The sequence below is a fragment of the Gopherus flavomarginatus genome, chromosome 18 (assembly GCF_025201925.1).
Source record: "Gopherus flavomarginatus isolate rGopFla2 chromosome 18, rGopFla2.mat.asm, whole genome shotgun sequence".
Classification (NCBI taxonomy): Eukaryota; Metazoa; Chordata; order Testudines; family Testudinidae; genus Gopherus; species Gopherus flavomarginatus.
The window spans coordinates 8,378,584-8,522,762 of NC_066634.1; the positions used below are offsets into that span (position 1 = coordinate 8,378,584).

Below are 144,179 nucleotides of genomic sequence, written 5' to 3' on the forward strand. Positions count from 1 at the left end.
TGAAGTCATGATGACAGGCAAAATATAAAATGGGATGATGGCTGAATATACAAGATATTCAGCCATCAACCAAAATATTTATCTCACTGTATATAAGTTTGTATGAATATGGCTCACTCATACTACTGCTCATGAATAAAGTTGCTAAATCAAGTAGCCAATTGCAATGTTAACCATGTGTTCCAAAAACAAAGACATAAATGTTGATCAAACATATTTTCTGCCAAAGAATTTGAGAATGAAATTGGTAAATTTACATTTTTAAGTATCAGAGGAGTAGCCATGTTAGTCTGGATCTGTAAAAGCAGCAAAGAGTCCTGTGACACCTTATAGACTAACAGACGTATTGGAGCATGAGCTTTCGTGGGTGAATATATTCGTGGGTTGCATCCGAAAAAGTGGGTATTCACCCATGAAAGCTCATGCTCCAATACATCTGTTAGTCTATAAGGTGCCACAGGACTCTTTGCTGCTTTTGCATTTTTAAGACTCCCTCCATTTTTTTATCTTTCTACATGCATTTTTAATATAAATGTATATCCTATGTTTCTAAATTTTGCTTGCAGCAGAGAAGACAGAAAGGGGTATTTAAAGCAGCAAAAGACTGGGGGATAGGATACAGTGTTAATAATGTAATACAATCTTTTTTCTGGTGTGGAGGAGAATCTGCGTATTTAATATTTCAGCATTCATTTCATTTTCAATAACACTTCAGGGGGGAATTTAGTATTTCTGCATAGTTTCTGCTCCATTTCAGTCAAACAGAGAACATGCAAAGCTCAACTGTAGACATACCTTGAATGATTCATTTCGAGAGACATAGAGAGAGGGCAGTTTCTTCAACTGCTTAGGAACAGGGTGCTTTTCACAGTGATTGGGACAGACTGGCACACGTGAGTAACTCAGTACTGTGCAAACATAGGATACTGAGTGTTTCTCAGTTGGCTTGAGGGCATTTCTCCCTGGTTGATCTCGGTAATTTCTGCTGCTGGGTATCCATGGGGGTTGGACATTTATTAGTGGGAAAGGGCCGAAAGGGTTTGGTAATTGTGTTGGAGGCTGAAATGCTATCAGGTTTGCCATTTGGCAATATAAAATGTGAGAATAATTGTTAACTTGAGTTTGTTCCTGCTGTCAGTGAATTCATTGGCAGGACTCTCACTGATGCCAACAGGGCAGGAATGGGTCCCGAATATAAAAATATTGTGCTTTTATTGGCAATATATTTTTTTGCAGGCAAGCTCCAGGTGAAAAACAGTAAGTTTCTCTGATTTCTTAGGTTTGGAGGTGGAAAGTCAAATATTTCCCTAATGGTGAATTTCTTTAAGAGGGTGATAATGAGAGATCTTCTAGTTGTGCATGAAAGGGACTCAAGGTGGTTCTCTCAACTGAGACAGAACAGATTGATCATTATTTCCTTGGGGACCATTGAGATAACTAGTTTACACAGCAAGGCAAAATGTGTAGTTATTAGAATGCATGTCATTCCTTTGCAACCAAGCTACAGAAGGCACTAGGAAAGTGGTACACTGATTTTTGCAGTCTTCTCATCAACCAGAGGTGAGAGGCAGTTTACGAGACTGCATTGAATCTGAGATTAAGCAGACAAAACTTCACATATGACTCCCATTGTACAATATCAAATACAATGTAATTTAATCCTCAAATTGTTTTTCTGGCAGGAAACAAAGTAGCAAGTTTTTTTGCTGCTATATTTTTGCTGCTATATTTCAGATAATTTAGGATACTTAAAAAGTTACATTCTCTGCATCATTTCTTTTTCAGCAACTCTCCAGCCAATAATTCGTAAGTCAAAGTTACCTTTTCAGTACTTCCACTCAAATTAACAAGTGTCTGTGAGAAAGTTTTTCAGTCTTTCCTTAATGATGCCCTTCATCCTGCTGGCCACAAGAGTGTGTCATTGTCTTATCTCTACACAACCTTAATTCAGCATATGGTAGGCTCTGAAGAAGGCTGCTTCTATTCTGTGACTTCTTTTTAAAAAAAAACTCTATTCATTTGTTCTTCCGGTTTCAGTATCAAAAATGGTCCTTTCAAAATACAAATGACTGTTCTGAGAAACTTTGGGGCTGATTTAAAGCCCATTAAATCCAATGAAAAGTCTCACAGGTCCTATTTTATTCACTGTATGTAGATAATTCTTGCTATTCCAGAAATTAATTATTGACATAGTCAGTGGTATTGAGAACTTAATTTTCAATAACAATAGAAAATACAAATTGTGATCATATTTATTCTTTTGCAGAACAACTCCAGAGAGAAAATGGTAAGTTTGCTCTGATTTCTAAGTATCAGAGGGGTAGCCATGTTAATCTGGATCTGTAAAAGCATCAAAGAGTCCTGTGGCACCTTTTGACTAACAGACGTATTGAAACATGAGCTTTTGTGGGTGAATACATCCAACGAAGTGGTTATTTATCCACAAAAGCTCATGCTCCAATATGTCTGTTAATCTGTAAGGTGCCACAGGACTTTTTTCTGATTTCTAAGCAGCTGCACTGTTTTTTCGTTATAAGTCAACTGTACATCCTCTATTTCTAAATCTAAATAAAATCCTATAAATAGCACAGTTTAAGAACAGATACTGCACTGTTACGGCACTCTAAGTTATGTGAGGTATCCTTTCCCTTATAAATAAAGAGTCCCTTTGCCAAATACAGATTTCTCTCCATTTTCTTTAATAATGCCTTATTCTATCAATTTATTTGTGTAGAAATATAAAAAATATTGATGCTTAGAGTATCAAGCACCTTAAAAATCAACACTTTTAGTGTATAAAGCCCGTCACATTGTCTAGATTTCTCCTTTCACTCCTCCAGGGATCTGATACATCCCTTCCTTTTCCTCTTTACAAATTTGATTGATAGAGGTAATAGAGTTGATATAACAGATGTCTATAAGGCATTTCATGTGGTACCACATGATATTTGGATTAAAAAAACAGACGAATATAAAATTAAAATGACATACAATAAATGGATTTAAAGATTACTAACTGATAGGTTTCAAAATGTAATGAAAAATCCTCATAGAGTGGGTGTTTTTACTGAGGACTCACAGACATCAGTTCTTGGTATTACTCTATTTAACATTTTGATCAATGGCCTGGAAGATGGGAAGATTATTACTCTTTCTTCCACAAAGAAGCTTCACCTTAACTAACAGTCCATCTACATTGGCACTGGAGGTGTAATTTCCAGCGTGGATGGACATAACCGCGCTAGTTCTGATTGAGCTAGCATGCCAAAATTAGCAGTTGTGACAAAGCTCCGAGCCTGTATTGGTGGGTCCTATGCTTTCAGGCGAATCCAGTGGCCTCAGAAGCTTGCTAAGGCCCTCAATATGACCTCCCTTTCTCAGTATAGTGGCAAAGGTCACAGCTTATTGAGCTACTTTCATCACAGGCCAATATGAGAGCTGGGAAGGTGGAATACCCACAGTCTCTGTTGCTCCTTAGAGCTCAGTAGGTGCAGTTTGGCCTCCTGCCTGGACCAAAGTCTGCTTCCCCTCTCAGGGGAATCTCTGTAAAGCATGGGGGTAAGGGGAGAACCCAGGCCCGCCCTCTACTCTGGGTTCCAGCCCAGGGATCCTAATGGTAGCAGCTATTAGTGGTTTTCCCTTCACCACTGATGTTGCTTTGATTCCCTGGACCACTTCCCCATGGTCCCCTTTTCCTCGCTTCACCCTTACCTGAGGATTCAGCAATGCTTCCTCTCCTCCAGCTCCTTTCACCGGGGCTTCCTGCAAGGGGACTGGAAAGGAGAGCTTTTAAGCAGTATGAGTGAGACCTTGATTGGTTCCAGCTGTCTCCATTAGCCTAACAGCCTTAACTGACCCTTTGCCAGTTAATTGGGGTCAGGAGCTGGCATTAGGCTAACAACTTTAACTGGTTAATTGGCGTCAGGTGTCTTGATTAGCCTGAAGTAGCCTTTATTTGGATATCCAGGGAATGGGGACGTGTTCATTCTGAAGCTGATATACCTGTCTTCTACTATTCTCTTATATCCTTCTGGTCTGAGTCTGTCACACAGTGTAGTCACGTCTGCATGGGCAGCAAGATGGGCTAGCTGCTCCAAGTACATAGCTAGTTTTTCAGATGAGATCATACTTTTGGCAGCTAGCCCTCACACTGCTGTCACTGCCACTCTTACACCTTTATTTCCAGTATATTAACACAATCAGAGCTAGCACAATCATGTCAACCCGAGCTGGAATTTACACCCCGAACTGTAGCGTATTCATAGAATCATAGAATACTAGGGTTGGGGAAGAAAACTCACTAGGTCATCTAGTCCAATCTCTTGCTCAAAGCAGGACCAACACTGACTAAATCATCCCAGCCAAGGGTTTGCCAAGCCAGACCTTAAAAATCTCTAAGGATGGAGATTCCACTACCTGCCTAGGTAACCCATTCCAGTGCTTCACCACCCTTCTAGTGAAATAGTGTTTCCTAATATCCAACCTAGATCTCCCCCACTGCAACTTGAGACCATTGCTTCTTGTTCTGTCATCTGCCACCACTGAGAACATCGAAGCTCCATCCTCTTTGGAACCCCTCTTCAGGTAGTTGAAGACAAATCCCCCCTCACTCTTCTTTTCTGCAGATTTAATAACCCCAGTTCCCTCAGATCGTAAGTCATGTGTCCAGGTGTGGCCTCACCAGTGCCAAATAGAGGGGAAGAATCACTTCCCTTGATCTGCTGGCAATGCTCCTGCTAATACAGTCCATTATGCCTTTGGTCTTCTTGGCAACAAGGGCACACTGCTGACTCGTATCCAGCTTCTCATCCACTGTAACCCCAGGTCCTTTTCTGCAGAACTGCTGCTAAGTCAGTTGGTCTCCAGCCTGTAGTGGTGCATGAGATTCTTCTTTCCTAGGTGCTGGAATCTGCACTTGTCCTTGTTGAACCTCATCGGATTTCTTTTGGACCAATCCTCCAATTTGTCTAGGTCACTCTGGACCTTATCCCTACCCTCCAGCATATCTGCCACTCCTCCCAGTTTAGTGTCATCTGTGAACTTGCTGAGGGTAAAATTAATCATCCAGATCATTTATAAAGATGTTGAACAAAACCAGCCCCTGGACTGACACCTGGGGTACTCCACTTGATACCGGCTGCCAACTAGCCTTGGATCACTACACATTGAGCCCAACAATCTAGCCAACTTTCTATTCACCTGATAGTCCATTCATCCAATCCATACTTTTTTAACTTGCTGGCAAGAATACTGTGGGAGACTGTATCAAAAACTTTGCTAAAGTCAAGATATATCACATCCACCACTTTCCCTATATCCACACAGCCAGTTATCTCATCATCGAAGGCAATCATGTTGGTCAGGCATGACTTGCCCTTGGTGAATCCATGTTGACAGTTCCTGATCACCCTCCTCTTCTCCAAGTGCTTCAAAATGATTACTTGAGGACATGATCCATGATTTTGCTGGGGACTGAAGTGAGGCTGTAGTTACCCGGGTTCTCTTTCTTCCCTTTTTTAAATATGGGCACTATATTTGCCTTTTTCCAATTGACTGGGACCTCCTCCAATCTGGTTAGTGAAGTCCAGTGCTGGGCTTTAGTCCATCACTTAAATAATTCTTATTAATAAGAAGGAAAATAATGATCATAGTAACCTGTGGAATGATGATGATGGTTGACTTGTGGGACTGGATGTAGGGTAGACATAGTCCCTTATGCTCTAGTGTCCTGCATACGTTCATCCTTTGTTGCAGTCTTTCTATAACAGGTTAAACAGCTCCTTATCTTAAGTTACTCTGCATAGAAAACATAGTTCACATTATCTAGAGAACACATATATTTTATTCAAATGTATGACATTAATTTGCAGAGGAACTGCGAGAGAAATGTGGTAAGTTTGTATTCATCTCTATAACTTTATTGTGCAGCAGGGAAGGGATAGAGTATCTCATGGAATTGAATATACTGTATAGTTGTATTGGCAATAAATCCTCTCAAAATAATATACTACCCATCAGAGGCCAAATACATACTGTCTGTAGTTCCAGTGAAGGTAGCTGAGTTAGACTAGGGAAAAACTAGATTTTGATGAAAACTTCTATTAAAACAATATTGATTTGTTTAATTTCCATGAAATGGATTGCAGTCCTGATTAGGTGTATCCTAACCTTATGTAGAACTTGATATTATTAAGAAGAGATTTCAAATACATCCTGAATCTCATGAGAGAACCTGCGTGTTCAGTATCCAACTTACATTGCTAAAGAATGAAGATAATTCTATTACCGGTAAAATAGTGAAGTCATGATGACAGACAAAATATAGAATGGGATAATGGCTGAATATAGAGATAGCACAAGCCATGGACCAAAGTATTAAGCTCAGTGTATATGAATTTGTAGGAATATGGCTCATTCATACTACTGCTCATGAATAAAATTAATAAATTAAATAGCCAATTGTAATGTTAACCACATGTTCCTAAAACAAAGACATAAATGTTGATCAAATGTATTTTTGCCAAAGAATTTGAGAATTTAAATTGGTAAATTTGCATTTTTAAGACTCCCTCCAATTTTTTATCTTTTTATATGCATTTTTAATAGAAATATTTATCCTATATTTCTAAATTTTGCTTGCAGAAGAGAAGACAGAAAGAGGTATTGAAAGCAGCAAAAGAGGGAGGGATAGGATATCAGTCTTAATAATGTAATACAATCTTTATTTGATAAAACAGTCTTTTTCTGGTGTGGAGGAGAATCTACGTATTTAGTATTTCAGCATTAATTTCATTTTCAATAACACTTCAGGAAGAAATTTAGTCTTTCTGAGTGGTTTCTGTTCCCTTTCATTCAACAGAAAAACATCCTAAACTCAAGTATAGACATATCTGGAAAGATTTCTTTGGGGCAACACAGAGGGAGGGAGTGTTTCTGCACTTGCTTAGGGCCAGAGAGTTTTTCACAGTGATTGAGAAGGACTGACACGTGTTCTGGGTAAAAGTGGGATTCTGAATTGCCTTGAGTACGTTTATCCCTTGGGGAATCTGGGTATTTTCTGCAGATGGGAGTCAATCAGGATTGGGTATTTATCAGCACGGGAGGGCTGAAGGTGTGTTGTAGCTGTGTCAGAGGCTGCAATAGTGTTAGGTTGGACATATATCTATATACAAAGTTAGAATAGTTCTTTACTTAAAGCCTGTTCTTGTTTTCAGTTAAATCAATGGCAGGAGTCTCACTGATGTCAGTGAGCAGGACTGTATGAAAAGACAATGCATTTACTGACAATATTTTTTTTTCAGGCCTGCATCAGGTGGAAAGCCGTAAGTTTGCTCTGATTTCTAGGGCTTAGAGGGAAAGATCAAATGTTACCTTCTTGGTGAATTTCTTTAAGAGGGGCAATGGTGAAAGATCTTCTCAGTTATCCAAGGAATTGAGGGGAATTCCTCACCTGGGACAGGCTAGATTGAGCATTATTTCCTTGAGGACCACTGAGATGACTGGTTTACACAACAGGGCAAAATATGTAGTTACTCAAATGTGTGTCATTCCTTTTCAACCAAGCTACTTAAGGCACTGGGAAAGTGTACTCTTTTTTTTTTTTTTAAGTATCAGAGGGGTAACCGTGTTAGTCTGGATCTGTAAAAAGCATCAAAGAGTCTTGTGGCATCTTATAGACTAACAGAATTATTGCAACATAAGCTTTCGTGAGTGAATACCCACTTTGTCAGATGAATGTAGTGGAAATTTCCAGAGGTAGGTATAAATATGCAGGCAAGAATCAGTCTGGAGATAACAAGGTTGGTTATGACACCATCAGCTCAGGATTAAACAAAGACTGTGAATGGCTATCCAAAAGCAGTTTCTCCTCCCTTGGTGTTCACACCTCAACTGCTAGAAGAGGGCCTCATCCTGCCTAATTTAACTAACCTCATTATCTCTAGACTGATTCATGCTTGCATATTTATACCTGCCTCTGAACATTTCCACTGCATTCATCTGACAAAGTGGGTATTCACTCACAAAAGCTTATGCTCCAATACTTCTGTTAATTTATTCATTTATTTTTATTATTTTGGTAGTCTTATCAAAGAAAGGAGAAAGATAGTTTACTATGAGACTGCATTGAAGCTCAGATTAAGCAGGCAAAATTTCACATCTGATTTCCACTGTACAATATCACATGCAATTTAATGTAACCCTCAATTTTTCAAGCAAAACAGAATGCAGATAGATTTCTGTATATATGATGCATTTGGTAATGTAGGAGATCCTTTAGTTAAAAGTAAAATAAGTTACACTGTCTGTCTCATTTGGGGAAAAACTTTGAATGAGTTATTCAACATTTCTTTTTCAGCAACTCTCCCTCAGATAATCCATAAATCAAAGTTGCCTTTTCAGCACTAAGAAAGTTTTTCCTTCTGTTTCCTGAATAATGAACTTCACCCTGCCGATCACAGAAGTGTGCCACAGGCCTGGCTGTACAACATTGTAATTCCGCATATGATAGGTTCTGAGTTTTGCTGCTTCTATCCCATGACATTTTTTTTGAAAATCCACTCATTTGTTCTTCCAGTCTCAATAGCAAAAAAAGGTCTTTCTAAAATACAAGGGACTGTTTTGAGAAACTTTGGGGATGACTCAAAGCCCATCAAATCCAATGGAAGTCTCATAGGGCCTAATTCACTGAATGTAGGTAATTATTGCTATTTCAGAAGTTCATTATTGACATACTCAATGGTATTGAGAACCTAATTTTCAATAACAAAAAAATGCACATCTTGATTACATTTTTTCTTTTGCAGAACAACTCCAGCATGAAAACAGTGAGTTCTTCTAATTTCTAAGCTGGTTCACTGAGATTTTTCTTGTTAACTCAGCTGCATATCTTATATTTCTAAGACTAAATAAAAGCCTCCAAATGACCCATTGTGAGAGCAGAATTTAAGAAAAGATACTGTTCTGCTGGTGTGTGAATCTGCAAACTTTGAGTTGCATGAGGTATCCTTGCCCACATAAATTGTCCCTTTGAAGAAAGTTGGGCAAATACAGCATTTTCTCACTTTTTTCATAACATAAAACATGCATTCATATCCACACTTCTACCTTAGTAAGAAATGAATAAATATTTTAAGGATGCAATCCAAAGCTTTCTGGTACTTAATATACTTAATTTATAGAGTCATACGTGTTGATTTTTACTTAACTTTTTCTTTAATAATTTGCCTTATTGGTAGATATGTCATTAACGATTTATTTCTGAGACACGGGAGTTGTTCTTAAATTGCTTAGGGACAAGGAGCATTTTGCAGTGTTTGGGAGAGACTTTCGCATGTGAGTCACTTAGTACTGGGCAAAAGTGGGATTCTGAGTGTTTCTGAGTTGGTCTGACTGCATATGTCCGATGTTTATCTGGATATCTTCTGCTTATCAGTATCAGTGGGGATTGGGCATTTATCATTGGGGAAGGCCAAAGAAGTTTGGTAGCCGTGTTCGATGCTGGCATGGTGTCAGATTGGCCATGTGACAATATAAAAAGCTAGAATACTCATTTACTTTAAGCCTGTTCCTGCTCTCAGAGAAATCAATTGCAGGAGTTTCACTGATGTCAAGGGGGCAGGACTGGATCCCTAATATGAAAAAAAAAGTGCATTTATTGAGAATATTGTGGGTTTTTTTCAGACCGGCTCCAGGTGAAAAACAGTCAATTTGCTCTGATTTCTAGGGTATGCAAGAGGATGATCAAGTATTGCCTTCTTGGTGAATTTCTTTAAGAGGGTGATAATGAGAGATCTGATCATTTGTGCATAAATGAAAGTCCAGAAGGTTCCCTCACCTGTAAGAAGGCAGATTGAGCATTATTTACTGGGGGACTGTTGAAATGACTAGTTTACACAATAGGGCAAATATGTAGTTACTTCAAATGTGTTTCATTCCTTTGCAACCAAGCTATGGAAGGCACTGGGAAAGTGTAAAATGATTTATTGTAATCTTTTTATCAGGCAGTGGAGAGAGACAGCTTATGATGAGACTGCATAGAACTGAGACTGAGCAGACAAATCTTCATGTCTGAATCCCATTGTATAATATTAAATGTAATCAGGTTTACCCCTCAGTTTGTTTTTCTGGCAAGAAATAAAGCAGAAAGTTTTCTATTGCTATGATGTGTCTGATAATTTGAGAGATCTTTAAGTAAAAAAAAAAATTACATTCTCTGCCTCATTCAGAGAAAAACTCTATGTTAATTCAACTTTTCTTTTTCAATCACTCTCCAGCAGAAAATGTGTAAGTCAAAGTTGCCTTTTCAGCACTTCCACTCAAATTGACAAGTGTCTGTGAGAAAGTTTTTCCATCCATTTCCTGAATAATTCCCTTCCTCCCGCCAGTCACAAAAGTGTGCCGTTGGCTTGACTGTGAAACAACATTTTGCAGCATGTGATAAGCGCCAAGTAAGGCTGCTTCTATCCTTTAACATTTTTTAAGAATGTACTGATTCGTTCTAGCAGTCTCGATAGGAAAAATGGGCTTTCCAAAATACATTGGATAGTTTTGAGAAACATTGGGGCTGATTCAAAACTCATCTAGTCCAATGGAAGTCCTTACACATCCCAATTCTTGCTATTCCAGAAGTTAAGAATCGACATGGTCAATAGTAATGAGAACCTAATTTTCAATAACAAAAACAAAATGCAAATCTTGATCAAGTTTATTCTTTTACAGACCAAGTCCATCATGAAAATGGTAAGTTAGCTCTGATTTCTAAGCAGATGCACTGAGATTTTTCTTTTTAACTCAACTGTATATCCTATATTTCTAAGTCTAAATCATCCATTATGTAGTGATGCTTTTTTGAAAAAGATACTTCTCAGTATGTATCCAATTCTGTAAACTCTGAGTTGCATGAAGTATCTTTCTCCACATAAATAGTTGCTAATAGAAGATAATTGGCCAAATACAGAATTCTGTAAGTCGTTAGTCACACCCTCCACCTGCAAGGGAGAAGAGACTTGAGCTGGGATCTTCCACCTTATTGTACCCACTGGGCTATGGGACAATTTGGCGTGAGTCTCCCACAATCTCTCTTTTTGAAGCTGTTCCACTGATGGTCAGTAATTATAGAGTAATTGGAGCAGGGAGGCTGGATACTGCATCTTCCACATATCGGATTAGTGGTTTGGTCATCAGGCTACAGAGTCATTCTCATGCTTCCTCTTTGTCTCTCTGTGTGGCCCAAAAGACTCCTTAAGACTGAGCCATGGAAAGTGAGAAAAAGAAAGCATGGAAGCTTGATAATGACTCCATAATCTGCTGGTTAGCTCACTCTGGCAGGATGTGGGAGACCCAAGATCCTGCTCCAATGACTCGTTAATGATTTATTCACAGTGGAACAGTTTCAATGGAGGAGCTTGAGAATCTCATAGTCCAGTGGTTAGAGTACTCCCCTTAGAGGTAGCAGAGATCTGTTCAATTTCTTTCTACCCCTCAGAAAATGTGAACTGTAAACCAGAGGTCTCCCAGGTTAGCAGGCTGGCTGTTGTGAATCTCAGTTTAAGGCTCCTATCACTCTTCATTCATGTATAGGAGATTAGGTCTGAACTCCAGGTTTGTGTATAACAATGGTTTCCCAAAGTTAGGCATTGTGATGTTCAGCATCACATCACCTAACTCCTTTTGCGCATTCAGGCCTTACTCACTGAGAGGTTGAAGTGACAAATACAGATACTGGGATCCACTTCTAAGTGAAAATGTGGATCTCAGTGCTAGAGATTGTTCAATATTAGCAGCAATCGGTCCCTTTTTCACCTGCTCTGACTGATTTGTAAAACTCCATATTTGGTTGTCCCCTCCTGACGTCTTTTACCCCAGGCTTCTTCACTTTTCCCTATGATAACACAGCTCAGGGAACAGCTGTTCATCTACACACCTCCCTCCTGAAACTCAGCCACACAGAGACTTATTCCACTGAGTAGCCAGCCCACTGCCCTCACTTGCCCTGGCCCTCTCCCAATATTACCTTCCTGCCTCACCCTTCTTCTCTGGATCTCACCTGTTTCCCTTCTCACAGAACTGTCTCTGCCTCTTGGCAGATCAGCAACTGGCCATCTCCTTTGACAACTGACTGGCTTCATCTTAACAGCAAACTATAGGAGGTAGAGGCCCTCTTTGTCAAAGGCAGCCTCACCAGCACTTGCAAAGGCTGTCAGGAAGTGGCTATTGTCATTATCTTGCCCGAAGGTCTCCTGTGACTTTATCGCTGGTGATAGAAATGGGAGATGGCAGCCATTAGACAAAAAGAAAACCTCCTGTTTGTTCATATGTCAAGGGAATACTTCTGCAAAACCCAGTATTGAGAGTTGGTGATTTGAGCTGGTAGGAATTTATGGACAAAATGTTTTTTGTTCTTATTGAAAAAATGCTGTAATCTCAAAATGAAACTTTGTGTGGGAAAGGCTAGACTTTGATTAAACTTTTGCTGGGTATGGATGGAATTTCTGTTAAAAATGAATAAACCCACCACAAATTAAATATTAGCCTCATGTCACGTTCTCTGGAACAGCTCACAACTCTAAGTACCTGTCTCAGGGCAGACTGTCAGAAAACAAAGGCACATGCCTTAAAAAGGTGGCGTAGTCTATAATTAGATTTCACCAAGCCAGTAACAAACGCTCCTGGATCACTATTCCAGTCTTACAGTGGAGACACAGACAGTCCCCTTAGAGTCTCCAGTCTATCTTGTCACCTAGACAAACTGAATTTTGTGATAAAAGGTTACTTAAATATAAAATTACACCACATCAGGCTTCTCTCAGTCCCAAGAGACCAGTCACTCCAGGTCAAATGGTACTCCAGATATTCCAACAAAGACAACGCTCGTAGCCAATTCTCTAGTAAATTAACTAAAGTTTTATTAGATAAAAAAAGGAAGTGAGAGGCATTGAGCGGTTAAAGAAGATCAGATATAATAACAAGTGAGTCACAGTCTATAATCAATTCAAAGGAGAGATGTAGTAATCTGCCACTTTCCAAAAAGTCTTTTCAGAGTACCCTGATTGTCTCTGGGGATCTCTGCTTTGCATCTGGTATACTTCCCTGTAAGAGTCCAAACAGTCCAGAGATAAAGATCTTTCTCTGAATCCATATTTATATCTTCTTCTCACAGAAGACAAGTTGACAGTTTGTCTACCCACATGAGTTTTTCCTGTGAGGAGGGTGAGTGAGGAATACATTTAGCCTTTTGTCCTCCAACCACCAAGTATAATTGCAGCTCTCTTTGAAATTAGCATTTTCTGTTAAAGCCCTTAATGTATGGGGAGACTTTGGCAAACCAATAAAGTGCCTGAAACCACTATGGCTTATTGTTAAAGGCGTGGGGGGGGGAGATTTGGGGTGCCATAGAAAGGGCAGCTTGCCCCTGTGTCTTCCTGATAAGAATTGTGTTGAAGTTGCTGATACATGCATTTTAAAAGAGCAGGAATGTCTATTGGGGTCTCAAGGCTGCAAATTCTGGAAAAATCCACACCTGGCTAATCAATAATCAGAAGGAGCCTCTTGCTTGCCCATTGGAACTGCTTGCTTAACAAGTTTTCTTTAAGGGACATGTCATTCTATTACTAATGTATAAATAAGGGTAGAAAGCTTGGGATAGTGGGACTCGTTTGGGGACTCTTTTGGACTCTTTTTGGACTCTCCCTCTGGACACATCTTGCGGTCCCCACAGGCAGACGGAAGATTTGCTGTGTCACTCGAAAGCCACACTCAGCTTTGGTAATTATCACAGGTTGGGGGTGATTTACTAATCTTGTTGCGGACATATGTAAGTGCTAAGTGAAAGCACTCTTGTATTGTCCTGTTTGTGCCAGTCATCCTATCGGTCGAACATCCGCGTCTCCCCTGATTTATTTCCTGACACCTCCTTGCACAGAGTAAAAGTTACCAAGAGCTTTGGGTTGAAAGAACCCTGGGTAACATTAAGTGTTTCATTAGCATTTCACAAGCTTTCTTTGATGGGTTATTTTGTCAGAGGGGTATACACAGTGGAAGTGTTTGCTATTACATTATAAAACAAGTAGACAAGTAAAAACAATAGAGGTAACATTCCACTAGTTTTCATTAAGTTTAAACATCTGAATACACTCTTACATTTGTGCTCATTTTGATCTATATTAATATACAAGTGAATTGACAGTCTGACATGACCTGGTCTGCCAGCATCACCCCCCCATACCTAGGGAAATATTGGGTGATGTGAATGGTGCAGATTCAAGTCCCTCTTGTGAATGAGAGGACGAAGGGACTTAAACTTGGGTTTTCTACATGCCAGGTGAGTGCACTGCTTAGGGGTGGCTGGGTTTCTTCCTCTGGTACCTCTCTTTGTTTCTGGCATTTGGGGAAAAAATGAGTGGGTCAGGACATTGTTTTGAAATCTCCACCATTTTTGCAGGAAGGGAAGTCTGTTTTCTGCCAAGCTATGGTGGTGCTAGTGATTTCACGAGAGCTCTGGCTTGCAGGTGTTGGGGCTGTGGCTGTGGGAGGGAGTGACCCCTCATATGGACTCTGAGGAGAGTGACTCACTTTTAGAGGATGACCCCTCAATAAGGGCAGGCCCCAGGAACCCATCTTAATGATATTGTGCCCCATGCCCCTTCCTGCTCTCTCTGCATCCCCCAAGGCATTCACATGTCACTCTGCTCAGGCAGGACTTTTGCACGGTCAGTGTGTTGCCCTGGCAACTGGGTCCTGAGGCAGCTCCAGGCTCTGCAAGGGTCTGACTCAGAGGGGTGCAGCTCCTGCCCAACTGGACCTCCCAATAATGGGGCCCCCATATCGCCCCACTGGTGACCCAACCCAGCCAGCCACTGACAGCAGGGTGTATAGGCCTGGCCAGTACCCCCAAAAAATGCACCAGAGAAGAGGGGCTGAATAACATTATCTACCTCCAAGATGAACTCCCCCCCCACACATCTTTTGACCCTGGCAAACTTGTATCCTACAACCTCAGCACCGGGGAGAATTACATCATAATGTGTTTCTGGTTGAAATGTTCCCCTAATCTACTTTGCAGAGGAATTACACTCCATAATCTCTCTCTTAGGAGAGACTGCACTCCATAATATGCTGATAGGGAATTTGCCCTCCAATTTGTCCTTCTAAGATACTTACGTTGCATAATTTATTCCTTAGACACCTGCACCTCAGTAAATCTGCCTTCTCAAAATATTTCTGCCCCTTGACCCAGACAGTCTGAATACGACAGCAACAAATATCCTTCAAGATGGATTTTACTCAGGACGGTTTATTTGGATACACCAAAAAATGGAAGGAAGTTGGTATAATTGAAAAGCCAGGGTGCAGGAAACTAAATGGTAACCTTATACAACTACTAAGTATTAAAATCTACTCTCGTTTGTCCTCCATCTGTAGAATAGTTTTGTTTTGTTTATTTCAGATGAACTGGGCAGGCGTTTTGGAGACACAAGGAGGCTTTGCTTCTTGAGAAAGTTCCTAACACTTCGTGACTCATCTTAATTCCTAACCTGTTTGAGCTAGTGTGGGAAAAGTAGAATGTGAAGCCCAGGAATCATGTATAAAGGAACTACTTCAAGGTTTCTGAGGAATATAATGAATTTTGTGTTGCTTAAGCTACATTAGTGACTCAGGAGCACTTGCAGATTTATATAATGTCTTAATAAAACTACTATACGTACTGGGATCAATAGAGCCAAAGTTAGGGAATTATCCCCATCAGTGAAATACATCCAGAGGCAGGTTCCATGTCTACTGAAATATGGACAGTTTAATTAAAAAAAACCATCATAATGATAACACCACTCTTTCAGGTCTAACCATTTAAAAAGGCAGCAGCAGAAAACATCTGAGGACTTCCAAGAGGGCATAAAGTTAGACTCTATTCATAACCTTATTTTTTTTAATTTTCTGTATTGCATAATCAAACTCTCTCTTCATAGTATTGCTTTAGATGTCACGGGGAGAGCTAATATGCTTTTTGAGATACAGGGTTTGTATTTTATTTCATTTTTCTTCATAACCATTCCTGTATAACTCTTAACCAGCAACTGAATAATTGCAAGACTTTATCCTCTTCTTTTGAGTAGCCATCCATAATGGTGTCTTTTCTAACTATTGCTACATTGCTTGGCAATATCACACTTTCATTTCCCCTCCATCTCAACACCCTCAACCCCCAAGATTTTGTCGTTAAAGTATTTTCCTATTTTAAAAAAATGCAACAGAAAGTTAAAAATATTTCTATGAAGACAAGTCTCATTCCTTTCAGAATTTATTGATTTGACTTCTGAGTCAACAAGCCTATGACAAATGTTTTTGTCTCTTTTTTTTCTGTTTTATGTGTTTTATTTTATCTTCAGTTTCTATTTGCTTATTTTACTGTTTCTGGTGTTTCACATGTTTACATTCCCTTCTCCCCTCTGTTTTGAATTTTACTTCTCTGAAGTAACTAGCTCTCATTTTTCCTTTCTCAGAGGCTTTAAAGGAATAAGGACTCTGATGGGGTGGATTGCTAGTGGTTTCTGCTCACCTCTGTTGTTCCTGGGACTGAGGAATGGGTAATACAAAATTTTATTAGTAAACTCTGCAGGGATAGTTGTGATGAGGAACATACGTCCTGCATCATAAAATGAGACTCTTCCATTTTCCTGATCCAGAAAAACACCAATCACTTCATATGGCATATCCCTCTTTTCAATCTTATCATTTTTTATGCTTGAAAAAAAATCTCCCTGGAATCTCTTCAGAGACCAATATCCCTCCTCAAGGAGTTTCTCTGCCTTCTCTCTTTTCACTCTGTCCCTCACTGACTGACTAAGCACTCCCAGCTCCCAGTCCAGTTTCTTCCCCACCTCCACCTCCCAGTACTGCCTCCCTGCCATAAACCCCTCCTTCCCCACCACGAGCAAGGCCCCGGAGGCTGCTTCCAGCTCAGGAGATGCAGGTTCTTGCCAGACTCTTTTCTTATCTTCTGACAGTTTGAGGTCTGGGTGTTTGCAATCGGGATCCAGCGTGATGGGAACTGGGGAGAGAAACCGGAATGGTCCCTTAGTTAGTAAGGAGTGAATCAGGGACACTCAGTATAAAGAGAAGAGACAGGGAAAAAACCAGGGGAGAAATGAATTTTAAAATGACAAATTCATATAAACATCAGCATAACAGGTACTGTATGACAGTAATTTACACACTCTGCAGGCAAAGTCTAGCCCTGAGGCAGGGAGATGGTCTGGGGAGCTCTTCCTGCTCTTACACTTCAGTGCTGAAGTAAGGCAGCAGGAGAGCTGGCTAAGGTCCCTGCTATTGTGTCTTTGCTCCATGGGAGTGACATCTGCTGGCCTTGGGTCAGGAGGAAGCAATTTCTGGAGGTGAGATACAAGCTGCTCCTTTATGAGCAGCATAAGGAGCAATAAGGAGCATATTGCAAACACATCACTCTGACCCATGCTGCCCTGCTGTGGCTGGATGGCTGCTGGACGTGCTATTCAGATGCTCCCACCGCTTTAGTGAAGAGAAGCAGGATATTTCCTATGTGTTGCTATGGAAAAATCATTAGGAAAAGTACTAGGGGTCTGATTCTGACATGTGCTGAGTTCTGTAGCCCAGCAAAGCACATTAGAATGTGAGTAGCTCAAGTGACCAAATCCTATGTGCTGTATAACGAGACTGCACACACACGCACGCATGCACACACACACACACCACTCACTCCTCTAAAGGCAAGAATCACACAATGCTCTGCCATGTCATAAGGCCACCACAACTGACCAGAAGGATGTGAAATTCTAGTGTTATGTTATAAACCACAAGTGCTTTAAAAATTGGACTGAAAGGGTGAATTACTCCTGAAGTGAAGCTCTATTCTAGAATTGTTTTATTTGTCTTTAAATAAGAGGATTATTTCAGGCTTGAGCTTCCAGACACATGGTCCATCCCAGAGCTCCCAGCATGAAAGGGGAGCGTCAAGCAGCACACTTAAGATGGTGCAGTCAGGCCCCTGCTCCACCTGGAGAGCTTTGGGAATGCTGGCAGCAGACATGCTCTTCCGCTGCCAGTTTAAACGCCCTATCGCTAACACTGAACTTGGTCTTCTTCCCCAAACCTTCATGCTCCTGCCTTTCTCTGCTGCTGGTGACAGCTCTGTCTTAACCCTGGGGCATAGACTCGCAACTTTGGTGTTATCTTCACCTTGTCTCCTTGCTGACAAACCTTGCCAGGTTTTTCTTCACAACAGCTCAACAATCCACCTGTCCCTGCCTATCCCTATGACTAAAAATGCTTCTCAAGTCCTTGATCATCCCATGTGTCCACATTTCCCACAACCTCCTCCTCTCTCACCTCCCCGGCTTGCACCTCACGTCCCAACTTTCATTGAAACCAGAAGAGGTCAATTCAGGCTGCTCACCTGCTCTGTGTCTCACAGCCTCAGCTGTCAGTCACTTTCTTTAATTCCTCCATTGTCTTCCTCTGACCCTGAACATCAGGATCATGCTTTGTCATCCACATCTTCAAGGCTCTGCATAGGGAACCTGCCGCTCCACCTTCATCTCTCACTATTCCCTCTTTCACTCCACCAGATTCTCACCTCAACTTTCCCTGTTTATTCTTCTCCTCCTCAGCTTTATGCCTTTTCCCATGTTTCCTCTTATTCCCGGTGACCGCTCTTCTCTTAGTATGGAAGGTACACATCCTCTCTACACAGATGTTTCTTCTTAGGTAAAACACCACTAATATTAACCCACAACAGCAAAATGCTGTTGCAGAAACACACATACACACAAAATCATGTTATAAGACATAAGTACCATTTAGGTTTTATCCATAACATGCAGTGTTTGAATATTTTTCGCTATTTATTAGGCACCAATAATGGGGCTTGTAGTAGAAAGAAAGAACCTGAGACATAAAGCCTGGAATAAAGGGCCTGGTATGAGGCCTAAGGCCTGAAACAAAGTCAGGCCCTGCTGCTATAAAGGAAAGTTAGCAAAAAAGTCAGACTCTAAGCAAAAGTCACGCTCTGTTACAAAGCAGATACCTGCTTGCAAGTTCACTATCCAATACATGAACTTGGCAAGGAGACGACTGACATTGCAAAAATACAAACACTCCTAGACAAAGTATTCACATAAACACATTCCAGATGGGTAATATCGGAACACCCCGGTACAAGGTTACAGTGTAAATACACTCCCCAAAGATAGTACCGGGACACACTGACCCCTCCTAAAGATAAGGTCAGGATGACAGTGTGATGGATAGAGATGTTTTGAGTGAACCAATAGGTACAAAGTAAAGGGTGGTAACTAACCATGCCACAAGGGCGATATGTAATGAGTTTGTATCAGTGTATAAAAGAGGGGTCACAGGGGGGTGTCTGTCCAGACTAGGGGGGAGCAGAGAGTCCTGCTGCTCACTGAGCCAAGTCCATTGTAACGGACATGCATGTAATATCCCCATAGAGCCTGCTGGGTGCTATTACAGTACTTGATTGACAATAAACATGGCCAAATGTCTTCACTACTGACCCAAGTCTGTGGTCTTATTGAGCAGTTTGATCGAGGTCTGCCGTGTCAGCGATCTGTGCAGAGATGATATAGCACACTGGGAGAATGCAGACGTAGCCTACATGGTGAGAACACACACATAGCCAACAACTGACAACAGGGCTCTCCATGTTTAGAGTCATGCTCGTGTTTAAACACTGTAAACTGTTCTTCCACATGCTTCTACAGCACTGAGCTCGTTGCTAGTGCTTAACAGATAATTGCTGCTGTTGGGAAACAGGTGAATACAATAGAATTTAAGGTACCGATGGACTGAGAGATATAATATATGTTTAAATCATCTGTAAATATATCCAGTCAATATACAAGGAATGATTTTCAATTCAAATATGAATTCGTCAAAGAAAATATTTCATAATTTATAGACACCAGGTTTACTGTATGCAGTGGAGCTTACCTGCATAGCTCTGAGCTCTTCTGAATTCTACAGAGGGAAAAAGCAATTACTGCCTTGACAATCTATGGCATAGTAAAATACAATGGAGTTGAAAATATCTTCTGTCTGCCTACCCATGTGTTTATGGCACACTCATCTCCATGCTGTTTTAATCTAGTTAATACACGAGCAATAATTATAATTTTCATTTAAGGAATAAGCAGATAATTTAAAACCAATCAACTTACCCAGCTCTCCTGACAGTCGATCTGAAATGAAAGGAAACTTCAGTCACTAACCCTAACTAGTTCTTTTCTGATACTGTTTTTAAATTCTGAGAACTCTGTACAAACAGTGTTTAGATAATGGGACTCAGTCAGGCAATTTTTTGTGTGCTAGTAGTTCTTTAACCATGATAACAGTCCCATTACAGTTAATGGAACTACTCACCTAAGTAAGAATTGGGCTTTTAGTTTTAGAGCTTCTTTCCGGGAAGAGTGGCAATAGCATGGCGACTGAGGCTGAGATTTAAGAGAGCTGGGCACCTATTTTCCTTAAGTTCTGTTGAAAATCCTAGGCATAAATGTAATTGACAATGATATGATACAATCTCTGTGTCGTGACTATCAAAGACACAAAGCAGAGAGCAGTGTTGGTTCATTCCATTATATAAATACTTCCGCAACATCTTTTTATTATTAATAATAATAATAATTATTATTATTATTATTATATATTCAATTGTCTGCAGTGCAGTCCCCCATTAACTCAGTGTAGCGGGCTGGCTACTAAAATAGAAGGGGTTAAAAGCAGCCCTGTAGAGGGCTGTGTCTGGAGATGGCTGACTTGGGAAGCAGCCGCAGCTGGGCCACGGCACAATCAGGCCACAGTTGGCCTGTATGAAAAGACTGTGAGTCAGGAGCCCAACCAGTCTTTCTCCCTGTCTTTAGAGAGAGAAGGGCCTGGCTCCAGGGAGATTAACCATGTATCTGGAGTGGAGCGGAGCAGGGCTGGGGAAAGGCCAAGGGAGCTGTTGGGGAGCTCCAGCCTAGGAGGTACTGGGTTGCAGGGGCAGCCCACGGGTAGCCAGAGGCAGCAGGTCCAAACCCCTTTGCCTGTGATGAGTGTCTTATACTGCAGTCTGCCCCAGTGAATGGGGGCTAGATGGAGACTGGGCAGTAGCCAAGACTGAGGCGAAGTGGGAATAGTGGGTGGGGGATCCCCTGGGAGGGGGAGACCCAGAACTGTGGGGTACTGCCAGAGGGCAGCACCTCTGGTAAAAGGGGCACCGGGTCCAGGAGGGACACAGAGGCTAAGCGGTAGCGGGACAACGGCCTGCAGAGTGCGCTCCAACAGCTAGAAAGCTAATTCCTGAGGCTGCAGGGGTGAGTCTTGCACATTTACACTCAGCCATTCAAAGTGCCTCTAGCCAAAAGTGACTACTGGGGTCTATTTTTGTAGTTGTAGCCTCATAAATCTTGAGTAAATTATTGTACCTGTATTGTACAATCAGGCACCAGAAATAAACATTTTTTAGTTCTTATCTTAAACATCATCATTTACCAGTGCTATTGTCTAGCACTGTTGAGTCCTGCCTCACAATTTTTGTGTGATACTGAAGTACAGTGTAGAATATGTTAGCTCATATGATTGTTGTCTCCCTAATAGCAGTGTTGCAAAAATTAAATGAGTCAAATTCATCACTGTTGCAGTTCCAATGACTGCTGTGGTTTCAAAACAAAGATAATTTCTTAAAAAAAAAAAACAAACCTCACCAGCATTAATATTGATAATCTCAGCATTGTGGTTAGTGCACATACTATCATTATATACCTGAATCTGTGTAAGTATAAAGATGTCATTACCCTTTGCATCTAGGCTATAATCCTAAAGTAGACAGAGCCACAACATTTTAATGATTTTGAAAGTGTGTATGTGTGTGTGTGTGTGTGTGTGTGTGTGTGTGTGTGTGTGTGTGTGTGTGTGTATCACCAGCGCCTTCTGCTGGATGGAATCAGAACTGTTCAACCGCATTTCACAAGCCCTATCCATCTAACAGTTATTGAAGACGTTTGTTTAGCTGAAGCAGTAAGTGCCTGTGTTATAGAAATAGGAGAGGTCTGGGTTCCATCTGTGCTGTTATCATGGACGTCCAGGTGGCCATGATGTGTAGAATAGTGACATCTGCAGTCTTACTTAAATTGTAATCCCCTTGAGGCAAGGGCTGTCTTTTTGTTCTGTGTTTGTACAGCACCTAGACCAATGGGGTCCTGCTCCATAACTGGGATTCACAGGCACTACTATAAAACACCTACTAAATAACATACAGCACCAAACGCTATGGGCTCTTGGGTTATGCCTAAGGATACTAAATGCTACTGTAACTCACCTAACAAATAATACACACCATCTAGCAAGTGCCATGACTGGGATCCTATGAAGTGGGTATGCACCCATAAAAGCTCATGCTCCAATACGTCTTGTTAGTCTATAAGGTGCCACAGGACTCTTTGCTGCTTTTATAGATCCAGACTAACATTGCTACCTCTCAGATAGATGCTACTGTAATTCATCAAATACATATAGTACAGCTCCTACCACAGAGGAGTTTGGCTAGGTGTTATGGTAATAAATAAAAAAATAAATAATTTGTGCCCACGGTTTTGTTACAATGTATTAAGCAAGATAGACTTATGATCAAAGGAGAATGTTTCTCAATCCCAAAAGAGTGGGGATAATGGGCCACATGCTTTGCTTTCAAAATACAAAAAGCAGATGCCACACCGTGAAATTAATAGGCAGGTTCAATACAACAAGAGGAAGTATTGTTTTCACCCAACACCCAGTCAACCTAGTATGTTGTGATGGCCAATTTAATAAATGGTTTCAAAAAAGGACTAGATATATTTATGGAGGACAGGTCTATCAAGGGGTATTAGCCAAGATGGTCGGGGATGAAACCTCTGCTGGAGGTGACCTTAAATCTCTGATAGCCAGAAGACAGAATGGGAAGTTTAGGATGGATCTCCTCAGAATTGGCTGCTCTGTACACTCCCCTTGAAGCTCTGGTACTGGTCACTGTAGGAGACAGGATAGCAGGCTAGATGGACCTTTGCTATGACCCAGTATGGCAGATCTTGTGTTCCTGAAGTAGAAGCAGAGTCTCACAGGCTGGTATTTGACCACATTTATTGGGCTTCACCTTCAAGATGCCCTAGACAGACGCACCAGAACGTTCACCTCTTTTATTTTAAGACAAGTGACAAAATAGACAAGTTTTCTTACCAATATTTTCCTGTATCTCTTGAATTGCTGCAAAATAGTCATTAAAATTAGTGCAATGAACAGAAGAGAGAGAGAATAAGAACTGAGAGAGTGAGCAAAGAGATAGTGATCCATGGAAAATGTTGTGAAAACTATTCATAGAGAATTCTGCTATTACCCATGCATAGGAGAGATCTTGCTAAATTCTCACTCAATATTTAATAGCCATCTGTTTTTATGACTCAGTCTGTGTGCCATTTATTTCAAACAATAGAGTGCAAAACACCTGAAGAGGCTTTCAGTGATCTCTGTCATTATTTTTATTATTTGTAGTGTGCCAACAGCCTGCTACATGCTTTAAGACATTTAACTCAAGGAGGCCCCTGCCACTAAGAGCATGTAATGTACAGTGACAATTTCCTGTAGAGCTGAAGGATGCTATGCAATAAGAGTGATTGACAAAGATGTTTAGCAGAGTCTTCTTAGTTAGTTTCAAAATTAATCTTTAAATGCATGTATGTTTGTTTAATATTTCTTTTATCTCACTATATGATGGAGCAGATCAGGTTGTTTTTTTATTTCAGAACTGTGAAGGAATTATAAAGGGGAACATGGGAAAAAAAAGTTTGTGAAAATTGTTTCCATTTTTTCAAGCACCTCTACTTTGTGGAGCTCTGGTTTACAGACATTAGAAGTGAAATATGTTTTAATAAGAGACTTGCAGTTATACTATGGAGGGACTTTGGATCATCATTGGTCTGCGAGGTTTAAAGCACAGGGGACACATGGGAAGAAATCATGGATGAAAAATGGAATGAAAGTTGCAGTTGCAGGTGAAGCAAAGAAGGTGCTGGAGGAGAGAAGAGAAACTATTTTGGAGAAATCAGACAGGAGATGAATTTTAGGACAACAATCTCATCTTTGTTCTAGATTGCAAGGGAAAGCCAATGAAAGAATATTAAGAGAAGGGTGGACTTAGATCAAGGGAGAAATTAGGTGTCTAGTCAAGCAGAATTTGAGTCAATGGAAAGTGGGAGGGGATGCGGTGAGGGTCTAGCAGGTTGTAAAGGTGGACATTGTGGTGGTAAAGCTGAAAGCTGGAGAAGACTTTTCGCAATGGAAATTGAGTAGAATGAGCCAATATCATTGTGGAAGAACACAAAATAGTCAAACCCTGCCCACTCCATCAACCTATGGGAAAATGGAGAGAGAGGGGAAAGAATTGATGACAAAGCTGCATTCCAAGGATAGACTCATAGACTCATAGACTCATAGGTCAGAAGGGACCAATCTGATCATCTAGTCTGACCTCCTGCACAAGGCAGGCCACAGAACCCCACCCATCCAATTTTATAACAACCCCTATCCCAGGACCGAGTTATTGAAATCCTCAAAAATGGTTTGAAGACCTCAAGCTGCAGAGAAACCACCAGCAAGCGACCCGTGCCCCACGCTGCAGGGGAAGGCGAAAAACCTCCAGGGCACCTGCCAATCCGCCCTGGAGGAAAATTCCTTCCCGACCCCAAATATGGCGATCAGCTAAACCCTGAGCATGTGGGCAAGAGTCACCAGCTAGCACCCAAGAAGGAATTCTCTGCAGCAACTCAGTACCCATCGCATCCAACATCTCCCCGCAGAGCATTGAGCAGACCTGTCTGGTGGTAATTCAAGACCAATTGCCCAAATTAACGATCCTATCATAATATCCCCTCCATATACTTATCAAGCTTTGTCTTAAAGCCAGGAAAGTCTTTTGCCCCTACTACTTCCCTCGGAAGGCTATTCCAGAACTTCACTCCCCTAATGGTCAGAAACCTTCATCTAATTTCAAGTCTAAACTTCCTAATATCCAGTTTATACCCATTCGTCCTCGTGTCTACATTAGTACTAAACTTAAATAATTCCTCTCCCTCCCTAACGTTAACCCTCTTGATATATTTATATAGAGCGAGCATATCCCCCCTCAGCCTTCTTTTGGCCAGGCTAAACAAGCCAAGCTCTTTGAGTCTCCTTTCATAAGGCAGTTTTTTCCATTCCTCGGATCATCCTTGTAGCCCGTCTCTGAACCTGTTCCAGTTTGAATTCATCCTTCTTGAACATGGGACACCAGAACTGCACACAGTATTCCAGATGGGGTCTCACCAACGCCTTATATAACGGTACTAACACATCCTTATCCTTGCTGGAAATACCCCGCCTGATGCATCCCAAAATCGCATTTGCTTTTTTAACAGCCGTATCACATTGGCGACTCATAGTCATCCTGCTATCAACCAGTACCCCAAAGTCCTTCTCCTCCTCCGTCGCTTCCAACTGATGCGCCCCCAACGTATATCCAAAATTCTTATTATTAATTCCTAAATGCATGACCTTGCACTTTTCACTATTGTATTTCATCCTATTTCTATTACTCCAGTTTACAAGGTGGTTCAGATCTTCCTGAATAGTATCCCTGTCCTTCTCCGTGTTAGCAATACCCCCCAGCTTTGTGTCATCTGCAAACTTTATTAGCACATTCCCGCTCTTTGTGCCAAGGTCAGTAATAAAAAGGTTAAATAAGATCGGTCCCAAAACCGATCCTTGAGGGACTCCACTGGTGACCTCCTTCCAGCCCGACAGTTCACCTTTCAATATGACCCTCTGGAGTCTCCCCTTTAACCAGTTCCTTATCCACCTTACAACTTTCATATTCACTCCCATCTTTTCCAATTTAACTAACAGCTCCCTGTGCGGAACCGTGTCGAACGCCTTACTGAAATCTAGGTAAATTATATCTACCGCATTTCCTTTATCTAAGTAATCCGTCACCTTCTCAAAGAAGGAGATCAGATTGGTTTGGCACGATCTACCTTTAGGAAGAGAACAGAGATTTTGAGGAAAATAAATTCATTTTGCAGTTGCTAGTGGCAAGACAGCCTGGAAGTGGTATCTGAAAGGCAGTCTGAGACATGTGACTGAATGGAGGGAAGAGATAAGAGGTGAGGAAGATGATCTACGAGTCTTTGTTTTAGAAGAGCCAGTATAAGCTGTGTGCTCAAATGATGTCCCATGGGGAGAGAGTGCATAGGAGAGGGTCAAAGGCATAGAGACACCAGTGGAGATCTCTATCCAGTCCCTAATATGGGAGCAATGATTATGATGTCAGTAAGTAGGTAGCTATGTATGATCACCTTTTCTAGTGTTCAGCCTCATTTATTAATAATCTTTGACAGTGATTGAAAATAAAATATATATATAATAGTCATTCAAATAATATGCGGCTGTTCATTTTTATAAAGCAGCTTATTTTCATTTCTGGCTAAGCTCTGTCTGTCTACACTGAGTATTTTAATAAATTGAGACTTACCTGTTGCATCTGTCCTTTTGTTTGTCTCTAAAGAGTAAATGAATGAAAAACAAGAACAAATGCATGTTACTGGGATAGTGATTGGCTTTAATTGAGAGAGATCATGGATTTTAAGGGTAGAGTGGCCGTTGTGATCACCTAGCCTGACCTCTTTTATAACATAGGCCAGAAAACTGCCCCCAAATAATTCCTGGGGTCCTGGGTGAAAAGCTGTGAGGTGGGCTGTTACATTTTATTCCATGTTATTCCATTGTTAAACAGATTCAAGTCTTTGCAAAATGGATGTGAAAACAATTTCTAAAATAATAAATAATCCATAAAATGTTAAAAACATCTAAATCTCTCTACACATATCCAAGAAAGAGCATTTCACTTGGAAATGAGCTGCATTCAATTATTCATATTCAATATTCATATTCAATATTGAAAATCTAAACTCATATAAGAACTTGACTGGGCCTGTTAACCAGACAAAGATATTTGGGGATGGTGATCTTTTTATATGTGCACATGAACACACATAAGAGAAATGATGAACCATAAGAGCATTTGCATTCTCACCTAGAATGGAGAGTAGACGTTCTTTTTCTGAAAGATATGATATATAAATATCATTGCAAGATAGAAAGAAAATGTTGTTTAGTATGTTTTATGGCATTTATGAAATATGCATTACACTTTACACCTATATTTATAATTTATTTAAAATACAATAATTCATACTGTATAGGTCAAATTCTGCTCTCAGTTATACTGGAGCAAATCGAGTGTAAAGTCACTGATTTAATCCATGAACATATCACAATGTTTTTTACTTTATTTGAATAGTTGTATAGTTCACTACATTTTTAGGTATAACTGAAAATGGGCCTTGTTTGTTAAAAAGTCAAAGTTTAAAATGTTCATGCAAAACCCAAAAGGTTTTGTTTTAGAAATGTGCAGTGTTTGAATGAATACTATAGGTTTTCCACACAAAATAAACACTTTCTGGAAGAAAAAAATATTGACCCCCGCCCTCCCTCAAAAAGGCCGAACTTTGGACTTTGTTGAAAAATGCAGTATTCCTGTGATTTGATATATCGCTCAGATACAGCCTTAGACATTAGAATATATTTGATTGACAGAGCAGTACTGCCTTGGACAAACAGTTTATCTCAGCTAACATAATATATTAACATAATCTGCCTATGTATAGCCAGTTTATTGCACTGAGTGTAGCATGTATGATTATCTGCCCTGTGGGCAGGTGGCATGTGTGTAGTCGGTGCAAGGAGCTCCTGGCCCTCAGAGACCACATATGGACTTTGGAGGCCAGGGTGGCGGAACTGGAGGAGCTAAGAGAGGCAGAGAGGTATGTTGATGAGGCTTTCCGGGACGCTGTAGAATTGTCCCACCTCCGGTCAGACAGCCCCTGCACTGTTGAGGAGGAAGAAAGGCCCAGGGAAGCAGAGCAGTCAATGGAAGCAGAGGGAAACCTTCCCATAGTTGGGACCCTCCTTCCAGATGGTGCTGGAGTTGCTTCTGGCACTGAGATTACCTCTCCAGGGGAGGGAACTCCACTTGCTAGGAAAAGGCAGGTGGTAGTAATGGGAGATTTGATCATTAGAAACGTAGATAGCTGGGTTTGTGATGACCGGGAGAACCGTATGGTGACTTGCCTGCCTGGTGCGAAGGTTGCAGATCTCTTGAGGCATCTAGACAGACTTATGTGTAGTGCTGGGGAGGAGCCGGTGGTCGTGGTACATGTAGGTACTAATGACATAGAGAAGGGTAGGAGAGATGTCCTGGAAGCCAAATTTAGGCTGCTAGGGAAGAGACTGAAATCCAGGACCTCTATGGTGGGCATTCTCAGAAATGCTCCCAGTTCCAAGCGCAGGGCCAGGTAGGCAGGCAGAGCTTCAGAGTCTCAATGCGTGGATGAGACGATGCTGTAGAGAGGAGAGGTTTACATTCATTAGGAACTGGGGAAACTTTTGGGATGAGGGGAGCCTATACAGGAGAGATGGGCTCCACCTAGACCAAAGTGGAACCAGACTGCCGGTACTAAACATTAAAAAGGTTGTAGAGCAGTTTTTAAAATAGGAGATGGGGGAAAGCCGACTGCTGCAGAGGAGTATGTGGATCGGACACAGACTTCTCTTAGGGGAGAGTCTGATGATAGAGAATCTCCAAGTTACAGTCAGGAGCAGAGGACAGAAGAGGATAATGTAAGGGCCAGATCAGATGATAAACAGTTACATAAAAAAGAATCTGGCATATCAGAAAAGGGCAGACAAATAAACAGGGACAAGTTTTTAAAGTGCTTGTGCACAAATGCTAGAAGTCTAAATAATAAGATGGGTGAACTAGAGTGCCTTGTGATAAAGGAGAATATTGATATAATAGGCATCACAGAAACCTGGTGGACTGAGAGCAATCAATGAGACACAATCATTCCGGGGTACAAAATATAACAGAAGGACAGAACAGGTCGTGCAAGGGGAGGAGTGGCACTATATGTGAAAGAAAATGTAGATTCAAATGAAGTAAAAATCTTAAGCGAATCCACATGTTCCACAGAATCTCTATGGATAGAAATGTCATGCTCTAATAAAAACATAACATTAGGGATCTATTATTGACCACCTGACCAGGACAGTAATAGTTATGATGAAATGCTAAGAGAAATTAGAGAGGCTATCAGAATTAAGAACCCAATAATAGTGGGGGATTTCAATTATCCCCATATTGACTGGGAACATTTGACTTCAGTACGAAATGCAGAGATAAAATTTCTCGATACTTTAAATGACTGCTTCATGGAGCAGCTGGTATTGGAACCCACAAGGGGAGAGGCAACTCTAGATTTAATCCTGAGTGGAGCACAGGAGCTGGTACAAGAGGTAACTATAGCAGGACCACTTGGAAATAGTGACCATAATACAATAGCATTCAACATCCCTGTGGTGGGAAGAACATCTCAACAGCCCAACACTGTGGCATTTAATTTCAAAAGGGGGAACTATACAAAAATGAGGGAGTTAGTTAAACAAAAGTTAAAAGGTACAATGGCTAAAGTGAAATCCCTGCAAGCTGCATGGGCGCTTTTTAAAGACACCATAATAGAAGCCCAACTTCAATGTATACTCCAAATTAAGAAACACAGTAAAAGAACTAAAAAAGAGCCACCGTGGCTTAACAACCATGTAAAACAAGCAATGAGAGATAAAAAGACTTCCTTTAAAAAGTGGAAGTCAAATCCTAGTGAGGCAAATAGGAAGGAGCATAAACACTGCCAACTTAAGTGCAAGAGTGTAATTAGAAAAGGCAAAGAAACTAAATGGATTCTTTGCTTCAGTCTTCACGGCTGAGGATGTTAGGGAGATTCCCAAACCTGAGCTGGTTTTTGTAGGTGACAAATCTGAGGACTATCACAGATTGCAGTGTCACTAGAGGAGGTTTTGGAATTAATTGATAAACTCAACATTAACAAGTCACCAGGACCAGATGGCATTCATCCAAGAGTTCTGAAAGAACTCAAATGTGAAGTTGCGGAAATCTTAACTAAGATTTGTAACCTGTCCTTTAAATCAGCTTCGGTACCCAGTGACTGGAAGTTAGTTAATGTAATGCCAATATTTAAAAAGGGCTCTAGAGGTGATCCTGGCAATTACAGACTGGTAAGTCTAACATCGGTACCGGGCAAATTATTTGAAACAATAGTTAAAAATAAAATTGTCAGACACATAGAAAAACATAACTTTTGAGCAATAGTCAACATGGTTTCTGTAGGGGGAAATCGTGTCTTACTAATCTATTAGAGTTCTTTGAAGGGGTCAAAAAACATGTGGACAAGTGTATTTAGATTTACAGAAAGCCTTTGACAGGGTCCCTCACCAAAGGCTCTTACGTAAATTAAGCTGTCATGGGATAAAAGGGAAGGTCCTTTCATGGATTGAGAACTGGTTAAAAGACAGGGAACAAAGGGTAGGAATTAATGGTAAATTCTCAGAATGGAGAGGGGTAACTAGTGGTGTCCCCCAAGGGTCTGTCCTAGGACCAATCCTATTCAATTTAGTCACAAATGATCTGGAGAAAGGAGTAAACAGTGAGGTGGCAAAGTTTGCAGATGATACTAAACTACTTAAGATAGTTAAGACCAAAGCAGACTGTGAAGAACTTCAAAAAGATCTCACAAAACTAAGTGACTGGGCAACAAAATGGCAAATGAAATTTAATGTTGATAAATGTAAAGTAATGCACATTGCAAAAAATAACCCCAGCTATACATACAATATGATGGGGGCTAATTTAGCTACAACGAGTCAGGAAAAAGATCTTGGAGTCATTGTGGATAGTTCTCTGAAGATGTCCACACAGTGTGCTGAGTAGGTCAAAAAAGCAAACTGGATGTTAGGAATCATTAAAAAGGGGATACAGAATAAGACTGTGTATATATTATTGCCCTTATATAAATCCATGGTACACTCACATCTTGAATACTGCATACAGATGTGGTCTCCTAATCTCAAAAAAGATATTCTAGCACTAGAAAAGGTTCAGAAAAGGGCAACTAAAATGATTAGGGGTTTGGAGAGGGTCCCATATGACGAAAGATTAAAGAGGCTAAGACTCTTCAGCTTGGAAAAGAGGAGACTAAGGGGGGATCTGGCAGAGGTATATAAAATCATGAGTGCTGTGGAGAAAGTGGATAAGGAAAAGTTATTTACTTATTCCCATAATACAAGAACTAGGGGTCACCAAATGAAATTAATAGGCAGCAGGTTTAAAACAAATAAAAGGAAGTTCTTCTTCACGCAGCGCACAGTCAACTTGTGGAACTCCTTACCTGAGGAGGTTGTGAAGGCTAGGACTATAACAGTGTTTAAAAGAGAACTGGATAAATTCATAGTGGTGAAGTCCATAAATGGCTATTAGCCAGGATGGGTAAAGAATAGTGTCCCTGGCCTCTGTTCGTCAGAGGATGGAGATGGATGGCAGGAGAGAGATCATTTGATCATTGCCTGTTAGGTTCACTCCCTCCGGGGCACCTGGCATTGGCCACTATCGGTAGACAGATACTGGGCTAGATGGACCTTTGGTCTGACCCAGTACGGCCGTTCTTATGTTAATGAAACTATATAGCTAACCAGTATCAAACAGATCCCCATCTTTCATGAATCAAAATCTATTAATACTTTTTTAAAGCAAATTACATAATAAATTTTCATGCTCAGATTGTACTTACGTATGAAGGTTTTCTGGTGTTATATGATAGTCTAAAGATTAGTCTTGTTTAATCTATCATATACAGTTATTCAGGCATTATGTAAATTGTACTTAGTTTAAATTATACTTTGAGTGATTTACTCTTGGTTTCTTTCTTATTTTTTGTAGTGGATTATAACTATAAGCTATAACTTTATCAGTAGGAGACATTCTCCCACTGATATAGTGCTGTCCACACTGGCACTTAGGTTGGTGTAACTTAAGTTACTTAGGTATACTTAGGAGCTTATTCAACTCACTGAGTGACATAACTTGTTGATTTAGTTGGGGTTGGTCCTCCTTTGAGCAGGGAGTTGGACAGGATGACCTCCTGAGTTCTCTTCCAACCCTAGTCTTCTATGATTCAATGATTCTGTGATAACTTACTTACTTAAACTGTAGTGTGTACATAGCCTAAATCTCTTGTAAGACTTATTTCGAGGGTATAAGTAAGTCTTTAGTGGTGAATAGCCCTGGTGTAATCCCTTAGTGACAGATAGATTCAGTCCTCATAGAATATCAAGATTGGAAGGGACCTCAGGAGGTTCTAGTCCAACCCCCTGCTCAAAGCAGGACCAATCCCCAGACAGATTTTTATCCCTAGTTCCCTAAATGGCCTCCTCAAGGACTGAACTCACAACCCTGAGTTTAGCAGGCTAATGCTCAAACCACTGAGCTATCCCTCCCCCCTAAATAATAATAAAAAAGTCATTGAGTCCAGCCCCCTGCCTTCATTAGTAGGACCAAGTACTGATTTTTGCCCCAAATATTGAAATGGCCCCCCTAAGGATTGAACTCACAACCTTTGGTTTAGCAGGCTAATGCTCAAACCACTAAGCTATCAGCATAACTTTTTAAAGTAACTCCATGATTCCTTTACCTGGGTAAGGACTGATACCTCTGTGGTTAATGTCTTGGAAAATTTCAGCATGTTATGTAATACTGTCTGCATGAATCTGACTCATGGAAATACTCCTAACACCTTATATCACATCAAAAATATATTTACCTTCTTCCATTGTTTTCTTCTCAGTTACTGCAAATACATGGAATCACATTGCAATGTTAATTACTCTTATAAGTTTCCCAAAGTCTTATTTCAACCACAAAACAGCTTTTAATACTGGACCAGATTCTCTCCATTTAGGAGAAACCTGCTTTAGGAGACAGGAACAGATTGTTTCACTTGAAGATCATCTCCTCATTCACTATATTGGAAGATGGTTTCTTCCAGTTCACTGATTATGCAGAGAATCTGAAGACATAAAGCAACGGATGGCCCATCATCTGGGAGAATGTCAGGATGCTTATCAAGACCCCTTGCCTCAGCACATCCCCCCAACCCACATCCTCTGACTTTACAGGACAGTTTCTGAGTGAGCCAGACAAAAGATCAGATATCAACTGGTACAATGATTGGGATGGGAAAAGAGAGGCTTCAGAGTGAAGTTTTGGGACAGCTGAAAATTTAAGGAAGGAGTCCAAAACAAGTAAGTGTCGGTGAAGTGAAATAAATAGATCCAATCATGAGACTTACAATCTGCTGAAGAAGACTAAAGTGAAACTTTAATTCAGGAAGAATTTTTTTTTAGCAGAGAAATATTATGGGATGCTGACATTTCTAGGATACCCCATGAATGCCCACATGGGAAATGAGTGATCAGAGGAGCTAGATGCTCACTCAGCTTCTTAAATAAGTCCAGGTCTTGCCCTAGTCCTGAATGAATCTTGTGGACCAAGAGCAAATCCACTAAGGCCAAACATAATTCCCAGGCAGATAACCAGCAAGAGGCAATCACTCCTGTTTCCAGTGCCTATGTTATAAAAGGCCTTGAATTTTATACTTTACCCAGTCTATATTGGAGGATATAAGTGATTTCTTCATGTACATGAGCAACCCTTTTCTACAACTGATAATGATTCTGGAACAATGTCCACATAAGGATGAATGACAGAAGGCTAGCCTGAATGTGATCCATTTTAATAACAAGATCTGTTTATAACAGAAGGAAACAAACTTTCCTAATGAGCTACTAATGGCATTAGTCGCTGTTGCATAATTCCTGAATATAAACCCCAATTTCTATGAAATCATTGGATGCATACTGCAAACGTTAAAAGTACACAGCTGTTGACCACGATTAGAACAAACCCTCCCATCTCCTGTAATTTATAAACAGCTTCTCAGATCAGAACAGCAACTGCTACATTAAACTTTTGTTCTAAAATCAGAGAAATGTTGGGCTGAAAGGGACCTTGAGAAGTCATCCTGTCCCACCCTCTGCGCTGAAGCAAGACCAAATAAATCTAGTTAAACCAGTTCTAAAAACTCTCCAGTGATGGGGATTCCACAGGCTCCCTGGGACTGTGACAAAATCAAGATATAAAATATGTTCATATTAATTTGCATTCACTTGTCTTGTTACTTACCTGCTCGAGATGTTGTGTCATTATTCTCTGAAAAAAATTAAAATGCCTTTTGAAAATGAGACACTTTTCATAGCATCCTATAATAGTTTTGATTGAAACAGTCACTGTCATGAACCATCTGTAATTCTGATCCATCCATTGGTGTCTATTCTGGCCCTGAATATATTTATATGTGAGGAATTTAAAAACTGTCTTTCAGAACAAGGGACTTATCTGGTAGGGAATTAAATGTACAGACCCTTATCTTTAATTTTCTGAATCTGCCCCTAGAAAACTCATTTCAGGTTTTGTTTGGTTTTAGTATAGTTAAAGAATTCCATATCATCTCTTTAAACATTTTCACATATTTATTGAAAAAACATACAAAGAAATACTTACTTTTCAGTTTATACCCTACAGCAGCAATAAGGGCCATGCTAGGAAATAAAATGACCAGGAAAGCAGCCATCCAAGGGGATGTGGTCGGGAAGAAAACATCTGAAAAATATGTGACAATGTCAGTTACATTCCACTAATTCTTAAGAAACATCATGAAAATTATAAGGCCAACCAAACGGAGTCTGTCTGAGAACCTGGTGAAATCAGATTTCACTTGACTTTAAAGACTCCACTTAAAAGATTCTACGCATCTTCAAGGAAGGATATCATGGAGATCAGAGCTGTGGGCTCCTCCAATGTGTTCTGAAAAAGCACACACCTTCAGCCACACCCAGCTCACCTTACTCATGCAGATAAAAACACCTCAGACATTGGCACATCTCACATGAGTAAGGTTCACAGGATTTACCTCAAATTTACTTTCAGCACTAGTATTCATACAGAATAGGTGAGATAAATATCATTAACTCCCTATTGAGGTGGGGAAAGTGAGAGAAGTTAAGCAACATCTCTGAGGCCATAAAACAAGTCAGTGGCAAGGCTTGAACTCAATACAGAATCCCTGTACTCAATAGATATAAACGGGACAACTCAACTGGTGAGTACTTTAAAGTATGAGTAAGGGCTATGGAATCTGCCCAATAACCATTTAATAATAATGAAAACTTAAACTCAACGTTATAGTTGAAAAATTAAGCACACAAGAATCAGGAGAGGCCAAAATGAAAGTCATACCCACCACCTTAACTTTACTCTCTTTTTCAATGATGCATTAGTACATTGAATGAAACAGTTTTCCGTATCTTTTAGTAATATTGAAAATGCCATGCAACTTCATTACATATTCATGTGCAATGAAAGCTGTTAGAACACTGGATTGTTGTGTAGAAAGAAAACACTTGATGTACTTGAGCAAATTATGATTTTTAAACTTTTTGACTCAGTCTAAACAAAATGGGTTTTTGCTGGAAACTGACAGGCAAGTATTTACATGAAGATCACTCCTAGCGCTTATATAGAGCATTTCAACAGTAGATTTCAAAACATTTTACAAAGGAGCTCAGTATTATTATCCCCAGTTTTGGGCAAACTGAGGCACAGAGGGGGAAAGTGGTTTGCCCAGTGTCAATCATCAGGTAAGCAGCATATTCAGGAATAGCACTCAGGACTCCTAAATTCTAACCCAGTGCTCCATCTGCTAGACCAGACAAAATCTGGGCATCTATTTCTTACAACAAAGGGGGAGAGAAAAATAGGACCTATCTCATTAGCCAAGCAGCCTCTTTATTGAGCCTTACAGTCAATGATCCCAAAGTGCACTCACCTGAAATTAGGACTCTGGACTCGCTTGCTGTCTTTAGTATGTTATTGATAATTTTGCAGGAGACTTCATTGTCTGAGCCTGGGTTTATGTTAATGGCACTTTCAATATTGTAGATTCCAGCATCTGTCTTTGTGTTGATGGTGGTCGGCTTTTCTGGTCGGTTTTGTCCTTTACTGTCTAACCAGAGCACCTGGGGCTCAGGGAACCATCCCTCTGACCTGCAGGTGAGGCTAATCCCCTGGTCTGCATAGTCCTCCATGAAAATGGAAGACTCACCACCTCTAGCTACAAAGAAAGAACAAAAGTTATTACCTTCTCCTCCCCAAACAGTGCAGAGTTTGGGGGATTTCCCACTGCCTTGTACACATGCTGCCTGAGAATTCTGACAGAATTTGTCACCCCTTAATATGAAATTATAGGGCAAGAACTCTTCCCATGTTAAGTTAAAATAGTGATGTATCTGAAGAAACCTATACATTGGAGCTGTTCTCTTTGCCTATAGCAGTTCAGAATCTCTCAAAGACCTGAAAGCCTCTGTGGACACACTCCTATTTATCCAGATATCTTGGTGTGCAGATGTGGTGAAAACTCAGTTCAAATTGTAAGCTGTCACTTTAAATTTCTGGGCTTTTTTCCAGGTCCCATGTGCTGCGCTCTGCAGAGAACTGTGAATCTGGGTTTAGCAATAGTCAGTCTGCAAAGAGGAAGCTTAGAGCAATGTAGGGTGAGTTGGGCCGCTGATATAAGGAGCAGCCTGCTTTGTCTTTCTCTGTTTTTTGGTTATTGTGTGTTAGGGTTTTGGATTCTAAGAAATTAGGTAATGTTACACTGCAACCTCCCAGAAAGAGCATTTTATGGCTTTTGTCTAACTTCTGTGTTTGTATGCTGTGACCACAATATCTGGGAGCTAAGTGGACTGCACCATGGTATGACCTAGATGTGTCAGGTAACATTTTACATAGGGGCTTAGTTCTGTAGGGAAATCGTCTAACATAAACACCTGACCTCCGTGTATAAAACTCATCCTCCTTAGAATTTAATTGAGTTCATCAGAATTACATGAAGTCCTGTGAAGGGATACCCCCTCACCCTGGTATGAGGGAGGCTAAGGAGCCCTTCTTTGGCCTGTTCCATGCTGATGAGACACATCTGCAAGTTTGCTCAGCCTGGACTTGGTGGGATAACTCACATGACTGGAGCACTGTCATGGATGTGTATAAACTGTTTAGGAAGGACAGGTGGGGGAGAAAAGGTGGAGGAGGTGCATTGCATGTAAGGGAGCAGTACGATTGTTCAGAGCTACAATATGAAACTGGAGAAAAGCCTGTTGAGAGTCTTTGGTTTAAATTTATAGGTGAGAGCAACAAGGGTAATTGAGGAGGAGGGATAGCTTGGTGGTTTGAGCATTGGCCTGCTAAATCCAGGGTTGTGAGCTCAGTCCTTGAGAGGACCATTTAGGGATCTGAGGCAAAAGTCTGTCTGGGGATTGGCCCTGCTTTGAGCAGGGGGTTAGACCTGATGACCTCCTGAGGTCCTTTACAACCCTGATATTCTAAGTTGTGATGGGCATCTGCTATAGACCTCTAGACAAGGAGGTTGAGGTAGACAAAGCTTTCTTCAGACAACTAACAGAAGTTCCCAGATCACAGGCTCTGGTTCTCATAGGGGAGTTCAATGACCTTGACAACTCTGGGAGATGTTGTGGAGGAGCAGCAGGTTCCCTGGGTAAGGGGGCAGGGTGGTGGACTGGGTTAGCTGCTGTGGGGGCTCCTTTGGTGGGAGGGGCAGGTGGGTGCAGTTAGCTGCCATGAGGGGTGGGGTTAGCTGGGTGGGTGGCACAAGGTGGAAGCTTTGCTCCCTAGCAAAACTTCCTTGCACCAGCAATGGATGGATTGCACCCTCAGCAATTTCATGGATAACACTAAGCTGTGGGGAGAGGTAGATATGCTGGAGGATAGGATCCAGAGTGACCTAGACAAAATGGAGGACTGGGCCATGTTGACGGGTTCCGCTGGGGCTTGACCCTCCCTGAGGGGGAGGGAGCCACACCGGCCTCACGGTCGCCCTGAGGCTGCTTCCTCAACAGGCCACTGGTCCTGCCCCCGGGGTGAGGTCTGGTGAGGTCTGTCCCTGCAATTACAGTCAGCTCTGGCCCTTTGGGTGGGGAAGAGCAGTGGCAGTCAAAGGGGGCCCAGCCCTTGGTTTGGGCGGGGCACCAAACACAGTTACAAGCAGCTCTGGCCTTTTGGAGCAGGGCAGAGCTCTTGACCCTAGGCTGGGAAGAGGGAGAGTCTGCCACCCGGTTACGAGTGGCAGGGGGAACGCAGGCCCACCCACTCCTCTGCGTTCCAGCCCAGGGCCCTGGTAGCGGCTGCCACCACTACCGGTGGTCAGTGGGGATCCTGACCGAAACACACTGACATTGGCAAGGTTAGCTCTACAGCCTGACTGGAGTCAGGCGCCCCCGGGCTACTTCCTAGCTCCCCTCTACTCCTACCTGGTCCGGGGCCTCCGTTCTGGGGACGTCCAGGACTATCGGTTCCTCCCAATCCAGGCTGGGTGGCAGGTCTGGTAATGTTTCGGGGAATGCGGGCCAAGCCTGGTCTGGGGGCTCCTCGGGGCCGTAGTAGGGGAGAGGCAGCTCTGGCAGCTCCTCATCGTAACGGCCTCGAGAATGCTCCAGCGGCTCCTCATCGTAGTAGGGGTGAGGCAGCTCTGGCAGCTCCTGGTCTCTGCCTCTGGCTTGGGCAGTCTCCCAGTTATGGGAGTCAGCGGACACGTCTGCTCCTGCCGGTCGCAGACCTGCAACTGAAGGCTGGGGCCCGGCTTTTATTCTTCCAGGTCACCACCTGACCCTCTGAGGGGCGGGACTTCCACTCAGCAGCCCTGCCCCCGTGGATGACTGACGGGGCTCGACCCTCCCTGAGGGGGAGGGGAGCCACACTGCCTCACTACAGGCCAAAATAAATCTGATGAGATTCAACAAGGACAAGTGCAGAGTCCTGCACTTTGGACGGAAGAATCCAATGCACCGATACAGGCAGCGGACAGACTGGGTAAGCAACAGTTCTGCAGAAAAGGACCTGGGGATTACTGTGGATGAGAAGCTGGATATGAATCAGCAGTGTGCCCTTGTTACCGAGAAGGCCAACGGCATATTGGGCTGTATTAGTAGGAGCATTGCCAGCAGATTGAGGGAAATGATTATTTTCTTCTATTCAACCCTGGTGAGGTCATACCTGGAGTATTCTGTCCAGCTTTGGTCCCCCCACTACAGAAGTGATGTGGACAAATTGGAGAGAGTCCAGCAGAGGACAACAAAAGTGATTAAGGGGGTGGAGCACATGACTTATGAGGAGAGGCTGAGGGAACTGGGCTTATTTAGAGAAGAGTGAGTCGGCATTGGATAGCAACCTTCAACTCCCTGAAGGGGGGGTCCAAAGAGGATGGAGCTTGGCTGTTCTCGGTGTTGGCAAATGACAGGACAAGGAGTAATAGTCTCAAGTTGCAATGCAGGAGGTTTAGATTGGATATTAGGAGAACATTTTTCACTAGGAGGGCGATGAATCACTGGAATGGGTTGCCTCAGGAGGTAGTGGAATCTCCATCCTTAGCGTTTTTTAAGGCCCAGCTTACAAAGCTCTGGCTGGGATGATTTAATTGGTGTTGGTACTGCTTTGAGCACGGGGTTGGACTAGATGACCTGAGGTCTCTTCCAACCTTAATCTTCTGTGATTCTTCTATGAGTCTATGATTCTATTGAGGGGGAGGAGCTTAAAAGTGTAAGCTTAGCACAGGAAGGTGAACAGGAAGAAGGTTGCTCCACCCAGGGACTACTGGCAGCATAGGGAGTCCAGTCAAGGAGAAGACAGCTACAAGACACACTGCCCCAAAGCCACCCTGAACGAGGTCAAAACAATACACCTGAGGAAGAGGAGTGGAAAGTAACCCCCCAAAAGGGGCAACAGTCTCAGTGAGACTGAGCCCTTAGAGATGATCCTCTAGGGGCTGCCTGAGAGACTGGTCCTTGTTCCAGCGAAATTTTCCTCCCCCCGCCTTGCAAAGGGGAGGGAGAATAAGGGATCAAACCCTGGCCTGAGAGCTATAGCTGGCCGACAAATTCCCCTGAAGACTGTTGACAGGGTGAGAAGAAGGGGTAAAGGAAGGACATTAGATCCTGGAGCCGAGGAAGGCCCCTCCCTCACGCCTCTTTACTCTTTGTTGGCTCCACATGGTTAGTGTGATACAGGAGGGCCAGGGAGCAGTGGGAGAGTGGTAGAGGGGAAATATATAAGCCCTAGGATAATTAAGGCATGGTTCCCTGTAGACTAGGGAGGGTTGCTATAGGTTAATTGAGGCACTTGTAGTCAGTTAAGGCCCTGCCAGGAATCTAATAAAACACCCTGCTTCAGGCAGACAGGATGGTGTGAGGGAGGAGAGAGGACTGGAATTTGGAGGTGTGTTCCTGATCATTGAAATACCAGAGAACCGGAGGAAGGGAGACCTTGCCCCAGCAGGGCAGGGAGACTCCCTCTCCCACTGTCTAAGGACTGAGGGTAACCCCCACCTCAAGGGGGAAGAGGATAAGAAACCTGCAGGGTTGAGAGGGGCTGGGGGTCAGAGTGAAGCGCAAACCCAGACCCCTCCCCTGCTTCCTTCCTTTACCACCTTCCCGGGCCACTAGCAAGGCCCTTGGTGCCCCAAGAGCAGAGGCAAGAGGTGGCATCCTAGCCACCAAGAAAAGAGCAGGACCCACCATACCAACATCAGTCATTTTTGCCACATTATATATTGTATCGCCTTAGAGTGAAGAGAGAGAGAGAGAGCCATTCCACTCACCTGTCACATCCAGTTCAACCACCACCTCATCATACCAGGTCCCCAAAGAGACACTGCAGGTGTATTTCCCTTTGTCAGAGATAATGACATCCTTCAGGTTTAGAGACACATTTCCTGCTTGAAATTCAGTTTGGAAGAACTGTGTTCTGCCCTGGTATCTCTCATCCTGTGTCTCCATTTTCTTTGGTCCATCATAGGTGCTCACATCTATTTTTTCTGAGTGTCTAGAAAGTATCCACTGGACAGTAATTGTCTCAGGGTTATTCTGAATTGTCAGCTGGCAAGGCAGGATAACCCCTTCTCCAATTATAGCAATGACAGGATTCTGAGGAGGGATGATTTTAAACTGACCTGTGTGTAGACAGAAACAGAGGTTGTATCTATTGCCGATGCTCTCATTTGTTGATTCTATAGGAAACTATTGGCAAATAGTTTTGGGTCAACAGCAATTTTCATTGAATAAACTATTTGGCTGAAATATTTCACCTGCTCTAGCTGTTCTTTTATATAGGAAAAAATGGAACTGGTAATGAATATCCAAAGCACCAAAGCCTCCTACATGGGAAGAAGCACCATCTGGGGAGGTAATTGCACAACCATGCATGGGCACATGTATGCACATACATAGGTCCATAGAGTCCAAGGCCAGAAAGGACCATTATGATCATCCAGCCTGACCTGTATCACACAGCCCAAAGGTGTTCCCTAAAATAATTCCTAGAGCAGATCTTTTAGAAAAAAACCTCCAATCTTAATTTAGAAGATATCAGTGACACAGAATTCACCACAGCCCTTGGAAAATTGGTCAGTTACTCTCACCATTAAACATTTATATCTGACAAATCTGAAATACTATCACACATTTGGTATTTTAGTCATAGATGCCATATTCTGCCATTCTTTCTCACAATGACTAATCCTGTGACTTGTAGCACTGACTTCAAGTGGGGCTACCACTGGAAATAGGTAGCACCTAACATCAGTAAGTGTCTCACTTTGCATATTGAAAGGTGTGCCCACTGGATTCTGTCCTTATATGTTTTGTATGGCTCTTCCATAATGGAGGCTTCAATGATGTGGGCTCATATGATCTGCTATGGGACATTCAGATTTTAATAATGAATTTTAGTGATCACGTAAGGAACCCAAAGAACAGCCCTGGAAATTGATATGAGAACCTGTCTAGTAAATTATCATAGGCCAGTGAACAAAATAAGTCCCACATTAACTCTATGATGAGGGACTGAGTATGACTTAAGTGGTGCTTAAAAGAAGTGAATTGCTGTCCCATAGGGAATATATTTGTCTGTATGGATAATCTGTATTAGAATAGTACATAATGTGATTGTTTGGCTTGCACTTGAGTCAGGTCAAGCGGTTGAACAGGACTGGTTATATGGGAATGTACCTGGAAAATAAAAATTTTAGATAGGTTTTATTTTAATGAAACCTTATACCTCGTAAAGTAAAGGATGACATATGACTACATAATTTTTGTAATCTACGGTTTTCCATTGGCCCTGGTAATGATTAGTTGTTTCATTGCATATGTTTAACACAGAACCCTATTTACCTGAAATCAAATGTGGCATCTGTAGACAAGTCAGTATGTGAACAGCTATTACCCAGTGAAATACAGATCCCATCACTGTGCAGGCTTTCAAGACATCAATAGGACAGTGATGAAACATCCAAGGGAAATTTTTAGTCTTCCAGTCACTTCAAATGCAGAACAAAAAATGACAGCAGTGAGGGTAGAAATAGCTCAACACAGTAGGAAAAATAAAAAGAAACTTATAGACAAAGGACCTGATCCTACTATTAATTGGAGCAGTGTTGGAACCAATGTTCCTGTGTACACTGAGCTGTGTTGAAGAAATATACCAGTTACAGACCCTTCTTAGTCTTTCAAAGGTGTGCAGAACTTTTATTATCTTTACTGAATAGGAAGGAAGGAATAGGTATTGCTAACCAAGGCCCTTGGGAAATGCGCAGGCGTTATAAAGGGATTTTGTCAGATACATTTTTTTTTAAATTAAAAACCTGTATGTAAGTTCTTAGCACTAAAAGATGATTGTGGGACAGCTGCCATCTTGACTGACACTGGGGACTGAAGTGGGGATTTACTGAACTGAAATCATAAACTGTTATGATTGAGCTAGCTAGACAGATACTCAGTGTGAGAAAAGTAACATCTCTATACCACCTATGAAGTGATCACTACACACACACACAGGGTGGATTACAATTCCTCATAGAAGGCCTGATCCAAAGCTCATTGAAGTCAATGCCTTTTTTTAGTAGGGTTTTTGATGTATTGCTAGTTATCTATCTGTTAACAGGCCCCTTGAGAGAAATTTGGGGCCCCACCCCCACCCATTTCACTGAATTTATGCAGATATTACAGATGTTACAGATCATTAATGATCTAGAGGATGGCATGGATTTTGCACCCTCAGCAAGTTTGCAGATGACACTAAACTGAGAGGAGTGGTAGATATGCTGCAGGATAGGGATAGGATACAGAGTGACTTAGACAAATTAGAGGATTGGGTCAAAAAAAATCTGATGAGACTCAACAAGGACAAGTGCAGAGTCCTGCACTTAGGACAGAAGAATCCCATGGATTGCTACAGCCTAGGGACCGAGTGGCTAGGCAGCAGTTCTGCAGAAAAGGACCTCGGGGTTACAGTGGATGAGAAGTTGGATATGAGTCAACAGTGTGCCCTTGCTGCCAAGAAGGCTAACGGCATTTCAGGCTGTATAAGTAGGAGCATTTGCCAGCAAATTGAGGGATGTGATCATTCCCCTCTATTTTGCATTGGTGAGGCCTCATCTGGAGTACTGTGTCCAGTTTTGGGCCACACACTAAAAGAAAGATGTGGAAAAAATGGAAAGAGTCCAGCAGATGGCAACAAAAATGATTAGGGTGCTGGAGCACATGATTTATGAGGAGAGGCTGAGGAAACTGGGATTGTTTAGTCTGCAGAAGAGAAGAATGAGGGGGATTTGATAGCTGCTTTCAATTACCTAAAAGGGGGTTTCAAAGACGATGGATCTAGACTGTTCTCAGTGGTACCTGATGACAGAAGAAGGAGTACTGGTCTCAAGTTGCAGTGGGGGAGTTTTAGGCTGGCTATTAGGAAAATATTTTTCACTAGGAGGATGGTGAAGCACTGGAATGCATTACCTAGGGAGGTGGTGGAATCTCCTTCCTTAGAGGTTTTTAAGATCAGGCTTGACAAAGCCCTGGCTGGGATGATTTAGTTGAGAATTGGTCCTGCTTTGAGCAGGGGGTTGGACTAGATGACCTCCTGAGGTTCCTTCCAATCCTGATATGTTATGATTCTATGATTCTCTGGTTCTCCCCACCTTGTGCTCAGGACCCTAGTACAATTGTTCCTCATTTCCTCACCTCTGATCAACCCCATCTGCTAATAATATATCCCCATTATCAGGTCACATAGGAAAGATTGCTCAGTGTAGAATTTGAATAACAATCCATCCATCCATCCCCCCCCCATCCCTCTTACATCTAATTATAAATTCCACATAATTCTTTTGATATTTTTAATCAGTCCTGCCCAGCTCAGCTTGGAATGGGACTGGATTCTCCTTGGAGTCCAGCAATGCTCCTGGATAGACACAAGGGCACCCAGCAAAGCGCGCTAGGCACTCAGTCCTCTGTAAGGGTGAGTTCCAGCGTTCTCCCAACAAAGGAAAATGAAAGATCGGAGCTCAAATCTCTTGCAGAACAAACTGGAACTACACATCTGTTCCCAGTACTGTCAATGCACCTTTCTGTCGATCAGCCTATACGCTCTCTATGCACACAGAAGTTAAGATCAGAGTATGCTTTTCACTAGGTCTGGAAGGAAATAAAAGGAAACAAAGATTTGAAAGAGGAGGAGAGAATAGATAGGACTGATTCTCTGTTCATATAATCCGTACAGTTGCTCCAGATTTACAGCTGTGCGAAAGCAGAATCAGATCTGTTTTTAAAAAGAGTTAAATGTTTCTGTCTCAACTTTCAAAATATCTTACTCTCTTTTTCAAAAAAAAATCAGAAACTATCATGATCTCCAGGTCCCCTTTGCCACATAAACCAGAAAGGGGATTACTCACACACAGACAAAAGGCTAAAAAATAAAGACACATTAACTTTCAATGGCATTTGGGTGCCTATCCCCCATAGACCTTATTTAAAATCCCATCCACAGACTGATGCAGATACATACACAGAAAGGTTGGCCATCCATAATTTTATGTATAAACTGCCTGGAAAGCACCGGACATATTTAATTTTTCAATACAAAAGAAGAAAGTTTATAGACAACCTTTTTGTGTGCACTTGTGGCAAAACCAATGCATTGCAGTGGAGAACACAGGCTTCTTTGTCTTGGCTGATTTGACAACACAGCTCTTTTAAGCAGTGTTACTGGTTTATAAAAAAAGCACAATGCTCACACCCCACTAGTAATATAAGGAGCTGTCCGAAAACTCTCTCATACAGAAACAACCTCTAATTCCTCATCTTTCTTCACATCTGTTGGCTAGTTCACTTTATTCCTGAGATTAATGCCTGAAATAAGGTGGAACATAAACTATTCTGAGCAAATTCCTTCTTACCTGCAAATGAAGGTAATGTTTCTCTGTCTTGCAGTTTCAGACCTGGAAGAGTCTAATTTTAATTCTCAAATTCAATCAGCCAGTGGGGCTTCTTTTTCCCAGATCACTAGGTCAACATCCATCTGAATATCTCTGTAAATATGATGACTTTCATTTCTGTTTTAGCTAAAATGTGATTTCTTACCTGAATAGTAGAATCCGGGGCAGCCATTACATGCTGCACAGGGATTAGGGATGAGACGAACCTTTCTCCTGTTACAGATCCCTTTTATGGCTATTGAACTTTGTTCTTTACTCGTCTATATTTATCTAGTGCTAGTTTGCAGTTTAACAATCAGCTCAGCGGAGTCAGCGTATGGAAGAAATCATGTGACAAAGGAGTAATACTATCCCTGCCTCACTTCCTCCAGGGATTAATTGTAGTGTGTTGAAAACTGTGTTTAAATTACCAACTATCACTTTCAGTTTGCAAGGGGTTTCCTGGTCCTGATTGCATGCTAGGTGGCTCTGCAGAAAGGTGTGCAATCTGGGTCTTTCAGCAGGCAGTCTACAGAGAGCCAGCTTAGAGCAAGGTGGGGCAAGTTCTCCCTCTCTCTTTTAGGGAGCAGCCTGCTCTGTCTCTCTCTGTTTTGGGGTTCTTGTCTGGTAGTGTTCTGGATTCTAAGCAATAAACAGTGTTAGGTTGCAACTTTCCAACAATAATATTGTATGTTTTTATCTAACCTCCCTGTGTGTATGCCATGAACATAACACTAATAACTGGTGATTGGTCTTTTACCAATAGCAAAGTACTACCCTAATCTCGTTATTGGCTCAAGTGTGCTTGTCAGTGTCAAAGGTCTGTCCACTCCCTCTCAGACAGGAGTAGCAGGTGCACAGCAGCAGCTTACACCTGCACACCCAGATCCAAAGTTCAGGAGGCTTAGCTGGAGCATATACGGACAAGGAGGCTTATAAACCTTAAGCCCTTTGGCACCTTTGCAGCCCTATTTATCATCCAGCCTAGTTATTCATCAACCAAATACTGCAATAAAACTGAAAAACATTTTCTATGCAAAAGAATCAGACAGAATAGAGAGATTTGCTTGGGTCCATTACACTCAAGAAGATTCTATAAGGCCAACAGGCAGACTGAAATTCCAGGCAAATGTAAGTCAGAATATTAGCAATAATCTTCATATTATTATTCTTTTTCTGCTCTTTGTTGTTTAGATGTATTTTCAGTAGCATCTTCCTCTCAGTTTTCCCCTGTGGTTCACCTAGTTTCCGTCTGTCCTGTCCACAGGCACACCGGGAGCATCTGAAGCACTATTGTCTGTGCCTGCTGTTCTGGAATTATAGATGGTCACTGATTAGGGGATGTCCCAAGTCTTTCAGTATTTTGTACTTGGAATTATCATACACTATAATTAATATAGTAGTGCCTTGTCTCCTGATAGTTTGCATCACAGTGTTCCTGCCGAGTAACAGAACAAGTTGAATCTTTTTGATCAAAGCTAAATTTAAACAACAAAATAGTTGTTTCAACTAAATCAATATTTTCATGGAAAATATTATTTTGAAAAAAAAATCTTTGTGTATTCCTGTGTTCTTCTGTCGGTTTCTACCCCATTACTCCCAGCTTGTGCCTACAGTATGTTACTAGAATCATGGTTATTTGTAGGGCAGTAGGCAGGAGTGGCGCCAGGGTTTCTGACGCCCTAGACAGACGGCCATTTCGCTGCCCCCCACGGGTCCGGTGGACCTACCGCAGTCATGCCGGCAGATGGTCCGCTGCTGGAAAAGCTCCGGTGGAGCTGCCGCAGTAATGCCAGCAGGCGGTCTGCTGGTCTAAAGACTCCGGTGGACCTGCCGCAGGCATGACTGCGGTAGGTCAGTTGGAGCCTTTAGACCAGCGCACCATCTGCTGAAATGACTGCAGCAGCTCCACCGGAGCCTTTCCAGCAGCGGACTGTCCGCCAGCATGACTGCAGTAGGTCCACTGGACCCGTGTGCCGCCCCCCCAGCAAAATAGTGCCCCCTCAAAATTCTGGCACCCTAGGCTATTGCCTAGGCCACCTAAATGGTAGTGCCGGCCCTGGCAGTAGGCTTTGTGTAAGAAGGCTCCCTCTCTGTTCAGATGATGACATCACAAGTTCAGAGTGGGGGTGAAACCTATGACACGGTAGGCAGCGAGATGAGATTCAAAGAAACCAAAAGCCAGTAGATTTTTTTTCTCTCCTTTGAACTGCTGGGGAGGCAGTGAAGAGAGATACAGATCTTATCTCTCTTGGCCTGAAGGGGTATAACTACTTTTGAAGGAATGGTTGATTTAATGACTCAAGAACAATTCCTGAATATGATCAAGGTAATATAAAACAGTGGTTATGGAATAAGAAAATAGACTCAGCCAAAAGTCTTGTTTCTTACACTGATTAATACAAGCAGTCCCAGGCCACCACAGAGGTAGGGAAAATCGACACAAAACGGGTGGAGGGAGCAGAGAGAAACAACCCAGGTCGCAGTTTGAGCAACAATCAGAAGGGACACCTTCAAACAACACCATACGACTGGGGGCAGCCCAAGGCCCCACTTACATCCCAAAGTAAACCCCAAACCTCTTATCATCCCATTGCTAACACCATGTCATAGGTTTCACCCCCACTCTGAACTTTAGGGTACAGATGTGGGGACCTGCATGAGAACCGCTAAGCTTAATTACCAGCTTAGATCAGTATGCTGTCACCACCAAATAGTTTAAACAACCGTTTATGAGTCATTTGGGAACTCTGTCTTCCCCCCAAAATATCTCCCTCCTAAGTTCGATAACCTTTCCCTTTGAGAGACTTCTCTACCAATTTCCTGGGGAACATTGATCCAAATCCCTTGGATCTTAAAACAAGGAGAAATTAATCAGATTCTTAAAAAGAAGACTTTTAATTAAAGAGAAAGAGTGAAAGGAATACCTCTATGAGATTAGCATGCGAACTATTCTCACAGACAACAGATTAAAAAACATAAGGGATTTTCCTCTGGGGAAAAAAACTTAGTTACACAAAAGAAGATCCCAATTTAATTCCCTCTCTTATGCAAAATGAAGTTACAAAAGGAAATAAATATAATTTATTCCTTCTCTGATACTCACTACCCTGCTTGATTCCTGGATCTTTTCACTCTGGCACAAAACCTAATAGCCAGAGGGATAGGAATAGCTCAGTGGTTTGAGCAGTGGCCTACTAAGCCAAAGATTGTGAGGTCAATCCTTGAGGGGGCCACTTAAGGATCTGGGGCAAAAATCAGTCAGTCCTGCTAGTGAAAACAGACCTTTCAAGATCCTTTCCAGTTTAAGGAGATAGGTATATCTCTAATTAATTTTCTTCATTCCCCTCTATTCCACATTGGTGAGGCCTCATCTGGAGTACTGTGTCCAGTTTTGGGCCCTACACTACAAGAAGGATGTGAAAAACTTGGAAAGAGTCCAGTGGACAGCAACAAAAATGATTAGGCGGCTGAAGCACATGACTTATGAGGAGAGGCTGAGGGAACTGGGATTATTTAGTCTGCAGAAGAATGAGGGGGGATTTGACAGCTGCTTTCAACTACCTGAAAGGGGGTTCCAAAGAGGATGGATCTAGACTGTTCTCAGTGGTACCTGATGACAGAAGAAGGAGTACTGGTCTCAAGTTGCAGTGGGGGAGATTTAGGTTGGCTGTTAGGAAAATCTTTTTCACTAAAAGGATAGTGAAGCACTGGAATGGGTTACCTAGGGAGGTGGTGGAATCTCCTTCCTTAGAGGTTTTTAAGATCAGGCTTGACAAAGCCCTGGCTGGGATGATTTAGTTGAGAATTGGTCCTGCTTTGAGCAGGGGGTTGGACTAGATGACCTCCTGAGGTCCCGTCCAACCCTGATATTCTATGATTCTATGAACTAAGGAAAAACTTCCCTCCTTCCTCTTGTAAAATCTTGTCCCCCATTGGTTCCTCTGGTCAGGTGTCAGCTAGGCTAGGTGAACTTCTTAATCCTTTACAGGTAAAAGAGGCATTAACCCTTAATTTTCTGTTTATGACACATCCCATCACAGGCCATTGGGCATATTTACTGCTAATAGTCAAAGATCAATTAATTGCCAAAATTAGGCTGTCCCATTATACCATCCCCTCCATAAATTTATCAAGCTTAGTCTTGAAGCCAGATATGTCTTTTGCCTCCACTGTTCCCTTTGGAAGGCTGTTCCAGGATTTCACTCCTCTGATGGTTAGAAACCTTCACTTAATTTCAAGTCAGATGTCACCCACCTTGTTTCTCAACTGTATAAACTGTTAGGGGAAAGGATATGTTGAAACTTTATACCTTAACTTGCAGTCAGTGTTGATCTAAAGCTTCTCATCTACTTATCATGTGAGAATATGTGTAATGGAGCAAATTTTACAATGTACCTTCTTAGTCTTAAGTACAGGAAGAGCTGGCAATGGCACTTTATTTAATTAACATTGCCTAACTTTCCTTTGCAAAGCCCTGCTTTCCCCCTCCTCCCCCCAGTGGCTTGTATCTTTTCCAAACTTTAACTGTTTGGACTGAAATTTTTCTACTTGGTCTCTACTTCAGCTTAAATTATTTTTAGAAAGTTTAAGTAAAAATGATCCAGTCATTTCTGAGAGTTAGGTTAGGGGAAAACACTATGTGATTGTGATGTATTGAAAACTGTGTTAAAATGATAGGCTATCACTTTAAATTGTCAGGAGTTATTCCTAGTCCTGCTTGCAGACTAAGGGGCTCTGTAGGGAAGTGTGTGATCTCCATCTTCAGCAGTCAGTCTGCAAAAGACCAGCCTAGAGCAAGCTGGTGTGAGTTTTGCATCTCTGCCTAAGGGAGCAGCCGGCTTTGTTTCTCTCTCTGTTTTTGGTTCTTGCATGTTAAAGTTCAAGGTTCTAAGAAATAAAGTAGTGTTACATTCCAATGTTCCAGGAAAAGTATTGTATGGGTTTTTTTTTTAAATCTAATTTTCCTGCTTGAATGCTGCGAACCTAACATTTATTATGTAATTAAAATCTATCATAATGCATTCACACAAACTAGCAAAATAAGGTTGCAAAGACAACTTTAATTCTGGCATTTTTAGTGCTTGATGTTGCAACCTTAATATCATAATGTTATTTTCTTATTAATTCCATTATGTGCACCCATTTGCTGGACAGTAAAAGTGCTGGGTCACAGTACTGTGGGTCAAAACTCTGTCAGAAATAACTTTGTGTAGCCTTTCTGATCCTCAGTTACCACTTCTATAAAATGTTGTATATGTATGTGGCATTAGGGGACTGATATTTTCTTACATATTTTGCTTCCTAAATAACAAGGGTTGTGAAGTGCAGAGAATTATTGGGTCAGTCAGTGGAAGAGGTTAGACTAGAAATCATTCCCTCCTAACTCCCAGTCCAGTGTCCTTTTTCCTCCTGCCACACAGTACTTGATAGAGCAAACTAGCAACAGTGGCAGCAGGAGTCATTGTGCCTGAGGGTATGTCTACATCTACAATTTTGCAGCGCTGGTTGTTACAGCTGTATTAGTACAGCTGTATAGGGCCAGCGCTGCAGAGTGGCCACACTTACAGCAACCAGCGCTGCAAGTGGTGTTAGATGTGTCCACACTGCAGCTCTGTTGGGTGGCTCCAAGGGGGGTTCGGGGAACGCGAGAGCAAACCGCAGGGAAGGAGACCTGCTTGCACGGGGGTTCGGGGAACGCGAGAGCAAACCGGGGAAGGAGACCTGCTTGATTACCAGAGAGGCTTCCTCAGGTATGCTGGGATACCTGCTTATTCCACGGAGGTCAAGAAAAGCACTGGTAAGTGTCTACACTTGATTACCAGCGCTGGATCACCAGCGCTGGATCCTCTACACCCGAGACAAAACGGGAGTACGGCCAGCGCTGCAAACAGGGAGTTGCAGTGCTGGTGATGCCCTGCAGATGTGTATACCTCCTAAGTTGCAGCACTGTAACCCCCTCACCAGCGCTGCAACTTTGTGATGTAGACAAGCCCTGAGACTTTTGCAGTCATTTTAGAATGACAAAGGAGTCTCAGGAGGGTCTGGGAGCAAGTGCAGCACAATGGGTTGGAAGTGAATTTTCAGATATGTCAAGCACATGTGAAATGGAGATTTTTTGCAGCTGATAATTCAGCCAGATCTAGACAAATTTTGACAGAGGCTGCAAAAGATACTACTGTGACCTGAGGGTTATTTGCCTACAAGATTTCAGATACAGCCAGGTAAAAATTTATTATTGAAATTCTTGTATGCAAAAATACATATTCAGAGGCACTGAAACATTTAATGAATTTGTACAGATTTTGCTGAAATGTTTTAGGGAAAAAATCAGGAAAAACTGAACTAATTTGTTTCAACATTTGGATTATACTGTTCAACATGGCTTTTGGTTTTGAAATTTCCTTTAATTTTATTTAATTAAAAATGCTCAGAATCAATATGAAACATTTCATTTTGGGTTGAACTAATGGTTACATTCAACCCAAGATTATTGTTTTTTATTTAAAAAACTCTTCATTTTTGTTTGACCCAAATTTTTTTTTAAGTTGTCAGTCTTATCAGCAAGCTTAAAAATCCATTTTTCACTCGCATTTAGTTTCAAGTTCCTAATCCAGTATCCCAAGGCCTAGAGCTGTTAAAAATCAGCCGAGCATTGGGGAAAACAAACAAACATTTTTTTCTCACTAACTTTGTGCTTTGAAAATGTCTGAACTAATCAAACTTTAAATAAAAATATGAAGTATCAGTCCCCAGTCATGGAAAATTCCATCCTGAAAGGGGAAAAGAAATGTCAGTTATAAGCAACTGCAAACAGGGGTTTCTAATAGAAAATTATAGACAACCTTATTTCTGGGTGTTGCTTTTGTGCCACTTATAGTTCATAATTATTTTACAGTGTATTGGGCTTCCCCCTCCCTCCCTGTCTGTATTGTCATTGTGTGGGTGGTTTGAGAGAGAGGCTTGGAGAATGGGAATTGACACAAAGCATTCTTTTAATGGATGGAGTAGTCTGTATCAGCCTAGTGTGCGAGGCTCTGGCTGCATTAACATTTATTGGATTTTAGAAGTTTTCTTGCCTCATTGCTTTGGTTTCCCATGATGTCATATTGGTATCAAAACTGTGGGATGGCGATGAAATGAACCCATGCTGGCAAACAGAAGCAGGGCATACCAAGCCACTGCCACAGGTACAATCAGGAAGAGCCAGGATGGAACAGTCTGGGCCACAGGTGGCTGTAAACCCAAGAAGATGAGACACAGATGGATGGAGAAGTTGCAGAGAGCTCCCAACAACTGAGAGGGCCAGGGAACCCAGGAAAAAAAAGAGACAGGGATACTGCCTTCTTCAGAGCCATATCAGACGGCAGGGAACACCAGAAGCAGAAAGCACACAAATTTGATAGAAAAATGAATTGGGAAGCATAGCTGATGCAGTTTAAACTCAAGAGAGAAAGAGAAAAGAATCTATTTGGCCACAGGCCTGACTTGAGAAGCCCTGACAGTTCTTAGGTCTTTAGCTGTGTGGCAATTACCAGGCCCCACATGAGTCCCTGGCTGTCAGGTTTGAGGTGGAGAAGCAGACAGATATGGCCATATCCAAGTCTGGTTATGATGGAGGGACACAGAAGAGAAGCTCCCAAGTGTTCCTGGGGGTTTGCAGCAGTGGGTATGAGTGGCTTATTTATGGCTTCTGGGGAAATGTTTGAAGAGAGGGTGCTGCAGCAGTTTGTGGATGAGCTAAATGATTCCAATTTGTAGGGGCAGGTGAACCTGAGGGGACCCATATCCCTGAAGAAGCCTTGGTAGCAGCCGTGAAAATAGAGGCAACCTGCTGAGCAGAAAACCAGACCAATTAGTTCATGGTGAAAAGTTTGCCTAGCATCAAATAGGAGCTCTGCGGCAGAGACAGAGATAGAATTCAGTTCTCCTGGGCAGGAATCAGCTGCCCTACTCATGAGATCTAAAGATGAAGACACCATGAGATGATTTAGTTGGTGTTGGTGCTGCTTTAAGCAGAGGGTTGGACTAGATGACCTCCTGAGGTCTTTTCCAACCCTAATCTTCTATGATTCTATGATCTTCCTTTATTTTCTGGAAATCCTCTTCTTCATTCACTATCTGTCCTCCAACTTCTGTAACAAATGAAGTAGGGCCCTATAGACAACAGCCTTCTTTACTACACAAGCCTGATTCATAGCCAGAGCATGGTCCATCCTGTGCACTGAATGAGGTAGGGGTTCTGTGGAAAAAAAATAGTCTGAGATCATGTAACAAAAGATGGTATCACAATGCATAAGGGGGGTGGGTGTTAAGGTTGTATGGGCAACCTTAATTCAGACATTTCCTAACTTTTGAGTGTTTGGCTTTGGAACCTTAACATCCTTAATGTATTTTCAATATGTTATATATTCATCTAACAGTCAAACATGTTTGAGATTTATGCAGGCCTCTAACCTCCAAATTAAAAAAAAAAAAAAAAAAAGCACATGGAGGTGTATGTAGTATGACCACTCTTCCTGTAATACATTAGCATATCTTATTATTGCTAAGATACACTTTCTAGTCATGAATTTGACAATGGGTATTGATTTTTTCTCTTTCAGAAAAATCCAAGATGCCATTAAGTAAGTATTTATTGATTTACAAATATTTTCACCAAATTTTATATTCCATATTATTGGGACCTTGACTGATCCCCCACATACCCAGACTGTTCTAGGTAGGAAAGAGGTATTTGGAGCGCACAATGTTGGGTGTGAAAATTAATTACAGGAGAAAGGTTAACTCACAGGCTTAATTGCTTTTTCTGCAAGGTTTAAGGACTGGATTGATATCAGAATATTATGGTAATTTATGAGTTGACATGTGATTGTAGTGGGAAATTAACACATTATACATTTCTGTATTATATATTTTTTAGCATTCATGTGATTACACTTTTTTATTGCTCAAAATGTATATGATATGCTAAGGCAGTTTTCAAGAAGGTCGTTTGGTGCAGGACCCCCTTGACACATTAAAGAGGGCCTTACAATTCCTTTGCCTACAGCTAACCCTCGGAAAGCCTGCCTGCAACATTTCAGCCACTGGGTTGTGTGTGGCGTACTGTAATGGTATTTAGTGATTGAGATAGATGTTAGGATGCAAAGTGATTGTGTTTGTCTTGTCTGAAACACAACAAAATCAGGCTCTCCATTTCTAATCACGCGCACACACACACACACACACACACACACGCACACATCTGGCTCAACCACTGAACACTGTACACCAGGCCATCAGCTAGAGCCCGGCCGGGGAGCTGTGGGGTGGGGACACATGCCAGGGACTGCTCTCAACCTCCTCACCCCAGGCAGGTGGCGGATCTGCGGCTCCCAGCCCTCTCTGGCTTCTGGTTTGGCTGGGGGCAGGGCCTCGGAAGAAAGAGGAGGGGCGGGAGGCCCTGCTCCTCTCACTTTTGGGCAGGCTCTGCTGCTCTTGGCATAGCTACAAACCACAGTGAAAGGCTCCAGCACTGGAGCTCCAGACTGGAAGCAATATTTTGCAACATTTTGTATTGGTACCAAGCTCCACAAAGAAACTGGAGATATACAGGTGTTGTCTTTAACTTATGCTGTGGGGGAGCAAGCAGGGCATATCTTCAAATACTTTGACTTTACTGAAGGTAGTCATAAAGACGACTATGAAAGATTCTGGGTATGTCTGATAATGTGACAAAGTGGGAATTTTTTGTATGTTTTTTATGAGTCCTGTTTATGCTTCAGTTTCCCCTATATGCTGCATTGTTACCTTGTTGTTGGAAAGGGACTGTTGGCTCTCAGGGAAGGCCAAGATACAGGTGTGAATGGTACACATTCTGGGGCTTGGGCCCCATATCAATGCAGCCTCTGCAAAGACTATGGCAAATCCAATCACTGGGACGCTGAAACCTAGAAACCAGTTACCACAGATTATCTGTCTTTCAGCAGGAGGACTGAGCTGCATCTCCCTAGCTTGGGAACAAAGGACTGTAGAGGTGTGAAGGAGAGGTATAAATATTGTGGGAAGCAGTCAGGGCACACCTGGGATTCTGATCAAGGAGGTCAGATAGAGGGAGAGATGGAGCTTGAATAATGGGGGTTCACTACAGTTTAGCTAGGCTGTGGCTTTACAGAATGGACTATGCTTTAACCTTCATTTCTCTATACTAACCAAGGACTTCCTATGCCATGTTCCAGTCAACCAATAATCTCTGCTGTTTGACTGCACTGGCTGAGTGCCACTGCAGTTGCTTACGGAGGTGCATTGCTCCCTAAGATTGCACAAATCTCCCTCAAGGTTATGTCTCAGTGGGACTCACTGAATGGAGCTTACGGTGTCAAACAGCAGTGGTGATGGTCCAGGGCTCCAATCTAAGGAGGCACTGAAGCCACATGGCTTACCCTGAAGTATGACCCCAAGAAGCTCTGGCACAATGAAGAGGTTCCTCCCAGAAACTGTTCCAAAGCTGGGGCTATTGCAATAGTCCTGTGGATCTGTGTCAAATGCATACTTTATACCTCAGAGACGTGGTTTATGAAAGAGTATGTTTCCACTAGAGAATTCAAGAACAAGGTGAAACAGTTGACTGTTTTGTAAGAGCTCTGAATTCAAGAACAAGGTGAAACAGTTGACTGTTTTGTAAGAGCTCTGTATACAGGGCTGACAAACGGGGATGGGGGGAGGGAAGCCAGTACAAATTACCAGGGCCCAGCTTTCCCAGCTTCCTCCCTACTCATCGGCCCTGTTTAGCCGGTCTGCCCTTGCTGGGGGGCCTGAAAAATTTTTTTAACCGGGGCCCAAACCTGCTCTCTGCTGCCCTGTACATGAGTACTGTGATTTTTGACAATGCAAAACATTAAAATATCAGATACTGGCTAGTTATTGGGTTAACCGATAAACACATTTCACAGCAGCTAAAATTGAAGAGAGATTTAACCCTGGTCACAGCTATTCAAATAGCAAAGATGTATGAGCTGGTAAGACAGCAAAACCAAGCACAACAAGCCAAACTTGAAAAAGAAGAAACTAGTTTAGCTGCAGTAAAGAAATTTACCATAAATGTAAAAAGACATTAACATAAAACCCCTGAAGCAAGGAAAGAGAACTCCCAGGATAAGTGGGACAAATTCCAGCCTATGTGTGCAAGGCATGGAAAAAGTTATATTCTAAGAGAGATGCATGTCCAGCCAGAGGCAGATGAGATATAATTAATGTGTGATATATGAACATTTTGCAGCTATTTGCCACACCCAAGCAGACAGGGAGTTGACTCCTATTATGGACAATTAAGAGCCACTGTTTCTGGGATCTGTCGCTTTTGAAGACACAGAGCCTGCCTGGAGAGTGAAACTGAATATTCATGGCAAGACTATTGACTTTAAAATTGACTCAGGAGCTGATGTGATAGTCATCTCATAAGAGACTTTCAATGTGATGCTATTGGACTTTTGAAAGGAGAAACAGTAGTAATCAACTTTAAGAGACAACGATGAACCACAAAGTGTACAAACACTCCTATCAGAGAGAGACTGGAAGCGATTAGCTGCCAATTTATGTGAATTCAGAGGACATCATTGCCTGGTTGTTGTAGATTATTTTTCCAGATATATTGAAATAATGTATTTGAAAGTCATAACACGAAAGTCATTATTGAGAAACTGAAGTGCACTTTTGCTCACTTTGGGATTCCAGATGGACAATGTAGGGTAATATATATTTCTTGGGGTTTCAGACATATACTGCACTGTGCTCTTCCCGCCCAAGCTGTGTCTCACTGTCTACATTCCCGTTTATACCCATGCTGGCTGGATGTGCAGTGTCTGCATTCTACTAATGATGGACAATGAACTTCAGCAGAATTTAAGTTATTTTGAATGAAAAATTATTTTGATTGTATTCCTAACAGCCCACATTACCCCAAGCAAATGGAGAAGCTAAGAGAGCTGTACAGACAGTCGAGAAAATCCTACAGCAAGAAGATCCATTCCTTGCTCTTCTGAGTTACAGATCAACACCACTGACAGCTACCGGATAGTCCAGCACAGTTACTGATGGGAAGACAACTCAGAGCAACTGTTCAATCTTTGGAAAAGAATCAATCTCCAAAGTGGCCAGACACAAAGAAAGTAGCCAAATTGCATAAAAAAAGATAAAAGAGCTTATGGACATTTTTACTACTGATGTGACTCGGTTCTACAGCTGCCAGTTCTAGAACCTGGTGACTCTGTTCATGTCAAATTGGATGGAGAAAAAGGATGGACAATTCCTGCTGACATAAAGAAAAGAAGTTCAGCACCCAGACCATATGTGATCAAGACCAACCATTAACAGAGGCCATCGACATCTACAGTTTGTTCCTCAGAAAGAACAAACTATGGAACAAACTCTATATGGTGGATGCAGAAGAAGATGATTCAGGGATTGCTCACTGACAGTTTTTGCAACTAATAGACAGCCAGATGGCCAAGTTGTTACATGCTGGGCTCATTAAATTATAAAACCTGCAAGATTCAGAGATGCTTAACAGGCTGATCCATACTGAGCTTCAAAGATAGCATGATACTATAAATGATAGAACTGAAAGGGGGAAGCAAAATGAAATGCTAGACTGTATGATATAATTCAACAACTAGGTGGCCCTGTGTTTAAAATCATTATTTAAATGACGCTCAGCCATACCTGAGAAAGCATTAAAGGATTTAATGATGAACACATCTGGTGTGTATGAGCAAGCTCTGTAGCCAGGCCATATGTGGTACAGAAGTGCATGACAGCAGTGAAAGGCTCCAGGAGGGGAGAACCAGCAAGACATGACACCACTAAAAATGCTGGCAAAGGCACTGCAGGCACTGCTCGTGTGAGTAGAGAGCGATGTAGCATATATTCCCTGGGGGTTCAGACATGTATTGCACTGTCCTCTACCTGCCCAAGCTGTGCCTCACTGTCTACGCTGCTATTTATACCCATGCTGGCTGAATGTGCAGTGTCTGCATTCTACACATTGTCCTAACTATAGATACATTGCTAGTGATAATGTCCTGTGAATGAGGTTTTCTACAGAGATACAGAAAATTCTGTGCCTCTGTGGTGTCTGTCCAGGTAAATGCTGTATGTTGATAAGTGATTACCGTACGTTTATCAGTGCAGGGCAAGTAGGCAGAAGGAGAGGGTTCAGAGTGTTGCGTTTCACAATATCTGTAAATGAGAGATGCTCTGCAGCTGAGTCTTGAGTTTAACAGTGGGGGAGGAGATGATGCAAATGCCTGATTAGAGCTTGGCAAAAGAACCATATAAAAACATCCACTGAAATGCTTGGAAAAATGAAATATGTTTCTGTTTCACACCGGTCTGTGTTCTCATTTTCCATTCTGCCTCATAAAATGCTGCTCCTGAACACAAACCGATTAAAACACTACCACGGGTGTTTTAAGATTTAAGTAGTGTGAGAGTTGGCATGAAGGAAAGATGGAGCACAGACCAGAGAAGAGACATAGCAACTGAGAGAGGAATATGGGAGACTGATAAATGGAGACTAGATCTTTTAGGGAAAAGAAGTGATGGCATTGCAGGGAAAGAAGACATTACTGCATTGAGTGGCTCTATTTCATGGAGGTAGCAGGTGCAAGTGTTTCCTCTTCTGATACTGAACTCTTCGTAAAGCAAATTGAGATCTACTGATGAAAAGTGCTAGATAGGAGCTAGGAATTATTATCTGCCATCACTTTGTTCTGAAGGGCTGCAGAAGTTCTGACAGTGGAGCCTATGTGACCTGGAGCTACCACAGAGTGCAGTAACATAGTAGCACCTGGCCTTCCTTGGGGGGGCGGGGAAAGGCCTCATCTACCAGATGAAAGGCAATGGAAGAAATTGGATTTGGGTGGAGATAGCAAATATCAGAACCAGAGAGTGGCATTTCCTCCAGCAGAGGCAGGAGTATGAGTGCCCATCAGAGAGCCCTTCTCTTTGGCGACCACCAGGCATTCTTTGTCATGCAGCACTATGGAGTTCATGACTCAGCCCATAGCTATGTGATGAGGAGAAGAGGGTTGCCCTCTTGGGAAATAGGCAGGCCCTGGAGGAGAGTGAAAGAGTCCTCACAGGCAGAGAAAGTTATTTTGTTTTTGGCCTCATCCTCTTTCAAGCTGTCTGTCCAACTCCTCAAATTCTGGCCTTGCCACATCTGTAATCATTGTATCAGAGCAAGAGAACATTCTATTAAAGGTGATCTGAAAGTGTGTGTGGGGGGGGGCGGGGATTGGGGTTTTCAAGGTTGATTCCCCACTCAGGCACTTTGAGTGCAGAAGGAGGCAAGCCCGCAAGGATTCCAAAAATGAATACTTGCCACTCCAGGCTTGTATTACACTCCCAAGGTTACAGCTTTTCTCTGACCTTGGCTTGATAAACGCTGCCACCACCCAAGTGAAAAAATTGCCTCTTGCAAATTCTGGAAAAACTCACTTCGGAAGTTTTCCCTGAGGCCTCTCGGCTTTTCCACCCCTCCCTCGGGGAAGTCGAGAAAGGAAACAAACAAAAGGGAAACCCAGCTATTGCCACCAGCTAATTGAAAAACATATGCACAGACCTTTTAAGACACAAAACCAATAAGGTTTTTAAAAAAGGTAAACTTTATTTAAAAAAGAAGGAAGGAAACACATCTGAAAAATCAGGCTATTGCTAGATGTTATAAAGCAACTGAACAGAGGTTAAGCACCAGGAATGGCTCCCTGGGGCATGGGCGGCTTTAGGCACCAGCAAAGAAAGCGCCGTGTGTGGGGCAGCCCCTTTGCAGGGGCAGCAGGGATCCATCATGGGAACTGAGAACCAACAGGGGGCTCTGGGAGCTGTAGTTCCTTGGTTAGCTCCCTGCCTATAGAGTCAGCCCTGGAGCAGGGAAAGAACTACATTTCCCAGCATTCTCTTGATCACTACCAACAGGAAAGAGAGGGGGAGGGAGTGAAGTATCTGAGACCTCATGCTGCAGCTTGCTATGAATGGAGAGCTGCACAGTGAAGGATATTATATTTTAACATTCAAAAGAACAGGACACACCACGGAGAGGGAGGGTAGCACCACCCTGCCACCATCCACTCCCTCCGACTGCCACCCACAGAAACTCCAACCCATCCAGCCCCTCTGCTCCCTGATCACACCCTCCCGGGATCCCTGCCCCTAACTGTCCTCCAGGACTCCACCCTCTATCTAAGCATCGCTGGTTCTTGTCCCCTGATTGCCCCCTCCTGAGACCCCTGCCCCTTGGGACCCCACCCCCTATCTAAGCCTCCCTTCTCCTTGTTCCCAACTGAGACCTCCCCCAACTTCCCCCTTAGGACCCCACCCCCTACCTGTCCCCTGACAAACCCCTGGGACTCCCATGTCTATCCAACTGCTTCCTGTCCCCTGACTGCCCCCCGACCCCCTGACCCATCTAACCTCCCCTTCTCTCTGTCCCTTGACTGCCCCCCCGGGAATCCTCTACACCTTCACCAATCCCCCAGCCCCCTTACCTTGCCACTTAGACCAGTGTGTCTAGCCAGACACGCTGCTGTATACATGGTGCCGTGCTCCACTGTGGAGTTCCCCCCCCCCCCGCACCTGCCTTCCAGATTTGAACACCTCAAAATTCAGGAGTGCTCAAGCTTAGTTTGGGCAGCTGTTAATTCATTTCTCCCAAATCAAATATACTGATCCACTGTAACTTGCTGTAGAAAAAGTAGGATAAAATTGATCAAGAAATGCTTCCCAGTGGTTATTAGGACTGGAATTGCTATTTTCAACAGCCATTGCCTTTTGTCTGTTTGTTTGTTTGTTTGTTTAAAAGGAAAACAGTGATACTGCATTGGCAAATTCTCCATAGAAAGAAAGAGTGGAACAAAAGAATAATAAAGGCACCTCAACTTTTCTTCATTTATGTAGGACAGTCTTATAGAATGCATCACGATATCCTCCAGTCACACCCAAGCTGTAAATTGTTCCACTTTACTGCAGTTCTGTAACCATATGAGAACCAATCCTGTCTGTGTTCTGTGCACAACTAAAATTCCTGCTGAATGACCTGCCCTGGGAGTGAGTTACAAGTGACCCAGGGCTGTGGTGGAAGGAGGGTGCAGGTGAGGGGGGCGAGGAGAGCCCAGGGCTGGGGCAGCAGGAGGTTTGTGTGTGGGGCAATGGTAGGGGGGAGGGGGTAAAGGGAGAGCCCAGGGCTGAGGCAGCAGGAGGTGTGTGTCTGTGGCACTGGTAGTGGGGAGGGGAGAAGGGGGGAGCCCAGAGCTGAGGTCGCGAGGGGTGTGAGTGGGGGAGAGCCCAGGGCTGGGGCAGCAGGGGGTGCAGCGAGGAGCTCAGGGCTGGGATGAGGGGCAGCCAAAATTTTTTTTGCTTGGGGTGGCAAAAAACCTAGAGCTGGCCCTGCCGTGGGGTCTAGTTTAATGTTACAAAAGAAAACAAAAATACCTGAGCTTAGCACAGAGGAAGTCCAGAAGCCAAAATAAAGAAATATCTGATCACATCTATCTAAACTTTCCCTGTCCCAATTAATCCTTCTAAGTACGGAAGATAAGTTTTCATACTTGGTTCAAACTTTACACAGCATTCCCGCTGCTCCTGTCACTTCAGCCAAGAGAGAACGACCAAGAGACAAAGAGAAAGCTTTTTTTCCCCCCATTTTAAAAAGTTCTAAACGTCCCATTGGCTCTTTTGGTCAGGAACCCACTCCCTTTTCTTTACCTGGGGAACGTTTTAACCCTTTACAGGTAAAGCAAGCAGCCACCAAGAGGGACCTTATAGCTAGCAGGCTGGCTGGATGTCCATAAAAGGGAGCTACTCTCCCCATCCCCCATTCATTTATCATGGTGATTGTGCCATTTTAACCTTTTTTATGATGTAGAAAGTAGATGTGAAACAGTTTGAGCTGAATTCTTCTGCTTCTTAGTTTACATCAAAAGTTCTAGTTCTGTCATTGCTGGAAGATTCTCTGGTATCTGGAAAAATAGTGGATTTGTGATTTCACAAGAATCAAGACACTGAAAGTTGAGCAGTTGAGAAGAAGGGACTTTTTCAGACTCTTCAACACTTATTTGTTTTGTTTTGTTTGTTTGTTTGTTTATAGCCACTTAACTACAATGACTACAATTTTGGATAAAAGTCCTCTTTGTTAAAGTGTCAGTACCTTCTCCCTTTAGTTAATGGTGTCAGACAATGCACATTTTCTGAAACCTTCAATAAAATAGTATGAAAATTAGAGAGCGTTGAAAAAAAATTTCCAATCTTTTTAGATGGGAAAAAATAATGATAAAGTCTTTTAATTATATGAAATTTTTCAAAACAAAAAACTCAGAACAAACAAATTCCCTCACAATTTTTTTTACTTTGAAATTGTGGATTTCATCCCACTTTCTGATTGATTTTCACCTTTTGACAGTTAGAATACAGTTACAAATTGTGTAAAAATGGATTTTCTCTCATTTTTGCCATTTTAAAAAACCTTTCAGTCTTTTTTTTAGTGGAAAATAGGGAGGAATATTAAAGAAAAAATCAATTACAAGCAAAGATGTTTAGGAGAAAACATTTTAACAAACCAATCTGAATGATAACTGGGAGTTGTTAAGGAAATTTGCTAGATGTCCAAAACACACCAATTTCAGTTATCAGTTTTTAAAAATATGTATCCTGTCTAAGAAAGGAAGTGAAAACATTTATCTAATCTATCTAATCTGTCTAATCATGGAAAAGGTGATCGCGATGATAAAATAGCCCTCATGAAATGCAAACTACTGCGAAGCTAAAGATTTTAATGCAATATGTATGACCAGTAGAAATAAGTAAAAAAAGAAGAATTGTTTAAAACATATTTGGAACAGAAGGAATTCTAACAATTACTAGGTAACAATGGCAGAACTGTTAACTAAGATGCAGAAAAAGCAGAAATGTTCAATAAATATTTTGTTTCTGTAAAGTAGCTGGTTGATATATTTGCAGTTTACAGGGAAAATTACATAGGTTCTAGACCAATAGTAATTAGGGAGAATATTAAACAGTAACTGCTAAAGCTAAACATTTTCAAATCTGCAGGACCAGATAATGTGCACTGAAGAGTTTTATAAGAATTGGCCGAGGAGCTCTCTGAGCTATTGGCGTTAATATTTTGCAAATATTGGAATACTGAGGAAGTTCCAGAACACTGGAGAAAACCTAATGCTCTTCCAATATTTAAAAAGGGTAAATGGGATAAACCAGGGTAGTATAGGCTGAGTAGTCTGACATCAGCCCTAGGCAAAAACATGGAAAGTCATATATGGGATACAATTAATAAAGAATTAAAGGATGGTCGCATAGTTAATGCCATCCATCATGGTTTTGTGGAAAATAAGTCTTGTCAAGCACATTCTTTTTTCTTTAAGAGATTACAAGTTTGATTGACAAAGATAACTGTGCTGACATAATATACTGAAATGTAAGGATTTAACTTAATCCTACATAATAGTCTAATAAAAATAGAGCTAAGCAAAACCAAATGCAGAACATATTAAATATATTAAAAACTAGTTAATTGATCACCCTAAAAATAGGGAATCATCATCCAGTGGGGTATTTCCAGTGGGGTTTCACAGGGATCTTTCCCAGCCCAAGGCTATTCAATATCTTTATCAATGATCTAGAAAAAATATTGCTAATAAAGTTCGCAGGTGAGAAAAAATGATGGAGTGGTAAATAATAATAACAGGTCTCGATCACAGCAAGGATGTCAGTCAGACTTACAGGATTTAGTGACTGCATTTTGGAAAGCAACACAGAAAAAACACAGATCATGTGGAAATGAACTGAACATGAGTTTCAAATGTGATGCAGTGAATAAGAAAGCAAATGCAATTTTTAGCTGTATTATATATGTGGAATAGAAGTAGTGATGTATTATTACCACTGTGTATGAGACTATTAGTGGGGCTGCTACTTCAAAACAGTGTCCATTGCTGGTGTCCATATTTCAACAGGATGTTTAAAAAAAAACCAGCTGGACAGGATTCAGAAAAGTGCTGAAAGAAAATTTCAGGTCTCGAAAATTGCCAGAGGGTGAAGATCAATCTACTTAACTTATCAAGGGCATCTTAAGAAGTGGTTTCATCATGGTCTATATGAACCTATGTAAGGAGGAGATTTCTGATAGTAGATGGCTCTTAGGAAAAAGTAGGACAGGAAGGGACCTCCTGGGTAGGGCCGTCCTTACATACAGGTGAACTGGGCAAAAGCCCAGGGCGCTTTTACAAACGGGACGCCTCCAGAGCAGGAGTGCCCCTCCCCCTGCTGCTCTGCTTGTGTCTGCAGCCCCGCAGCTCCTGCTCCCTGCCTTGGAGCTGCCCCTGGCCAACTGCTCCTGGGAGTTTCCCATTTACTGTACGGAGGTGGGGGGAGAGAAGAGGTGCTGATAAAAGGGTGTCCCATGCAGGGTCGGCTCCATAGTTTTTGCTGCCCCAAGCGAAAAAGCAACAATAACAAAAACAACAATAAAATGTGATTGCAATCGGGAACTCTAACGCCACCACTTCATTCTTTGGTGGCAATTTGGCAGCTGGTCCTTCGCTCTGACATGTATCCGACAAAGTGGGTATTCACCTACGAAAGCTCATGTTCCAAAACATCTGTTAGTCTATAAGATGCCACAGGACTCTTTGCTGCTTTGACAGATCCAGACTAACACGGCTACCCCTCTGATACTTAACAAGAGTCAGTAACTGGAAACTGAAGTTAGACAAATTCAGAATAGAAATAAGACAAAAAGTACAATGAAGGTAACTAATGATTGCAACAGCTTAGCTTGGGATGTGATGTATTCTCCATCACTTGAAGTTTTTAAATCAAGATTGGATGTCTTTCTGAATGATGTGCTCTAGTTCACCCAGAAGTTATGGGCTTAATGCAGGAATCACTTGGTGAAATTCTCTGGCTGTTCTTATGCAGGTCAGACTAGGCTATCTTAATGGTCCCTTCTTGCTTGAAAGCTGGGAGAGTGGGGGGGAAAGGGGTGAGAGAACTGTGGAAAATAAAATTCATGATTAAAATGAACATTTTGGAAATTCTCCCAGAAAATTTTAAAAAAATTGACTGAGAAATTTTGAAAGGATTTTTTCCCACTGGAAAATTACACACACACACACACACACACACACACACAAAAATAAAATCGTTCAAGCAATTCTAATGAAAAACAATGGAATGGGTTCTTTCCTATTTTTTTCTTCTTTTCTTTTTTTGTTTTTTTAGAATCTAATGGAAACTATATATCTACATTTTTATATTTACTGTATCAGGGTTATGTGCAATCTCCTTTAATATCATCACATTTCTTGACTATTATTTGTTAGGGCTGTCAATCACAGTTAAATTATGTGATTAACTCAAAAAAAGTAATTGCGATTTAAAAAATGAATTGTGATTAATCACAGTTTTAGTCACACTGTTAAGCAATAGAATACCAGTCAAAATTTATTAAATATTTTTGAATGTTTTTCTACTTTTTCAAATATATTGATTTCAATTACAACACAGAATACAAAGTGTATACTGCTCACTTCATATTATTATTTTTAATACAAATATTTGTACTATAAAATGATAAACAAAAGGAATGGTATTTTTCATTTCACCTCATACAGTACAGTAGAGCAATCTCTTTATCGTGAAAGTGCAACTTACAAATGTAGATTTTTTTTGTTACATAACTGCACTCAGAAACAAAACAATGCAAAACTTTAGAGCCTACAAGTCCACTGAGTCCCACGTTTTGTTCATCCAATCACTAAGACAGACAAGTTTGTTTAAATTTACAGGAGATAATGCTGCCCACTTCAATGTCACCAGAAAGTAAGAGCAGGCGTTCACATGGAACTTTTGTAGCTGGCATTGCAAGGTGTTTACATGCCAGATATGCTAAACATTCGTATGCCCCTTCATGCTTCAGCCACTATTCCAAAGGACATGCTTCCATGTTGATGACACTTGTTAAAAAATGCATTAATTAAATTTGTGACTGATCTCTTTAGAGGAGAACTGTATGTCTCTGGCTCTGTTTTATCCGCATTCTGCCATATATTTCATGTTATAGTAGTCTCGGATGATGAGTCAGCACTTGACCCAAGGTTTAAGAATCTGAAGTTCCTTCCAAAGTTTGAGAGGGACAACATGTGGAACATGCTTTCAGAAGTTTTAAAAGAGCAAGATTCCAATGTGGAAACTACAGGACTCGAACCACCAAAAAAAGAAAATCAACCTTCTGCTGGTGGCATCTGACTCAGATGATGAAAATGAACATGTATTGATCTGCACTGCTTTGGATTGTTATCAAGCAGAAATTGTCATCAGCATGGATGTATGTCCTCTGGAATGGTGGTTGAAGCGTCAAGGGACTTATTAATCTTTAGCGCATCTGGCATGTAAATATATTGCAACGCCAGCTACAGAAATACCATGCGAACGCCTGTTCTCACTTTCAGGTGACAATGTGAACAGGAAGCGGGCAGCATTTTCTCCTGTAAACATAAACAAACTTGTTTGTCTGAGCGATTGGCTGAACAAGAAGTACTACTGAATGGACTTATAGGCTCTAAAGTTTTACTTTTTTAATTTTTTAATGCTGGGTTTTTTTGTACGTACTTCTACATTTGTAAGTTCAATTTACAGTACTATAGTACTTGTATGAGGTGAATTGAAAAATAGTATTTTTTTGTTTTTTTACAGTGCAAATATTCGTAACCAAAATAGATATGAAGTGAGCAGTGTACACTTCGTATTCTGTGTTGTAACTGAAATCAATGCACTTGAAAATGTAGAAGACATCCAAAAATATTTAAATAAACAGTATTCTATTGTTTAACAGTGCAATTAATGGCACAATTAATCATGATTAAATTTTTAAATAGATTGACAGCCCTATTATTTATTAATCAAATTCACAGTTTATGGGTGTCATTCTTGTACAGGTGAAACGGTCTCTTACTTGAAATTGTGCCCCATAAGACTGTTTAACCACTGCAGCCATTTTTTTCAAAGAGCCACAGGGAGTTTGATGACCATGTGAACTCCCTGAGGTTCTTTTAAAAATATTCATCTAATAGCTCAGAACGGAGTGAACTAGAGAATAAACACTGGAGTTTCATAAATTCCCAAAACAACAAAAGATTCTCTGTAGTGTTTCTTTATTCATCATATAAAATCAAATCAACTTATGACAAGATGCTATGATAGTACAAATAAATTATAATAACAAATAATATTAACTATTTTCAAGCAAGATTTCACTTTTATTTTTAAAATGGAAATATCAATCCAACAATAATACACAGTACAGTAAACGGAATTTTAAAAAAGTCAGAAAAATTTTTTCTGTTGCAGAATGGATGCTGATGTTGTATTTTATGCTAGTTCTTACTAGTTCTTACATCGTCATTTTAATCTGATATAGAGGGAAATGGTTCAGTAAGAATTTCAATATAAAATAATATTGATTGTTACAATCAACATATTCAAAATACACAGGCAACTTGAATTCTGGCTTTTCCTACATTTTGAGTGCTTAACTACTGAGACATAACAAGAATATTTTAACAGAATTTTTAATATATTTTTCATTTTTTTTTAAATAAAATCTGTTCTGAGCAACTGTAATCCCCTCACGTATACATCGGCAGCCACTGAACTCTGGGTCTTCAGAATTTCAGCATAGACCTCTAGAAATTTAGCTAGAGGATTAACTAATAGTAGCAGAGGGAATAGGTTGTAATCTTCTACAGACCAGCCACGTTATGTAATCTTAGGTGTGAAATTGGGTCAATGATTGTTTGCCCTTGAAATTACACCAATCAGGGTGCCAAACTACCTGAATTTTAAGTATTTTGAACACTCATTTAACGATGGAAATAAAATTTCTCCTTCAGTTTTGGAAACTAGGTTCAGAGTTGACTGAGACTGAGGTGCATTAAATTCTAAATATTTCCTATTGTCATAATAGTATGAGGTGTCTTGTTTGATTAGCTTGGAAAGGACAATCTACTGACTAAAATAACCAAATAGGAAATACAAATGCAATTCTTTCCTAACTCAGGAAAAAAACCCAAAAAACCCACAATAGTTTGCTCAGTCTTCAAGAAGTCACCATTCAAGCTCTGCAAACATAGTCCTGTCTCCCCAATAATGAGAGAGAATTAAACACCATGCTCCAACAACATGTGATATCAGCCAACACTCTGGATGCCTCTCACTATTACAGTTCAGACTATAGTGCAACACAGACAGCTCCGGTGGCTCAAAAAGACTGACCTCTTATATCACAGGCAAAATCTCCATGCTCAAACTGTGAACATCTCTGCAGTTTTTTGACACAGCAAACCAAAGCATAAAGCTAACCTGACTACATGCCATAGCAGGGATAGATGGCCAAACATTACAATGGCTCCAGTTGTTCCTCTCCAAGGGAACACCAGATTTGGAAAGGGGAACTGCTCCTTTTATCTGAAGGCCCTCACCTACAGGGACTCTCATGATCCAAACTATCTTCTCTTCTCTCCACTGTCTACATGAGACCAATGGAAGAAAAGGTGGGACACCATGGTCTTAGCTGCCAATGGTACGCTGATGACTCTTAGCTATACATCTCATTTCTCAACTGATGCAACTGCTGCCAAGAAGTCAGAATGTCTATGAGAGATCAATTCTGGGAAGAAGAACAGCTGGGGAAGCCTGAAGCAATACTGCTTGGAAAGGGGAAGAAATAGCTTGGACTTAGTTTCCACCTTCCAGTGAGGGCATGCAACCCCCATTCGTCAAAGTGGCACAAAACATTTGCATCTTGTTGGGTTTCTCATTAAACTTGGATGATCAGGTAGCATCAATATATAGAAATTCCTTATTCCATCTCCTCCTTGCTAGAGAGTCTTTATCACAGAAAGGGAAAAGTACCAGAGTCTCAATGAAATCCACTAAGGAGTTCACTATTGTTACTGATTTTATATGCAAGGGGCACTCAGATATTCAAATGATGTCTGGCAGTAAAAAATCCTTAGACAGATAGCTAGGACTACAGTTCTGTTTACTTTATAGCATCAACAGCAGGAATGTTTTATAATTAAGGTTCAAAAGCTCCATTATATTTAACACCTCGTTTCTAGCATATGTTCCTATTATTAAAAATAAGTATGATTAGGGTTCGCATAATTTGATTTTTATTTATTTATAATTTCAGCAGACAATGTCAATGTTTATTTTTAAGCATTTTTTATTTTTTCAATTTAAATTTTCAGAGTTGTGGGGGATAATGAGGGGTCAGACAATAGTGGGGGTAGACAATAATTATTTAATGACAGTAGACACTGAGATTCAAAACATTAACGTTTTATAACCATTAAAACACAAATTGTCAAGATCACATGTCAAAAAATACAAAGTAAGTATCCTTAAATCAAACTCTAATGAATTGTCAAGCAGCATTTTTCTTACTTGGCCTATCTGTACATTTTTATTATTATGAAAGAAATTATTTTTTGTCGGTTTCTGTGTGTCTACTGAAATCTATGTTTACCAACATTTACCAACAAAAATCTAATCTTTCTGAGCCTAAATACAGTATTTGCTTTTGTCAATTTACTGGAACCTCTCCAGTTCTTCAAAAATGAAAGTCAATAACCTGAACCACCCATTCAATCTATCTGGTTATTCTCTCAATTGCTTTTTGTCAATAGATGATTTTAGAAGATATTAATTAGTGGCTAACTTCCTAAATTTCCTAGGGAGAGACCCATGGGATGGGAAGTTAGAAGCAGGAATATAGATCTTTGAAACACTGTGGAAACTCAGTGTTATGAACACCAGAGTTATAAAGTGACCAGTCAACCGCACACCTCATTTGGAACCGGAAGTACAAAATACAGAGACCAATAAAATAAAATAAAATAAATAAAAAGCAAATACAGCACAATACTATGTTAAATGTAAACTACTAAAAATATAAAGGGAAAGATTAAAAAAGGTTTGAAAAGGGAAGGAAACAGTTACCGTGCCTGTTTCATTTAAATTAAGATGATTAAAAGAAGCATTTTCTTCTGCATAGTAAAGTTTCAAAGCAGTATTAAGTCAATGTTCAGTTGTAAACTTTTGAAAGAACCATAATGTTTTGTTCAGAGTTATGAATATTTCAGAGTTACAAACAATCTCCATTCCTGAGGTGTTCGTAACGGAGGTTCTACTGTGCTAAAACCCCTTTTGCAATCATTCTTTTTGGGAGTAGTGGGGAAGTGAAAGGACACTTTATTTTATCCTATCTCTTTAAGGCTAACCTGATACTGCAAAAGATTTTACCTGGGGTAACAGAACCAATGGTGACTTCTTTGAGGCAAGTTCCAAAAAGTAAAAACCAATTTCCAGTCTCACCCATAGAAAAATGAAACTGTCAGCAACACCTAAGTCCCTCTGTAGACCTGGGCCTGAGATACTAATTGTGATGTTCCCCTCTGGTATTATCTGGACTGGTGATCTGCCCGGACACTCCAATCCTTGACTCTGGGAGCCAGCCTTACCCTGATCTGCTGTGAGAACCCCCACTTCTGGGCTGTTCACGCACAGCCTCTGGCATGTAAACTGCTCCTTGGATTGTGCAACTGAATGACACTAGCCAATATCTCCAGTCCCAGACACAACCCTAGGAACCTCCATCTTGCAGTGTCCAGTTATGCCTGCTGGACACTGCAAGCTTGCATGAATTTGTCAGTTTAACAAAGAAATTGATATGTACCAGGCTTGCTATCCCAAAGGGAGTCTCTAACATGGGTCATACGAAACATATTGCTTCAGGTAGAATAAACAAATAGATTTATTAACTACAAAGATAAATTTTAAGTGATTATAAGTCAGAGCATAACAAGTCAGATTTGGTCAAATGAAATAAAAGCAAAAAATGTTCCAAGCTGATCTTAACACTTTCAATGCCCTTACAAACTGAAATGCTTCTCACCACAGGCTGGCTGGTTGCCTTTCAGCCAGGCTTTCCCCTTTGATCAGCGATTCAGTTGCTTGGTGATGATGTCTTTTGATGGAGGTGGAAGAGAGAGGAAGAGCATGGCAAACGTTGCTTCCTTTTATCATATCTTTTCCTCCCTCTTGGCTTTGCCCCCCTCCTTCACAGTCAGGTGAGCATTACCTCATCGCAGTCCCAAACTGACCAAAGGAAAGGGGGTGACTCACTCGAGAGTCCAACAGATCCTTTTGTTGCTGCCTAGGCCAGCATCCTTTGTTCCTGTGAGGTTGGGCTGGGTTTGTCTCATATATGCCCTGATGAGGTGTGAACTGCCTCTCTGCTCTTGGAGAGTTTTTGCCTGGTCTTATTTTAAGCCACGAGGACACATTTTCAGCCTCATAATTATATACATGAAATTATAACCTATAACAGTACTATAACAACAATTACTATAACAACAATACTCAGTGCATCATGAGCCTTCTGAAGACACCTAGCACAGAATGTCATACTAATAAATAACAAACCTTAGCATTAATTATTGCTTCTATAGACCCAGGCCTGCTTCCTGACTTTAAAGGAACTAGGCGTGTGAGTGTTTAATTCTAAACGTTAAGATGTTTTAGGACTGTTCGATGACAGCCAGGTGATTAAGGGTTTGTCTTGTTTCCCTGTATTTCCTCATCTTCTTATATTTAGATTGTAAAGTCTTTAGGGCAGGGACTGTCCTTTTGCTCCATTTCTGTACAGTGCCTAGCACAATGGGATCCTGGTCCATAGTGTAGGCTTCTAGGCGCTATGATAATAAAAATAATAGTAATGATCCTGCAAAGTTCCCTAATACAACTCAGTATTTCAGTACATGCTTAAATTTAAGTAGGTAAACTGACTTCCTTAGGGCTAATCTTGTATTTAGATACTTTGCTGGAGCATAGTTCTTGGCGTCTTGTGTGAGGAAAACTAGAAATCCACAAGGTAAAAAGGCAGAATGGCTCAGATGCCATAAAAACACAAGATAAAGATAGTGTTTATGTGGATGATTGGGGTGGGAATGGGACTTGGGTAGGGGAGTCAGAACCTGTGAGAAAAGGGTTTTAGAAACTACAAAAAAGCAATAAATAAAATGTATTTAAAAGTTCACAAGAGCAATGAGCAAGTTCTGATCCTGAATCAGTTAACATTATTTTATATTTTTAAAATTATTTATTGTATCTTACTCTTTTTTTTTTCAGGTCATACATGGATGAGAAATATAAATTGGCCAAAACAGGAGGAGAACTACATGTGTTCTGTATATCCTGTTAAAATAGGACACTGTTTTAAATTAACTGTACATTTCCAGGTTTTATTTTTGGTCTTTGGAATATGTTTTCTTCCAGGTTAGTTTTTTTACTGTTTATTTTCATCATAATTAGAAGAAGTAAATTTTAAAATTAACAAAGACGTTTATGAAAGTTACACTGTAACTTCGTATAATCTCTTTACACATACATACTATAGCACTTTAGAACACTGTGAAAATGGAAAACTTTAGAGAAGTCTTCTCAAGTGAAAAATCTATATGGAAAATACGTGACACCAAATTAGGCAGATAGACAGGACCATAGATGATAACTCCAGCTGCAGAAACATAATGCTGCATAGGTTCAGACACCCTAATTAGTGATCTGTCCCAGTGCAGCCATATGACTAAACAAAGTAATATTGGGATCAGGAGTCAGACTCTAACAAGGAAGGAAACAATGAATCTGTAGGGAAAAAAGTCTCTAAGGCTTGTACAATAGAAGACACACGTGGCAAATAATAACCTTTCTCCACACTATCGGCTGCAACCCATAGGACGTAGCCTTTAGGAAGGGGCAGTGTTCATAATCCTCAGGTAAATGGATTAAGTACAGACACTGCAACATCCCTTTAAGGAGTGACACATAGTCTCTCTTTCTCCTCCGCCCACTGGCACATGGGTGGAATCAGAACTTTGATCACTTCCTGTCTCTCCCCAGCCCTATTGGGTACTATTCACCCTGGGGTAGTAGACTGAAGGGTGCAAGGACTATGGTGTGAACATGAAGATTTTAATCCTTCTAAGCCCTTTACCAGGCAGAGGGAAGTTTCTTAGCACTCTCTCCCCACTGTGCACCTCTGTGATAGTGAGCCATAATTTAGCACTATGCAGCTCCATTCTAATTACCTTAATATTGTAGGAATACAGTGTAATTAACTTGTGAACCTGAAAAATTATAAAATGTACATAATCTAGCGTCTGGTTATATTTTTAAGCACAAGCTGCCCCAGCTGGGATCAGGGATTACTCTGGTAAGTAATCTCACAATTCCCTGTGTGCAAAATGTGTATTACGTGCACTTTATTATCACAAACAGATGCATTTACATTGGAGAATTAAATCTGCTCTGGATTGAATTTCACCCACAGAGAACAGTGTTACTACAAACTTAATAATTCCTGGTAAATGAAACTTTAATCTGTGAAATATATCATGGTTAATGGGACATATCTCAGAAGATGAAGAGTGAGAATCAAGACAGTAATTCATATATTTCATTTTAAAGTCCAAGTAATTTAAATCTATTGGGTTTGTTTACATTATAGTTAGTTTGTAGTGTTATTTTGAAATATGCACACCTACCACAAAATGTATCAAAAAGTGTAATGTTGGAGTAAATATAGTGTAATTGCAAGATAATTAATTTATTTGGATTGTAACAAACCCAAACAGTCCCTAGTCTAATCAACAGCATACGTACGATAGAAAAATTTAAAAAACACAAATGGGAGTTAAGCACCCAAATGTCATTGACTTCCAATGGGAATTGGGAGTGTAAATGCCGTTAGTGCATTTGATAATCTCCCCTAAAATAAACAAGAGAGATAATCAGTGATATTCATGAAAAAATAATGCACTTCATCTACACCCAATTTCTTATCCATTTACTTTCCAGATCCTGTTCCAAATCCTACAAATGCAAGTTCCAGGGCTCCTGGTAAATGAAATGTTGATGTGTGAATATATCATGGTTTGTGGGACAAATATCAGAAGCTGGAGGGTTAGAACCAAGACAGTAATTCAGACATATCATTTTAGAGTCAAAGTACATTAAATCTATTGTTTTTTGCACCATAGCTACTTAGTAATGTTATTTTGAAATATACCTACCTACCACAAAATGTATCTAAAAGCGTAATTTTGGAGTAAATATAGTGTAAATGCAACATAATTGATTTATTTGGATTCTAACAAACCAAAACACACCCAGTCTAATCAACAGGATGCACAGGGAAGTCCTATCCACCTGAGTATTCAGGGCTTCATTTCGAAAATTCATGAGGCTGTGATGACAATCACTGATTAGAAATGGACCAAAAAAAGAGGAATGTTTATCCACTAAAAATGGAGGGTTGGTGAGAAGAGGGAAGAAGGGGAAGGGCTGGCACTGCAGGGAAAGATGTTCTCGCACTGCATGACTCCAGTTCAAGGAGATGGCAGGTGCAAGTGATTCCTCACCTGACACTTCTTTGATGTGGAGACCTGCAGAGGTTATGATGAAGCAACACCCTGAGCACTGCACCTGCTTGGGGGAGAGAGATGCCATCCTCTACTAGAGCAGAGTCACTGGCAGGCTCTGGAATAGCCTGGATTGAACAGCACCTAGTAAAATGGGGTCCTGGTCTGTGACTAGGGCTCCTAGGTCCTCTAGTAACACAAGCAAATAATAATAAGGGAAATGCTGACATTCAGAGATGCAAAATCTTCCTGAGGAGAGGCAGAGGCAGGAGTGAACATGACCCAGAGAGATCCCTTGTCTTTTGACTGGCACCTATTTTCTGCCATACAGAACCACTGGATCTATTTGGGTGACCAGATATCTCGATTTTACAGAGACAGTCTTGTTATTTGGGGATTTGTCTTATATAGGCCTCTATTATCCCCGACCCCCGTCCCGATTTTTCACAGTTACTATCTGATCACCCTAGCTCTATGGCTCTGTGTAAAGCTGAGTGATGGAGGAGAGAGGGATGCCCTCTTTGGGAACAGAAGGCCTTGGAAAGGGGAGAGGGATTTCTCAAGTAAAGAAATTTTATAACTCTTGACAAGAGCCAGTTGTTAGCTGACTCTCCAATGCCGCTCTGGCCTTGCCACATGCAGGATATTTTGTGATTTTAAATATCCTAGGAAAGGGACATCTTCTTAAAGGTAACATATAAAGGGGGGAGAAAGGCACCAGCTTTTCTGCCTTTTTTAGCATCTGTATGATGAATTAAGTAGGCCTGCCTTTTTATTTATTTATTCTTATGCTTGCTTTTTTACATGAGAAATTCCAGTGCTGTCTAGGCTGGAAGATTCTGTGGTAACTAATGAAGTAGTGTAAATATGACATCAAAAGAGCCAAGATTGTGAATGTCAAGCAGTTGGTAAAGAAAGGGACTTTTATTCAGACAGTTTAAAAGGCACTGTTTTTTGGTTGTTATTGTTGATACCTGTCATAAACAGATGGTTAAGGGTTAATGCCTCTTTTACCTGTAAAGGGTTAAAAAGTTCACCTAGCCTAGCTAACACCTGACCAGAGGAACCATCTATTGGGTGTCTGGGAAGTGGGCGGGCGAAGCCCGCCCACCGCTAAAGGATCCCCCTCAGCCTAAAGGGAGGACCCACAGGACCACAGAACCCACTGATTTCGGGGGACAACTAATAAAAGAACAGGGACGGGAGTGCAGTCAAAGGGTCATAAGAAGGGAGCCTGACGGGGACACCGAGCAGAGAACCCCGGACAGCGCCCACTGCTCCTCGAAGGCGTCAAGGGAGCCAGTGGACGCCGCCCAGAGGAACTCCGCCCGGATGCGTGAACGGACCATGGATCGGAAACAAGCCCCACAGTCGCCGGGGTCTCCATCGGCCAACCTCCTCTCCCTGGTCGCGTGGATGGCCTTTTTTGCCAGGGCAAGGAGGAAGTTGACCAGGAGGTCCCGGGACTTCGTGGGGCCACGGATAGGGAGTGCGTAAAGAAGGAGGTGAGGGGAAAAGTGCAGCCAGAAACGTAAAAGGATGTGAATGAGGAGCTGGTGTAGGGGCTGCAACCGGGCGCACTCTAAGTAAACGTGCGCCAGGGTCTCCCTCACGCCGCAGAAGGGGCAGGTGTCCGGGACAGGGGTAAACCGCGCCAAGTACACGCCCGTGCTCACGGCCCCATGAAGGAGCCGCCAACTGATATCCCCAGTGGGCCTTGGGACCAAGGTGGAGTAGAGGCTGACCCACCGGGGCTCCTCACCCTCCAGAGGTGGCAGGAGGTCCCTCCACTTCGTATCAGGGCGGGACACGAGGGTGAGGAAGTGAAGGGTGTGGAGCACGAGCGCGTAGAGCTGCTTCCTAGGCGCGGTTCGGAAACGGACCGGCTGCAGGTCGTGCAGCCGGCTCGCGGAGAAGGGGTGGGCGGGCCGGTTGGGCCTACGGGGCAGGGGCCCGATGAAAAGGTCCGGAGGGCCTGGGGTAGGGGGTGGGCGGGGCGTGCCCTCCCGCAGGACCCGGTCGAGGTAGGTTCGAGCAGCGGGCGGCAAAGCGGCCTCCACCTCCTGGAGTATGCGCCGGGGAGTACAAGGTCTGGAGAGCCCCATGCGGTGAGCGAGCGTCAGGGGATCCAGCCAGCCTCCCCGGTCATAGTCCAGGAGATCTCCGACCCTGGTAGCTTCCGCCAGGACCAACCTCCGGCGCACCGCGGGGGACTCCGCCACCTGCACACGAAGCTGGGGATTGTGTAGCAGGGGCTCCGCGAGGAGGTCGGCCCCCTCGGTGGCCGCCACGGACCTGGTCGCAGAGAACAACTTCCAGGTCCGGAGGAGGTCCTGGTAGAAGACCGGCAGCCCGGAGAGGTCTCGCGGAAGACCCCTCGGTTCGAGATAAAGGAGCTGCCGGTCGTATCGGAGCCCTCGGAAGCGGCGGAGGAAGGCGTGCGCCAATACGCTCCATGCCGGACTACCCGCACCAAACAGGAGCCTCTGCAGGGCCTGGAGGCGGAAGACATGGACCTGAGTGCGTAAGCACTTCAGGCCCTGCCCCCCCTCCTCCAGGGGCAGATGGAGGACCCCAGCAGAGACCCAGTGCGTCCCAGGCCAAAAGAACTCCAGAATCGCCGTCCGGAGGTTGGCCAGGAAACCCGGGGCCGGGACCAGGGTGTTGAGTCGGTACCAGAGCATGGACAGGACCAGTTGATTAAGCACCAGTGCCCTCCCCCGAAGGGAGAGGCACCGGAGTAGTCCTGTCCATTTCCGGAGCCGCTCCGTCACCCTGCCCTGCAAATCCTGCCAGTTCTCCGGCGGAGACGGATGCGTGGCAGAAAGGTAAACGCCGAGATAGAGCAGCGGACCCGCGCTCCACCTGATGGCCTGAAGAGCGGGTGGGAGGGAGCCTGCCTGCCACCCGTCCCTGACCACCAGGCCAGAGCTCTTGACCCAGTTGACCCGGGCGGAGGAGGCCGCCGAGTACACCGCCTGGCAAGCCTCCACCCGCACCAAGTCGCCTGGGTCCTGGACCACGAGAAGCACATCGTCGGCGTACGCCGACAGGACCAGCCGCAGCTCCGGCTCCCGAAGCACCAACCCCGTCAACCTCTTACGGAGGAGACAGAGGAAGGGCTCGATGGCCAGAGCGTACAGCTGGCCCGAGAGGGGGCACCCCTGCCGCACTCCCCGCCCGAAGCTGACCGGCTCGGTCAGGGTCCAGTTGAGCCTGACCAGACACTCCGCGGAAGCGTACAGCACCCGGAGAAAACCCACAAACTGGGACCCGAAGCCCAACGCTCGCAGAGTGCCCAGGAGGTACCCGTGGTCCACCCTGTCGAACGCCTTCTCCTGATCCAGGGACAGGAGGGCGAACGACAGACCATCCCTGCACCCAAGCTCCAAGAGATCCCGGACCAGATAGAGGTTATCGAAGATGCTACGGCCCGGGACGGTGTAGGTCTGGTCTGGGTGGATCACGTCCTCCAGCACGGACCCCAGACGCAGCGAGATGGCCTTGGCAATGATTTTGTAGTCCGTGCTGAGGAGCGAGACGGGACGCCAATTCCGTAAATCGCGGAGGTCCCCCTTCTTCGGTAATAAGGCGAGCACAGCTCGCCTGCACGAGAGAGGGAGGACCCCGCCCTGCAAGGACTCGGCCCAGACGCCAGCCAGGTCTGGGCCGAGGACGTCCCAGAACACGCGGTAGAACTCCACGGTCAGCCCGTCCATGCCCGGAGACTTGTTGGTGGGCATGCGACGGAGGGCGTCCGAGAACTCGGCCAGAGAGAGAGGCAGCTCTAGCCGGTCCCGGGCGCCCGCGCTGAGCAGCGGGAGCCCATCCCAAAGCACTCTGCGAGCGGCAGGATCGGTCGGATCCGGAGAGAAAAGGCGCGCGTAGAAGGTCCGGGCCCTCTCGCACATCTCCGCCGGATCCGTGAGGGGGGTGCCGTCCTCCGCCAGAAGGCAGGTGACGTGCTTCCGGGCCCCCCTCCGTTTCTCCAGGGCGTAGAAGAAGCGGGAGCCGCGATCCATCTCCCGCAGGAGGCGGATGCGGGAGCGAACAAAGGCGCCCCGAGCCCGATGGTCCTCAAGGACCCGGAGCTCCTCCCGCTTCTCCTGGCACGCTCCGCAAAGGGATGGATCCTCGGGGCTGGCGGCCAGACGCCTCTCCAGCTCTAAGACCTCCCGTTCCAACTGCCCTATCGCCGCATCCCTCCGTCGGCTGACGCCCCGGGTGTAGTCACGGCAGAAGAGCCGGGCGCGCACCTTCCCCACATCCCACCAGCGCCGTGCCGAGGGAAAGGCGCGCCGCTGCCCTCGCCAGGCCAGCCAGAACTCCCGGAAGGACGCCACGAAGCCCGCATCCTCCAGCAAGCTGTTGTTGAAGTGCCAATAGGCCGGCCCCGGCCTCTCCGCACTGAGAGAGGCCGTCACGGTGACGAGGTGGTGGTCGGAAAAAGGGGCCGGCCGGACGCTGGAGGACTGGGCCCGTGAAAGGTGAAATCGCGACATGTAAATGCGGTCCAACCGGGAGTGGCACGACCGATGGGCTCCCACCCGGACATAGGTGAACGTGGAGACATCGTCCGGGTGGTGGTCGCGCCAGACGTCCACCAGGGAGTGATGGTTGACGATCTCCCGGAGGACGTCCGCGGCGGCCTGGCTCTGCTCGGTCCCCGAGCGGTCCCGCTCCTCCAGGATGAGGTTGAAGTCCCCGCCCAGGACCAGGCACTCACGAGGATCCAGGGAGCCGAGGAAGGCGGACGCCTGCTGATAGAACGGCAACCGCTCCGGGGCCGATGTCGGGGCATAGACGTTCACGAGGTTCACCACGAGCCCCTCCAAGCGGACCCGGAGGTGCAGCAGGCGGCCCGGCACAGCCTCGGCAACCCCCAGCACCTCCGGCCGTAGGTCGGGGGAGAACAGGGTAGCCACTCCAGCACTACGGGTGGTAAGGTGGCTGAAGTAGACCCTGTCCCCCCACTCCAGCCGCCAGCTGGCTTCGGCGGCCGGATCCGTGTGGGTCTTCTGCAGGAAAATCACAGAGTACCCCCCCCTCCCGAAGGAAGGAGAGCACCTGGCTCCTGCGGAAACCCACCCTACAGCTCCGGGTGTTCAATGTGGCAAAGATGATGGGTGCCATGAGGAGGGCTGGGGGGGATCCTCGCCAGCAGGGACGCCCACGGCCCCCAGTGGGCCGCGCAGCAAACCGTGACCCACCCCGAAGGTGAGCAAGGAGTCACGGAAGCCGCGGACCCGCTGGTAAGTCGCGGCACCCTGCTTCCCGGTCCTCTTGCCCTCCCCCATGAGGGCCCTCGCGGCTCGGAGGATCTGATGGAAATCCCCCCAGCGCTGGAGAGCGAGCGCCACCTTGTTGCGGGAGCCCCTGACGTCTTCCAGGAACTCCCGCAGCTCCTCTCGCAGCGCGTGGGGGGGTGGGGCCCCTGGCCCCTGGTGACCCACCGGTGGGGCCTCTGGGACAACCCCGCGGCCCAGGGGGACGGGAAGGCAAGGGGCGGACCCCCGACGTGGCGCCTGATGGGCCGGCGCCACACGGTCCGCCACAGAGCCCGGCTCGACGGGGGGCGGCGGAGGGAAGAGTGCAGCCCCTAGGGGGTCGGGACAGTGAAATGTAAAGGCCGCCCTCTGGGGGTCACCCTCCGGAAAAGGGAAGGGGACAGCCCCAGGGGCGGCAATAACAGCAGGGGCAGTGGAGGGGACAGGGACGGGGTCAAGGGCAAGGGCGGGGCCGAGGTCAGGGATAGGGACAGAGATGGGATCCGGGACCGCGGGAGCTGAACCGTCAGGAGTGTGCTCCTCGCGGCCAGGCGCGGAGGTCAGAGGGGCAGGGAGGGGGTCCCCAGCGATGCCGGGCTCAGGCTCGGTGGTAGGCGCGCTAGCCACGGCATCGGGAGATGTAACACTGTCGGTGGGGCCCCCACCCGGGAAGGGAGTCAGGTGCTCCGCACCACCGGGGGACACCCCCGTGAGCCCGCCTCCCGGCCGTGGGGCACCGGCCGTCGCCTCAACAGGCACGGCGGCCGTCAGCGGGGCGCCAACCACGGCCAGGCAGGGCTGGGAGTCTAGGGGACCCCCGGAGGCGGGAGCAGCTGCAGCGGCACAGGAGGCGGCCAACAGAGCGGCTAACAGGGGAGTTTCAGTGGGAGTGCTGTTGGAGGAGCAGGTTTTTGTGGTTTTTGTAGTTTGTGGTGTTTGTGTGTGAGTGAGTGTGTGTGCAGGCTGCTAGGGGCTGTGTGCTGAGAGCGAGGCTGAGCCCTGAGTTGGGGGCGGGGCTTACCTGATTAGGGGTCCTATATAAGGAGCCAGGCACTCAGGCAGCGGCACAGGAGGCGGCGAACAGAGCGGCTAACAGGGGAGTTTCAGTGGGAGTGCTGTTGGAGGAGCAGGTTTTTGTGGTTTTTGTAGTTTGTGGTGTTTGTGTGTGAGTGAGTGTGTGTGCAGGCTGCTAGGGGCTGTGTGCTGAGAGCGAGGCTGAGCCCTGAGTTGGGGGCGGGGCTTACCTGATTAGGGGTCCTATATAAGGAGCCAGGCACTCAGGCAGCGGCACAGGAGGCGGCGAACAGAGCGGCTAACAGGGGAGTTTCAGTGGGAGTTTCCAGGGGGAGGTTGCAGGGGAGAGCAAGGCAGAGGAACCGGGAAGGCAGACCAGGGAAGAGGCAGCCCTGCGCTGGTCGGTGGCCTGCGGTGCGGTGTGAGCTGTGGATTGCCAGGCACAGAGTTGCACCGCTACGATGGAGGCGGAGGCAGCAGGTGCAGACACACTGAGGATGACTGGGTGCGGCAGCTGCGGCATGTACATGGTCCTAGAAGGAGCACCTGAAAGGAGTTTCATCTGCATGAAGTGTCGTCTGATAGAGCTGCTGGAGGAAAAGGTAAGGGGACTGGAGATGCAAGTGGAAGCTCTGGCTGAGTTTAGAAGGGGATTTGAGCAGATGATGGAACACAGACTTGATGAGGCACAGGGGACAAGCTCAGGCAAGCGGACAAAAGCAGGACCTAAGGATTCTGAGGAGGGACTGCTGGGTGAGGAAAGTGGACGGTGGAAGCATGTCACTAGGAGAACCAGACAGAGGATAAGACGGGCCAGCGATGGACAAATAGAACTCAGGAACAGGTTTGCTGAGTTGGGAAATGAAGATGGAACACAGCGGGCTGCTGAAGGAGTTACGGCAAGGAAGAAGAGGCAAGCAGCTAGTCCTGCAGATGGAGGGGAGCAGTCAGTGGAGGCGACATCAAGTACGAGCCCTAGGAGGATTGTGAGGTCGAATACAAATCGGGAGGAATCACGGCCAGCTGCTGTGGGGGATAGACCGGAGAATCGCATTGTCACCAGGAAAAGGCAAGTCTACGTGATTGGAGACTCTCTACTGAGAAGAGTAGACAGGCCTGTAACTAAACCGGATCGGGAGAACAGAAGAGTGTGCTGTCTGCCGGGGGCTAAGATACAGGATGTGGACTTGAGCCTGAATACGATCTTAGCGGGAGCGGGAAAAAATCCATTGATTATCCTTCATGTGGGAACGAACGATACAGCTAGTTACTCACTGGACAGTATCAAGGAGGACTATTTCAGACTGGGGAAGAGGCTTAAAGACATCGAGGCTCAGGTGATCTTCAGTGGGATTCTGCCGGTTCCTAGAGCGGGGCGACGAAGGAGGGACAAGATTATGGCGATCAACAGATGGCTCAGGGAGTGGTGTTATAAGGAGGGCTTTGGTATGTACGGTCACTGGGACGCATTTACGGATAGACGACTGTTTGCTCAGGATGGACTTCATCTCAGCAAGGAGGGAAATAGGATTCTAGGATGGAGGCTCGCCGACCTCATCAAGAGGGCTTTAAACTAGAAAGTTGGGGGAGATGGTTGGGAAATGTTCGGGAGATCTCCACGCCAGAACATAACCTGGAGAGGGAAGTAAACAAAGTGAGCGGGGATACCCTTGTGGCCCCAAGATTTGATCCAAGGAGGAATAGTGGAGTAGAAACCAGAGTAACGGGTGATGCTGGTGGCAGACAGTTTGTGCACGACGGGGGAAAGAATGTCACTGACGCCAAACACCGAAAATTAAAAGGTTTGTACACTAATGCGAGAAGCCTAGGTAACAAGATGGAGGAACTGGAGTTACTCGTGCAGGAAGTCAAGCCGGATATTATAGGGATTACCGAAACCTGGTGGAATAGTACTCATGACTGGAGCACGGGTATTGAAGGCTATGTGCTGTTCAGAAAAGACAGGAAGAAAGGCAAAGGTGGGGGAGTAGCCTTGTACATCAATGATGAAATTAAATGTAGCGAAATAAGATGCGATGGAATGGATAACACGGAGTCCGTCTGGGCAAAAATCACGCTGGGTAAAAAAGCAACTAGAGCTTCCCCTGAGATAGTGCTTGGGGTGTGCTACAGACCGCCGGGATCGGATTGGGATATGGATAGAGACCTCTTTAATGTCTTTAATGAAGTAAACACAAAGGGGAAATGTGTGATTATGGGGGACTTCAACTTCCCGGACATAGACTGGAGGACGAGTACTTGCACAAATAATAGGGGTCGGATTTTTCTGGATGTGATAGCGGATGGATTTCTTCATCAAGTAGTTGAAGCACCTACGAGAGGGGATGCCATTCTAGACTTGGTGTTGGTGAGCAGTGAGGACCTCGTAGAAGAAATGGTGGTAGGGGACAACCTTGGTTCGAGTGATCATGAGCTGATTCAGTTCAAACTAGATGGAAGGATAAACAAATGTAGATCTGCGATTAGGGTTTTTGACTTCTCGAGGGCTAATTTTAAAGAGTTAAGGAAATTAGTTAGGGAAGTGGATTGGACGGAGGAATTAGTGGATTTAAATGTGGAGGAGGCCTGGAATTACTTTAAGTCACAGCTGCGGAGACTGTCGGAAGCCTGCATCCCGAGAAAGGGGAAAAGAACCATGGGCAGGAGTTGCAGGCCAAACTGGATGAGCAAGCAACTCAGAGAGGGGATTAGACAAAAGCAGAAAGCTTACAGGGAGGGGAAGGAAGGCAGGATCAGTAAAGAAAGCTACCTTGCTGAGGTCAGAACATGTAGGGATAAAGTGAGGAAGGCTAAAAGCCGCATTGAACTGGAACTTGCAAAGGGAATCAAAACCAATAGTAAAAGGTTCTACAGCCACATAAATAAGAAGAAAACAAAGAAAGAAGAAGTGGGGCCGCTATACACTGAGGATGGAATGGAGGTTAAGGATAACCTAGGCATGGCCCAACATCTAAACAAGTACTTTGCCTCGGTTTTTAATAAGACTAGTGAGGAACCTTGCGATGATGGAGGGATGATAAACGGGAATGTGGATATGGAAGTGGATATTACTGCAACTGAGGTAGAGGCCGTACTTGAACAGCTTGATGGGTCGAAGTCGGAGGGCCCGGACAATCTCCACCCGAGGATATTAAAGGAACTGGCGCGTGAAATTGCGAGCCCGTTAGCGAGAATTTTTAAGCAATCGATAATCTCGGGTGTTGTGCCGTATGACTGGAGGATTGCTAATGTAGTTCCTATTTTTAAGAAAGGGAAAAAGAGTGATCTGGGTAATTATAGGCCTGTTAGCTTGACGTCTGTAGTATGTAAGGTCTTGGAAAAAATTTTAAGGGAGAAAGTAGTTAAGGACATAGAGGTCAATGGTAATTGGGACGAACTGCAACACGGATTTACTAAAGGTAGATCGTGCCAAACCAATCTGATCTCCTTCTTTGAGAAGGTGACGGATTACTTAGATAAAGGAAATGCGGTAGATATAATTTACCTAGATTTCAGTAAGGCGTTCGACACGGTTCCGCATGGGGAGCTGTTAGTTAAATTGGAAAAGCTGGGAGTGAATATGAAAGTTGTAAGGTGGATAAGGAACTGGTTAAAGGGGAGACTCCAGAGGGTCGTATTGAAAGGTGAACTGTCGGACTGGAAGGAGGTCACCAGTGGAGTCCCTCAAGGATCGGTCTTGGGACCGATCTTATTTAACCTTTTTATTACTGACCTTGGCACAAAGAGCGGGAATGTGCTAATAAAGTTCGCGGATGACACGAAGCTGGGGGGTATTGCTAACACGGAGAAGGACAGGGATACTATTCAAGAAGATCTGAACCACCTTGTAAACTGGAGTAATAGAAATAGGATGAAATACAATAGTGAAAAGTGCAAGGTCATGCATTTAGGAATTAATAATAAGAATTTTGGATATACGTTGGGGGCGCATCAGTTGGAAGCGACGGAGGAAGAGAAGGACCTTGGGGTACTGGTTGATAGCAGGATGACTATGAGTCGCCAATGTGATACGGCTGTTAAAAAAGCAAATGCGATTTTGGGATGCATCAGGCGGGGTATTTCCTGCAAGGATAAGGAGGTGTTAGTACCGTTGTATAAGGCGTTGGTGAGACCCCATCTGGAATACTGTGTGCAGTTCTGGTGTCCCATGTTCAAGAAGGATGAATTCAAACTGGAACAGGTTCAGAGACGGGCTACGAGGATGATCCGAGGAATGGAAAAACTGCCTTATGAAAGGAGACTCAAAGAGCTTGGCTTGTTTAGCCTGGCCAAAAGAAGGCTGAGGGGGGATATGCTCGCCCTATATAAATATATCAAGGGGGTTAACGTTAGGGAGGGAGAGGAATTATTTAAGTTTAGTACTAATGTAGCCACGAGGACGAATGGGTATAAACTGGATATTAGGAAGTTTAGACTTGAAATTAGACGAAGGTTTCTGACCATTAGGGGAGTGAAGTTCTGGAATAGCCTTCCGAGGGAAGTAGTAGGGGCAAAAGACTTTCCTGGCTTTAAGACAAAGCTTGATAAGTATATGGAGGGGATGTTATGATAGGATCGTCAATTTGGGCAATTGATCTTGAATTACCACCAGACAGGTCTGCTCAATGGTCTGCGGGGAGATGTTGCATGCGATGGGTACTGAGTTGCTGCGGAGAACTCCTTCTTGGGTGCTGGCTGGTGACTCTTGCCCACATGCTCAGGGTTTAGCTGATCGCCATATTTGGGGTCGGGAAGGAATTTTCCTCCAGGGCGGATTGGCAGGTGCCCTGGAGGTTTTTCGCCTTCCCCTGCAGCGTGGGGCACGGGTCGCTTGCTGGTGGTGTCTCTGCAGCTTGAGGTCTTCAAACCATTTTTGAGGATTTCAATAACTCGGTCCTGGGATAGGGGTTGTATAAAATTGGATGGGTGGGGTTCTGTGGCCTGCCTTGTGCAGGAGGTCAGACTAGATGATCAGATTGGTCCCTTCTGACCTATGAGTCTATGAGTAAGTTTTAGAAAGGGATAAATAGGTTTGTGTTTATTTTCTTTGTAACTTGTCTTGGTACCATTAAGGGAGTTATCAAAAATTGAGTATTTGGGTATTTTTTTGTGTAACTAACTTTATGCCCAGGGGAACATCCTCTGTGTTTTGAATCTGTTGTCTGTGAGAGTAGCTGGTATGCTAATCTCTCCCAGAGGGTTTTCTTTTACCTTTCTTTTATTTAATTAAAAGCCTTTTTCTTAATACCTGATTGATGTTTTCCTTGTTTTTAGATCCAAGGGGGTGGATCTGGATCCACTAGGAGTTGGTGGGAGAAAGGAGAGGGGATGGTTAATTTCTCCTTGTTTTAAGATCCAAGAGGGTTGGATCTGTGTTCACCAGGAAATTGATGAAGTCTCTCAAGACTACCCAGGGAAAAAAGGGGTATTTGGGGGTGGTGGCAGCGATACCAGATCTAAGCTAGTAATTAAGCTTAGAAGTGTGCATGCAGGTCCCCACATCTGCACCCTAAAGTTCAGAGTGGGGAAGGAACCTTGACAATACCTATTTAACTTCAATGACTCACATTTTGGGGAAAAAACTCTCTTTCTCAAAGAGCCAGTACCCTAATTCCCTTGATTATAGCATGTATAGTTAACTACATGAATCATCTAAGACCCTTAACAATTCTTCTAGAAAACTAAGGAGATGAGAGTTGATATTCCTGTTAGCTTGATATTTCTAGGATAAAAAACAAGCAGGAATAAATTTCCAGGTCCCGTATATACAACATGGTATGTGTGTCTGGAGGCGTAGGGGCAAGGAGGGAAGAGACAAAAATTTATTTTCCAAAGTCCTGTCAAGGTCACCCATAAGTTCTGTCATTTCTCACCCCTGTAGCTCTCTATAGCTAAAGTAATTTATGAAGCTTTAAACTTTGGTAGAATTGTATTGGATTGTTGTCAATTATTTTATTTGAATGACTTTAAATTTAGTTCCTAAAAATACTAAAGGATTATTAAACTGATATTTGAAAAATATTATGTAATTTGAGTTGGCAAAAAAGAAAAAAAGTCATGAATAATTTCAAAAATGGTTGCATTCATTTTCACCCCACTGGTTTAGAAAAATTATTTTTTTTTAAAAAATCACTTTTTTTCCCTGAACACTTTTCATGTTTTGGATAATTGTTCATTTAGGAAAATGGCAGGAATAGGAAACAAGTTTTCAGCCATTTTGTGAGGTGGGTATGAGTAGGAGATGAGGAAGGGTGGGTGCATCCTGGCTGCTCTGTCAGAGGAAGTTGGTCCCATGGAGAAAGGGCAGCTTTTACAGGGAGCTGCAGAGGAAGTGAACAAGGAGGTGAAGGGGTGGGGTACAGAGGTTTCACCCATTGTGTGAAGGGAGCTGGTTTGGCATGTGATGGCAGTTGGGGAGTTGGGAGGAAGCCTCAGCAGGCACTTTGGCCTATTGGAAGCCACTTCCCCTCCTGAACCTGTTCTTTTAAAAATAATAACAAAAATATAAGTTAAGAGTGCTTCTTGGGGCAGTATGCAGGGGGTGGGATATGTCCAACCCTTTATATCTCCTACTCTTCTTTTGTCCATGGTTAGTTGGGGAGCTGAAAGCACTGCATTTACGGGAGTTCTCACACAACACACACAGCGTCTTTTTCCGCAGCCCTCTCCTTCTTGGTCTGCTGTTGGGGGGTGCTTTCTCCAAGCCCAGGCTGTTTTGCTGTTCCTATCTGTGGCTACTATCTCTTCCACCTCATTGGCCATGGATCCTGTGGCTTCTTCCATTTCTGTGTTCTGAGGGGCACACAGCACCATATGCAAGCAAAGTCCCAAATGGAGTAAAAGTCTTTGTGTGGAACATGCATTTCTAAGACAGAGCTGAAGCCAAAGCAGCATGACAGAGGTAGACTTGATCCTCACTTCTGCATTGTGTTCCTGAGCTGGCCCACACCCAATCTCGGCTTATGTTACAACAGTAATACAATACTACTGGCATGGCAGTGGCCCTTCAAAAAGAGACATCCCTCCTCTGGATACAATGCCTGCAAATTCTGTGCATCTGCAGCGTCCATCCATATAAATTCTAAATATTAATGTGAAATTTGTATTGTAAACCCTTATTATCCATATAAATTTATTATCTACTGTGATATAAATTATCAACTTTAATATCACTCACCTGTTAAAGTGACTGTGAAATCCACCATCACCATCAACTGTAGTACATTGGTGAAAAATCTGTGCACTTCATCTACATTTTGCCAACCTTCTCATCCATTTGTTTTCTAGATCCTCTTCCACATCCTGCAACTGCAACTTCCAATATTGCTGGTAAGTGAAACTTTAATCTGTGAATATATCATGGTTTATGCAACAAATAACAGATGCTGGAGGATCAGAATCAACACAGTAATTCATACATTTCATTTTTGCCTCCAAGTAAGTTAAATATTTTCTTCACATCCTAGTTACTTTGTAATATTATTTTGAAATATACACAAAAACTGTAATGTTGGAGTAAATATGGCATAAATGCAGCATAATTAATTTATTTGGATTCCAACAAATGAAACCAACCACCAATTTAATGAACAGCACACACATAGCAGGAAATTTTCAAAGACACAAAAGGGAGTTAACCACCCAACTCTCAATGACTTCCAAAGGGAGTTGGGAGCCTAAATGCCATTAGTGCTTTTGATAATCTCCCCCAAAATAAACAAGTTAATCAGAGTTATATTCATGAAAAAAAAATGCACTTCATCAACATTTTGCCCACCTTCTTCTCCATTTGTTTTCCAGATCCTGTTCCAAATCCTACAAATGCAATTTCCAGTGCTACTAGTAAGTGAAACTTTAGTCTGTGAATATATCATGGTTTGTGGGAGAAATATGAGATACTGGAGGATCAGAAACAAGACAGAAATTAACACATTTCATTTTAGAGTTCAAGTATTTTAAATCCATTCTTCTTCTTTTGTTCACACCATAGTTACTTTGTAGTATTGTTTTGAAATATACACACCTACCACAAAATGAATCAGAAAGTGTAGTGTTGAAGTAAATATAGTGTAAATACAACATAATTAATACATTTGGTTTCTAACAAACCAAAACACTCAGAGTCTAGTCAACAGCATACACACAAAATTCTATTCACCTGAGTATTCAGGGCTTTATTTCTAAAATGGGAGGTGGTGTGATGAGAATCACTGATTAGAAATGGACCCTCCCTCAAAAAAGTATATTCATCCACTAAAAAATACAGGATAGGTGAGAGGCGGGAAGAAGAAGGCTGGCACTGCCGGGAAAGGAGATGTCATCAGCATGACTCCAGTTGAAGAAGATGACAGGTGCAAGTTATTCCTCACCTGACACTTCTTTGACATGGAGGTCTGTTGTATTCTTGGACCCTATGCAACATGCAATTACTATGTGATGCAGCAACACCATGAGCAGTGGACCTGCTTGGGGAAGAGAGAGGACGTGCTCTACCAGAGCAATGGCAATGGCAGGCTCTGGGATGGGCTGGATTGAACAGCACCTAGTACAACTCCTAGATAGGATAATACACCTGTCAAGGTTCCTTCCTCACTCTGAACTTCAGGGTACAGAGGTCGGGGCCTGCATGAGAAGCTCTAAGCTCAATTACGAGCTTAGATCTGGTCTTACTGCCACCATCCAGATTTCTCAGTGTCTAGAACACCCTCTTTCCTCCCAAAACCTTCCCCTCCCTGGGTAGCCTTGAGAGACTTCCTCAACAAGTCCCTGGTGAACACCGATCCAACCCCTCGGATCTTAACACAAGGAGAATTTAACCATTCCCCCTCCTTTCCCCCACCAGTTCCTGGTGAGTCCAGATCCAATCCCCTTGGACCTAAAAACAAGGAAAAAATCAATCAGGTATTAAGAAAAAGGCTTTTAATTAAATAAAAGAAAGGTAAAAGAAAAACCCTCTGGGAGAGATTAGCATACCAGCTACTCTCACAGACAACAGATTCAAAACATAGAGGATGTTCCCCTGGGTAAAAATCTTAATACACACAAGAATACCCAAATTTGATAATTCCCTTAATGGTACCAAGACAAGTTACAAAGAAAATAAACATAAACCTATTTATTCCTTTCTAAAACTTACTACTCTGATAAGAGGCTGGTTCCTTGATCTTTTTCACTCCGGGTGAAACTGCGACTGACTAAACAAAGGAAACTTCCCTCCTTGCTTTTGAAACATCTTGTTCCCTCATTGGTTTCTCTGGTCAGGTGTCAGCTAGGCTAGGTGAACTTCTTAACCCTTTACAGGTAAAAGAGGCATTAACCCTTAACTATCTGTTTATGACAACACCAAACAAATAATAATAAGGGAAATAGTAGCATTGAGAGACACAGGATCTTCCTGAGGACAAGCAGACGTAGGAGTGAGCATGACCCAGAGAGATCCCGTCTCTTTTGACCAGCACATATTTTTTGTCATAGTAGAGAACCATAGAGTCTATACCTGTGACTGAAACTTAGTGATGGAGGAGAGAGAGATGACCTCTTGGGGGACAGAAGGCCCTCGAGGAGGGTTTCTCAAGGAAAGAGATTTTGTATTTCTTGACCAGAGACATCTATTAGCTCTCTCTCGCTCTCTCTCGCTCACACACACACAACTCTGGCCTTGTCACATGTGGGGTATTCTGTGGTTTTTACATCCTAGGAAAAGGACATGATCTTAAAGGTGAAGTAAAAAGATTTCAAGAAATCAAACCCATCTAATCCACAGCATGCCGATGCAAGACCTATATACCTGAGTATTCAGGCATCATTTCTAAAATGAGAGGGCAAGTGATGAGAACTACTGATTAGAAATGGACAACATACACACACAAAAGAGTACTATTAATCCACTAAAAAAAGTGGAGGGTAGGAGAGAGGAAGGAAGTAGGGGAAGAGCTGGCACTACAGGGAAAGGAGATGTCAACGCACTGCATGACTTCAGTTCAGGGAGGTGGCTGGTGCAAGAGATTCCTTACCTGAACCCTCTTCAGTATGGAGATCTGCAGAGGTTATGATGATGGACTGCATGCAAAATACAGCTACCAGGTGATGCAGCAATACCCTGAGCAGTGTACCTGTTTGGCGGGAAAAGAGGCCATTCTCTACCAGAGCAGGGGCAATGACTGGCTCTGGAATGGGCTGGATTGAACAGCACCTAGCAAAATGGGATCCTGGACTGTGACTCAGGCTCCTATCTGCTGTAATAACACAAACAAATAATAAAAAGTGAAATACTAGCATTCAGAGATGCAGTGTCTCCCCAAGAAGATGCAGAGGCAGGAGTGAGAGTGACCCAAAAAGATCTCATCTCTTTTGACTAGCACCTATTTTCTGCTGTAGAGAACCACAGGGGTCTATGCCTTTGTCTAAAGCTGAATGATGGAGGAGAGCGGAATGGCCTCTTGGGTGACAGAAAGGCCCTGGAGAGGGAAGAGTGATTTCTCAAGGAAAGAGATTTTGTATTTTTTGATCATATCCACTGTTAACTGTCTCTCTCTGTTACAACTCTGTCCTTTCCACATGTGGGATATTTTGTGGTTTTAATATCCTAGGAAAGTGTTGTCTTTTTAAAGGTGACCTATAGGGTGTGATGGGAGGGGGAGAGGGCAGAAACTAGCCCTTTCTGCCCCTTTTAGCATCTGTATGATGAATTAAGTAGGCCTGCCTTTTTATTTATTTATTCTTATGCTTGCTTTTTTACATGAGAAATTCCAGTGCTGTCTAGGCTGGAAGATTCTGTGGTAACTAATGAAATAGTGTAATTATGACATTAAAAGAATCAAGATTGTGAATGTCAAGCAGTTGTGAAAGAAAGCGATTTTTATTCAGACAGTTTAAAATACATTGTTGTATTTTTTTTAATTTCAGTGACTAACATTTTGGAGAAAAGACTCTCTCTCTCTAAAATCCAATACACTTTTCCCCATGATTACAGCATGTATTGTTAACAACATGAATCTTCTAAGACATTTAACAATTCTTCTAGAAAACTAAGGACACCAGAGTTGATATTCCTGTTAGCCTGATAATTCTAAGAAAAAAAAACAATTAGGAATAAAATAAAATGAAATAAAATTTCTGGCCCTGTATATAAAGAATGAAATGTGGGCGGAAAGAGACAATTTTCTTTTGCAATGTCCTTTCAGGGTCACCTGTAAGTTCTGTCATTTGTCACACCAGTAGCTCTTATAGCTAAAGTATTTTATGGTGCTTTAAACTTCAAAAAAATTAGTATTAGATTCTTGTCAGTTACCTACTTTGAATGACTTTACTAAAGTAATATTTTAGGAATTAAATTTAAACTGATATTTGAAATATATATTTGTGATGGCAAAAGAGAAAAAAAAACAGTCATGATTAATTTCAAGAATGGTTGCCTTCATTTCAATCCCACTGGTTTAGAAAAACTAAGGATTTTTTTTTCCAAAAAATTCATATTGTTTTCTGAACATTTGTTTTGTTTTGGATAAATGTTCATTTCTAAAAATGGCAAGAACAGGAAACAATTTCTGAACCATTTTCTGAGGTGGAGAAGAGCAGAAGGTGAAGAAGGGTGGGTGCTTTTTCAGAGAAAATGGGTCCCATGGAGGGGAGGGCAGGTTCTACAGAGAGCTGCAGAGCAAGTGAGGAAGAGGTGGAGATGGGGTACAGAGGTTTGTCCCATTCTGTGAAGGGAGGGAGTAATATGCACTCAGAAGCTGGTTTGACATGTGGTGGCAGCTGAGGAGTTGGGAGGAAGCGTAAGCAGGCATTTCAGTCTCTTGGGACCAATTGATGCACAAGTTAATGGCTAAGGATGCAACCTATGTTGCAGTTGTGAGTTGGGTACACCAGCAGCCCCAGCTTCCAAGGAGTTTGGGGTGGCGATCTCAGCCTCAGGGCAACCCAGCAGCAGGAAAAAAGGAACAGCAGATGCTTTAATCGCCACCAATGAGGTGCTAGAGGAGAGGGATGGTGAGATGACCCAGCTGGAGAAAGACCTAATGTCTCATGAGTAGGCCTTCTCCAGGAAGATAAAGAGAGTTAAGGCTGCCCTTTCTACCTCCTGAACCTGTTCTCTTTAAAAGAATAATAAAAAAATAAGTTTAGATCGGTTCTTGGGGCAATGTTCAGGAGGTGGGATTTGTCCAACCCTGTGTGTTCCTACTCACGTTTTGTACGTGGTTGGCTGGGAAGCCTGAGAGCTCTCACACAACACACACACAATGACACTTTCCCCAGCTCTCTCCTCCTTGAGCTGCAGTTGGGGGGCTTTCTCCAAGTCCGGCTGTGTTTCTGGCCCTGGCTGTGCCTAATGCCTCTTCCACCTCATTGGCCATGGATCATGTGGCTTCCTACATTTCTGTGTTCTGAGGAGCATGCAGACAAAGTTCCAAATGGAGTTAAGGCTCCTATCTACTATAATAACACAAACAAATAATAATACGTGAAATACTAGCATTCAGAACTTGGAACTTGCATTTATTAGTCAGAGCTGGAGCCAAAAGGGCATGACAGAGGTAGGCCTGATCCTTCCTTCTGCTGGGCCAGACACAGCCTAGGCTTGTGTTGCAACAGTGAGCTGCTGCTGGCATTCCAGCACCCCGGTGCAAAGATACAACCCTCCTCTAGATACGTTGTAAATTCTGGGCATCTGTGGTGTCCATCCCTGTAGGTTTTAGATATTGATGTGAAATATCTATGGTAAATCCGCATACATTTATAATCTACTGTGATATATATTATCAACTTTAATATCACTCATTTGTCAAGGCAAAATCCATCAACTATATGACATTCATGGAAAATCTACATACTTCATCTACATTTTGCCCTCATTCTTATCCATCTGAATTCCAGATCCTGTTCCAAATCCTCTAAGCACTAATTCCAATGTTACTGGTAAGTGAAACTTTTATCTGGGGCTATATTATGGCTTGTGGGACAAGTAGCAGAAGCTGGAGGTTCAGAACGAAGACAATAATTCATACATTTCATTTAGAGTCCAAGTACTTTAAATCTATTGCTTTTTTCACACGATAATTACTTTGTAACGTTATTTTGAAATATACACACCTACCACAAAATGTATCAAAGTATAATGTTGGAGTAAATATTATGTAAATACAACATAATTAATTTGGATTCTAACAAACCAAAACACCCCCAGTCTAGTCAACAGTTTTCACATGTAAGTCCTATGCACCTTGAGTTCTCAGGGCTTCATTTCCAAAATGGAAGGGGCTGTGATGACAACCACTGATTAGAAATGGACTGAAGGAAAAAAAAAGGAGGAATATTCATCCACTAAAAAATGGAGGGCAGGAGCAAGAAGGGAAGGAGAAGGGCTGGCACTGCAGGGAAAGGAACTGTCACTGCATCACATGACTCCAGTTGAAGGAGGTTGCAGGTGCAAGTGATTCCTCACCTGATACTTTGATAGAGAAGTCTGTTGTGAGAATGGATCCTATGCAAAATACAGTTACCACGTGATGCAGCATCGCCCTGAGCAGTGCACCTGCTTTTGGGAGAGAGAGGCCATCCTCTAGCAGAGCAGGGGTAATGGCAGGCTCTGGAATGGGCTGGATTGAACAGCACTTAGCACAATGGGGTCCTTGTCTGTGACTAGAACTCCTGTCTACTATAGTACACAAAACAAATAATAATAATAAATTAATAATGAAAATACTGACATTCGGAGATGCAGAATCTTTCTGAGGAAAGGCAGAGGCAGGAGTGAGCATGACTCAGAGAGATCCCATGTCTTTTGACTGGCACCTATTTTCTGCCATACAGAACCACAGGCGCTGTGCCTCTGTCCAAAGCTGAGAGATGAACAAGAGACGCATACCTTAGAATCATAGAATCATAGAATATCAGGGTTGGAAGGGACCTCAGGACGTCATCTAGTCCAACCCCCTGCTCAAAGCAAGACCAATTCCCAACTAGCTATCCCAGATTTGTCAAGCCTGACCTTAAAAATGATTCTACAATTCTATGAAATTTAGGTGCGTCATGGCTTCTAAGTCAGAGGAGATGGGTCCCCTGGAGCAAGGACAGCTTATGCAGGGAGCAGTAGAGGATTTGAGCAAGGAGGTGGAGGGGTGGGAAACAGAGGATTTTTTCACTGTCTGAAGGGAGAGAGGAAGATGCACTCAGGAGCAGGTTTGACATGTGGTAATAATGGGAACTAACCAGGCACTTTGGCTTCTTGGAAGCAACGGATGCACAAGTTAATGACCAAAGATGTGGCCCATGCTTCGCTTGTGGGATGGCTACACCAGCAGCCCCAGCAGCCAAGATTTTGGAGATGGGAACCTCAGCCTCAGGCCAACCCAGCAACAGGAAATGAAGGAAGAGCAGAAGCAGCAATCAACACCAATAAGCCTTGGCCCATTCTCCAAAGAACAAGACAAGATGCTCTTGATGCTGGAGTTTTCTGTGAGTGTGGACAACTGAGGAGCTAAGAACAGCAAAGAGGAGCGAAGGGCCTCTTGAAATCAACATGTGGTCCTGAAAGAGAGGGAGAGGGAGGTGACCCAGCAGGAGAAGGACCTAACTTCTCATGAGCAGCCCTTCTTCTGCTGGATGAAGGGAGTTAAGGCTGCCCCTTCCCCACCAAACCTGTTCTGTTTAAAATAATAATAAAAAATTAAGTTCAGATCAGTTCTCAGGGCAGGGTGCAGGGGGACGGATTTGTCCAACCCCGTGTCTCCTTGCCCATGTTATGTCCGTGGTTAGTTGGGGAGTCTGAAAGCACTGCATTTACGGGTGCTCTCACACACAGCAACACTTTTCCCAGCCCTCTCTTCCTTGGGCTGCTGTTGGGGGCCTTTCTCCAAGTCCAGCTGTGTTTCTGGCCTTGTCTGTGCCTAATGCCTCTTCCACTTCATTGGCCATGGAGCATGTGGCTTCCTCCATTTCTGTGTTCTGAGACGCATGCAGCAAAGTCCCAAATTAAGTACAGACCTTTGTGTAGAACATTCATTTATAAGTCAGAGCTGGAGCCAAAAGGACATGGCAGAGGTAGGCCTGATCCTCACTTCTACTTTGTGGTCCTGAGCTGTGTCAGATACAATCCAGGCTTGTGAACTTCTACTGGCATGGCAGCAGCCCTATTTTAGATACATTGTAAATTCTGTTTATCTGTGGTATCCAACCATGTAAATTCTATATACTGATGTAAAATTTTTATTCTAAATCCTTATTATCTGAATAGATCTTCCGTGATAAAAATTCTCAACTTTAATATCACTCGCTTGTCAAGGTGACAGTAAAATCCATCATCACCATCAACTGTAGTACATTTGCAAAAAATCTCTGCACTTCATCTACATTTTGCCCACCTTCTTATTTGTTTGTTTTCCAGATCCCGTTCCAAATACTACAAATGCAAATTCCAATGGTATTGGTAGATGAAATTTTAATTTGTGAATATATCATTGTTTATAGGACAAATATCAGATCCTGGAGGGTAATCAAGACAGTAATTCATACATTTCACTTTAGATTTCAAGGTCTTTAAAAAAAATTCATATCATAGTTACTTTGTAGTGTTATTTTGAAAAATGTACATCTACCACAAAATGAATTAAAAAGTGTTGTGTTGGAATAAATATAGTGTAAATGTAACATAATTCATTAATTTGGATTCTAACAAACCAAAACACCCTGAATCTAATTAACAGCATGTACATGGAAGTCGTATACACCTGAGTGTTCAGGGCATCGTTTCTGTTGGAGGTAGAAAGTGAGAGAGAGGTAAGGATCAACTCCAGAGGATGGATTGTTCAGTCTAGATGGCCATTTATTGCATCAGAGTTGTTATAAGCTTGCAAGCTACTGTACCGTGTGTTTCCCTCCTCCCAAACCCTGAGGAGTGAGCCCAGATGGTCCTTTGCAATTCCTCTTTACTGTAAGCATTAGCCTTCCTCTACCCAGATGGGCAGTTCCGGTCCTTGGTCATGGCCCAATAATTATCCTCTAATTATCTTGCTAAATTCTCCAACCTTGCTTACTGTTTATCACTGCCATGACCTACTGCTGTCTTAAAGGGATTGTTTTTAAGTACTTGACAATTTTCTGTCAGTGAAACACTTGCAAACTCAGGGTTTTGCGGTTTCCTGTTATGCACCTTCTGCTAGCAGTTTACCAGCTAGAGCTGATGTCTGATACAGCCAGTCCCCCACAGTTTCTAAAATGGAAGGGAGCATGATGAGAACCGCTCATTAGAAATCCCAACCCACGCCCCCCCCCCCCCAAAAAAAGAATATTCATCCACTACAAAATGGAGGATAGGTAAGAGGATGGAAGAAGAGGAAGGGCTGGCTCTGCAGGGAAAGAAGATGTCACTGCATTGTCTGACTCCAGTTAGAGGAGGTGTCAGATGAAAGTGATTTTTCTCCTGACTCCTCTTTGATGTGGAGGTCTGTAGAGGTTCTGATAATGGAACATGCAGCTGCCACATTATGCTGCAACACTCTGAGCAGTGCACCTGCTTCGAGGAGAGAGAGGCCATCCTCTAACAGAGCAGGGGCAATGGCAGCTTCTAGAATGGGCTGGATTGAACAGCACCTGGCAAAATGAGGTCCTGCTCTGTGAGTAGGGCTCCTATCTACTGTAGTAACACAAACAAATAATAATAAGGGAAATACTAGCATTCAGAGACTTAGAATCTTCCTGAGGAGAAGCAGAGGCAGGAGTGAGCGTGAGTCCCAGCGATCCCATCTCTTTAGACTGGCACCTATTTTCTGTCACATAGACCCACATGGTCTGTGCCTTTGTCCAAAGCTGAGTGATGGAGGAGAGAAGAAGGGGGTCAAAAGGCTTTGGAGAGAGGTTTCTCAAGGAAAAAGATTTTGTATTTCTTGATCAGAGCCCCTTGTTAGCTTTCTTTCTCGCCCTTTCAACTCTGACCTTGCCACATGTGGTTTATTTTGTGGTTTTAGTATCTAGGAAAGGGATTTAAAGATGACCTAAAAGGGTGGGGGACTAGCTGTCCTGCCCTTTTTAGCATCTGTATGATGAATTAAGTAGGCCTTCTTTTTTATTTATGCTTGCTTTTTTACTTGACAAATTCCAGTGCTGTCTAAACTGGAAGATTCTATGGTAACTAATGAAGTAGAATAATTATGACGTCAAATTAGCCAAGATTGTGAATGTCAAGCAGTTGTGAAAGAAAGGGATTTTTATTCAGACAGTTTAAAATACACTGGGCTTTGTTTGTGATTGTTGACACCTATTTAACTTCAGTGACTAAAATTTTGGCAGAAAAGACTCTCTTTCTCAAAGAGCCACTATGCTAATCTCCTTGATTACAACATGTGTAGGTATAGGGTGACCAGATGTCCGGATTTTATAGGGACAGTCCCGATATTTGGAGCTTTGTCTTATATAGGCCCCTATTACTCCCCACCCCTGTCCCGATTTTTCACACTTGCTATCTGGTAACTCTAACCATTAAGACAAATATTCTAGAAAACTAAGGACATTGGAGTTGATATTCCTGTTAACTTGATATTTCTAAGATAAAAAGCAAGCTGAATAAAATAAAATAAAATAAAATACAGCATGAATGTGTATTTGGGGAGGGTGTTTCTTTTCCAAAGTCCTTTCAAGGTCACTCATAAGTTTTGTCATTTCTCACCCCAGTAGCTCTCTGTAGGTACAGTATTTTATGAAGCTTTAAACTTTGATAGAAGTGTATTGGTTTGTAGTCAGATATTTTATTTGAATACCTTTCAATTCAGTTCTTAAAAATACCAAATATTTATTAAACTGATATTTGAAATATGTAATAGATTAGAGGTGGCAAAAAAAGTCATGACTATTTTAAAAAATGGTTGCAATCATTTTCATACTACTGGTTTAGAAAAATGAGCATTTTCCCCCAAAATGTTCACATTTTTTCTGAACACTATTTGGGTTTTGGATAAATGTTCATTTCTAAAAATAGCAGGAATAGGAAATAAGTTTTCAGCCATTTTGTAAGGTGGGGAAGAGTAGGTGGTAAATAATGAAGGGTGTATCACGGCTGCTTTGTCACAGAAGGTTAGTCCCCTGAAAGGAGGGCAGCTGCTGCAGGGAGCTCCAAAGCAGGGGCGGCTCCAGGGCCCAGCACACAAAGCGTATGCTTGGGACGGCAAGCCACTGGGGGCGCTCTGCCGGTCGCTGCGAGGGCATCAGGCAGGCTGCTTTCGGCGGCCTGCCTGCGGAGGGTCCGCTGGTCCCGCGGCTTGCGGGAGGTCTGCCGAAGCCGTGGAACCAAAGGACCCTCTGTGCTTGGGGCAGCAAAATGCCTAGAGCCACCCCTGCTCCAAAGGAAGTGAGGAAAGAGGTGGAGGGGCAGGGAACACAAGTTTCTCCCAGTGTCTGTAGGGAGGGAGTAATATGCACTCAGGAACTGGTTTGGTATGTGGTGGTACCTGGGGAGTTGGGAGCAGGCAATTTGCCGCCCCAAGCATGGCAGGCAGGTTGCCTTCAGCGGCTTGCCTGCGGAGGATCTGCTGGTCCCGCAGCTTCAGCGGACCTCCCGGATCTCCACCGGAGCCATGGAACCAGGGGACCATCTGCAGGCATGCCTGCGGGAGGTCCACTGGAGCCGCGGGACCAGCAGACCCTCCGAAGGCAAGCCGCCAAAGCCAACCTGCCTGCTGCCCTCGCGGCAACCGGCAGAGCGCCCCCATTGGCTTGCTGCCTCAAGCACGCGCTTGGCATGCTGGGGCCTGGACCTGCCCCTGGTTGGGAGGAAGCCTAAGCAGGCACTTCGGCCTCTTAGAAGCAACAGCTGCACAAGTTAATGGCCAAGGATGTGGCCCGTTCTGCAATTACGGGTTGGGTACACCAGCAGCCCCAGCTTCCAAGGTGTTTGGGGTAGGGACATCATCCTTAGGCCAACCCAGCAGCAGGAAAAAAAGAAACAGCAGAAGCTGCAATTGCCACCAATGAGCCCTGGCTCCTTTTCTAAAGAACAAGACCAAGTGCTGCTAGTGCTGGAGTTTTCTGTGAGTGTGGACATCAGAGGAGCTGAAAAGGGCAAGGATGTTAGAAGAGACCCTAGCGATCAATGTGTGGTCCTAGAGGAGAGGGAGGGTGAGATGACCCAGCAGGAGAAGGACATAACATCTCATGAGCAGGCCTTTTTCAGGCAGATAAAGGAAGTTAAGGCTGCTCTTTCCCCCTCCTGAATCTGCTCTCTTTAAAAGAATAATAAAAATATAAGTTTAGATCGGTTCTTGGGCCAATGTGCAGGGTCTAACCCTCTGTGTCCCTACTCATGTTTTGTCTGTCGTTAGTTGGGAAGCCTGAGAGCTCTGTATTTACAGGAACTGTCACACAACACATGCAGCATCGCTTTCCCCAGCCCTCTCCTCCTTGGACTGATGTTAGGGGATTTCTCCAAGTCCATCTGTGTTGCTGTCAGGACCGGCTATAGGCACCAGCCTTCCAAGCATGTGCTTGAGGCGGCACTTTCCAAGGGGCGGCACTCCAGCTCCTTTTTTTTTTTTTGCTTGCAGTGCAAAAAGCCGGGAGTTGGCCCTGAGCAGAGGTGAGCTGCGGCAGTGGCGGGCGCGGAGAGGGCCGCAGGAAGTAAGGGAGGGCAGAGGAAGCACTCCCCCCCAGCTCACCTCCGCTCCACTGCCGCCTGCTCCCCTGAGCACGCCGCTGCTCCTCTTCTCCTCCCTCCCTCCCAGGCAAGCAGGGAAGGAGGGGAAATGCGGCGTGCCCGGGGGAGCAAGTGGGGCTGGGAATTTGGGGAAGGGATTGGAATGGGGCAGGGAAGGGGCGGAGTTGAGGCTGGGCCAGGGTGCATGGGAAAATTCTTTTGCTTGGGGCGGCAAAAAAACTTGGAACCGGCCCTGGTTTCTGTCCCCGTCTGTGCCTAATGCCTCTTCAACCTCATTGGCCATGGAGCGTGTGGCTTCCTCTGTTTCTCTGGTCTAAGTGGCATGCAACACCTCAAGCACTAAAGTCCCAAATGGCATAAAGGTCTATTCTCAGAGCTGGAGCCAAAAGGACATGGCAGAGGTAGGGCTGTTCCTCACTTCTGCTGGGCGAGATACAACTCAGGCTTGTGTTGCAACAGTGAGCTACTGCTGGCATTGCACCACCCTGGTGAAAAGAGACAACCCTCCTCTAGATACATTGTAAATTCTGTGCATCTGTGGTGTCCATCCCTGTACACTCTAGATATTGATGTGAAATTTGTATGGTAAATTCTCAACTTTAATATCACTCACCTGTCAAGGTGACAGTAAAATCCATCATCACCATCAACTGTACTACATTCATGAAAAACCTGTGCACTTCATGTACATTTTACCCACCTTCTTATCCCTTTGTTTTCCAGATCCTGTTCCAAATCCTACAACTGCAAATTCCAATGTTATTGGTAGGTGAAATTTTAATCTGAAAATATCATGGTTTGTGGGACAAATTTCAGATCCTGGAGGGACAGAATCAAGGCAGTAATTCATACATTTCATTTTAGATTTCAAGGTCTTTAAAAAAAATTCACACCATAGTTACTTTGTAGTGTTATTTTGAAATATACACAATGAATCCTATCCAAAATTAATCAAAAAGTGTAATGTTGGAATAAATATTGTGTAAATGCAACATATTCAAACCAACTAATACACCCAAAGTACAATCAGCAGCATGTATACGAAAGTCCTATCCACTTGAGTATTCAGGTCATTGTTTCTAAAATGGGAGGGCGAGTGCTAAGAACCACTGATTAGATGGACCAAAAAAAAAAAAAAAGAGAGAGAGAGAAAGAGAGAGAGAGAGCTGTTCATCCACTAATAAATGGAGGGTAGGTGAGAGGAGGGAAAAAGGGGAAGGGCTGGCATTGCAGGGAAAGAAGATATCACCGTATTGCCTGACTCCAGTTGAAGGAGGTTGCAGTTGCAAGTGATTCTTTTCCTGACTCCTCTTTGATGTGGAGTCCTGCAGATGTAGTGATGAATGGACCCTATGCAACATGCAGCTACCATGTAATGCAGCAACACCATGAACAGTGCTCCTGCTTGGGGGAGAGAGAGGCCATCCTCTACCAGAGCAGGGGCAATGGCAGGCTTTTGGATGGGCTAAATTTAACAGCACCTAGCACAATGGGTTCCTGGTCTCAGACTAGGGCTCCTATTTACTAGAATAACAGGAATAAATTATAATAAGGGAAATACAGGCATTCAGAGATGCAGTGTCTCCCACAGGAGAAGCAGAGGCAATAGTGACCTCTTGACTAGCACCTATTTTCTGCCATACAGAACCACAGGGTCTATGCCTCTATCCTAATCTGAGTGATGGAGGAAAGTGGAATGCCCTCTTGGGGGACAGAAGGCCATGGAGATGAGTTCTCAAGGAAAGAGATTTTGTATTTCTTGATCAGAGCCCCCTATTATCTGTGTTTCTCTGCTCCAACTCTGGCCATCCACATGCAGGATATTTTGTGTTTTTAATATCCTAGGATTCAGAAAGAGACGTCTTCTTAAAAGTGATATAAATATGGTGGGGTGGACTGGCTTTTCTGCCCTTTTTAGCATCTGTATGATGAATTAAGTAGGCCAGCATTTTTTGTTTTATGTGACAATTTCCAATGCTGTATAGGCTGGAAGATGAAGTAGAATAGTTATTAAATGAAAAGAGCCAAGATTGGGAAGTCAGCAATTCAGAAAGAAAGGGATTTTTTTTTTATTCAGAGAGTATAAAAAAATTGGGTTTTGTTTGTTATTGTTGATACTTATTTAACTTCAGTGACTAACATTTTGGAGAAAGGACTGTTTTAAAGAGTTGGTACCCTATTTCCCTTGATTGTAGCATGTTCAGTTAATCACATGCATCTTCTTAGAGCCCTAACAAATCTTCTAGACAACTAAGGAGACCCAAAGTTGATATTCCAGTTAATCTGATATTACTAAAATAAAAAGGAAGCAAAAATAAAATAAATTTGCAGGGCCTGGATATGCACTGAAGGCAGCAGAGTCCCAAATGAAGTAAGGGCCTAGGCACTGAACATTCATTTCTACAACAGAGCTGTAGCTATGATGGAGGTAGGCCTAGCCTTATTTCTGGTTTGTGGTCCTGAGCTGTACCAGACACAATGTATTACAACAGTGGGGTGCTACTGGCATGACAGCAGCCCTGGAAAAGAGAGAACCTTCCTCTAGATATGTTGTAAATTCTGTGCATTGGTGGCATCCATCCACGTGAATGCTAGATATTGATGTGAAATTTGTATTGTAAACCCATATACTCTGTATAAATTTATATCACAGTAGATTATAATTTATCAACAGTAATATCACTCACTCATCAAAGTGACAGGAGGATCTGTCATTACCATCAACTGTACTACACCAGTGAAAATATGTGCACTTCATCTATATTTTGCTAACCTTCTTATCCATTTGTTTTCCAGATCCTGTTTCAAATTCTATAAATGCAAATTGCAGTATTACTTGTAAGTGAAACTATAATCTGTGGTTTGTGTCACCAATATCAGAACTTGGATGGTCTAGATAGAGATACAATTAACATTTCCTATTAGAATTCATATAAATTAATACACTGTAGCCACATGGCAAAACAACTACTGAAATATTTGGAAAAACTGGAAGTCTTTATTTTTCATACCTGTCTAGGTCTCATTTTTCATCCCCTCCCCTCACAGTTAGAATTGATTTTCCATTCCAAAATGAGCAAATTACATTCTGGAATGGAAACAGGAACACAGAATAAGGTATTTTAAAATTCTCATGGTGATAGGGATTGGAGTGGCGGAGAGGTGGCCTACTGAGGAGAGGGGAAATAGCATCTCAGGAAGGGACAGGGAGAGGATAGGCTAGTATTTGGAGGATGATAAAAATGGGGAGGATGTAAGAAGAAGGAAGAAAAGGAGTTACTGCATTGCTTGACTCCAATTCTTGGAGGTGGAACATGCAATTGTTTCCTTACCTGAAACCTTTTTTATATGGAGATCTGGAGAGGTTCTGATGATGGATTATATGCAATGTGCAGCTACCATATGATACAGTAACACCCTGAACACTCTGCCTATGTAGGGGAGAGAGGCTGTCCTCTGCTGAAGAAGGAGCACCGACAGGCACTGAATTGGGGTGGAGATGGCAAACATCAACACCTCCCCCAGGAGAAGCAGAGGCAGGAGTGGGTGTGTCCAGCAGAGATCTCTTCTGGGAGCATATATTCTCTGCCATGCAGCACCAAAGGGTCCATGCCTCAGCCCACAGGGGTAAGGATAGGCCCTGGAGAAAGGAGAGGGTGTGCTTAAGGACAGAGAGAAGTTTTTTTATTCCTGTCCTCAGCCTACTAAGAACTCTCTCCATCTGTTCCAAATCTGGCCTTGCCACATGTAGGATTCTTTGTAGTGTCAGTATCATAGGAAAAGGACTGCCTGTTAAAAGTGACCTGCAAAGGGATAAAGCTTATTCCCTTTTTAGCTTTTTCATGATGGAGAAAGTAGGTTTAAAACAATGCTTTCTTTCTTTTCCTTTCTTCTGCTTATGTTTTTTTACTTTCAAACTGTGTTCTGTCTTGGCTGGAAGACTCTGTGGTGTATGGAGAACTATTGGAATAGATACATCACAAGAGCTAAGAGAGAAAATGGACTGTTGACATTTTTATTTAGAATATTTAAAATTGTGTAGTTGTTGCATTTTAACACCTTTAGGGACTAGGTAATATTTTGGGGAAAAGATACCTTAGTTAAAAGGTTTAGAAGCTCATAAAATGCATCCTCCGAGACCCCAGCAAATCCATTAGCAACACCAGGGAGACCAGAGTTGACATTATTATTATTATTTAACATTAATCATGTTTATTATTGTCATGCCTAAGGGTCAGCCAAGAGTGGGGCCCTCTGTGCTTGGCACTACACAAACACAGAGTAGCAGATGGTCTCTGCCCCAAAGAGCCAACAATCTAAATAGTCCAGATAGAGACATCGTGGGGGAAAGAATATTACAACCAAGAGAGTGAAACAGTGAGACGGCAGAAAATGGCATGTTAGTGCTACTGTTTTATTTCTTTCTTTCTTGTTAGGAGGGGATCAGCTAAAAGTAAAGGTATGGAGGATGTTGAAAGGAGATGGGGGAGGGAGACTAGCAGAATTGAGGAGGATAAAGGGGTGCAGTGAGGGGCAGAGTTTGTGAGGGAGGGAACAGGAGGGCTTAGAATGAGCAGCCAATCAGCACAGGACAAGTCTTCTTCTTCCCTCGTTTTGTGTGGAATTAGGCAGCCTTTGAGCACACCTACTCCATCAGGCCCCACAGCACATGAGGCAGAGGAATGCCAGGCTCGTTGGTGGGTCTGGGGTTTAGGCAGGAGGAGGGCATCTGGGTGCTTTAAGTGAAGCAGCCGCGCACACACTCAGGCCACAAACATCAGCAGTTAGGGAACTTTTACTGCAATAATGTGGATGCTGAGCAAATTTAGGTGCCTTCATGGTTTGGCAGCAGCCAAACAGGAGCTTAGTGGGTGGCAGTGTCATCTAAAATGGGACTTAGGCTCCTAAGTCAAGCTCCCAGTTCTGCAAGCATGTGTTTTAATTGATTTCAGTGGAACTACTCGTAATACAGTTAAGTTAAGCACACACATAAGTGTTTGCAGGACTGGGCCGTTAGACAGATGAAATAGTTTCTTAAAAGGTTTGTGCTGTTCTATGAGGTGATGTTACACCTTCTGGTCTTGTGTGAATCAGGACCAAGCATTGGTGTTCACTAGGAATTATTTCCTCTTTCTCCAAAAAAGAGCAAAAAACTATCCATATTGGTTTTTTTTTATTTTGCATCAAATAAAATCACAGAAATAAAACTAATGAGAGCTCTTTGAACATTTTTTTATATATCTGAAAGGGAAATATATTTCTAACAATATAATACAGTAACTGAAATTTGTAATAATTCTTATATAATTCTTTGCCACAGTTTGGATGGATATACCAATTTTGGTAGCAGTTGGCCTTGCTTTCATCGCTATCACCATCCTGTTGATCAAACATAGGTGGGAACTTTGTGGTAAGAGTACGCCCCTTTAACATTATGGATTGATATAATATATTTTGAATATATTTGGGAAACTAGCAGAAATGTTGTTCTATAATTGTTACCATTGCTGAGTTCACACCTTCCTGTGATGGCAAAATGGAGTTGGTGTATTAAATGTCAAAGATAACACTTTAACAGTCATTCTTTGAATGGCCCCTGCATATTTCCACAGTAGGATCAAATCACCTGTGCTGGAAGCTACCGTAAAGTTCTGGTGTCTGCAGGAGTCGCTCACCTTTCTCTTCCCTCCCACACCCCAGAGTGTTCAGAGGGTGTAAAAGGAGAGCAGCCCCAACCGCCTTTGAGCTCCTTCCTATCATGGAAAGTGCAGCGAGCTTGGATTGATCACACACATTGTTCTTTTTCTCTGCCAATCAGAGGCAAATGCTGTTTATAGTAGATCGATTGTCACTTAGTCTGATTTCCTATAGGGAAAGAAAAGAAAAGCAGATGCCCACCCAGCACGGGCTTTGTCTGCAGTCTTGAAAGTGGGAGAGCTACTTCACACACCCCTCAGGTCCAGTCAATTTAAATTTGGTCATCTGTAACGCCAGCATCCATTTAAGGATCAAGGTCCCTGAATTGATCTAGGTTGACCTAGCAGATCTGGCCATGTATCTCAATTTGCTTTGGCCTTTGGGTCCCTTTCCCAGAGGATACAGGGCTGCAAAACTTGGATCTGGCAGCTAGACCTGGATATGGGGCCACAAAACCCAAATCCTGCAGCAGACCATGGAGCTGCGGCCACAAAGCTTTGATTGGGCTGCCAGATAGAAGGGACTGCCAGTGCATGACTGCCAAGAAGGGATCCAATTGCCTGGGATTCAGCCAGCATGTTGATCCAACAACTTGGACACAGGCAAGTCCATTGTCCAGTGGCTCTGGAACAGTGAAGCCCCTGAATCTTCCCAGATTATTGGACTCTAGTACCGCAGTCTCCACCCTTTAGTGGTGTGAACAAACAGTCTAGTGTGCAGGTCCTCACAACACTGGAAGGGGAAAATGCATTACAAGCTTCAGATCAGATGTAGGTAGGGGATCACTCAGTTATAAGATGGTGTCTTTACTTGGTCCTGTCAGTCTGGCCATTTCCAGATACACACACTTGTCTTGCTTGCTAGGCAGATGGTTTCCCTTTCTGATATTCCATCTAACAGACCCTCATCTGAAAGTGAAAGGAAAGAGACAAATCCATTCTTAGATTCTCTTCTTCTCAGCATCTTCCCAGCCAATTTATTCATTTCTAGAGCTTTCAGTTCCCTGGATTCTATAAGGTTATCCAGCCTATCCCTAAAGATTTAGGACCAGATTTTCAAAGGTTTAGGTGCCTAACAATGCAGATAAACACCTAGTGGGACTTTTAAAAGTGCCCATGAACATAACTCCTGGAATATGGGGCACAGACATTTTTGAAAATCCCAAGAAATGCTTATATGCATCTTTAGGCACCTAAAACTTTGAAAATCTGTCCCTAATATTTTAAGCAGAAATTCAGTTGCCCAGAGTTGGGTTTATAAGAATGCAGCTGCTGAAGATCTGACAGACTAAAAATTGATGCCTGCGTCAAAGGCTCTTTTAGAATGTGAGATTGCTGTCATCTCTTTCCCTCACTCAGTCCTATTGATTCCAAGATGTCTCATGAATCCATAGTTTTTTCCAGCTCCACAGTATCTGTAGGTGAAGCATGTCCCAGTTCTGGTGTCAGAGGATGACTGATGGCCCCACAAAGGACTGCTTAGTGGTTTCAAAACCTCTTTGCAAGGGAAATAAGAGGTGCCTGGAACCATTTTCTTTTACAAGAAATGAAAGGTGCATTACCATGTATCTACAGAGAAGAAACTGCGTATTGTAGGTCTGCTTTAGATTAATGCTGCACATAAAGGGTGGTAGAAACATCTAGGACAACCATCCGTTGCTTTACCAAACCTGGATAATCAGTTCCAGTGGAACAGTCAGGCTCAGCATCTGACTGTGCCTTGAACCCAGCTTCAGTTCCTCCCATCTTACAAGGGCCTGAGAAGCCTGTTTCAAGTCTTTCAAAAATAACTAACTAAGCTGGAGCTTTTGAAATCACACTAAAGGGTTGAGATATCCATCACCTACACTTACTGGTTGTTAGGATATAGATATTCAGGCCTGTCTGCAAAGGTCTATACTTTAAGAATTTAGGTGTATTCTTATCACTTAGCTAGTTATAGAGGTATAAAAGAAAGAATCAAAATCACTGTCTGTGGAATGGCCTTCTCTTACTGTGACAGGCTAAGGCCTTCAGCTCAGATGTAGTTAGGCAGCCATAAGCTGGGAAGTGTATGGTCACATCCTCACATTCCAAACTAGTCACACTGAAATAAGGTGCTGTTGGGCTATTAGGAATATAATCCTGTCCTGATATTCCTCTCACCTCCAGAGAAAGGGAAGAGCCTAGAAGATGTAAAAGGAAACTTAGTTTGATAGCATCCTGTCTGGCAAGAACTCACTTACCAATAGACACAGCTGGAAAACCCTTATGTCTGTATAGATGTAGTTGTGAAATCCTCAGTTCTGTATTGTTTTGTATGTTTATTTGCATGGTCTCTGTCTGGTTCTGTGATTGTTTCTGTCTGCTGTATAATTAATTTCATTGGGTGTAAACCAATGAAGGTGGTGGAATATAATTGGTTTAATAACCATGTTACAATATGTTAGGATTGGTTAGTTAAATTTCAGTAATATGATTGGTTAAGGTATAGCTAAGCAGAACTCAGGTTTTACTATATAGTCAGCAGTCAATCAGGAAGTAAGGGGGGGGCGGGAGAATGGGAACCAGGACTGAGAATGGGGGAATTGGGATCATGTTTTGCTAAAGGGGAAAATGGGAACAGGGAATGGGAACAGAAACAGGGACACAGGCAAGGATCTGTGGTGTCAGAGCTGGGAAGGGGAACACTAAGGAAGGAAACTGGAATCATGCTTGCTGGAAGTTCACCCCAATGAACATCGAATTGTTTGCGCCTTTGGGCTTCGGGTATTGTTGCTCTCTGTTCATGCAAGAAGGACCAGAGAAGTAGGAGGGTGAAGGAATAAGCCCCCAACACTGGTATGTGAGGTTTACTTCCTGGCCATAGTACAAATTAGGTTTGCCAGAGTGGGCAATAGGGCTAGCTGGCATGAGACAAAAGGCTGTGTGGTTGTGCTAACACCTTGAGGGATGTTTTATTCAGCTCTGAGGTCCAGAGGAAGAGCTCTTCTTCATTTTCAGAAGTGTTCCTGGGGTGATTTCCTTTCTGTGGCATAGGTGCCTCAAAACTACCAGCAGCATGTACAATGAGACCATCTTGAAAAGCAATGGTTTTCATATATAGATCTGCCTCTCTGTACACATGTCTGACTGGAGTCCCAGACTGGAGACCTCCACCCATAACTGTACCCTCATTTATCCCCTTGAATAGGAAATACAGATTACTTACCCATAACTGTTGTTCTCCAAGATAAACCTCTGCATAGTGACACTGCCCACCCACCTTCCCCACTTCTTTGGAGTCTCATGTTATGAATTCTCAAATGAGAGGAAGGAGCTGAATGGTGGTTGGGGCCACTTCCTTTTTGATACCCTTAGAACCTTCCGGGATGGGAGGAAGAGATGAAGGTGAGGAGCTCCACTGGACACTGCTCCCTGGAACATCCTGGTGGCTCATGATCATAGAATCATAGGACTGGAAGGAACCTCGAGAGGTCATCAAATCCAGTCCCCTGCACTCATGGCAGGACTAAGCACCATCTAGACCATCCCTGACAGGTATTTGTCTAACCTGCTCTTAAAAATCTCGAATGATGGAGATTCCACAGTCTCCCTAGGCAATTTATTCCAGTGCTTACTCACACTGACAGTTAGGAAGTTTTTCCTAATGTTCAACCTAAACCTTCCTTCTGCAATTTAAGCCCATTCCTTCTTGTCCTATCATCAGAGGTTAAAGATAATATTTTTTCTCCCTCTTCCTTGTAACAACCTTTTAGGTACTTGAAAACTGTTATCATGTCCCCTCTCAGTCTTCTCTTTTCCAGACTAAACAAACCCAGTTCTTTCAATCTTCCCTCATAGGTCATGTTTTCTAGACATTTAATCATTTTTGTTGCTCTTCTCTTGACTTTTTCCAGTTTGTCCATATCTTTCCTGAAATGTGGCACATAGAACTGAACGCAATACTCCAGTCGAGGCCTAATCAGCGTGGAGTAAAGCGGAAGAATTACTTCTCATGTCTTGCTTACAACATTTCTGCTAATACATTCCAGAATGATGTTTGCTTCGTTTGCAACAGCGTTACACTGTTGACTCATATTTAGCTTGTGGTCCACTATGATCCCTAGATTCCCTTTCTGCAATACTTCTTCCTAGGCACTCATTTCCCATTTTGTATGTGTGCAAGTGATTGCTCCTTCCTAAGTAGAGTGCTTTACATATATCCTTATTGAATTTCATCCTATTTACCTCAAACCATTTTTCCAGTTTGTCCAGATCATTTTGAATTTTCATCCTATCCTTCAAAGCACTTGCAACCCCTCCCAGCTTGGTATCATCCGCAAACTTTATAAGTGTACTCTCTATGCAATTATCTAAATCACTGATGGAGATTTAAAACAGAACTGGACCCAGAACTGATCCTGCTGGAACTCCACTTGATATGCCCTTCCAACATGACTGTGAACCATTGATAACTATTCTCTGAGAACTGTTGTCCAACCAGTTATGCACCCACCTTATAGTAGCTCCATCTAGGTTATGCTTCCTTAGTTTGTTAATGAGGAGGTCATGTGAGGCAAATGCCTTCATGAGTGTGAATATGCAGTGGCTCATTTGAATGTACTCCAGTTTAACAACTTGAGTGAGGATAAAACAGTGCAACTTTGCTACATTGTTCTTTGCAGTCCTTGGGCTGCAGGAAGAATGGAATGCCAATGCGCGGGGTTCAGTACACTCCCCCAGTTCCATTCACAGGCTGATGAGGGGTCAGGTAGGAGGGGAGATCACCCAGAGTCTGAAGATGTGTCCAGTGCTTACATGGGTAGTGTGCCAGATGGGGGAGATTGTTTTTTCCATCCTCTATGCCCCCATAAGGGTGAGGGACAATGTGGTCTTTATTCTGTTTCCTTGGAGTGGATGGGTGGGACAGTATGAAGGTGGGTTTGGAGATTAAAAGAAAAGTGAGGAGACATCTTGCTAGATATTGTCAGTTTCACTTTGGGAAAAGTGGTCAAAATGCTGAGTAAAGAAGGATGCATATTCAATAAAGACAAGTGGAAAGTATTAGACTGCATATGCATAACTATAATATGTCGTATGTAAAACATGTGATCCAATTGTTCTGCTGTACTTGGCCTAAAGTGGTTTATTGAGGCAAGATGATAGAACATAAGAATCACAGAAGATTAGGGTTGAAACGGACCTCAGGAGGTCATCTAGTCCAATCCTCTGCTCAAAGCAGGACCAACCCCAACTAAATCATCCGGGCCAGGGCTTTGTCAAGCCGGGCCTTAAAAACCTTTAAGGAGGGAGATTCCACCACCTCCCTAAGTAACCCATTCCAGTGCTTCACCACCCTCCTAATGAAGTAGTGTTTCTTAATATCCAATCTAGACCGCCCCCACTGCAACTTGAGACCGTTGCTCCTTATTCTGTCATCTGCCACCACTGATAACAGCCGAGCTCCATCCTCTTTGGAACCCCCCTTCGGGCAGTTGAAGGCTGCTATCAAATCCCGCCTTACTCTTCTCTTCTGCAAACTAAATAACCCCAGTTCCCTCAGCCTCTCTGTGTAAGACATGTGCCCCAGCCGCCTAATAATTTTCGTTGCCCTCCGCTGGACTCTCTCCAATTTGTCCACATCCTTTTTGTAGGGGGACAAAAAATGGATGCAATACTCCAGATGTGGCTTCACCAGTGCCGAATAGAGGGGAATAACCATTTCCCTTGATCTGCTGGCAATGCTCCTACTAATACAGCCCAATATGACATTGGCCTTCTTGGCAACAAGGACATACTACTGACTCATATCCAGCTTCTGCGTCCACTGTAATCCCCAGGTCCTTTTCTGCAGAACTGCTGCTTAGCCAGTCAGTTCCCAGCCTGTAGAGGTACACAGGATTCTTCCATCCTAAGTGCAGGACTCTGCACTTGTCCTTGTTGAAACTCATCTGATTTTTTATAGCCCAGTCCTCCAATTTCTCTAGGTCACTCTGGACCCTAGCCCTACCCTCCAGCCTATCTAGCTCTCCCCCCAGCTTAGTGTCATCTGCAAACTTGCTGATGGTGCAATCCATCCCATCATCTAGACCATTAATAAAGATGTGGAACAAAACCCGCACCAGGACCAACCCCTGGGGCACTCCACTTGATACCGGCTGCCAACTAGACATTGAGTTGTTGATCACTACCCATTGAACCCAACAATCAAGCCAGATTTCTATCCATCTTATAGTCCATTCATCTAATCCATACTTCTTTAACTTGCTGGCAGGAATACTGTGGGAGACGGTATCAAAAGCTTCGCTAAAGTCAAGATATATCACATCCACATTTTCCCCATATCCACAAAGCCAGTTATCTCATCATAGAAGGCAATCAGGTTGGTCAGGTATGACCAATGGCTCTGCAATCACATCAGCCAACTTCCTCAGCACCCTTGGCTGCATTAGATCTGGACTTACGGACTTGTGCATGTACAGCTTTTCTAAATAGTCCTTAACCTGTTGTTTCACCACTGAGGGCTGCTCACCTTCTCCCCATATTGTGTTGCCCAGGACAGCAGTGAAAACTATGGCAAAAAAGCATTGAGTACTTCAGCTTTTTCCACATCATCTTTCACTAGGTTGCCTCCCTCATTCTGTAAGGGTCCCACACTTTCCCTGACTTTCTTCTTGTTGCTAACATACCTGTAGAAACCCTTCTTGTTACCCTACACATCCCTTGCTAGCTGCAACTCCAATTGTGTTTTGGTCTTCCTGATTACACTGCTGAATGCTTGAACAATATTCTTATACTCCTGCCTAGTCATCTGTCCAAGTTTGCACTTCTTGAAGCTTCCTTTTTTTTGTTTAAGCTCACTGAATATTTCTCTGTTAAGCCAAGCTTCTCGCTTGCCATATTTGCTATTTTTTGCACATTCGGATGGTTTGTTCCTGCGCCCTCAATAAGGCTTCTTTAAAATACAGCCAGCTCTCCTGGACTCTTTCCTCTCATATTAGCCTCCCATGAGATCCGGCCCATCAGTTCTCTCGGGAGTCAAAGTCTGCTTTTCTGAAGTCCAGGGTCCGTATTTTGCTACTCTCCTTTCTTCCTTTTGTGAAGATCCTGAATTGAACCATCTTATGGTCACTGCTGCCTAGGTTGCCACTCACTTCTACTTCCCCTACCAATTTTTCCCTGTTTGTAAGCAGCAGGTCAAGAGGAGCACGGCCCCTACTTGGTTCCTCCAGCACTTATACCAGGAAGTTGTCCCCAACACTCTCCAAAAACTTCCTGGATTGTCTTTGCATTGCTGTATTGCTCTCTCAGCAGATGTAAGGGTGATTGAAGTCCCCCATTAGAATCAGGGCCTGTGATCTGGAAACTTCAGTTAGTTGTCTGAAGAAAGCCTTGTCTACCTCATCCTTCTGATCCAGTGGTCTATAGCACTTGCCCATCATGACATCACCTTTGTTGCTCTCACCTCTAAACTTAACCCGAAGACTCTCAACAGGCTTTTCTCCAGTTTCATACTGGAGCTCTAAGCAATCATACCACTCTCTTACATACAATGCAACTCCTCTACCTTTTCTCTGCCGGCTGTCCTTCCTGAACAGTTTATACGCATCCATGACAGTGATCCAGTCATGTGAACTGCCCCATCAAGTCTCTGTTACAACCACCATACTGGGTCAGACCAATTATCTGTGTAGCCTGTCTTCTAGCCAATGCCAGGTGTCCCAGATGGAATGAACAGAACAGGCAATCATCAAGTGATCCATCCCCTGTCACTCACTCCCAGCTTGTAGTGATCAGTGTCTTGAAAAATTGAGTTCTTAGTGACCTGCATGACATTCCAAAGAACACAAACTATCAATCTGGCAGTAACAAAGTTCCTTTTTTAAGAGCAGGATTGCATTGCCATAAAATGTGGTGGATTCTTGGTAAGGACGGTAGAAATTATTTTAGGCTGAAGAAAAATGTTTACATTGACTGACTGGCAGATTATTCTTTTTCCTTGCATCTTGTATATCATAAATTGGATAAAAAGATCCTATATGGTTCATATGTGATCAGTAACAGGAAAAATATCTGTATACCTAGATTAAATACCTTATATCTGTTTTCTATTTCAGGAAATTGTGGGGAACTATGTTATCTTGGAACAGGTAAGAAATATTGTAGACCAAGCTAAAATACAGGCAAATGTTAACTATCATTCTATGTGAAATATTTTTGTTTGATCACACAGTGTGTATTGCCATACATTATCCTAAATCTGCCCAGACTCACATCCCCTGCAATATAACTGAAGTTATAATATTGAGATCGATTGGGTTGAACAGGGAGTAAGTCGGGAAGAATTTATACATAAACATTTAAGTCAATGGGACTATTCATATACTTAATGTTTGGCCTGTGCTTAAACATCTTGCTGAAATTGGGGTTCTCAGTCTAAACACCCTTGAACTTTGGTTGGACAGGTGATGCAAAGGTATTAAATGTATTTAAACAATACTGGAAAGTACGTGTAAAAGGCTATGTTAAACAAAGTTGTTTATGTTGCAACATCAAACCCTTGAAAGTTAGACAATGCCAGATATACAGTTACTAGGGAAACATTAATTCTATCCACTTGTGCATCCATCCTGTGCTCTGAATGAAACAGGAGTCCTGTGGAAAAATTAGCATGTGATCATATAGTTAAAGATTATATCATAATACATGAAAGTGATAGACTCAAAGAGCACATTGTATTTAGCTTTACAAGGAGAAGACTAAGGGATGACTTCATCACAGTCTATAGGTATCTATATGGGGAATAGATATTTAAGACTGGGATCTTCAATGTAGCAAAGAAACTATAACACAGCCTAATGGAAGTTGGAGCTAGAGAAATTCAGCCTGGAATTAAGGTGTATATTTTTACCAGTGAGGATAATTAACCAATAATAAAATAGAATAAAAACTTTGTAATTAACCATTGGAACAGTTACCTAGAGTCTTGGTGGATCCTCCATCACTGATCATTTTAAAATAAAGATTGGATTTTAAAATGCTCTGTGAATTACTTAGGGCAGCTCTCTGGCCTGTATTATACAAGAGTTCAGACTAGATTATCACAATAGTCCCTTCTAGTCTCGGAATTGATGCATTTATGTATGCACAGGCAGCTGAAAATCTGGCATTTTCCATCTTTCAGGTGTTTGACTTTGGCACTTAAAAAACAGTATTTAAATGCAGAGGTTTTGTATATATGACTTCCTGTGAGTTCTGTTCCAGAGACCCCAGTTTATCTAAACAATAAGATAAAGCCTCAGCCATTGAGACATTATTACAGAAAACATCTATGACAATGAGTAATTCTTATTGACCTAATTCTTATTGATCTGAGCAACAATCAATGTGTTACCCAGGGTTCTTTCAACCCAAATCTCCCAGTAACTTTTACTCTATGCAAGGTGGTGTCAGGAAATAGATCAAGGGAGACATGGCCATCTGACTGATAGATGGCTGGCACAAACAGGACAACACAAGAGTGCTTTCATTTAAAGCTAAACTTTACTGGTTTCAAGCATTTACACATGTCCACAACAGGTTAGTAAAACACCCCCAACCCTCGATAATTACTGAAGCTGAGCGTGACTTTCGAATGGCTTTCAAGAAGTCCAATTACCTCAAACTTTCCCCCCTTATTTATACATTAACATATCTCTTAAAGAAAACTTGCAAAGCAACCAGGGTTAAAAGGTTAACACCTTATGATTGTCAATTAACCAGAGATATATTTTTTTCCAGAGTGTCCAGTGGGCCCTGACAAACATTCTCGGGGTGGGGGGGCATATAAACAGACTTCTTGTTTTCCTAAAATATATGCATCAGCAATTTCAACACTCTTAGCAGGAAGGGCAGGGGGTCAAGCTTCTATGTCTGTGGCACCCAAAACCCCCTCCTCTCCTATCTTGGTTGCACTGAGGCCGCTGCATGACCAATTTACAACCTGCTGACTTGGCTACTTTTAGCAATAAGCAAGAATGGCTTAGGCACTTCCCTGATTTGTCAAAATCTCCCTGAACAAATGGTTTATTATTTCATTAATCACAGAACACATAACAGACATCCTTTCTCAGCTACTAGCATCTTAATCATAGAACACATCTCTGATTGCAAATATCCTTTGTCAATTATCAATAGCCCTGGTCAGACCTAATTACTACAGATTATCAGAGTCAGAGCAAGGAATTGCACACAGTCCAATATTGATTTTATATATTCCAACACTTGTTTACTCACAAAGCTTTAACTAAGAAAACTGTTTAGTTTGATAGATACAAAGTACTAGATCTGAAGATATATCACCACTTTGGTTTATACATAAAAAAGATTTTTGTTAATCTATATCCATCTATCTATCTAAGAATTATAGGGGTTTAGTATCTACTCACAGTTTATATCTCAACAATATCTTAAAGAATTTCATGGGAGAAAGAAAAGGTACATCCATAATCTAAGGATTTTCTCCCCACTGAATATTAAGGGCTAATGCAAATAATTGAGTTGTGAGAGCATCTTGAAAAAGATCACAATGTATTTTATAATAGATTTAAGCAATCTAAATATAAGGGTTCCTGCCAGCTCTCTCTATAAGAATATTTTCTAGTATGTATGAACAAGGTGTAGAGGTATACTTGCTGTGAAAACCACTGCTCTGAAGTTTTCCCTAATTTTTTACACTAAAATCCCAAGAATAATAATGGAATAGGAGTAATATTTACTTCTGCAGTAAGAGGCTGACTCTGCTGTACTTACACAAGGAAAACTCCCATGGACTATTTCATATATATAATCAGAAATAAATCACTCAACATCCAAAATCTTGCACCAGCCTCTGAGCTCAGGTACATAAATTTAGATACAACGTTATTCCACAAAAACAATGAGGACTCCTCATTGTTTTTGTGGCTACGGACTAACACAGCTTCCCCTCTGAGAGTTATTCCACTGACTGCAAGTCTTTTTTTTTGGATTCACACAATTCCAATTGAGAGAAGATTCTGTCCTTTTGCCTCTGTCGAAAACATGACCCAGTTAGATTAAACAAAGGGCCCAAGTTTTAATGTTTATTTCAGAAAAATCATTGTGAACATAATTCTATGGAAGCCAGTGGACTTACTGTGTGTTTAAACTTGTGTAAACTAAAAACATAACCTGACCTAAATTTCTGAACTTTGAGAGCTTTTTTTTGGATTATGTAGGGAATACCTGAGTAATATATTTATCTAACCAATTTATATTATTATTTTTCCCAATTAAAAAAAGTAATATGTATAAAATATATATATATATTTATTTTGCAGGCCAAAACAGTGAGGAAAACAGTAAGTTACCATTGAATTCTGATTACTTACCCTCCCCCAGCACACAGGTTTAAATGGAAGATTCACTTGTTTTGAAATAAAAGATCTTTTGAAAACCTTATACATGCACGGCCATAAGTCATAAGAAGCAGTGGAATTGCTGCTCTTCCGCTGCATGGAAAAGCAGGCAGGCCATGTAAAGACTAAGGCCTAGATTCACAAAAGTATTTGGGTGCCTAAATCCCATTGATTTCAATGGGAGCTGGACTCAGAATCAGGTTACCTGGAGCACGGCAAGGACAGAGCAGGGCAGGGAACAAGCAGGTGCAGGAGCTATCACAGTTATAGGCAGAGGTGAAAGTAAGCCAGTACACCCTGGTAAGGTGTACCGGCAAGAGCTGGTGCACCATACCAGGGCAGCCCTGCTTCCTCAGGCAGCAATTTAAAGGGCCTGGGGCTCCCAGCAGTGGCTGGAGCCCCAGGCCCTTTAAATTGCCGCCAAAGCCCGGCTGCTGGAGCCCTGGGATAGCGGCAGCGGGGCTCTGGGGGCTATTTAAAGGGTTGAGCAGTAGAAGCAGGGGAGTCCTGGGCCCTTTAAATAGCCCCCAGAGCCCTAAAGGGCTCTAGGGCTATTTAAAGGGCCCGGAGCTCCTGCTGTGTCTATGGCCCCAGCCCTTTAAATAGCTGCCGGAGCCCCACTGCCGCTCCAGCAGGCTCCAATGGCTGTTTAAAGGGCCCGGGCGGTAGAGGCAGGAGATCCCCAAGCCCTTTAAATAGCCCCCAGAGCCCTGCTGCTGGAGCCCTGGGGTAGCAACGGCTGCTGGGGGCTCCGGCAGCAATTTAAAGGACCCAGGGAGGTCGCAGTGGCCGAGCCCTGGGCCCTTTAAACTGTTGCCAGAGCCTCCAGCTGCCGCTGCTACCCCAGGGGGGAGGGGGAGGGCACTTACCGGTACAGAGTGGGCCTGGGCTGGCTCTGAACCCCCATTCCCGCCCCTTCCGCCCGAGGCCCCACCCCTTCCGAGGGCCAGAGCTGGCCCCAATCCAGCCCCGTACCAGTAAGTCCCTGTTTCTACTTTCACCCCTGGTTAAGGGTGAATGTTTTGAGCAGACTCTGAAGTGCTGGCAATGTTTAAGAGCTGGTCTGCTGACCCTTGCAACCATTCAAGCAGTGTATCCAATCAAACACCCCACTACAGGCCAGCTTCACTTGGGCCCTGATTCCTGACACGTTGTCTTGGTCCCATAGGGTCACAAGCCAGCTGGCTCTAGGTCATGTCTAGCGGCCGTATCTAGTTCTGCATCTCCTAAGGCACTGTCCAGGAATCAAATCCGTAAATCTGTTTCATGCTTTTGTATCAGATAATTTTGTAACATCATCTCTAAATTATTTTAACTGGTTGGTTGGTTGGTTTATTTATTTGTTTTGCAGGACCACTCTTGGGGGGAAATGGTAAGTGTGTTTGCTTCTGAAAAATCTGAGAACAGCTCTACAACCAGAGGGATATTGATGTTGCCTTCCTTGGGAAATATTTTCAGTCTTTATTTTTTGTTACAATGTGTCTGACCAAGACAAAACCTCTGCTCAGGGAAGATACATTTTAAGGCTCCATCTCCTGAGATACTGTGTCATAGAATCATAGAATATCAGGGTTGGAAGGGACCTCAGGAGCTCATCTAGTCTAACTCTGTCATAGTATAATTCCCCAATCTGAACCTTAGAGTCCAAAAAATGGGGTACCAGCATGAATTCCTCTAAGCTTAATTACCAGCTTAGATCTAATAAGCTGCCACCACCCCAAAATATAGTGTTTTGGGGCACTCTGGTCCCCCCAAAAACCTTCCCTGGGGACCCCAAGACACAAATTCCTTGAGTCTCACAAGAAAGGGGAATAAACCATTTCCCCTCCTTTCTTCCTCCCAGATCTTTCCCGCCCTGGGTACACTAGGAGATCACCGTGATTAAAACTCCTTGAATCACAACACAGAGAAATCAGGTTTTTTCTCCCCCTTCTCTCCCCCTCTCAGGCTTTTCCTCCCTGGGCTATCCTGGAGAGAGAAACAGATTCAAGCTCCGTGAATCTAAAACAAAGGGATTCCACCTTTCCCCTCTCCCTTCTCTCTCCCTGTCTCCCACCAATTCCCTGGTAAGCACAGACTCAATTCCCTTGAGCCTCAACAAGGAGAAAAAATCAAACAGGTCTTAAAAAGCAAAACTTTTAATAAAAAGAAAGAAAAAAAGTAAAAGTTGTCTCTGTAATTTAGATGGTAAAAGTTACAGGGTCTTTCAGTGTATAGACACTAGAGAGAAGCCTCCCCCCCAGCAAAAATACAATTTAAAATACTTCCAGCAAACTACACATTTGCAAATACAGAAAACAATCAAAAGACTATATCCGCCTTTTCTACTTAATACTCACTATTCTGAATATATAAGAGACTGTAGCAGGGAGATTGGCAAGAAACCTGGTTACATGTCTAGTCCCTTTCAGGACCCAGAGAGAACAAAGCAAAACCCAAAAAACACAAACAAAGGGTTCCCTCCACCGAGATTTGAAAGTTTCCTGATTGGTCCTCTGGTTAGGTGTGTCCGGTTCACTGTTTGTTAATCCTTTACAGGCAAAAGAGACGTTAACCCTTAACTATCTGTTTATGACAAACCCCCTGCTCAATATGTCATTAGTCTTCTTGGCAACAAGGGCACACTGCTGACTCATATCCAGCTTCTCATCTACTGTCCCCAGGTCCTTTTCTGCAGAACTGCTGCTTAACCAGTCAGTCCCCAGCCTGTAGGCGTGCACAGGATTCTTCAGTCCTAAGTGCAGGATTCTGCATTGTTCTTGTTGACACTCATCTGATTTCTTATGGCCCAATCCTCCAATTTCTCTAGGTCACTCTGGACCCTAGCCCTACCCTTAAGTGTATCTATCTCTCCCCTCAGCTTAGTGTCCTCTCCGAACTTGCTGAGCGTGCAATTCATCCCATCATCCAGATCATTAATAAAGATGTTGAACAAAACCGGCCCCAGAACCGATCCCTGGGGCATTCTGCTTGATACCGGCTGCCAATTAGACATCGAGTTGTTGATCACTACCTGTTGAACCCGACAATCTAGCCAGCTTTCTATTCACCTTATAGTCCATACTTCTTTAATTTGCTGGCAAGAATACTGTGGGAGATAGTATCAAAAGCTTTGCTAAAGTCAAGATATATCACATCCACCGCTTTCCCCATATCCACAGGGCTTATTCCTTCAACCTCTCACTTCCCTGGTCCTTCTCGCATGAACGGAGAGCAACAATACCTGAAGTCCAAAGGTGCAAACAATTCGATGTTTATTGGGATGAACTTCCAGCAAGCATGATTCCAGTTTCCTGCCTCAGTGTCCTCCTTCCCAGCTCTGACACCACAGAGCCATCCCTGCTCCCATTCCCTGTTCCCATTCTCCCCCTTAGCAAAACTTGATTCCAATTCCCCCACCCCCTTCCCTGTTCCTATTCCCCCCCTTACGTCCTGATTGACTGCAGACTATATAGTAAAACTTGAGTTCTGCTTAACTATACCTTAACCAATCATTTTACTCAGCGGCGGCTCCAGGCCCCACCACACCAAGCACATGCTCGGGGCGGCAAGCCACGGGGGGCACTCTGCCGGTCGCCGCGAGACCAGCGGACCCTCTGCAGGCAAGCCACCGAAGGCAGCCTGCCTGCCATGCTTGAGGCAGCAAAATGCCTAGAGCCACCCCTGATTTTACTGAAATTTAACTAACCAATCCTAACACATTGTAACATGGTTATTTAACCACCTTAATTGGTTTTCACCCAAGAAAATTAACTATACACCAGACAGAAATAATCACAGAACCAGACAGAGATTATACAGACAAACAATAGGGAAGTGAAGACTACAGTGATAGAACAATATAGAAATGAATATTTCACATCCTAGCTATTGATAAGTGAGTTCTTGCCAGACAGGATGCGATCAAACTAAGTTTCCTTTTACATCTTCTAGGCTCTTCCCTTTCTCTGGAGGTGAGAGGAATATCAAGACAGGACTGTATTCCTAACAGCCCAATAGCACCTTATTTCAATGTGACTAGTTTGGAATGTGAGGATGTGACCATACATTTCCCAGTTTATGGCTGGCCTCTGCTACTTAGCCAAAGGCCATAGCCTAAAAACCAGGCTTCAGACTGTCATAGTGAGGGAAGGCCTTTACACATACAGAGAGTGATTTTTGATTCTTTCTTTTATACTTCTATATCTAGCTAAGTGATAAGAATACACCTTGTCATGGTATAAACCCCTGCTCTGAACCTTAGCGTCCAAAAGATGGGGTACCAGCATGAATTCCTCTAAGCTCAATTACCAGCTTAGTACTTGTAGCGCTGCCACCAACCAGGAATTCCTGTGCCTGCTACACTCTGGTCCCCCCAAAACCTTGCCCGGGGACCCCCCAAGACCCAGTCCCTCTGGATCTTAACACAAGGAAAGTAAACCCTTTCCCTTACCATTGCCTCTCTCAGGCTTCCCCTCCCTGGGTTACCCTGGAAGATCACTGTGATTCAAACTCCTTGAATCTTAAACAGAGAGGAAAATGCACCTTCCCCCCTCCTTCTCTCTTCCCCTCCCAGATTCTCCCTGAGAGAGACAGTAATCCTAACACAGAGAGAAATTAGCCTCTCTCTCCCTCTTCCCTACTTTCTCCCCACTAATTCCCTGGTGAATCCAGACCCAGTCCCCTGGGGTCTCACACCAAAATTAAAAAAACAATCAGGTTCTTAAACAAAAAACTTTTAATTAAAGAAAGAAAAAACAGTAAAAATTATCTTTGTAAATTTAAAATGGAGTAGGTACAGGGTTTTTCAGCTATAGACACTGGGAATACCCTCCCAGCCTAAGTATACAAGTACAAATTAAAATCTTTTCAGCAAAATACCAGTTTGAACTCCTTCCAGCCAAATACACATTTGAACTCCTCCCAGCCAAATACACATTTGCAAATAAAGAAAACAACCATAAGCCTAACTCGCTTTATCTACCTAGTACTCACTATTCTGAACTTATAAGAGCCTGTATTGGAGAGATTGGAGAGAAACCTGGTTGCACATCTGATCCCTCTGAGCCCCCAGAGTGAACAACAACCAAACACTAACAGCACAGCACAAACTTCCCTCCCTCAAGATTTGAAAGTATCCTGTCCCCTGATTGGTCCTCTGGTCAGGTGACAGCTGGCTCACTGATCTTGTTAACCCTTTCCAGGCAAAAGAGAGATGAAGTACTGTTCTATTAACTCTTACTTATCTGTTTATGATACACTTAAATTCTTAAAGTATAGACCTTTGCAGACAGGCCTGAATATCTATATCCTAACACTCCATTCCTTCTTTTTTTCTTTTTCTTTTGGGATCCTCCTGCCCAAGTATCCATGGAAAATCATAGGACATATGGCCACACATTTCCTGATAGGGCCAGACATCAAGGTGGAAGGTGTCGATATTCCATTTGTCCCACTGCCCTTGTGTAGTATAGTCACCTGCACCTTCTCTCGTACGGGCATACCACGCCTATTCCAATTAGTGTGCCAGACTTCTCATTATAGTGGGCCCAAGAAGGTTGGGTCTGGGTTGTCTAGTACACTGTGGTAGGGGGAGGGCTTACTACATTACTTATAGGTTATCTACATATGCAACATAACACAGGTACAGTTAACAATCCACAATCCACAGCAACACCTAGTCCTGACCACTGCAGTATGGTCCAGTATCTGAGCCACCACCAAAACACTGCCTCTTCTCCTTCGACAGGTTTAAAGTTTTAATGTGTCCAGTTGCTGGCAGTTGCAACAAGCTGCCCTGCAGGTTTTACATGCTTTTGTCCACATCAGAAGTGCATTGACTGTCCAAGGACAAATGGGTTATTGTCCAAACCAACTTAACCACTTGGTATGGAATCAGGCAGTATGCTCTGGTTCGATTATTCACAGCAATCAGATTTACAGATCCATTTGTGCACCAAAGTCCAGTGAGCAGCATATAGATGTGTGTAGTTTGGTTGGGGGCTGGTATAATTGTGCCCCCTAGTAATGTGTACATTTCCAGAAAAACACCTCATACACAGTACACCCAATTGTCCACTCCTTGCCATAGGCCATTGATCGTGCTCCTCCATAGTCATAGGAGACGAGCACATTCAAACATCTTCTCTGGATTTACACCATTTTACACACCCCTTCATTGATTCCTAGTGAGCTCCTCCCCTTCTCATTATTCCCATAGGACTTGTGGGGCCCACTTTAGTTGCCATTCTATTTCCAGACACCATGGTAGCTATAACACAGGTGCTGACCTCCTAGTTGAGCATTTTGCACTCCCATACACATCTCTACCTCCAGGTAAGCCTTTTGAAGCCATCCTCCCATCCACGTCATGCTAGCAACAAGACAAACACCACAGACAAACAACACAAAACATAGATCCATGGTATTGGGTTATTCTTCCACTGGTGCCAGCATGCTTGTAGAGTGTCTGAAAAACAAAAGAAATAATTTCCATCCCCCTGGTGGGGCTAGATTATTGCTTAATAATAATACCAATTCCTTTTACAAATTTCCTTGCTAATTGCAGGAAAAACAGAAGAATTACCTCCAGGCTGTCTTTATGTTGTTCTGTAGTCAGACTAGTGAATTACCTCACTCACTGGTCATTTATGAAATTCATTAGGTGGTGTGCCTCAGTTTCCCCTCTTGTACAACAGACCAGGTTTGCAACAGGTTCTCTGCTGTACCGAGCTTTAAGTTTATTCTCAGGTATTAGCTGAGAGACAGCTTCAGATTTCAGCTCTGTACACACACACACACCTGTCTTAGGGTTAACCTGTCCCCCTTATTTTCAGGCTTGACTTGTTTCACCTCCCTTTCCTGGAGGGCCATAATCTGAGTCTTCTAGTAGCTTGTTTGCTGACCAGATGTATTCATTATTTGCAGGTTCTTTGTGCTGCTACTTATGGGCAGTTTCCTCCTTCCTCCATCAGCTAGGTAATTTGCATTCACACAGAGGCTTTCTTGGCTTGCTTTTGGATGGAAAGCTATCAGCAGCTCAGGACATGGCTACACTGGCACTTAACAGCGCTGCAACTTTCACGCTCAGGGGTGTGAAAAAAACACCCCCCTGAGCGCTGCAAGATACAGCGCTGTAAAGCCTCAGGGTATGTCTACATCTACAATTTTGCAGCGCTGGTTGTTACAGCTGTATTAGTACAGCTGTATAGGGCCAGCGCTGCAGAGTGGCCACACTTACAGCAACCAGCGCTGCAAGTGGTGTTAGATGTGGCCACACTGCAGCGCTGTTGGGCGGCTTCAAGGGGGGTTCGGGGAACGCGAGAGCAAACCGGGGAAGGAGACCAGCTTCGCCGTGGTTTGCTCTCGCGTTCCCCGAACCACCCTGCAAACCGCAGGGAAGGAGACCTGCTTGCTCGGGGGTTCGGGGAACGAGAGAGCAAACCGGGAAAGGAGACCAGCTTCGCCGCGGTTTGCTCTCGCGTTCCCCGAACCACCCTGCAAACCGCAGGGAAGGAGACCTGCTTGTTCGGGGAACGCGAGAGCAAACCGCGGCGAAGCTGGTCTCCTTTCCTGGTTTGCTCTCGCGTTCCCCGAACCGCCCAGCAAACCGCAGGGAAGGAGACCTGCTTGCTCGGGGTTCGGGGAACGCGAGAGCAAACCGGGGAAGGAGACCAGCTTCGCCGCGGTTTGCTCTCGCGTTCCCCGAACCACCCTGCAAACCGCAGGGAAGGAGACCTGCTTGCTCGGGGTTCGGGGAACGCGAGAGCAAGCCGGGGAAGGAGACCAGCTTGATTACCAGAGAGGCTTCCTCAGGTATGCCGTGATACCTGCTTATTCCACGGAGGTCAAGAAAAGCGCTGGTAAGTGTCTATACTTGATTACCAGCGCTGGATCACCAGCGCTGGATCCTCTACACCCGAGACAAAACGGGAGTACGGCCAGCGCTGCAAACAGGGAGTTGCAGCGCTGGTGGTGCCCTGCAGATGTGTACACCTCCTAAGTTGCAGCTCTGTAACCCCCTCACCAGCCCTGCAACTTTGTGATGTAGACAAGCCCTCAGTGTAATCAGTGCCGCAGCGCTGGGAGCGTGGCTCCCAGCACTGCAAGCTACACCCGTAAGGGATGTGGTTTACGTGCAGCGCTGGGAGAGCTGGGAGAGCTCTCCCAGCGCTGGCGCTCCGACCACACTCACACTTCAAAGCACTGCCGCAGCAGCGCTCCCGCAGCACTGCCGCGGCAGCGCTTTGAAATGTCAAGTGTAGCCATACCCTCAGAGACTGTCTTAAAAGGGACACATTCCACTTCCACCAGAGTTTTCATTACTTTTCACTTTCATCTCCTGCTCCAAAACACACAGATATGAAAAAGAAAGCACAATCTACTATGGCTCCTTTTGGAGCCCTAACAGGATTTTAATTAAGTACCATGTTTTGTTTGCATTTCTTTTGCCCCTTTTCCAATATACACTGCACATGTCCTGGGAAATAGCTTAACCTCCATAACATTATATTAGCCATATTAATTTTACACAAGGTGTAGCTGCCTCCCCCGTGCTCAGAGAGATTTCATGCACCCCACCAAAGCGACAGTCCGGTCCCCCAGAGCCACCCCAAGGCTCAATGTTCCCATCATTTTTCCCCTTTTCCTTTTCTTTTTCCTGTGCACACACACAAAATTATCTTTTGCCTAACATCCCTTGCACTGTGATTACTCTTTTTAACACAACTGTACCCCAATTACACTCCCATCTTGTACAACCAGAGACAGCCAGGGGCAGTCAAGTTAAGTTTCAGTAGAAACTCCTGACATTCCTTTAGTGATTTTGATTACATTACCCAATAGTCAAATAATTTTGATCAGATTATTTCTCTGCCTGCTGCCTGCAGCAGTCCCTTATAGACCATTTCTGTGGGAAAAGGGCCCGTTTTCCCTCAGAATAGCTGTAAAGGCTTCTGGGGACAGAAGCATAGTGGTGATAGTAGCCACTCTACCTCACCCCCTGGTATAATTTAATTACGAAGTTTTCATCCAATGTGACTGCACAGAGTTGCACGTACAGTTACATTTATATAACTAGGTTTTATTATCAAACCAAAAACTGGCTTCTTGTAATATGTAACTGTTACCTTTAACATCTTCACAACTGTTACCTGTACCATTTTCACAACTCCCAAACCCTGTATTACCAATTTTTGCAAAAGGTATTTGTAACTTTTCACTTACTTTCTTAAATCACTTATTCCTACATTTAGTTCTTTAAGGTAGTGCACTTTATCTCTAACAACTCAGCCACTAAGTACAATTATTGCCACACAGCTGCCTTAACCTGTGCTGTCTTTACCTTGAGACTGTTCAAAAAGCAGTAAAACATTTGTCTCCATGGTTGCCCATGGATCTTTTACTCCAAAAATTCCAGAGGAATACAGCAGACGTCTGTCATACTTTGTCTCAAACAAAACAAAACACCAAAAACATGTCACATAAGTATCCAAAGTACCCTCCATTAAAACTTCAGAAAAACAAAAGTGTGGAAAGGTGGGGGGAGTGGAGGGGGAAGAGGTGGAAAGAAACCAATTCAGCCTGTCAGGTCAGTTTAAAGAACAGGCTACCAGCAGCAAATTAAGTAAACTGAGAGAAAGACAAAGGAAAAGAAAAGGATATAGTTAGCTCTGAACCAAGAGTAGGCTCCTGTGTTGAAACAGCTGAAAACCCTTATCCCCAGGTTCTCATCCTGGCTCTGGAAGAAGAGTAGGGGTTGTTACCTGCTCCTGCAAACCCTGCCATTTTTCACTTTGAAACTTTTTTTTTCCCCACTCTCCCAGGACCAAGTCCCAGCTCCTGTCTCTAAAAGTGGTCTGTTAACTCTGCTTCTGACTCTAAACCCTGTTGTACCAAATCATCTTTAAGCACCCCTAACTAATTTACAACCCTTCAGCAGCTCTTGCTGAAACAGAACCAAACTTGAAAACATTACTGGCAGATTTTGATTCTTTCTTTTATACCTCTATAACTAGCTAAGTGATAAGAATACACCTAAATTTTTAAAGTGTAGGCCTTTGCAGACAGGCCTGAATATATATATATATATATATATCCTAACACACAGAGCCAGTTTTCTCATCTTAAAAGGCAATCAGGTTGGTCAGGCATGACTTGCCCTTGGTGAATCCATGTTGACTGTTTCTGTCACCCTCCTCTCCTCCAAGTGCTTCAAAATGGAGTCCTTGAGGGGCTGTGCCATGATTTTGTTGGGGACTGAAGTGAGCCTGACCGGCCTGTGGTTCCCCGGGTTCTCTTTCTTCTCTTTTTTAAAGATGGGAGCTATATTTGCTTTTTTCCAATAGCCTGGGACCTCTCCTGATCACCACAAATTTTCAAAAATAATGGCCAATGGCTCTGCAATCGCATCAGCCAGCTCCCTCAGCACCCTTGAATGCATTAGATCTGGACCCAGATCTAATGTGCCTGTCAGGCTTTTCTAAATAGTCCTTAACCTGCTGTTTCACCACTGAGGGCTGCTCACCTCCTCCCCATACTGTGTTGCCCAGTGCAGCAGTCTGGGAGCTGACCTTGTGTCTTCAGACTTAGGCAAAAAAAAAAGCATTAAGTACTTCAGCTTTTTCCACATCATCTGTCACTATGTTGCCTATTCCTATCGTTCCCCTTTAATCTTCCTATGTACATAAGAACATAAGAACGGCCGTACCGGGTCAGACCAAAGGTCCATCTAGCCCAGTATCTGTCTACTGACAGTGGCCAATGCCAGATGCTCCAGAGGGAGTGAACCTAACAGGCAATGATCAAGTGATCTCTCTCCTGCCATCCATCTCCATCCTCTGACAAACAAGGCTAGGGACACCATTCCTTACCCATCCTGGGTAATAGCCATTTATGGACTTAACCACCATGAATTTATCCAGTTCTCTTTTAAACGCTGTTATAGTCCCAGCCTTCACAACCTCCTCAGGTAAGGAGTTCCACAAGTTGACTGTGCGCTGTGTGAAGAAGAACTTCCTTTTATTTGTTTTAAACCTACTGCCTATTAATTTCATTTGGTGACCCCTAGTTCTTGTATTATGGGAATAAGTGAATAACTTTTCCTTATCCACTTTCTCCACATTACTCATGATTTTATATACCTCTTTCATATCCTCCTTTAGTCTCCTCTTCTCCAAGCTGAAGAGGCCTAGGCTCTTTAATCTTTCGTCATATGGGACCCTCTCCAAACCCCTAATCATTTTAGTTGCCCTTTTCTGAACCTTTTCTAGTGCCAGTATATCTTTTTTGAGATGAGGAGACCACATCTGTACATAGTATTCGAGATGTGGGTGTACCATAGATTTATATAGGGGCAATAATATATTCCAGTCTTATTCTCTATCCTCTTTTTAATGATCCCTAACATCCTCTTTGCTTTTTTGACTGCCTTTGCACGCTGCGTGGACATCTTCAGAGAACTGTCCATGATGACTCCAAGATCTTTTTCCTGGCTAGTTGTAGTTAAATTAGCCCCCATCATATTGTATGTATAGCTGGGGTTATTTTTTCCAATGTGCATTGCTTTACATTTATCCACATTAAATTTCATTTGCCATTTTGTTGAGATTTTGTTGAGTTTTGTGAGATCTTTTTGAAGTTCTTCACAGTCTGCTTTGGTCTTAACTATCTTGAGCAGTTTAGTATCATCTGCAAACTTTGCCACCTCACTGTTTACCCCTTTCTCCAGATCATTTATGAACAAATTGAATAGGATTGGTCCTAGGACTGACCCTTGGGAAACACCACTAGTTACCCCTCTCCATTCTGAGAATTTGCCATTAATTCCTATCCTTTGTTCCCCGTCTTTTAACCAATTCTCAGTCCATGAAAAGACCTTCCCTTTTATCCCATGACAGCTTAATTACATAACAGCCTTTGGTCAGGGACCTTGTCAAAGGCTTTCTGGAAATCTAAGTATACTGTGTCCACTGGATCCCCCTTGTCCACATGTTTGTTGACCCCTTCAAAGAACTCTGTTTTTCTATGTGTCTGATAATGACTACATGCCATGTTCTCTCTCTCTTCTTTTAGTTCTCTCATTTCTCAGCCTATTACACAATAAAACAATGAAGGCAGTATAAAAATAGAAATAGAATCTCTTTTCAATCTTATCTTTTCTTTATTAAGAGATTATATACATATCTGCCTCCTGCCCCATGGCATATCATTGGTGTGCTTTGTCCTGTGTCATGTCTCAAACACTTGCTTAAGTATTGGATTTCATAATGCTGCAGAGCAAGATAGATCAAGCTAAATTTGGGCTTTGAGCTTCTTACATCTCATTATTAACAGCTTGGTAACTATATCCACACTCAACATAACAGTGGTGTTAGTCACGTTCAGTTGAATTTTGAAAAAAAGACTTCCTTGATTCTAATCTTTTTTCTTGTCCCATAGATGATCTCCAACAGAAAATAAGTAAGTTTGGATTTGTTTGTGAACAACTTCACTCATATAGAAGCAGGCTCTGTGCTGAAACTAAGAATAGCAAAGTGGACACAGTAAAAACAGCAGTGCAGGAATAGTGGCAAAAATGTCAGTTCAGGCTACACATCCAAGTATAATACCACCTAACCATCTTGGTGTGTAATTGGGCAGCTAGCCCAAGTCTCCCCTTCAGCCACTGTGGTCACACTGCTGCTGTTAGGCACTAGCTGAAATAGGGCTTTCACATGTACATGCATCCAAGCTGGGAGTCATACTTCCCAACTGCTGAGTAGACATACCCTGAGTGTCACAAAGGAAGTGCAGCAAAGCAGGGAATCTGTCAATTTCTTTAAACTGGGATACTACACTACATATTGAAACACTTCTATTATTTTGAAATACATTTTATTTTCATATTTTTATATTTCTAAATTTATTTCTAAAAAATTTTTTTCCAGAAGAACTTGAGAAAGAGAATGGTAAGTTTTCTTTAATTTTGGAGTTGATGTTAATCAAATTGAGCACAAATTATTTGTAGATTGTGAGTGTCACTATAGTTCCTTCAAGAGAACGAGAGTTCAAGCCATTGTAAATAATGTGTCTGTAATGTGTGGCTGGGAGAAGGGCGCTTGTAAACAGGAGTCAGTGGAGTGTGGGCTGGGTCTCCAGTTTTGTGAGAGCACAGGGACTTGGTTTTATTTAGTTATGGAATGCAAGATTGTGAGCAGCATTACTGAATCTGGATGATGGATCGTGTGGTGTGTAGAAAAAGGGTGAATAAGTAAACTGGCAGCTGATGATTGGGGATGTCTTCAGGGAAAGCTCCTTTAGTGAGGTAAGGTAATACCTTTTCACCAAATTTCTAATTGAAATCACACTGTTTTTTTGCAGACCAACTCAAGAAGGAAAAAGGTAAATTCTCTTTGACCATTCAACTGCTGCTACACTTCAGAAGAATGTTCTTAAATAAAAACAAATATTTCTTCATTTCATTGTCTTTCCTCAATGCAAGGAGAGTTCTTTACCCAGCAGGTTTCTTGTTATCCCTGTAACAGAACTGGAGATGACTTTCTCACAGCAGTTAGTTCATTGTTGTAAGGAGCACCATTCACACTACCTGCCTTCTGCAATACGGACTGGATCTGTTGGCAATGGAAACAGTTTATAGCATCCTTCAAACTGCTGTATTCTGCATAGGGGGAACATCCCACTGCTGAGCCAGCTCAGAATTAGAAGGAAGGATTCAAACAGAACTGTTCATCAATCCTCTTTCCCACCCACAAAGTTTCATTGAGTGCTCTACAGCTCTGGGCATCTCTAATAACCTTCAGCCTAGTGATTAGGGCACTCACTTTACAGGTGCGAAACCCAAATTCAAATCCTTAATCCACTTCAGGCAGAAGGCGAGAACTGGGTGTCTCACACCTCAAATGAGCACTGTAACCACTGGCCCTGGTTAGAAACGGCTTCTGTGTCTGTGTAGGATGATGTTGCCCTCAGAACTGCAGTTATATCATTTGTCCATTTTTGAAGAAAAGAACAATTCTGTTCCTACAAACCCTGTGTGGATTGCCACTGATTTTCATATGATCCAAGGCAGCATATGCTTAAATACTGATTTTTTTTTCAGGAAAACTTCAGGAAAATAATCCTAAGTACTTATGTGATTGTCTGATGGTTTGCCCTGCCCCCATAATAAGTCAAAGAAATCAAAGTATAAATAAATAACAAGAAAAAAAACTAAGAAAGGCATAAATACTGGGAAAAACATTATTTCTCAAATTTTATTTTCTCCCTACCTCTTCTTTGATCTCAGAAAAATCTTTCACTGCCTAGAGATCATATTTTTTGTTATACTTGATTTTGCATCTCCAACTTCAGAGAGTGTTGGCCTTATTTTCAGAGTTGTTGAGCACGCAGAATTCCAAATTAAGTCAAAAGGAAATACACGTTCTGTCGACACATATAGTCTCAAAATTACACTCTGCAAATCAGTGGCTGCTATTCCAAATTCAGCTGCAAGATGTACAACAGCAACAGTGAACTCAGCTTAGACTCTGAATAGACCTTTCCATTTTACTTAGTTTTAATATTTGTTTTTCCCCCCACAAAACGTTTCAACTTTTTCTCACATTCTAACATTTTCTGCAACTTTCCCCTTTAATCTTACTGTGTGCCCTGTTCTCACTCTCCCATCGCTGTTTTTGTCCTCTCATTTCTCATCATATAGTGTTGTATGTAGCCTAATAATCTAGATATAATGTGTTTTCGAGGCTATCTTTTCATTTTTAAGATATATCTATACATCACCTGTCCATCCATGTCAGAACATTAGTGTACTTTGTCCCGTCTCATATCTCAAACACTTGCCTTAATGTTGGATTTCATAGTTCTGCAGAGCAAGTTACATCAAATTAAATTTGGGCTTTTATCTTCTGACAGCTCACTTTTAACTGCTCAGTTACAGTTTTCACATTCCACAGAAAAGTGGTGTTATTCACTTTTAGCTGAATTTTCTAACATGGCTGATACGATTCTAACATTTGTGATCTCCAAGAGAAAATAGGAAATTTAGGATTGGTTTGTGAACATTTCACTCACACTGAGGCAGGCGGTGTGTCAAACTAGGAACCATCAATATAGTCATTTAACTGTCCTTCAGAAAAACTTCCTTTATTCAGACAGCCCACACAACCCAGGAAGGGGGTTCATCTATCTGTTATTTCTCTTGCTCAAGGCAGTGCGCTAAAAAGAGCAGTGTGGACATGGCAGCAGAGGTGGCAATTCATGCTAGCCACCCAAGTACAATGCCTCTCAACCTTCTGTGTAGATACTTGAACAGATAGCCTAAGCCCCTGCCACTGACTGTTGCCACCACACCGCTGTTTTTAAGCACAAGCTGAAGCAGAGCTATTGAGTGTACATCCACCCAAGCTGGGAATCACATCTCCTAGTGCTGTGTAGATGTACCTGGGGTGTCACAAAGGAAGTGAGCAAGGAAGTGAGAAAATCTGTCCCTTACTTTAAATTTGGCTACTGTATTGCATACTGAAAGACTTGTATTATTTTGAAATACATTTTATTTTAATTTTTTCAGAGAACCTTGAGAAAGAAAATGGTAGTTTTGCTTTGATTTTTGAGTTCAATGTTAAGCAGATTAAACACAGATTTCTTTGAAACCCCATAACAGAATTGTTCAGGAATTTTTCTCACAGTAAGTTGGTTTGTTACCTTAGATTATTTGTACTTATTTTCTCTTTCTGGTCTAAAATTGAAGACTTCATTTTTAAGAATCACTTTAAAGTATAGATGTTCAATAAGGCAGTACCTCCTCTTCCATTAATTTTATCTTTGAATATATGGAAGAGGCTCGCAAAAATATTTATGGTGTTTAATTTTCATTATCTAATTTCTTTTCATGATATGGTGTGGGTTATTAATTTTGGAAATTGATCTGAGAAGATAAAAATTATATCTATTTTATATATTGTGCACTACAGTAGTAGAGTGACTATAAATTTAAACAAATGCTTTGTTTCATATTCACAGCCACACTGCAGCTTCTTCATTCTGCTTTCACTACATAAACTACTCCTCCTTCCCCCCCAAAATGTATCTGAGCACTAGGGGATTGCCCTTGCACTGGGGAATCTTTGTATGGTGCACAGCCACTATACATGCTCCTATTTTGCCCTCTTTTTGGCCCATTGCAAAGGGGTGTCTAGCAATAACAGAACATGCCTTGACGTCCATACTACCTTCCTTCTGCAATAGCCCTGGAATTTGTTGGTTACCAAAACAGTTTAGAGCATCCTTTAGGCTGCTGTATTCTGCACAGTGGGTTATACCACACTTCTGAGCCTGCTTGGTGTTGATGGAAACAGAACCTTTTATTACTCCACCTCCCCTCCTTTGCTCCCAAAATGCATAACTGCTGTTCTCAGCTAAAGATCCTGCTACATAAACACAGAAGCCATCTCTAACCAAGGTCAGTGGTTATGGCACTCAATGTTCTTTAGCCACAGATCTAGACCTCCCTTATAATCTTCAGCTCAGTGGCTAGAGAAGGGGGAAAGCAAAGTTCAAATCACTGCTCGACTTTAGGCAGCGAGTGAGAACTGGGTCTCCCACAGCCTGGTGAGTGCCAGAACCACTGCCTTTGGTTAAAGATGGCTTCTATGTTCCATGCAGCAGGATTTTTGGCTGAGAACAGCAGTTGCATACTTTGTCCATTTTTGAAGAAAGCAATTTGGTTCTGACTGAACCTGTGAGCATTTCCATTGATTTTTCTTAGAAGACATTTGTGTTTATCCAAGGGAGAGTTGAGCCTGTTTTTTTAATGCTTAAATATTGATGACCTTTTTCCTGGGAATGTCTAGGAGTTTCAAAGAAATAAAAATAAATAAAAGTATAAATAAAAGTATCAATAAGTAAATAAAAAGAAAATATATCTGTAATGGAAAAAATATTATTTCTTTTACTTTGTTTTTTCACTGCTTCCCTTTCCTCTCAGCTCAGAATTGTGTCTTACTGTTTAGGGATCATACTCTGTTATATTTTACATTGATTATTGCATCTCCAACTTCAGATACCTTGTGCCCAGGGGCGGCTCCAGGCACCAGCACGCCAAGCATGTGCCTGGGGCGACAAGCCACGGGGGGTGCTCTGCCAGTCGCCATGAGGGCGACAGGCAGGTTGCCTTCAGTATCATGCCTGCAGAGGGTCCACTAGTCCCGCGGCTTTGGCGGACCTACCACATGCGTGACGCCGAATCCACGGGACCAGGGACCTCCCTCAGGCAAACTGCCGAAGGCAGCCTGCCTGTAGTGCTTGAGGCGGTAAAATACCTAGAGCCGCCCCTGCTTGTGCCTGATTTTTCAAAACTGTTGACGTTCCACAACTCCAAGTAAAGTCACCAGGAGACCCAGGTTCTGTGGACATTAGTGGCCTCCAGTTACACACTAAAAATCAGTGGCCGTTTTTGAAAATTTAAGTCCCAGATTTGCAACAGCAAAAGGGAGCTCAGCTTAGATTTTGAATAGACCTTTCCATTTTACTTTGTTTTTCTAATTGTTATATTTTCCTACAACACACTTTTTTCTCTTTACTCACATTGCAATGTTTTCATCATCTTTCCCCATTTTATCTTTACTTCTATGTGCCATGTTTTCTGTCTCTGTTTTAGTCTTTTCATTTCTCATCAAATGAGATTATATAATGATACAGTATAAAAATCTAGATAGAATCTGTTTTCAAGTCTACCTTTTCATTATTAAGATATTTTATGTATCTATATCTGTCTCTCCTTGCCATTTCAGGTTGAATCAGTGATTCACTTTGTCCACTGTCATACCTCAAACACTTGCTTTTTCTACACTTAAAACAAGACAGCTTCACACCTGCAGAGGCTCCACTGCAGTGCTTTAGTGTGTACACTACTTGTGCCAACAGCAGAGATTCACCTATTGCATAGGTACTACACCTGCCTGACAGGCCGTAGCTATGTCAATGGTGGAAGCCCTCCTGTCGATATAGCGCTGTTTACACTGTGGGTTAAGTAGATATAACTACAGTAACTCCTCACTTAAAGTCGATCCGGTTAACATTGTTTTGTGATTACGTTGCGGATCACTTAGAGAATAGGCTCATTTAAAGTTCTGTAAAAGAAGCAAAGAATCCTGTGGCACCTTATAGACTAACAGACGTTTTGGAGCATGAGCTTTCGTGGGTGAATACCCACTTCCTCAGATGCATGTAATGGAAATATCCAGGGGCAGGTAAATATATGTGTGCTAGCAAGCAAGCTAGAGATAACGAGGTCAGTTCAATCAGGGAGGATGAGGCCCTCTTCTAGCAGTTGAGGTGTGAAAACCAAGAGAGGAGAAACTGGTTCTGTAATTGGCAAGCCATTCACAGTCTTTGTTCAATCCTGAGCTGATGGTGTCAAATTTGCAGATGAACTGAAGCTCAGCAGTTTCTCTTTGAAGTCTGGTCCTGAAGTTTTTTTGCTGCAGGATGGCCACCTTAAGGTCTGCTATAGTGTGGCCAGGGAGGTTGAAGTGCTCTCCTACAGGTTTTTGTATATTGCCATTCCTAATGTCTGATTTGTGTCCATTTATCCTTTTCCGTAGAGACTGTCCAGTTTGGCCGATGTACATAGCAGAGGGGCATTGCTGGCATATGATGGCGTATATTACATTGGTGGATGTGCAGGTGAATGAACCAGTGATGGTGTGGCTGATCTGGTTAGGTCCTGTGATGGTGTCGCTGGTGTAGATATGTGGGCAGAGTTGGCATCGAGGTTTGTTGCATGGATTGGTTCCTGAGCTAGAGTTATTATGGTGCGGTGTGCAGTTACTGGTGAGAATATGTTTCAGGTTGGCAGGTTGTCTGTGGGCAAGGATTGGCCTGCCACCCAAGGCCTGTGAAAGTGTGGGATCATTGTCCAGGATGGGTTGTAGATCCTTGATGATGCATTGGAGGGGTTTTAGCTGGGGGCTGTATGTGATGGCCAGTGGAGTCCTGTTGGTTTCTCTCTTGGGTTTGTCTTGCAATAGGAGGCTTCTGGGTACACGTCTGGCTCTGTTGATCTGTTTCCTTATTTCCTCGTGTGGGTATTGTAGTTTTGAGAATGCTTGGTGGAGATTTTGTAGGTGTTGGTCTCTGTCTGAGGGGTCAGAGCAGATGCGGTTGTACCTCAGTGCTTGGCTGTAGACAATGGATCGTGTGATGTGCCCGGGATGGAAGCTGGAGGCATGAAGGTAGGCATAGCGGTCGGTGGGTTTTCGATATAGGGTGGTGTTAATGCGACCATCACTTATTTGCACCGTGGTGTCAAGAAAGTGGACCTCCCGTGTAGATTGGTCCAGGCTGAGGTTGATGGTGGGGTGGAAGCTGTTGAAATCATGGTGGAATTTTTCCAGAGTCTCCTTCCCATGGGTCCAGATGATGAAGATGTCATCAATGTAGCGTAGATAGAGAAGGGGTGTGAGTGGTCGAGAGCTGAGGAAGCGTTGTTCCAGGTCGGCCATGAAGATATTGGCATATTGTGAGGCCATGTGGGTGCCCATAGCAGTGCCACTGATCTGGAGATATATATTGTCATCAAATTTGAAATAGTTGTGTGTAAGTATAAAGGCACAGAGCTCAGCAGCCAGTTGTGCTGTGGCATCATCAGGGATAGTGTTCCTGACAGCTTGTATTCCATCTGTGTGTGGGATGTTTGTGTAGAGAGCCTCTACATCCATGGTGGCTAGGATGGTGTTTTCTGGGAGGTCACCAATGCATTGTAGTTTCCTCAGGAAATCAGTGGTGTCGCGGAGATAGCTGGGAGTGCTAGTGGCATAGGGTCTGAGTAGAGAGTCCATATATCCAGACAGTCCTTCAGTGAGAGTGCCAATGCCCGAGATGATGGGGCGTCCAGGATTTCCGGGTTTGTGGATCTTGGGTAGTAGATAGAATAACCCTGGTCGGGGCTCTAGGGGTATGTTGATTTCTTCTGGTGTTAGTGTAGGGAGTGTCCTGAGTAGATGCTGTAGTTTCTTAGTGTATTCCTCAGTGGGATCTGAGGGAAGTGGCCTGTAGAATTTGGTATTGGAGAGTTGTCTGGCTGCCTCCTTTTGATAGTCAGACCTGTTCATGATGACAACGGCACCTCCTTTATCAGCCTCTTTGATGATAATGTCAGGGTGGTTTCTGAGGCTGTGGATGGCATTGCGTTCTGCACGACTTAGGTTGTGAGGCAAGCGATGTTGTTGTTCCACAATTTCTGCCTGTGCACGCCGGCGGAAGCATTCAATGTATAGGTCCAGGCTGTCATTTCGACCCTCAGGAGGAGTCCATGTGGAGTTCTTTTTCTTGTGCTGTTGGTGGGAGGGCACCCGTGTATCAGTGCACTGTTCAGTGTTGTCCTGGAAGTATTCTTTGAGTCGGAGATGGCGAAAGTAGGCTTCCAGATCGCCACAGAACTGTATCATGTTGGTGGGGGTGGCAGGGCAGAAAGAGAGTCCCCGAGATAGGACAGACTTTTCTTCTGGGCTGAGTGTGTAGTTGGATAGATTGACAATATTGCTGGGTGGGTTAGGGGTACCACTGTTGTGGTACATATTCTCACCAGTAACTGCACACCGCACCATAATAACTCTAGCTCAGGAACCAATCCATGCAACAAACCTCGATGCCAACTCTGCCCACATATCTACACCAGCGACACCATCACAGGACCTAACCAGATCAGCCACACCATCACTGGTTCATTCACCTGCACATCCACCAATGTAATATACGCCATCATATGCCAGCAATGCCCCTCTGCTATGTACATCGGCCAAACTGGACAGTCTCTACAGAAAAGGATAAATGGACACAAATCAGACATTAGGAATGGCAATATACAAAAACCTGTAGGAGAGCACTTCAACCTCCCTGGCCACACTATAGCAGACCTTAAGGTGACCATCCTGCAGCAAAAAAACTTCAGGACCAGACTTCAAAGAGAAACTGCTGAGCTTCAGTTCATCTGCAAATTTGACACCATCAGCTCAGGATTGAACAAAGACTGTGAATGGCTTGCCAATTACAGAACCAGTTTCTCCTCTCTTGGTTTTCACACCTCAACTGCTAGAAGAGGGCCTCATCCTCCCTGATTGAACTGACCTCGTTATCTCTAGCTTGCTTGCTAGCACACATATATTTACCTGCTCCTGGATATTTCCATTACATGCATCTGAGGAAGTGGGTATTCACCCACGAAAGCTCATGCTCCAAAACGTCTGTTAGTCTATAAGGTGCCACAGGATTCTTTGCTGCTTTTACAGATCCAGACTAACACGGCTACCCTCTGATATTTAAATTTCTGCAATGCTCCCTTGCGGGGAGGGATAGCTCACTGGTTTGAGCATTGGCTTGCTAAACCTAAGTTTGTGAGTTCAATCTTTGAGGGGGCCATTTAGGAATTAGGGCAAAAATCTGTCTGGGGATTGGTCCTGCTTTGAGCAGAAGGTTGGAATAGATTACCTCTTGAGGTCCCTTCCAACTCTGATATTCTATGATTTTATAACATTATTTGGCAGCCACCTGCTTTGTCCACTGTTTGCAGAAAAAACAGCCTGTTGGAGCTAGCTGGTGGGGGCTTAAGAACCAAGATGGACTGGAAGCCTCCTATCTGTTCTGTACTTCCCTAAGTTCCCTGTGTGGCAGCCACCCAGCAGGCTATCAATTGTCAGGCAGTTCAGCTGTCTCTCTCCACATTGCCATGTGCTGCTCCTGTCCTCTGCCTTGGAGCTGCTCCTGGGAGCCTCCTGCTTGCTGTGCAGGAGAAGGGGGAAGAGAAGGGCTAATGTCAAGGTGTCCTCCTGCTTCCCACTCCACAGAGCGAGGTGGGGTCAGGGGGGACACAACATGACAGGGCTCAGAACCCAGGGAACTTGCTGGCAGCAGCTGCTGTCTCAACTTGCTGATCTATTTGAAAAGGCAGTGTACTTAGCGTGGGGTCAGCATACTTAAAGGTGCAATGCACATCTCTCTCTCACACACTGTGTGTCTCCGTCTCTCTCTGCCATGCTGTCTCCCCTCCCTCCATTTGTGCTGCCTTGTAGAGTGTGAGGCTACTTTAGCAACAATGTGTTAACCCTTGAGGGCTCAGTCGAGTGCTAGTTCATCATTTAGCAGGGGCATTCCCTGGGAAATATCCCACCCTCTTCCACTCTCTGACTCCACCAAGCTTCACAATCATTGCTGTGTACAGTATTAAATTGTTTGTTTAAAACTTATACTGTGTATAGTCTTTTGTCGGGCGAAAAAAATTTCTCTGGAACCTAACCCCATTTACATTAATTCTTATGGGGAAATTGGGTTAACTTAATGTCGTTTCACTTAAAGTAGCATTTTTCAAGAACATAACTAGAACATTAAGTGAGGAGTTACTGGACATTACTTAGGGACCTGAATTTTTCACATCCCTGAACGAAGTAGTTATGCAGGACTAATTTTTGGGGGTAGACCAGGCCTTAATGTTAGATTTCACTGCTACAGAGCAAGTCACATCATGATAAATTAGGGTTGAGCTTCTCACACTTCAGTTTCAGCTTCTCAGTAACCATATTCATGCTCCACCGATAAGCTGTGTTTAGTCACTTTCAGATTAATTTTGAAATAACTGCTGCTTTGACTCTAACATTTGTTCTTGCCCTATAGGTGATCTTCAGGAGAAATTGAGTAAGTTGAACTTATTTTGTGAACTATTTCACTCACACAGATGCAGGTTCTGTGCCGAAAGCATGAATATATTCATCTCACTGTCCTTAAAAAAAATAAATCATCCTTGCTTAGGGTGTCTTTATATTTGTGGAATAAAAACTCACAACCCAGGAGGAGGATTCATGTATCTAGCTATTTTCCTTGCTCTAGTTATCGTGCTAAAAAATAGCAGTGTGGACACAGTGGCAGAGGCGCTGGGTCAGGCCAGCCACCTAAGTACAATGCTGCCCAACTCCTTGGGTATGTACTTGGACTGATACCTGTAAATTAGGGTTCTACAGCGCATATTGCATATTGAAAGATTGCATTCTTTTAAACCAAATGTTATGTTTATTTTTATGCAAACTTGAAAAACAGAACATTATGGTTACTTTGAATTTTTAGTTTGAATCAGATTGAGCATATTTGTAGATTGTGGTTGTGACTATAGTTTATTCAACAGGCTGAGGGTTCAAGCCATTTTCAATAAGGTGTCTGTGATGATGGGTGGCTGGACGAAGGGCATTTGTAAACAGGAATCAGTGGGGTATGATCTTTAGTTATGGAATGCAATATTATGGGAGGGAGAAGAATTTTTTAAACTCAGTCCCAATGTGGACACAAGAACAAATGGATATAAACTGGCCATCAGGAAGTTTAGACATGAAATTAGATGAAGGTTTCTAACCATCAGAGGAGTGATGTTCTGGAACAGCCTTCCAAGGGGAGCAGTGGGGGCAGAAGCCATATCTGGCTTCAAGACTAAGCTTGCCAAGTTTATGGAGGAGATGGTATGATGGGACAGCCTAATTTTGTCAATTAATTGATCTTTGACTATTAGTGATAAATATGCCCAATGGCCTGTGATGGGATGTTAGATGGGGTGGGATCTGAGTTACTACAGAGAATTCTTTCCTGGGTGTCTGGCTGGTGAGTCTTGCCCACATGCTCAGGGTTTAGCTGATCACCATATTTGGGGTCGGGAAGGAATTTTCCTCCAGGGCAGATTGGCAGAGGCCGTGGGGTTTTTTTTGCTTTCCTCTGCCGCATGAGGCATAGGTCATTTGGTGGAGGATTCTCTGCACCTTGAAGTCTTTAAACCACTATTTGAGGACTTCAATAGCTCAGACATAGGTTAGGGGTTTGTTACAGGAGTGGGTGGGTGAGATTCTGTGGCCTGCATTGTGCAGGTGGTTGGACTAGACAATCATAATGGTCTCTTCTGACCTTAAAGTCTATGATTTTATGATTCTATGAGCTGTTACTGAATCTGAGTGATGTGTTGGGTGTAGTGTATATAAAAGGGGATGAATGAGAAATGGCAGCTGATGACTGGCGAAGTTTGCAGGACAGCTTCATCAGCGAGGTAAGGTAATACCTATTTGCCCAATTTCTAATTGAAATCACACCATTCTTTTGCAGACCTACTCCACAATGAACTTGGTAAGTTCTCTTTGGGTTCTCAACTGCAACTATCCTTGAGAAGAAAGTTTTTAAAAGAAAACAGATATTTCTTCATTTCATTGCCTTTGCTCAAACCAAGAAGAGCAACTTACTCAGCAGATTTCTTTTTAACCTCATAACAGAACTGTGATAACTTTCTCTCATAGAAAGTTGATTCATCACCTAGAATATTTGTATTTGTTTTCTCTCTGGTCTAAAACTGAAGGACTAATTTTCAGAATTTCTGCACAGTAAGGACATTACATAATGATGAGCCCCCTCTTTGTTCATTTAATTTTTGAGTGTGTGTAGGAAGCTATGGAGTTATTTTTTTCATGATGTAATTTTTTTTTATGGTAAGTGTGTTAGTAAGTGGGAAAATCATTTTGAGTTGATGTTGTACACTGCTGTGGAATATTAGATGTTGGAATGAAAAAACCGTTTTCTGATTCTCAGCCATATTTTGCAACTTCTTCACACTGCTCTTACTGCACACACTTCCCCAGAATACAACTAATCTGAGCTCTAGTGATTTCCCCTTGCACTAGGCGGCAAACTTTGTACATTCTACAGCCGCTATATATGCTCCTATATCACCTCCTTCTAGCCTAGTGCAAGGATGTGGCCCAGAGAAAGGGGGCATGGCTCTGCATCCATACTAACTGCCTTGTGCATTAGTCATGGGATCTGTTAATAACCAGAACTTTCTAGAGCATCTTTCAAGCAGCAGTATCCTGCACAATGGGAAGAACCCACTGCAAAGACAGAATTGGAGTGTAGGATGTAAACAGAACCTTTCATTACTCCTCACCACCCATCACAACTGTCATTTGAGTATTCTTTATCTATAGCTCCAGGCCTCCCATATAACCTTCAGCCCAGTTATTAGGGCACTGAGGTAGGAAACCCAAGTTCAAATCCCAGCTCCACCTCAGGTACAGGATGATCTGGGTCTTCCACACCACGGGTGAGTGCTGTAACCACTGGGCTAAATGTAAAATGGAGGTTGTCCTCCTCTCCAGCCATTTTGTGTGGAGTTAGGCACACACTGCTGCTTTTCTTGTAAGATAAAGCTAAGGCACCTTACCCCAGGAGACAGTTCATGGCTGAGAATCCCAAGCAGAGATAGAGACTTCCCTCCAGCCCAGATTTAGATGCTGAACTCCCATGGGGGTAGAGGTTAGCAGCTCCCATTAGCTAAATTAGATAGCACCCTGCCCCATGCTCTGGCTTTTGTGGACTAGGCGCTTGTCTCTCCACCATGTGGGCTAGTATCATTGTTGGAGACTTGAGGCGCATGCAAGAAACAATGATCACATTTAATCAACTGTGCCTTTTCTAAAAGTTCTCACATAGAAAACCCCAATTAACATAACTCACAAATCACGAGGGTTAGAAAAACACCAGTGTCCTGAACTAGTATTTCCAATTCTTTCATACTCATGTATATGGAATCTTGAAGGAAAGTGAAGGTGTCCAGCTCCTGTTGAGGGCAAAGAAACAATGACCTCCAGGAAGCAATGATCTCCAGTCATCTGTTACACTCAATTTATAATAAGTTATGCATATGCCCGCAAACCTCATTAATGCACATATCCATCTTTGGGACCACCCAGAATTATCGGGGGACTCTTCACCTGATAGCCCACTTGAGACTCTTCACCTGATAGTTCTTCTTTTAACTTATTAACATTTGCATCACTTTATCACCATAGTAACATGCAGTTATCTTAAGAAAGGCTCTAATGTTTCACCCTGTCTAGCAATCGTCATCTTGTAGTTTCTACCTTTTATAGACAATATCCAGTCTCAGCAGTTGTTTTCAGAACATTGGCATACAAACATAGACACAAACTCAGGGGATTTATTATTAAGTTAGCACTAATAAGCAATCTTTATAATATGGTCAATTTATCCTAAGTTCTAATTTCACTAAAATAAATATTTTACAGGCCTAAACCTGTTGGTTTCTGGCATTTCAGCTTTAACCTTTAAGCTATTTTTTTAACCCACTACTCACCAGATATTAGTCTGTTATATCCAGCTCTTATAATATATGCATTTATTAATTACAAGCTGTGC

The 144,179-nt window shown here is 43.1% G+C and overlaps 1 protein-coding gene across 1 annotated transcript; it reads right to left on the reverse strand.

Moving 5' to 3' along the window:
* Positions 1–15,649: 15,649 nt before the first annotated feature.
* Positions 15,650–45,688, reverse strand: LOC127036610 (butyrophilin subfamily 3 member A2-like). The gene is made up of 13 exons (XM_050927666.1): positions 45,604–45,688; positions 42,364–42,509; positions 40,791–41,141; positions 35,952–36,236; positions 34,628–34,726; positions 34,250–34,276; positions 32,829–32,855; positions 27,134–27,160; positions 26,573–26,599; positions 23,248–23,274; positions 20,211–20,231; positions 19,984–20,010; positions 15,650–17,047 (listed from the first exon to the last, which is right to left on the reverse strand). The coding sequence occupies exons 2-13, from the start codon at positions 42,479–42,481 to the stop codon at positions 16,482–16,484; spliced, it is 1,602 nt and encodes a 533-aa protein (XP_050783623.1). The 5' UTR covers positions 42,482–42,509; positions 45,604–45,688; the 3' UTR covers positions 15,650–16,481.
* Positions 45,689–144,179: the final 98,491 nt, after the last annotated feature.

What these genes read in the sequence shown, in the direction of transcription:
- LOC127036610 (XM_050927666.1), bottom strand. Translation starts at nt 42,481, where the DNA reads ATGTTTCATCACTGTCCTATTGATGTCTTGAAAGCCTGCACAGTGATG. An exon ending in GGTTGAACTGGATGTGACAG is followed by an intron (nt 36,237 to 40,790) that starts GTGAGTGGAATG and finishes CTTTCTTTGTAG; the next exon opens with CTAGAGGTGGTGAGTCTTCC. An exon ending in GAAGAAAACAATGGAAGAAG is followed by an intron (nt 27,161 to 32,828) that starts GTAAATATATTT and finishes CATATCTTTCAG; the next exon opens with AAAAAGAACGTCTACTCTCC.